This window comes from Xenopus laevis, chromosome 2L (genome assembly GCF_017654675.1).
Source record: "Xenopus laevis strain J_2021 chromosome 2L, Xenopus_laevis_v10.1, whole genome shotgun sequence".
Classification (NCBI taxonomy): Eukaryota; Metazoa; Chordata; class Amphibia; order Anura; family Pipidae; genus Xenopus; species Xenopus laevis.
Window position 1 is genome coordinate 1,681,147 of NC_054373.1, and position 144,179 is coordinate 1,825,325.

At 43.3% G+C, this 144,179-nt stretch overlaps 3 protein-coding genes across 5 annotated transcripts; 1 reads left to right on the top strand and 2 right to left on the bottom strand.

Moving 5' to 3' along the window:
* Window positions 1-23,890: 23,890 nt before the first annotated feature.
* spag17.L (sperm associated antigen 17 L homeolog) lies at window positions 23,891-106,834 on the top strand. Of its 3 annotated transcripts, none has more exons than XM_041581394.1 (47): window positions 23,891-24,286; window positions 61,068-61,208; window positions 61,404-61,463; window positions 74,697-74,828; window positions 76,421-76,586; window positions 77,590-77,766; window positions 77,886-78,067; window positions 78,818-78,976; window positions 80,224-80,329; window positions 80,636-80,760; window positions 80,877-81,014; window positions 81,330-81,443; window positions 81,720-81,870; window positions 82,718-82,939; window positions 83,197-83,234; window positions 86,566-86,700; window positions 86,917-87,071; window positions 87,426-87,616; window positions 88,741-88,832; window positions 88,969-89,235; window positions 89,316-89,427; window positions 89,731-89,850; window positions 90,071-90,184; window positions 90,589-90,794; window positions 91,054-91,174; window positions 93,316-93,494; window positions 93,996-94,173; window positions 94,707-94,924; window positions 95,129-95,270; window positions 95,410-95,564; window positions 95,875-96,060; window positions 96,293-96,423; window positions 96,654-96,784; window positions 96,889-97,016; window positions 97,374-97,556; window positions 98,087-98,188; window positions 98,864-98,918; window positions 99,072-99,174; window positions 100,065-100,167; window positions 100,298-100,403; window positions 100,626-100,736; window positions 101,905-102,077; window positions 103,538-103,725; window positions 105,451-105,511; window positions 105,688-105,832; window positions 106,370-106,512; window positions 106,744-106,834. In XM_041581394.1, exons 1-47 carry the CDS (start codon window positions 24,170-24,172, stop codon window positions 106,765-106,767), a joined length of 6,486 nt encoding a protein of 2,161 aa, XP_041437328.1. In that variant the 5' UTR covers window positions 23,891-24,169; the 3' UTR covers window positions 106,768-106,834. The 3 variants fall into 3 exon arrangements, with proteins under 3 accessions (XP_041437328.1, XP_041437329.1, XP_018101284.1); XM_041581395.1 differs by having other exon boundaries at window positions 23,893-24,286; window positions 80,639-80,760; XM_018245795.2 differs by having other exon boundaries at window positions 23,894-24,286; window positions 106,370-106,507.
* A 1,199-nt stretch (window positions 106,835-108,033) lies between these two features.
* XB22164552.L (uncharacterized XB22164552 L homeolog) lies at window positions 108,034-111,329 on the bottom strand. The gene is given in 3 exon segments (NM_001097954.1): window positions 108,034-108,353; window positions 108,836-108,937; window positions 111,178-111,329. Coding segments are annotated over 3 exon segments (297 nt in total). The 5' UTR covers window positions 111,244-111,329; the 3' UTR covers window positions 108,034-108,224.
* A 20,172-nt stretch (window positions 111,330-131,501) lies between these two features.
* Window positions 131,502-133,798, bottom strand: LOC121399790 (cystatin-A-like). The gene is made up of 3 exons (XM_041581396.1): window positions 133,662-133,798; window positions 132,461-132,562; window positions 131,502-131,806 (listed from the first exon to the last, which is right to left on the bottom strand). The coding sequence occupies exons 1-3, from the start codon at window positions 133,737-133,739 to the stop codon at window positions 131,687-131,689; spliced, it is 300 nt and encodes a 99-aa protein (XP_041437330.1). The 5' UTR covers window positions 133,740-133,798; the 3' UTR covers window positions 131,502-131,686.
* Window positions 133,799-144,179: the final 10,381 nt, after the last annotated feature.

Sequence of the window (144,179 nt, forward strand, 5' to 3'; positions counted from 1 at the left end):
TACAGGCAGGCAGCTAATAAAACTAATCTTAGTGCTGTAACTGGGAATATCTAAGAGGCACTTAATGCAGCGGTGCTTGGTCTCTCTGGAGAGAAAACGAGGAATATCGTTCTGTTCCTGGGAATCTCATGTTCAGGGCCTGGGACAAGCGAGAGCTTGTTATGGGCTTCCAAATGTTACAAGTAATGGGTTCTGGGAGGTTCCTGCATGTAATAAAGTCAGGGGAAAGGTGTTACCTATAATGAAATATGCAATGGAATCCTGCAGTGCTATCCCACCGGCCTATTTAGGCATAGAGCTGTTTGCTTTCATCTTTTATTTCTCATTTAGTGAGGAACAGACTTGGATTTCAGCCTCTCGCACAGATCTGTAGCCTTGGAGGAGAAGAGAGGACTTTGTCATTTGGCTCAGATGGGCTTCGGGGTGCAATAATGTCTCCTTCTCAGGCATTGTCTAGACCAGTATTGCAATAAGTAGGACATCTCACACTTTATCCACTGATATAAGGAAATAGGAGCACAAGTGGAGCTGTGGGATATACTGTATCTGCACGCCTTTGCAAAATCGATGGAATTTTCTTAATTAGATGTGACGTCCAAGGCAGCAGCAACGAGCTAGTACAGAATAACAAATGACTCCGGCTTATGGGTTTACTTGGCTTAGTCGGCTGATAGCTACAACTGCATTGCCCAATTTGTACCCAGATCATTCTGGGGCAAGCTCACTATATTTCATACCTGCGGGGGTCTAGGGACTCTATTGAAACTCTTACTTACTCACCACAGATGCCAAATTTCTGGCCTATGCTTGCCAAGCAGGAAAGTCAGGAAAGCTTTGGCATGAGACACGGTGAGAAACATAACTTTGTTTGGGCTAGGCAAAGAGCCAGAACTCAAGTGTTTTTGTGCAGGAGTGCTTAATGCTTAAAGCACCGTATCCTGCCAGCCACTGATAACCCAATTGGGCCAAGCCTTCTGTACTACTACAGTGTGAGTCCTGCACCACTGAATTTTATATTTTATGTAATTCAGAAAATATATCATTTAGGAGTATTAGCTTTTAAGAATGCCTATAACCAAAATATTTTTCTTTATTATACTAGTATTGGAATAGGCTGTATGTTTTCTTGGCTGGGCCTATTCCAGAGTACATAAACTCTATATGGAATAGTCACTATTATATTCCCTAGCTGTCTTGCTCTCTTCTAGTCGATTATGCGATAAAGTCAGAATATAATCCACAATCCCTAACTATATATTCACCCAGAATCCCTTTCTGCTAGTGAAGCAGTTGCAGCCTGTATATAATTCCATTACGTGCCATGGTCTGGCATCCCGTCCGTGAGTCTCTATAGGGGTCGGCTACATCATGAAGTTTTTTGTATAAGTTAAATTGATTAAAGCTAAAACAAACCTGTGCGTCATATTTATTGAGGCAAAGTGGCATGTTTGATGGTTAGGTACATAAACAGCGCACATACGGCATTGCATGGAAATGCTGTAACGTCATTACTCGTTATTTAACCAACGCAGCGGTGTCCCAGAATCCTCTGTGTTCTGATGGCCACACGTCGTGCTTTTGGTGGAATTTAGTTCCTTGATAAATATTGTGCTGAGAGTTGCTTTGGGTTTGCGGTCGCTAGGGCCCAGTGTGGTTCCCTGTGCCGACATTAATGTGTTTGGTTCTGATGAATGTTCCCCTTTCTCTAGTCGGACAGGACCGGTATCCAGGCAGCAACTAATGTCAATAGGAGGAATCATGGCGGCTGCCAATACTGGCCCATCTCTCAGCACCTGCCGACATGCAGCCCTGCTCCAGGGGGAATGGTGTAACCGTACCTAGCCTGGCTAAACATGAACTCTGCTCCGCCACAGACCCCTGCGTGGGATTCCACAGCCTTTGCAAAATATACAGGGCTTCCTGCCAGATCCTGACTCAAAGGGGCTCATGTGCACTGGGAAGGCTGAGTAAATATTGTGCGGGAGCCTTGCACATCTGTCAGGGGTAATTAATGACACGTCACTCAAAAGGCATGTGTTCTATGGAGGGTCTTCATTTATTTTCCCTGTCTTACACATCCCCTCACATGTCGGACAGCCGTCCCTTCTCAGGGGTAAATACAAAGCTGTCTGTCACAGGTCCAAATCAAACGCATCAGACGCCTGTCTCTCTGCAGAGAGAATTTAACCTGGCGGGACAAACAGCTCATGTGAAGGCCCTGTCCCAACGTAATCCCTGGGTGTGATCCAACGCCTGGGTCCCATATGGAGGAATCCCCCTAATCCCACACATAATAACAGCACAGGCTGAATAACGTGTGCGCCACCCAGAGGTACCGGGTCCTCAGGCTGGGATATGTGGGGAAGGGTCACAAGCCTGTGCATTGGGGAGCAAGATATTGGGGGAGGCTGCACAAAGGACCCCTGCATATGGGACATTTTGAAATGGTGAGAGAAAGGGGGCACATCACAAATGAAATCTCCCTCTGTGTCAGTGGTCAGTTCTTCCCTCAAGGGCGGGAACAGCAGAGAACATTGGCTTACTGGCACCTTAAACGTGTGCCTCCTGGGCTCAGCCTCTAATATCTAAATATCTCCCATCGCTGCAAAGATATAAAAACATTATATTGCCACTGACAGAAGTAACATGGCAGCTTCTGTGCTGAAAAAGGCAGGTTTTCATCATATGAAACTGAATTTCACACTTACATAACCAAGCCTCCTATAGTCTGTGTAATTAGATGGGAGCTGCTCAAATTCAGTAATTATTGATTTAATCCTATTATCATAACCAGTTACATAGTTACATAGTTACATAGTTAAATTGGGTTGAAAAAAGACAAAGTCCATCAAGTTCAACCCCTCCAAATGAAAACCCAGCATCCATACACACACCCCTCCCTACTTTTAATTAAAATTCTATATACCCATACCTATATTAACTATAGAGTTTAGTATCACAATAGCCTTTAATATTATGTCTGTCCAAAAAATCATCCAAGCCATTCTTAAAGGCATTAACTGAATCAGCCATCACAACATCACCCGGCAGTGCATTCCACAACCTCACTGTCCTGACTGTGAAGAACCCTCTACGTTGCTTCAAATGAAAGTTCTTTTCCTCTAGTCTGAAGGGGAGGCCTCTGGTACGGTGATCCTCTTTATGGGTAAAAAGGTCCCCTGCCATTTGTCTATAATGTCCTCTAATGTACTTGTAAAGTCTAATCATGTCCCCTCACAAGCGCCTTTTTTCCAGCGAAAACAACCCCAACCTTGACAGTCTACCCTCATAATTTAAGTCTTCCGTCCCTCTAACCAATTTAGTTGCACGTCTCTGCACTCTCTCCAGCTCATTTATATCCCTCTTAAGGACTGGAGTCCAAAACTGAACTGCATACTCCAGATGAGGCCTTACCAGGGACCTATAAAGAGGCATAATTATGTTTTCATCCCTTGAGTTAATGCCCTTTTTTATACAAGAACTTTATTTGCTTTAGTAGCCACAGAATGACACTGCCCAGAATTAGACAACTTGTTATCTACAAAGACCCCAAGATCCTTCTCATTTAAGGAAACTCCCAACACATTGCCATTTAGTGTATAACTTGCATTTATATTATTTTTGCCAAAGTGCATAACCTTGCATTTATCAACATTGAACCTCATTTTCCAGTTTGCTGCCCAGTTTTCCAGTTTAGACAGATCACTTTGCAAAGTGGCAGCATCCTGCATGGAACCTATAGTTCTGCACAATTTAGTATCATCTGCAAAAATAGAAACAGTACTTTCAATGCCCACCTCCAGGTCATTAATAAACAAGTTGAAAAGCAAGGGACCTAGTACAGAGCCCTGCGGTACTCCACTAACAACACTGGTCCAATTAGAAAATGTTCCATTTACCACCACTCTTTGTAGTCTATCTTTTAGCCAGTTCGCTATCCAGGTACAAATACTATGTTCCAGGCCAACATTCCTTCATTTAACCAGTAACCTTTTGTGTGGCACTGTATCAAATGCTTTAGCAAAGTCTAAGTAAATCACATCCACTGCCATCCCAGAATCGAGGTCTCTACTTACATTCTCGTAAAAAGAAATTAAGTTAGTCTGGCAAGATCTATTACGCATAAAACCATGCTGGCACAAACTCATAGTATTATGATTTGCTATGAAGTCCAGTATCTTATCCTTTATTAACCCTTCGAAAAGCTTTCCTAATACTGACGTCAGACTAACTGGCCTATAGTTTTGAGGCTGAGAACGGGATCCTTTTTTGAATAGAGGCACCACATTAGCAATTCGCCAGTCTCTTGGCACAATACCAGATCTCAATGAATCCTGAAAAATTAAGTAAAGAGGTTTGGCAATCACAGAGCTAAGCTCGCTAATTACCCTGGGATGAATACCATCTGGCCCTGGACCTTTGTTAATCTTAACCTGTTCAAGTCTCTTTTGAATTTCTTCTTGTGTGAACCATGCATCATTAGTTGTATTACTAGAATTGGGAGTGTTAAGAAGGAAACCTTCACTTACTGGTTCTTCATTTGTGTAAACAGATGAAAAATACGAGTTCAGAATCTGCGCTTTTATTTTGTTTTCATCAACCAGCTGATCCCCCTCTGATAGTAAGGGTCCCACCCCTTCCTGCTTCATTTTTTTACTATTGACATATTTAAAAAATAATTTGGGATTTTTTTTACTGCTTGCTGCAATATCCTTTTCTATAGCAATTTTAGCTTGCCTTATAGCTTCTTTGCATGATTTATTGGCCTCCTTGTACCTTATAAATGTTTCGGCTGTACCAGCTAACTTGAAAGCCTTAAAAGCACGTCTTTTCTTACCCACCTCAACACAAACGCTTCTATTGAACCAAAAAGGTTTTGCTTTGCAACGACGTTCCTTGCTTACAAGTGGAATATACTGACAAGTATATTTATTAAGCAGCATTTTAAAGACTTCCCATTTTTGTTCTGTGTCCCTGTGTCATAGGGACATGGATTAATGGCCTTTCCAAATGAAATATCACTCGCCATCTTTCTCTAATCTCATCATTTTGCCCCACTATCTTAAACTTGGTCTACTGCCACAATCTTACCTGTCTCTATTCTCTATCTGCACTGCTGTTGCCATCTTGCCATACTTGAATCTTCTTACTCAACTCCATTAGTTGCCTCCATTTTACTCTACTGTCTCCATCTTGCCTTACTCTCTATATAAGCTCTGCTGTTTCCATCTTGTCCTACTGTGTCCATCTTGTCATCTTGTCTCCATCTTACCCTACTATCTGCATCTTGTCCTACTTTCTCCATCTTCTCCTAGAATCAACATGTTGTCCTACACTCTATATGTTGCCCTACTATCCATATTGTCCTATTGTCTCCATCTTTCCCTATTCTCTCCATCCTGTCCCCATCTTACCCTACTATCTTCATCTTGTCCTACTATGTCCATCTTCTCCTAGAATCAACATTTTGTCTTACACTCTCTATGTTGCCCTACTATATCTTATTACTCTATGATCACTATCTTGCCTTGTTGATCCATCTTCTCCTACTGTCTCCATCTTGCCCTACTCTCTCTCCATCTTGTCCCTCTGTCTCCATCTTGCCCTACTATCCCCATCTTGCCCTATTGTATCCATCTTAGCCTATCTTTATCTTGTCCTACTGTCTCCATCTTCTCTTAGAATCAAAATTTTGTCCTCCAGTCTCTATGTTGCACTACTATCTCTTATTTCTCTATGATCACCATCTTGCCCTATTGGCTCCATATTGCCCTGCTGTCTTAATTTTCCCCAACTGATTTCATCTTGCTCTACTATCATAATCCTATCCTGTTGTCTCAGTCTTGCCATATTGTATCTACTCAGTGAGTGAGGCAGACAGTGCAGGGGTTAAACTGGAAGGAAGAAATCCCAGGTGGCAGTGTAAGCTCACACCAGGCCTTATTAAGCAATATTGGGACATGCATGGAAGGTATAAGCCTAAATGTGCCAAATATGCCATTATATTCCAGCAGCCCCCGGGTATCAGGAGCCCCGCAGTGTCTCTCATACTGGGGATTAAACATGAATTTCCTGACACTGATCAGTTTCCTCTCGGGTTTCTCTCCCCTATTGGCCCGGGCTGTGAGAAGTGCCTGTGAGTGTTGTTTGTCTCTTTCCATTCATCTCACTCAGCTGCTCCCTGGCCTTGGCCCCCAACCAAACTGGCATCCCCTTTCCTGCTTTAGGGGCAGAGTCTTAAAGGCTTTCACACTTCTAATACAAGAGTATTTTAGGGGTTGCCATATGGATACAAATCCCTTGAATTAGTGATAATTATACCTCCCAAATCTGCATTTCCCTGGAAAGGCCCAAGTGCTCTCAGAACATTTTGTGAAATAAAGAATGGAAATAGGTGAGATTCTAGGAGTGGCCCCCTGGTAATGCTGGGGCACAACATGCCTAATGCAAGATAAAATCCTATCTATATCATGTCATACACTTTGCACATTGGGGTAAACAACAGATACACAAATTCTTGCCATGACCCTTTGGAAGTCAAACATATTACAGCTGGAGGGCCGCAGGTTGGGCATCAATGGTGGAGTCAAATACAGGCCATGGAGGGCTCCTTATACTGTAGCGATATAAAGTTGTGCTTTGACTGCTCTTGGTCATTATTATGACCCCTGGACTATGTGATTCAGTTGGGGCCCTCGGGACCTCCCCTTCTCGGTGGGGTCAGAGACTTGTATTTATCTGTCTGCCCCCACCCCTGAGACAAATCCTATCAACACCTGGGGCTGCTCACACATTCCAACATAGGGGCACATTTATCAAAGGGTAGGAATAAAGTGGGAAGTGAGAAGGAGAACTGATAGTGTTAATGTCTCCTATGCTCACATATATATATAATATCATATAATACACAAAAGCCATGAATATCCTGTAAATTATATCCTTATAAACGGTGAGTTCTGATGTCATCAGTTATAAACGGTGAGTAGTGATGTCATTTCTGTCACATGACTCACTGAAATTTGTGTATTATAATAAATAAAGTTCCCCCAGTTGTAAAATATGAGGATATTAGAAGTTACCTAGGAGTTCCATGACCTGTATAAAAACACTCGGCCTTCGGCCTCGTACTTTTATATGGTCATGAAACTCCTCGGTAACTTATAATATCCTTATATTTTACAAGAGGGGGTACTTTATTCACTATATACAGACATTCTCTTGTATAAGGGAAAGAGAATAGATGGCCTTTAAATCCTCTGATCTATTTACCTATTTGCGCGAGTTTTAGCCACATATCCCCTCCCTCCTGTATTATACTGAGCCCCGTAGGGTTGATTTTGTAGCCCAATAAAAGAGTTTGTAGCCCTTGTTTGGACTCTAATTGGATCCTTACACCTTTACTGGAGGAAAGGGCTCTCCTCTTGTGATTTATGGAGGTTCAAGCATATTTACGATCTGCCACATTAACTGGGAATGTTGTCAGTAGGGGGGGGCATTGGTGAGACACGCACTGAGCTTCCCAGACAGACAGACACTGGGGTCACAGGGCTGCACATGCCTTTCCCTGTATAATGTTATTTAATGGGCAATGCCATGTACCTGGGCTGCAAGGGGGGTTGTCTTTTGGGATTTAGGGGGATTTTCTGCACTGCTGATTCCGTTTCTTGGAACCGGGTGATGATGTGATGCTGATTCAGTTAATGACTATAAGAGGGACTTGGATGATTTCTTGGACAGACATAATACAAAGGCTATTGTGATACTAAACTCTATAGTTAGTATAGATATGGGTATATATATCATTTATGTGACAGTAGGGAGGGGTGTGTGTATGGGGCTGGGTTTTCATTTGGAGGGGTTGAACTTGATGGACTTTGTCTTTTTTCAACCCAATTTAACTATGTAACAATGCAGGAGATGTCAGCCTTCCTTGCTTCTTGCTCACTAGTCTGAACCAGCAGTGCAGAGAACAGAAAAGGACAGACAGGCGCTGCTTTCAATAGCAATTATATGGATATTATTTTAACACCAGGGAAGGACAAGTAAGAATTATCTGCACATGATTTGTACCCGATCAGTGAAACGGGTGCTTGGGCGCAGGGTGAGGAGCTTCCATGATGCTTTTCAGAGGAGGAAGATCCCAAATGAATGGGGAAGGGGCAAGTGACAGTTGAGAGGCCTGATTGTCCCACTGGAGCCGGGAGTGTTTCCAATTAATGGTTAATTAAATCAGTTGGGCCGGTTAGTCACAGAGTGTGTCCTTCCGCCCGGGGGTGCATTCCTCCCCCCTATAATCATGGTTCATATCTCGTCCCAGTTACATGATCAGGCCGAGAGGTGTCATTCAATCGCACACCAATATTTTCCGTCTATTAACCAGCCCTGACTTTAATTCAATTTAACCCTCTCAGTTTCCCAGGCCCAGTACTGGAACATTGCCCTGATGTTTCTAGAGTCAAGGTTGGACAAGGTCTGTCCAGCTCTCGTTGTTTGTCTGTGGGAAGGTTGGGACTGGAAACAATGTCTTACCTTAGGGCTATGGCAAATGGGCTAAATATTAGCTGGGAGAGAAGAGTCTACCTGCCAATGTATTTATCTCTCTCTCGCTCTATTTATTTATTATCTATGTACATATGTATCAGCTATCAAATATACATAATTATCTATTAATTATCTATTACCTATTGTATATCTATGTATTTATCTATCTATATAATATATATATAAAGTCTCTAACACTGGCAAATCTATCTATGTATTTACCTATCATCTATTTTATCTATCTATAATCTGTCAATTTCTCCATCTATCTAATCTACATATAAAGCCTTGGACACCAGCCAATCTCTGGCCCAGACCCTGTTCACTATTATCTATCCATCCATCTATCATCTAACTTATCTATCGGTCATCTATCGATCTAATGATCTACCTTATCTATCAGTCATCTATCTATCTATACATACATCATCTATCTATCTAGAAAAATGTCGGGACTCTCCACACACGTTCCGAAAATCGTACGAATCCTCGATTCGTACGATGAGATCTTTGTGTCCATGGCCAGTTTTATCATATATCTTATCTATCGGTCTATCTATCTATCAATCATCTTTCTATTATCTATCTAATCATCTATCTTGTCTATCGGTCATCTATCTATCAACGTATCTATATATCAATCATCTATCTTTTATCTATCTAATCATATATCTTATCTATCGGTCTATCTATCTATCTATCTATCTATCTATCAATCATCTATCTATTCTCTATTATCTAATCATCTACTTATCTATCGGTCATCTATCTAACTATCCATCCATTATCTATCTATCTATCTATCTAATCATCTATAATATCTATCGGTCATCTATCTAATTATCCATTCTCTATCTATCCATCGATCTATCTAACCATATATCTTATCTATCGGTCTATCTATCTATCTATCTATCTATCTATCATCTATCTAATCTTTATATAAATCAATATTATCTATCAATCCATCTATCATTTATCTAATCATCTATTTTATCTATAGGTCATCTATCTATCTAATTATCTAACTTATCTATCGGTCATCTATATATCTAATGATCTACCTTATCTATCAGTCATCTATCTATCTATACATACATCATCTATCTATCTAATCATCTATCTACGGTATGTATCGGTCATCTATCTATTATCTATCTATCAATCATCTATCAGTCATCTATTGATCCATCTAATCATCTATCTTATCTATCGGTTGTCTATTATCTATCTATCAATCGTCTATCTCTATATTTATCTATTATCTATCTAATCATCTATCTTATCTATTGGTCATTTATCTATCCATCTTATCAACTATCTTGTCTATCGGTCATCTATCTATCTACATATCTATATATCATTTATCTATCTTTCAATCAATCGTCTATCTTTTATCTATCTAATCATCTATCTTATCTATTGGTCATCTATGTATCTATGTATCTATGTATGTATGTATCTATCTAAACTTTATATAAACTGTAACACAGGCCAAACTCCGGCCCAGACCCTGATCACTATCTATCTATTGATCATCTATATATGTATTTATCTATCATCTATCTATTTCTCTATCTATCTATCTATCTATCTATCTATCTATCCGTCTATCTATCTATCCATTATCGATCTATCCATCCATTATCTATCTATTTATCTATCTATTTATCTATCTATCTATCTGTCTATCTGTCTATCTATCTATCTATCTATCTATCTATCTATCTATCTATCTATCTATCTATCTATCTATCTATCTATCTATCTATCTATCTATCTATCTATCTATCCTATATATAAACTGCAACACTGGCCAATCTCCTGCCCAGACCCTGATTACTGTGAAACATTAGATCCACCATAGGAATTCCTAATCTGTTATCCCTATACAAACTGCACTTACATCGTACCCTGGGGGTTATCTCATGTGATGGACAGGAATCAAATGTCCAGCCCAAGGGTAGGGGGTTCCCAAACATTCTCTCCCTCTAATTACTAATTATATAGGGGTGGGCAAGGTGAAATGTGATAGAGGGGGGATTTGTAGGGAAGATGGGAGAGGGATGTGTGACAGAGGACAGCTGAAGTGGGGGCAGCAGGAGGGGGCGCAGAGCTCAGCAGCTGCTCGGTGCTTAGGTTGCTTCTAAGGTATCACCATTTTAATGCAATTCTGTTTATTCAATCACGTTAGATATGAAAGCTTATAATCTCATCAAGGTTTGGTAGCACCACGTGGTGGGAGTCACATGAACAGGTGCCCCCCAGATAAGAGAGGGCAGCTGCACCCAGCCAAAATACACATTAACCCCAACGCTGCTGAGTCAGGGCAGAAATAAAGTAAAATGGGTGCTGTCTACCTATTCCCACAACTGTATCCACATGTTCTGCACTTCATTGTGATACATAAGATTCATTGTGTATATATATATATATATATGGTATATATCCCTCAGGTCAGGGAGACCAAAGCTGTTGCCACTGCATGTGCCTTAATTATGCGGCTCCTGCTTAATTAACTTTAGCACCACAATTGTCTCAACCCCCAAATTGTTGCCAACTTCTATTGTGGCCTGGGGAGCGGAGTCAGGGGATATCACTGGTTCTTATTGGGGTGGGGTGATACCTTTAGATTTATTAATAGTGATTGATAACAAATAATAATACGGGGAAATAAATGGTTCTAATTAATTTGGCAATGTAATGTTAATTGGTGAAAGATCATCATTTAACAAATTAATTTAGAGCTGTGTTCATGCATGGCCCTTTGGGAAAAAAACAACAGTGAGTAAAGGGTTCAAACAGTATACTTGGATTTCTTTTCTGAATGTGCCCAAATCATATCTGTAGGAAGGCAGGTCCCTATATCTACTAATTCCTGCAACAAGGTGATTCTACCAGGAAGGACACAGCAATTCTAATGCTCCACAATGCAAATGTAGTTCTGGGATATTTGTCACAAGGGTGCCCTGTATGTACCAACTCAGATTCAACATACGAGGGAGCTGTGTCTCCTACCCTCCTTCCTTATCAATGGCAGACACTGAAATGAATCACTCATTCTCCGTCTCTTGGTAGGGAATCTCATAACCTAACTGCCATTACAGTTAAGAACCCCTTCCTATGCTGATGGTGAGATCTCCTTTCCTCTCCAACAATGAATCACTCATTCCCCCTCTCTTGGTAGGGAATCCCATAACCTGACTGCCCTTACAGTAAAGAACCCCTTCCTATGCTGATGGTGAGATCTCCTTTCCTTCCCATAATAGTACTGAGAGTGGGCCCTGGGCTAAGGTTTTTTGATGGTTTTGGGTGGGCCCTTGATGTCCCAGTCCGACACTGTCTCCTTTCCTTCCCAGTTCCATGGTTAAATCTCATTTCCTCCCCACCAATGAATCACTCATTCCCTCTCTCTTGGTAGGGAATCCCATAATCTGACTGTCCTTACAGTAAAGAACCCCTTCCTATGCTGATGGTGAGATCTCCTTTCCTCCCCACCAATGAATCCCTCATTCCCCCTCTCTTGGTAGGGAATCCATAACCTGACTGCCCTTACAGTAAAGAACCCCTTCCTATGCTGATGGTGAGATCTCCTTTCCTCCCCACCAATGAATCACTCATTCCCTCTCTCTTGGTAGGGAATCCCATAACCTGACTGTCCTTACAGTAGAGAACCCCTTCCTATGCTGATGGTGAAATATCCTTTCCTCCCCACCAATGAATCACTCATTCCTCTCTCTTGCGACTGCGCTTAAAGTACAAAAAATACATTTGTATACTGATGATGAGATGTCCTTTCCTTCCATTCTCAATGAATGCTCTCTTGAAGCCTGTGCTGATGATTTTCTCACACAGGAAGTAGAGAATAAGTAGGTAGAGGTGAAATAAATTATAATAAAGATAATGTGGAACAGGAAAAAAAACAGGAAAAAAACAGGAGGGAATGCTCTTTATTCAAAATGGAATCATGAATACATTTGGGAACAGGTTGATCAGAAGCTTTCCCTGCTATCAGCACTTACAGTGTAGGAAGCCTCTCTGCCTGGGAGAGGAAAGAACAAGGGATCACTTGTGTAAAGCAGAGGCAGATGACACTAAGAAAGCTGACAATAACCACATTAACCTCTAGAGCTTCTGCTTCCACTCGCCCTTCCCTATCCAGACAGCTGAAGCTCTTCTCCGGGCAGCTGACATATTGTGACATATGCTATGGAGCTAGGAGATATTTTGCCTTGGCCAGGGAACATTTGGGCTCCCTGTTGATTGATGCACATGGCATTAAGGAGGTGCAAGGGAATCGGAACAAGGGAGAGGTCACTTATTGGATGCAACTGATGACAAACACAATTATGTCTCTGACCTGTCTCTATCAGCCTGCTAACAACTTGTCCATTAATTAGCCCACTTGGGCAATTACACTAAACTGTTAAGTGCCATCCCCGGAGGCACCGGCCAAAGTGCTTTGTCAGCAAAGGTCAAAAGCAAGTGTCCTAATGACAAACTTGGCCTTCTTCTCTTCCTCCTCCTCCGTCCCTCCACTTCAGCCAGAATACAGGGAGATTAGGCCTTGGATTTATATATACCAGTGTGCCACCAACTTCATTACTGATGGGCAAAAGGCATGGGAATAAACATCTACGATGGGCATTTAGGGGAGAGTATTCCAGATTATGGGAATATGGTTCAGAAATGTCACACACTGGAGATCTATATATATATGCCAGAGGTAGAGTCCTGCAGTGGGTCGGGTACCCGCAAAAACCTTCGGTACCCTGCGGGTAGAATTCCGGGTGCGGGTATAGAAGCGGGTCGGCGGTTCTGCAGGTCACGGGTCGGGCCACATGTCTTCTCAGTAGGAATTTCTACTCCTTTTTTCTGGTCACGCCTACTTCCGATGATGTCACTTCCAGTTTGCAATGACAGCACTTCCTGATTCTTGATGGTCAGCGGGTTGCTGGTCTGGGTTGCGGATAATGTACTTGCTGGTCGGATAGCGGGTCCAATCGGGTTGCGGGTCCGGGTTGCGGATTGCAGGTTGCGGGTCTGAGTTCCAAAAAATGGACCCGCGCAGGACTCTACCCAGAGGTTTACATAGATACATTGTATTTCCTGGTATTTGTATAGTGCTGATACATTTACCCAGGGCCTTATAGAGATATTCCATCATTCCCTGCCTCAGTGATTTTACAATCTAATCAGATTCACACACAGTAGGGTCACTTTTGTCAGGAATCAATACTCCCCCCGTATGTATGTATTTGGAAGAAAACAAAGCCCCTGGAGCAAACCATTCAGACACTGGGGGACTACACACATTTTGCAGATTGAGCCTAAGCTGGAATTGAACTCAGGACCCCAGCAATGTGAGACAGTTCTCTTGGCTCTGTGAAATCTAATTGTGGGTCTGGATTATGGCGGTCCCTTCCTGCCCCCACGACGGGTAAAGAAGGCCTGTCACCCAGATGACTGACACTGAATTAGCATGAAAGAGACAATTTTCTTTCGGCTCTCCTTAATTAACTGAATGCTGCTAAAACAGGTACATTACCCAGTCTGTCCGAATGGAATTGTTAACATATGTGACTGCTAACACATGTGGGAGAACCCAACAGTCTCAGAGTAGCACATCTAATGTACGGCACACACGTGTTACACGGTCAATTGACCTACTTTATTCTTTATTATCCGCCTCTGTTTGTCTCATGAACATACAAAGAGCTGAATTTATTTTTATTCTCATAATGTCTCAGCTTGACATTTCAGCCTTGTCTAAGACTTCATTGTTCTCAGGGTGACTGGACACTGCCCTCCAGGAGTGTTATAAAATTGTATAAAGGGATACCAAAATATTCCATATAACTTCAAAGGAAACTATCATGGGTGTGAAACAATGTTAAAGGGACAGGTTTATTATGATTTGAGAACCCTGGATCAAAATTTGCTAGTAATGGAAATAAACATCTTTAGCTACAGGAACAGCACATGTTTGCTCATAGCCTGTAAAGTAAAATACTATACTATTATGTACTCCCTGCTACTAAGCACAGTTCAGCAGGCAGCATAGGTATTCCCCTGTACTAAGCACAATTCAGCAGGAACAGTCCCTAAGTTTGCTCATAGTCTGTACAGAGAGATCCCATAAAACTATAGCAGCATAGGTATTCCCTGTACTAATACATAAATATGGGGGGGTTGCTGGTGCACACCTGAGGCCAATTTCAAAAAGTATAAAGCCCTGTCTAAGTAATTCAAGTAAATATGACAGTGCATGTAATTTTGAAACAGGGTTTTTTTGTTACAAAGTTATGATCATAATATTGATAAGCCACCATACCACGTCAAGGTAAAACCCCACATGGTGGTCCCTAACTTATTTATCTTTAGTCATAGTAAAAAAGGTACATTACCTCTCTGTAGTAACAATTCTTTGTGTAAACATCTCCTGTGCTTTGGTTTCAAACTCTGTGCTAGATCCTCCCCCGCCAACTGCTGAGCGGCTTTTAAGAGGGAGAGACTGCCTTAACCAACACCCATTTTAGAAAAGTAGAAGTCACTTTTTGAAATTGGCCTCAGGTGTGCATCCACAACCCCCCCATAGTTATTCCCTGTACTAAGCACAATTCAGCAGGAACAGCCCCTAGGTTTGCTCATAGTCTGTACAGAGAGATCCCATAAAAACTGTGGCAGTATAGGTATTCCCTGTACTAAGCACAATTCAGCAGGAACAGTCCCTAAGTTTGTTCATAATCTGTACAGAGAGATCCCATAAAACTATGGTACATAGGTATTCCCTGTACTAAGCACAATTCAGCAGGAACAGTCCCTAAGTTTGCTCATAGTCTGTACAGAGAGATCCCATAAAACTATGGCAGCATAGGTATTCCCTGTACTAAGCACAATTCAGCAGGAACAGTCCCCTAAGTTTGCCCATAGTCTGTACAGAGAGATCCCATAAAACTATGGCAGCATAGGTATTCCCCTGTACTAAGCACAATTCAGCAGGAACAGTCCCTAAGTTTGCTCATAGTCTGTACAGAGAGATCCCATAAAACTAAGGCAGCATAGGTATTCCCCTGTACTAAGCACAATTCAGCAGGAACAGCCCCTAAGTTTGCTCATAGTCTGTACAGAGAGATCCCATAAAACTATGGCAGCATAGGTATTCCCTGTACTAAGCACAATTCAGCAGGAACAGTCCCCTAAGTTTGCTCATAGTCTGTACAGAAAGATGCCATAAAATTATGGCAGCATAGGTATTCCCCTGTACTAAGAACAATTCAGCAGGAACAGCCCCTAGGTTTGCTCATAGTCTGTACAGAGAGATCCCATAAAACTATGGCAGCATAGGTATTCCCTGTACTAAGCACAATTCAGCAGGAACAGTCCCTAAGTTTGCTCATAGTATGTACAGAGAGATCCCATAAAACTATGGCAGCATAGGTATTCCCTGTACTAAGCACAATTCAGCAGGAACAGTCCCTAAGTTTGCTCATAGTATGTACAGAGAGATCCCATAAAACTATGGCAGTATAGGTATTCCCTGTACTAAGCACAATTCAGCAGGAACAGTCCCTAAGTTTGCTCATAGTCTGTACAGAGAGATCCCATAAAACTATGACAGCATAAGTATTCCCTTGTACTAAGCACAATTCAGCAGGAACAGCCCCCTAAGTTTGCTCATAGCTTGTACAGAGAGCCTGCACAATTAAGCAGGGACTGTTACACACTGAATGTCACAGGCAAGCAAGTTAACCCTCGCCCAACACAAGCACAAACACCAGGGCTAACAAGAAGGGGCTATTCTGAGACTCTGACCTGAACCCAGTTCTCATGCAAAATGAATTCAATTGGTGGGTATCAGAGAGTGCAAATGGCCAGAGACCCCATTACTGGAGATTAAGCTTCTAATATCAAAGAGAAGCCTTGTGTCCATTGACAGGAATGCAGAAGGAAGGAGGAATGGAAAAGTTAAGTCACTAGTGGATATTGAACCCATCATGAAAAGTCTTGAGTCAGAACTTGCCGAATGTTCTCTAGGCACAGAATGAGATCTAATCTTTATCTTGGCAGCCTCTAACTCTCTGATCCACTCCCTCTCTCTGTGGGTGCAGCATGTGTTAATATTATTTGGGGTTTGTGCACCTGCGGCTTGTGGCCTACGCACAGTGTGACACGTGTATGAGGTCATCCATGGAGAAAATGGTGTCAGAGTCTCTCTCCCCGAGTGCAGTCAGTAACCAACATCATCATTCCCAAACTTCTGGGTGTTAGTGTAGGTGTCACTCTCCAAAGGCAGAAGTAGCCAAGAATGTGTTTGCTCTGGCGTGCCAATATAAAAGCATATAGCATAACATAGTGCATTGTGGGTAGAGTCTCTGGGATTGGCTTTGGCTCCTACAGGGAACTTTGTCTTAAATAAAAACTGCTCTGAAACCAAAAGAAAGGAAACACACATGGAACATGCGAGTACAGCTGCCAATACATGAACAAAGACTGGTCTGGTGAGGTTGCTTCCAAGTGGTGGGCTAAATGGGATAATTCAGTGGTGGCCCCTGGATCATAACAAAGGTACGTATGTGTGGAACCTTCAGAGTATTGTTGCCCTGATCCTGAGGGTCAGAGAATTCCCACCATGAAGCAAAACAGAATCATATCTGTAATAGTACTATGCCCTACTGTCTCAGCCTACAGTCACCATCTTGCCCACTGTCTCCATCTTGACCTACTGTCTCCATCTTGACCTACTGTCTCCATCTTGTCCTACTGTCTCCATCTTGCCCTACTCGCTTACTACGCTCCTCTACTGACCAGCTACTCAACTCTTCTCTCATTACCTCCTCACACGCTCGCATTCAAGACTTTGCAAGGGCTGCACCCCTCCTCTGGAACGCTCTCCCACGATCTGTCCGACTTTCTCCCAACCTTTCTGCTTTCAAAAAATCTCTGAAAACGCACTTCTTTCGAGAAGCCTCCCCTCACTCTGCTTAACTACCAAACACAACACCACATACAATACCACATTTCTCACAAACTTAATTTGATCTTGCCCACTCCCACACCTTGTGTATTACTCCCTTCCCTTTAGAGTGTATGCCTATGCATAGGGCCTTCCTCACCTTTTTGTACCTGTATTGATTGTGATGTTTGTTACTCCATATATTCTATATATGTAATTCATGTGATGTAGTTGTATAATCACATTTACTTTACAGTGCTACGCAATATGTTGGCGCTATATAAATAAATGTTAATAATAATAATAATAATACTGTCTCCATCTTGTCCTACTGTCTCCATCTTGTCCTACTGTCTCAATCTTGTCCACTGTCTCCATCTTGCCATACTATGTTCAACTAGCCCTACTGTCTCCATCGTGTCCTACTGTCTCCATCTTGCCCTACTGTCTCCATCTTGTCCTACTGTCTCCATCTTGACCTACTGTCTCCATCTTGTCCTACTGTCTCCATCTTGCCCTACTGTCTCCATCTTGTCCTACTGTGCCCATCTTGTCCTACTGTCTCAGTCTTGCCCACTGTCTCCATCTTGTCATGTTGTCTCCATCTTGCCATACTATGTTCATCTTGCCCTACAGTCTCCATCTTGTCCTACTGTCTCCATCGTGCCCTACTGTCTCCATCATACCCTACTGTCTACACTTTGCCCTACTGTCTCCATCTTGCCCTACTGTCTCCATCTTGTCCAACTGTCTCCATCTTGCCCTGCTGCCTCCATATTGTCCTACTGTCTTCATCTTGCCCACTGTCTCCATCTTGTCCTACTGTCTTAATCATAACGTAGTCATGCTCTAATCCTGAATGTCAGAGAATCTTCATCCATGAAGCCAAACAGCACCATAATTTCTGATAGTACTATGCCCTACTGTCTCTATCTAAACCTACAGTCACCATCTTGCGTAAAGCTGGCCCTAGATGCAAAGATAAAGTTGCACAAAAATGAATTTTGCATGATTTTTGGACCATGTGTGGAGTGTCCCGACATTTTTACTGTGGTGGCGATCAATCGTTTAGTCAATCGGACAGGTTAGAAGATTTCTGTCGGTCGAGTAACGATAATATCTCTGCATGTATTGCCTATCAATGGGAGATTTGTCGTTAATTGTTGTCTTGGCCAGAACATCGTCTGATTTGTTCTTCTACTACTGTATTTAATATGAATTGTTAGTTGCAGGTCGAAAGATTGTTCATATGATATGAGGCTGAAATCTGTATATCTATGGCCAGCTCTATTCTCGCCATCTTGTCATGTTGTCTCCATCTTGTCATGTTGTCTCCATCTTGCCCTATTCTCACCATCTTGCCCGACTGTCTCCATCTTGTCATGTTGTCTCCATCTTGCCCTACTATGTCTATCTTGCCCTACTGTCTCCATATTGCCCTACTGTCTCCGTCATACATTACTGTTGTCATCTTGCCCTACTGTCGCCATCTTGCCCTACTCTCTCCATCTTGTCCTACTGTCTCCATCATACCTTACTGTTGCCATCTTGCCCTACTGTCTCCATCTTGCCCTACTGTCGCCATCTTGCCCTACTCTCTCCATCATACCCTACTGTTGCTATCTTGATCATAACAAAGGTGCAGAACCTTCAGAGTATTGCACTAATCCTGAGGGCCAAATAATCCCCACCATGAAGCAAAACAGAACCATCATCTGTGATAGTACTATGCCCTACTGTCCTTGTCACAACCTACAGTCACCATCTTGCCTAAAGCTGGCCATAGACGCAAAGATAAAGTCGCATGAAAATTTGTTTTCGGACATTGTGTGGATTGTCCCAATATTTTTCATGGCATGGTGATCGGAAGTTTAGTCAGATAATCAGATAGGTTAGATTATTTCTGTTGACTAATGAAACTATCTCTGCATGTATTGCCTATCCTACGATATCAATGGGAGACTGTCACTGCTATTTGTCGTTAATGGTTGTCTTGGCCAGAACATCGTCAGATTTGTTCTTCTACTACTGGATTTAGTCTGAATGGTTAGTTGCAGGTCGAAAGATCATTCATATGATAATAGGCTATAGTCTGTACATCAATGGCCAGATCTATTCTCACCATCTTGCTCGCTGTCTCCATCTTGTCACCATCTTCTCCTACTGTCTTTATCATACCCCAATGTCTCCATCTTGTCCTACTGTCTCCATATTGCCCTGCTGTCTCCATCGTGTCCTACTGTCTCCTTATTGCCCTGCGTCTATCTTGTCCTACTGTCTCCATATTGTCCTACTGCCTCCATCATGTCCTACTGTCTCTATCTTACCCTGTCTCCATCTTGTCCTACTGTCTCCATAATGCACTACTGCCTCCATTGTGTCCTACTGTCTCTATCTTGCCCTGTCTCCATTGTGTCCTATGCCGTGTCTATCTTGTCCTACTGTCTCCATATTGTCCTACTGCCTCCATTGTGTCCTACTGTCTCTATCTTACCCTGTCTCCATCTTGTCCTACTGTCTCCATATTGCCCAGCTGCCTCCATTGTGTCCTACTGTCTCTATCTTGCCCTGTCTCCATCGTGTCCTACGCCCTGTGTCTATCTTGTCCTATTGTCTCCATATTGCCCTTATTTCTCTATCTTGCCCTACTGTTTCCATATTGCCCTTCTGTCCCCATATTCTCCTGTCTCCATCATACCCTAATGTCTCCATCAAACCATAATGTCACCATCTTCTCCTACTGATTCCATTTGTCCTATTGTCTCCATCTTGTCCTACTGTCTCTATTTTGCTCTATTGTCACTATCTTGCCCCATGATCTCCATCTTGCCCTTTTGTCACCATCCTCTCCTACTGTTTCCATCTTGTCACCATTTTGCCCTACTGTTTTCATCTTACCCTACAGTGAGTGCAGTCTCCCTACTGTACAACCATCATCACCATCCCACTGTCCTGCCATTATTAATGTCTCCATAACTTCTCTGTGTTGCCCCTCTATACCTGCTGTTCTCCACTCTGGCTGCTCTGCTTGATACAATAACATTAGACGGATGGAGCGGAACTCAAAGGCAGAACACAAATAACTCTGCTGACTAGTGAACAACATGGGAAGCTCCATGTGTGAGTCAGACTAGAAAGAATTATGCCCCAGGGATTAAAGGACAAAGCAATGTCCAATGAACATCAATGACTGTTCTAGTTGAACAGGACAAGTCGTCTTGCGGCCCAGGATTGATGGGTTAAGCATATTCCCTTTGTAGCTCATTACAGCCATTATTTATGAAAGCCATCACTTTCCTTTTGATTTTCCTCTCACTCAGTGAGAGAATCAGATTTCTCCTCTCTCCCCAAATGTCCACCCAGAGTGGCTGCAAATAATTATATCTCAGCTGCACGAGAGCACGGAGGTCAGATCTGAGCCCAACACAGGCGTCTGATAATGCACACATTCTGCTCCATGTTCCTCCATCATCTTTGATCACTCGGCCTTCATATATCAACAGAAATTCCTGTGCCGGGTACTTTAACCCCAGATTAATGTGCAGCCACTTTGTAGCATGTCACCCATTTCTCCCACTCCGAATGCCAAGCAATGCAGCTCAGCTGCAACATAAGGAAGTGATACTTTACTGAAGGGGGGATAGATACAGGGAACAGTCTACCAGCAGGTGTGGTGGAACTAATACAGTAAACGAATAGGAGGGAGAATGAAAGGGAACATAAGGAAGTGTTACTTTACAGAAAGTAGGGTAGGGATAGGTACAAGTAACAGCTTCCAAGCAGTGTTTTCACTATTTCGTTCAGCACAAAAAGGGAAAAAAATTATTTTAAACTCCAGCAAAGGAATCCTTGTATTGCCTTTTTTAGTTTGGATATGAGCTGGGAGCCCAGGGAGTTCTATTTCCACTAGTGGGTGAATCACAGTACAATCAAATGCTCACTGGGGCAGGGACTGACGGGAATGTGATAGGGATCTTAGATTGTAAGCTCAATGGGGTAGGGACTGATGGGAATGTGATAGGGACCTTAAATTGTAAGCTCACTGGGGCAAGGACTGATGGGAATGTGATAGGTATCTAAGATTGTAAACTCACTGGGGAAGGGACTGATGGGAATGTGATAGGGACCTTAGATTGTAAGCTCGCTGGGGTAGGGACTGATGGGAATGTGATAGGGACCTTAGATTGTAAGCTCACTGGGGCAGGGACTGACGGGAATGTGATAGGGATCTTAGATTGTAAGCTCACTGGGGTAGGGACTGATGGGAATGTGATAGGGACCTTAAATTGTAAGCTCACTGGGGCAAGGACTGATGGGAATGTGATAGGTATCTAAGATTGTAAACTCACTGGGGAAGGGACTGATGGGAATGTGATAGGGACCTTAGATTGTAAGCTCGCTGGGGTAGGGACTGATGGGAATGTGATAGGGACCTTAGATTGTAAGCTCACTGGGGCAGGGACTGATGGGAATGTGATAGGGACCTTAGATTGTCAGCTCACTGGGGCAGGGACTGATGGGAATGTGATAGGTATCTAAGATTGTAAACTCACTGGGGAAGGGACTGATGGGAATGTGATAGGGACCTTAGATTGTAAGCTCGCTGGGGTAGGGACTGATGGGAATGTGATAGGGACCTTAGATTGTAAGCTCACTGGGGCAGGGACTGACGGGAATGTGATAGGGATCTTAGATTGTAAGCTCACTGGGGTAGGGACTGATGGGAATGTGATAGGGACCTTAGATTGTAAGCTCACTGGGGCAAGGACTGATGGGAATGTGATAGGTATCTAAGATTGTAAACTCACTGGGGAAGGGACTGATGGGAATGTGATAGGGACCTTAGATTGTAAGCTCGCTGGGGTAGGGACTGATGGGAATGTGATTAGGACCTTAGATTGTAAACTCACTGGGGCAGGGACTGATGGGAATGTGATTGGGACCTTAGATTGTAAACTCACTGGGGCAGGGATTGATGGGAATGTGATAGGGACCTTAGATTGTAAACTCACTGGGGCAGGGACTGATGGGAATGTGATAGGGGCCTTAGATTGTAAGCTCACTGGAGCAGGGACTGATGGGAATGTGATTGGAACCTTAGATTGTAAGCTCACTGGGACAGGGACTGATGGGAATGATTTATAATCTCTGTACACACAGCACTATGGAATATGTCAGCACTATATAAAGCAATATACAGTATGTGTCCTGGCAGCGCTTACAAAGAGCCTGTATGCTATTAGAAGTGGGGGGACCATGACCATACTACTATGGAGCCCCAAGATTTCTGTTGGATGGAGCAGCATGTTGAAGACAGGACCATGGTTGGCGGGTGTTGCAGTTGGTCAATTGGACTAGGGATGAAGGGCCACATTGAGGAACCATTGAGAGTCACAACTCACCTCATACAACAGAAGAGTGAGGAGAAAGTTCCTCGGAGGCAAAGCCGTTGCACCTTTATACGGTGTCTCCTGAGGTGAATGAGCCCAGTGGCTAATGAGTCTGATATGTTAGTGGGCGTGGCCAAACGTGTCTCCTCATTTCTGTATTGTTGAAGTCAGTCCCTCTACCTCTATCCCCCACTACAATGGACTGGCAATGAGTGGCTTGTGGCAAATGCCAGAGGGGCAGGTGTAGAAGCCACAGGCACTCACTAGTTATTGCATAGCTCCCAACATTTTGGAAGTAAAAAGAGGGATATAAATTTTTTTTTCCGCACGTAGCGCAGCAAATTATTTGACCACACCCCTTTCTGTGGCCACACCCCCTAATTACCATGTTTGTTTTACAAAATTTGGCAGGTTATGAAAGTTTGAAAATATTTCTCCTTATCTAAACTGTGTTTTTGTGTCTCAAAATTGTTACAAAGTATCTTATTTGCACCTGTTGGCTGTTCTGGGCTCTCTGCTAAAAGCCAATTAAGTGAGAAACTTTGTTTCTTTTTCTGGCTGTTCAGTGCAGAGAAAAGAGGGACTTTCCAGTACAAATGAGGGACTGCGGGTTGAGCTGTCAAAAGAGGGACTGTCCCTCCGAAAAAGGGACAGTTGGGAGGTATGTGCTGTGTAAGTCAAATACCAGGGCCAGGGCTTATGTTGACTCCCAGTCCAGACCTGAGTGGCCCTGTATCTGCTGTATGTGGGAAGGTGAGTCTGAGTGACAGACCCAGAGATTCGCGCTCAGTCACAAACCTCAGCCCTTACTGGACAATCCCTGACACGTGACACAGCGCTGAATGAATAGGAAAGTGTGGGGCAAATCCCCGCGCTCAGCTCGTCACGTCTGTACAAATGAGTCCCCAGTACTGACCATTGTTATACTGAGGGGTGAGGTCACACTCACAAGGTATTTATTATACACACTCGGGGATTTTATATTTCCCTCATGCGCTGAGCTCCACTTATAAGAGACAGGCCGTTAGTCACATTGAGGGGATACTAGTGACCCCCTGTGACTTCTCTGCTACCCCCGAGCGAACACTGTGCGCTGCCCGGTTACCATGGCTACAGAGGCGGGAAGTCATTACAACACTGGACTTCCGTGTGTGGGTTGAGCGGGGAGGCGGAACTTTCTCGGAGTTCGTTGCTTGGCAACCGATAAGCGTCCTTAGAATCGCAGGGATCCGGGATAGTTCGTGTAAGTGGGTACCGAGTCCTTAGACCCGCGCGGGGAAACATGAGCCCGAAGAGAGCGAGGAGCACAGTCCCGCCAGGGGGTAGTGGCCCTGTGGGGGCCCCAGGAGTGATGTCTCGGAGCTGGGAGTCCGGCCTGATCCAGGCGCAACTGGAGGAGGTGAGAGGGGATACAGGACAAATACAGGACAGATACAGGACAGATACAGGGCGGGGGTTTAAAGGAGAAGGAAAGGCTAATATGAAATAAACCTTATCAGAAAGGTCTATATAAATACACCAGTAACCCCTCAAAGTAATGCTGCTCTGAGTCCTCTGTCAAACAGCACATTTTCCCTTCTATTGTGTACTCATGGGCTTCTGTATCAGACTAACTGTTTTCAGCTTAAACCTCCAGGGCTAGGGCTTGAGCATGCTCAGTTTACTCCTCTCCCACTGAGCCCAGAGCAATGAGTGAGCAGGGAGAGACTCAGGCAGGAAGTGATGTCACAGCAAGCTAATATGGCAGCTGCTATCCTAAACAAACAGAATGTGTCTAGAGCTTTTTACTCAGGTATGGTAAAGCATTCTGCAGAATAAATGTAGTCTTGTAGCTTTCACTATTGTGGCTGATCTATTGGCAATAAACTCCCCTGGTAGCTTTCCTTCTCCTTTAATCTAATGCACAGCAGTGGGGTGAGAGATGAACCAACAAACACTGTGACTGGGGCAACTCTGATATGGGGGCAATGTGCCCACCTACTGACTAATAGTCTCAGGTACAACCTGTGGCACCGACTGGTACTACCACTACAGACATGCCCGGCTCCTGTACTGGATCACATTGGGGCCCCAGGGCCACCTGACAACGTGTTGCTATGCGGCATCTCACATATTCACTGCCACATTCTAACTGCCCATTTCTTGTTCTCAGTGAGCAACTGAGATTCTTGTTCTGACCCAACTTATTTGCTTTCAGTTATTGTGTCGCATCCCACCAACTTTCATTAAACACTGTGTTAGAGCTGCTGATTGAGTCTGGCTTCTTCTGGAAGACACTGTTAGTTCTAGTTCAACTCACTATTGTGCTACTTATACTCACCCAACCTGTCAGCATCTTCCTAATTGAGTTCACTCATGAGTGTTCTGTTTATTTTAGTGACCCAACTCCTGCACATTTGTTCTGCTGATTCTACCTGACCATCCCATGGCCATTTTGCTTGTTTTAATGACCAACACATGATGAGTATCTTTTGGGTTATAGTGAGGAGGTCCGGACTGGCAATCTGTGGGCTCTGGCAAATGGCAGAGGGGCAGGTATAAGATCCCATAGACCGTCAATATTTATTGGGCTGGTACAGGCTGTTTTAGGCCTCTGTGTATTTGAAATGCCAGGACCTATTTTGATTCCAGACCTGTTAGTGAGCCATCTTGTGAGTGGTCTGTTAATTATAGTGACACATCTCATAAATATTCTGTAAGTTCTGCTGACCCAACTCACGAGTTTTGTTTTAGTTCTGCTAATACATTAAATAAGTATTCAGATAGTTTAGTAAATATTAGACAGAACTGATAAGATGTCTTTAAGTTCTGGTGGCCCAATTAAAGAGACTTCTGCTAGTTCTGGTGAGGCAGCTAAAGAGACATTTGCTAGTCTCAGCAACACTTCTGTTAGTTCTGGTGATCCAGTGAGACTTCTGTTACTTCTAGTAACCCAGCTAATGAGCCTAATGCAAGTTCTGGTATCCCAGCTAATGAGCCTTTTGTACGTTCTAGTGACCCAGCTAAAGAGCCTCACATAAGTTCTGGTGATCCATCAAATGAGCCTTCTGTAAGTTCTGATTACCCAGCTAATGAGCCTTTTGTAGGTTCTGGAGACCCAGCCAAATAGCCTCATGTAAGTTCTGGAGATTCAGCTAAAGAGCTTCATGTAAGTTCTCGTGACCCAACTAAAGAGTTTCATGTCATTTCTGGTGACCCAGTAAATTAGCTTTCTGTAAGTTCTGGCGACCCAGCTAATAAGCCTCATGTAATTTCTGCTGAACCAGTGAATGAGCCTTCTGTAAATTCTGATTATCCAGCTATTGAGCCTTTTGTAGGTTCTGGTGACCCAGGTAAAGAGCCTTAGTGTAAGTTCTGGCGACCCAGCTAAAGAGTTTCATGTAATTTCTGGTGACTCAGTAAACAAGCTTTATGTAAGTTCTGATGACCCAGTTAAAGAGCCTCATGAAATTTATCATGACCCAGTAAAAAGGTCTTTTGTAAGTTCTGGTGACCCAGCTAAAGAGCCTCATGTAAGTTCTGGTGACTCAGTAAATGAGCTTTCTGTAAGTTCTGGTTACACAGCTAATGAGTCTTTTGTAGGTTGTGGAGACCCAGCTAAAGAGCCTCATGTAAGTTCTGATGACCCAGCTAAAGAGACTTGTGTTGGTTGTGGTGACCCCAGTAATGAAACTCTGTTGGTTGTGGTGACCCAACATTTCAATGCTCAGTTCTGGTGAGTCAAGTTGTGACCCAAGTGGAGGGCAAGCACAATGTTCCAGACCAAGTCATATAATGTACTGTCGAGATTTGGTTTGTTTAATGTAGTAAAATATTTACCAACTGCATAGTTGTACTGGTTGCATATTACATAGGAATATTGGGCCTGTGAGTTAAACCCCTACTTCTACTTCTGGTGCCCCTCCTCCTGCGCCCCTGTCATATCTCAGCTCTTTGCCACTTATTGCAATACATATAACTGCTAATATTTTGCACCTGTTCAAAGATTTTGTATTTCCCCCCAGGCAGCCCCAGAGTGTAATGAAGCCCTGTGCAAACACACAGGCTTATATGGGGGCTAAAGGGGACAGCGTGAGCCTGGGAAGGGGGGAGATGCGGGGGCCGTTTGTGGGGAAGGAAAAGGCTCCGCGTCTCTGTGTCGTCGGCTTACGGGCTGTTTCTTTGTTCCCTGTGGCAGTGCAGGAGTTAACCAGGGGCGACATTGTGTTCCCCGAGCCCTAAGGAAAATGAAAACGATAAATTAACCTGCTAAAAAAAAGTGGCAGAATAATACGTGTTCTGTCCAGCTGTCCAAGGGCTCAGACAGACAGCGAACGCGCGAAATACGGGCTCAGCGCAGCTCACGGCCGGTCAGAGTTTAATCCCACTAAATCTACGTATACGATTTGTAAGTTTAGCAATGTGCCCGCTGCTGGCGCTGTTATTTATAGGGGGACAGCCACGTCGTAAAGTGACCTTAAAGTAATGGGAAAACAATGGCCTGCCTGTTAACCGCTTCTTCACCAGAGAGCTGCCTTCCCCGATGCCCCATATTGCTTGCCCATGCTGTTTGGCATCCATTGTACCACAACAGGAAAGATGGCGGCGCATTGCAGGCCCATTACTGTAGATTGTTAGGGGCCGATTCACTAAGGGTCGAATATCGAGGGTTAATTAACCCTCCGATATTCGACTAGGAATTAAAATCCTTCGAATATCGAAGTCGAAGGATTTAGCGCAGATAGTTAGATCGAATGATCGAAGGATAATTCCTATGGGGGCTAACATTGAGTTCGGTAGCTTTTAGATGGCGAACTAGGGGGTCGAAGTTTTTTATTTTAAAGAGACAGTACTTCGACTATCGAATGGTCGAATAGTCGAAAGATTTTTTGTTTGAATTCTTCGATTCGAAGTCGTAGTCGAAGGTCGAAGTAGCCCATTCGATGGTCGAAGTAGCCCAACAAAAACTTCGAAATTCAAAGTTTTTTACCTTCGAATCCTTCACTCGAAGTTTGTGAATCGGCCCCTTAGTGTTCATTTGTCACAGGAAAAATGGAAAATATGTGAGTTTTCGAAGGTAATTTTCAGTCAAAACTCGATTTTTGGGCTAAAAATAAAAAACTTTTCAGATTTATTATACCACGAAGCTGGAAATAGGTTGAATCCGAAAATACTCCAGCTGAAACCAGTCAATGGAAGAGGTCCCTTGAATAGCCTTCATGATTTTAGGGTATCGCTCAAAAACTCAATCAGTTCAATTGATTTTCTTACCCGGAATAATTAACTCAACTCAAGTTTTCACGTTGTTCACCGCAAATTCACTGATTCGAGTTTTTCCCATTCGAGTTTTTTTGAGTTGTGTGTTCATTCGAGGTATATAAAAAACCTCACAAACCTGTAAAATTCGACCTTTGATAAATAACCCCCTAAATGAATGAAAGGAAGAATAGAATGTGGTCAGTATCATGTATGGCCATTTGTACAATTTGGGGCAAATTTATTAAAAGTCAAGATCAAACATCTTTTCCACAATTTGAGAAAAAAAAGTGAATAACAACATATGAGCCTTGAATAGTCATGATTTACAGTATTTTTTAAAATTTGTGAAATTTAGAATTATTTCAGATTTATTGGAGATTTTACAACCTCAGTGAAATAAATGGAATAATTACATTTCTTTTTGCGATCAACTTTTCCCCCAGAACAAAACTCCATCATGATTATTCCATACACGGTTTTATTTACAAACACTTCGTAGTCCACAATAAAAACAGTGACTGAGGAAAAAAGATTTGCTTAAGTTTTGCCTTGGCTTTTTTTCCTCAAACTTAAGAACAGATGAATCCCATGAGCTGATTGGCCGGAGACCATGGAGGGACGCCCAATGTATGGCCCCTTTAATGCTGTATTTAACTTGAGAGATTGGCGCAAGACTTCTAGTGCCACGTTTTGTAAATGCAATTCAGCATAAAAATGTAAAATAAATATTGTGCTTTTCATGAATAAATATTGTGCTTTACGTGGCATGTTAGGGATTGTTTGCCTTTGAACTAACTTTTATCGGAATTTATATTATATTTTATTTAAAAAAATGGCAAACAAACTTCCATGCCCGATTTTAGCTCATTTATTAAAAAAAACTCAATTTAATCAGATCGTGGAAAAACTCGATAAAATCAAGCAAAAACCTGAATCATTCAAATTTTTCTGTTTCTTTCCTGAATTGCTCAAAATTTTCAGGCTTTTTTCCCGAATTGCTCAAAGAGTTTTTGCCCGAAAACCCAGAATTTTTTTTCAGGCTAAAGTCAGCGCAGACCACAAAAAATCATTGATATAGGTGCCTCTCCCATTGACTTATACAGGACCTCGACTGGTCTGAGATGGCGGATTTTTAGATTCGGGTTTTTTGCAGCATCGGGGTATAATAAATCTTCAAAAATTTAAGTTTTTTTCCCCTCTAAAAATTTGAGCTTTCTAGTGGAAAAAACACATTTTTTTTGAGATTTTTACATATGGATTTTAATAAATAACCCCCTTAGTATGATACAGAGAGGGATATTCTGAGACAATTTTAAATTTGTTTTCATTTTTTATTGTTTGTGGTTTTTGAGTTATTTAGCTTTTTATTCAGCAGCTCTCCAGTTTGCAGTTTCAGCCATCTGGTTGTTATGGTCCAAATTCCCCTAGCAACCATGCATTGATTAGAATAAGAGACTGGAATATGAATAGGATAGGCCTGAATAGAAAGGTGATTAATAAAAAGGAATAACAATGCATTTGTAGACTTTTTAGATTTGAAAGCTGAAAAGAGTCAGAAGAAAAAGACAAATTATTCAAAAATGATCAAAAAGAAAAAAATGAAGACCAATTGACAAGTTGCTTAGAAGTGACCTTTCCATTACATAATAAAAGTTAACTTAAAGGTGAACCACCCCTTTAATTGTGCAGTTCAACAATTGTTTAGTAAATCCTTTATTCCTCGCTTGTTCCTTTCTCGCTATTCTGGAGCCCAGTGAATTACGATCCTCCTAGGAATGAGCTGATTCCCTTAGCTTGTACCGACCCCTGTTGCTTTGCCTCCCCGTGCTTTCAAAGTTCTGTAGGTGAAGCTAAAATGTATTAAAATCAGGAATCAACACCAAATCTTTTGTCATTCTGACAAAAATCTGGCACGAGATTAAAAAAAATTTTTTATCTTATAAAATCCGTCATTCTGACATTTTTAGAAAATAAATGTTTTTTTTAGCTGCGAATCCTGAAATCCCAGAGTTGTGGCTGGCCATGCACATGACTGGAATTTGGGAGCAACTGAATACTGAGGAGAGGGTTTTTTTTTTTTTTACACCTTTACAACAATAAGAGAATAAACAACTGGGCTTTTGGGATTGAGGATTTAATTCCTATCAGAATTCCCAGACGTCGGTGTTCGGCAAAGAAACGGTTGTTGTAGTAGAAAGGGAGTGACTTTGTACAGAAGAATTCCTCTATAGCGGATGGGCCGTAGAGACGAAACTCTAAATGTAAAATAAATAAACAGAGGCAGCGGTTTCACTTATTTGTGTCAAATTTCAACGGGAAAGTGATCTCATTTACTAAGATTTACAAACACAGTGATGAAGCCACGTTTTGTACACTGTGTATATTATTATATATTACACACACACAAACATGCCCAGAAACAGCACAGGGATTTTATTATGGAATTCATTTGAATTATGAAATTCAGCAAATAGTAAATTATTTTCTCCATCCAATTGAGCGCCCGAATGTCACCAATATCCTGATTCTTTATCACGGGACATACAAATAAATAACAGAATTTAGTTATTAGCCAACTCTGTTCACAAGAGCTTTCAATCGAAAAGTTTGGGGCATAACGAACACAAAGGGGCAGATTTATCAAGGGTTGAATAGTAAATCCGAATTCAAATTTTCAAGTGTCATAAATCACACATTTAAATTTTAATCGCCCTATTCGAAGGTAAAGATTTTTCAGAGCTCGACCATGAAAACAGTCCTAATTCGAATATTCGCCACCTAAAACTGCTGAGTTTCTGTAAAAGTCAATGGCAGAGGTCGGTTGAATCATTTGGAGATGTAAATAGTCTTCCTGACATTCAAGGTTTTTTTTCGGGAGAAAAACTCGATTCCGACGAATCAGATACGATTTAAATTTTTGGGTCGGAACCATTCAATCGAAAATTTGCCATTCAATTTTTTTCTTAAATAGCCTCCCAGTCGAAATTTTGAGTATATTCGTGTTTTAAAAAAATTCACATGAATTCAAAATGGACCTTTGATAAACGGGCCTCAAAGGGTTGTCGGAAAGAATCCATGATTATCGTGTCGTGTATATTATCTCCATCTCCTCTGCTCGTGTCAGTCATGGGATTTTGTGTTTATTTGGTCATATGTTAAATAAATGATGCTCTCGTGTTCCCCGTCATTATGGGGTTTACTTTCCCTTAATGTGTTTATTTACTTATGACTTAAGTCATTCTCAGATTTTTTTAAAAAAAAATAGTCTAAGCATGTTTTTCCTTAGTGCCAACTTCAGCCCTCCAGTGCTTCCCTAAAGGTAATGGGTTCATTTTAGGACCAATTCCCCCTTGGTTAAAATAGTCAGAGGTTTTTATAAATAAACCTGAAGGGAACATGAGATCAAACTGGAATTTCTGACATTTCCTTTTGGAAAGCTTTGCCTCCCCCCCTCTGTCGGAAGATACCATGCTGCTCTATTTTCCTCTGATAATTTGGAGAAGTCACTCATTTCTGTGCTGAAAGTCATTCGCAAGGGCAGTCACTTTATTTTGGAGGGGGGTCCCTTATACTCTATCAGAACAACGTGTCGCTTAATTACTCTGCTTTTATAATCTTAAAAATCATCCGACGACGATTTAGATAAATTTAAGTTTTTTCCTTATTGATTTGGACGGGAATTTATTGTAAATATTTGTTTGGACCCTTCTTTTTGTTTATAGAACTAAAAAAAAAAAGTTATTTGCGTTTTATAATAAATGCAGAAAATCCGGGAAAAGGAAAGACGTGAAATAAGTGGAATTATCAGCTCTGCAATAAGAAACAGACCCGCTGCTCTGCTTAAAGCCGACCTAATGATACTAATAATAGCTGCAATATCTCCCGCTCTATAATAAATGCTAAATAGGAGAAATGAGGCTGCAATTATATCCAGTAATCCAAAAAGCGTTTCCAGACTTCAACATAACCGCTAAAATCACTTTACATGAGCAGAAATTACCTCCCAAATGCCACAAATCACCAGCGAAATATAGATTTTTTTCATCCCGAGTTTTGTTTGTACAAAAGCACTTTGTTTGCACAAGACTGGGGAGGGGGTCCAACGTGAAATAGTGGTGTGCTCTCCCCGCCGTGGGCTCACTGGGACCCTTTCATCTCTGCGGCCGAGGCTTATTATCTCTTTATATCCCTTTATTTGGATCCATTACATGCCGGGCCGAGCAGAGAAGCTTAACCCTTTGGCACAGCTCTCTGGAAAGGATTTAACGGTAAATAAAACAAGCAATTAATAAAATATTACATTGGAATTCCGCGGTTTGTTTCAATTGGATGGAAGTTATGACGGGGGGCCAGGAGTTGATTGGTTTAATTAAAACACTAAAACGCTGGGATAAAGGGCAGAGCCTCGGAACATCCCGAACATGAAGTTCAAAAGCAATTTCACATGTCACTCTCCATGAAGATTCTTTTCACATATTGCGGTAATAATTCTATTGGAAATATTTCCTTCGCCAACAGTTTCAGGAACCGTCGCTTTATTAAATTCAGAGCAGAAATGACTGGCCGTGCTCCAGATAACTTTAATATTCCGTGCCCCAGCGATGGGAAGTAGAAGTTACCAGTTAAAGGAACACTGACATTCCAGGGGCGTTTGATGGAAACGGGAGCGATAAGAAGGGGCACGAGCCCCTTGGGAATGAACCAGGAACTATATTGGCATTCTATAATAAAAAAAATAAAACTGGTATTTAGAATCTTTATTATAATTGGATTTAGTTAAAATGAACCTGCGGTATATTGCACTTCATTTTGTAACCCCTTTTCTGCCAGCGTGACTCTCTCTCATAAACATGAACACAATATCTGGAGTATGTATTATTTGTGCACTACCTTCAGTATGTAGAACATGTTTATTTTCTTGTGCTGTGCTATTTTACTGCTGTTGTGAATGGTTTCCCAGATTTTACATCTTCTAACAAAAATAATTAATGAAAAATGAAAATAACTAAAAGAATAAATACAATAAGAATAAGTAAACACAAAAAAATAGAGAGAAAAAAATACATTAATGGGCAGATTTATCAAAGGTCGAATTTCGAATTTATGTGAATTTTTTTTACTTTAATAAATTGGAATATTATCACATGAGTGGGAGGTTATTTAATAAAAAAATTCAAACGTCTAATATTCGATCGAAAATTGGAATCAAATTTGAATCGAGTTTTCCCTCTGAAAGAAACTCGAATGTCAGGAAGGCAATTAACACATTCAAATGGTTCAAATGAACTCGGCAAATTTTAGGTGGCGAATATTCGAATTAGAACTGTTTCCATGGTCGAGATGATATAAACCTCACAATTGAATTTACATTAGAATTGGGGGATTAAAATTGGGAATTTTGACACGGGGAAACATTTTCGGAACCCCCAACACCATTGTTTAATGATATTACGGATTGATGTAGCTGTATCAGTTTGTGCAGGGACAGCCGGGGGATCCCGTACAGCCGCTCAGTACTGCACTCCTGTACATTTAACAAGCCGTCGAGCTGTCGGATAGTATTTAGGAACATGGAAAGCCTGCTGGTGCTGCATGGAAGGTATGTGATATGGGGAACACAGGCCCTTCGACTTTATCTGGGGCAGAAATCATAAAGCAGAAGGAAGAGGAAAAGCCTGCTGTGCACTAAGTGCCGTCTGATTTACCAGGAGAGGCTGCTGGAAGAGACAATAATCGCTTTATAAATGAAAGAAAGGCTTTGAGCTGCACATAAAAGTGTTTATATGTTGCTACAGTGTTAGGTATCTGATCTTAATTTGCTCTATTATCAGTTTTTTCCTATGGAGCTTTTATATATGCTGAAAGCTAAGGGGGTACCAGGGAGTTTGGTTATTCCGAAACAGCTGGAGGGCTGCAGGTATGGCATCCTTCAAGTATACAATCAAATGAATATGCACATTGTACTATTATCTATGTCTGGACCCACAATTGGCCTCTGTGATATTGCAGCCTTTTTTTTATCCTTATACCCGACCCCAATGTGTGTTGGCCGAGACAATTTCCATATAGAAATGTAGCGATAGCACCCCTAGTGGGTATTAAGAGATAGCACTAATTCTGTTCTGTATGGAGAACTCAGCTGAGACAATGTTTATTAGCTGTGGACTAATCCTTTATACCACAACGCCCATAATCCTGGCAGAAAGGAAGGTGGAAATGCTGCCACCATGTTCTGGAACATAAAAACAATACTTTTCCATATGTTGGAAAACCTGAAATATCCTTTGATGTTTGACAAGACAAGATGGGACATATATCTTCTCCTTTGTGCCTGCAGAATGCCGCTGTGTATCATCCATACCAGTTATAATATCAACCCAAGTTATTTTTGAGGTGTTTTCTTTCCCTCGGGTATTGTTCTTCAAAGTGTCCCCAAAAGGTATTGAAGAACTCTACATTTCTACATTCACATACCATTATTTAAAGCCATACTTTCCATTTGGGTGCTCTTAATGAAGCAAAACCCTTTTGTATGAGAGTCCTGTAAGACCAAAAGGTCTCCTCATGACTTGAGACACTTGATTGTACCGGCAGGTGGAATGGGTAAATCTGGTACTTGGAATAACGACTCCTGCGAAGGATGAAGAAGTTTACAGGGGATTTTCCCTTCAGGGTTATGGTAAGAAGGCCTAGAGCATGATGGTATTAGTGTATGGAAGGGACAACCCTTAGCTAGGCTGGACAATCAATGTCTGATCAAGTTGTTAAATATCTCATGGCCATTCCTAGAAAGGCAAGTTTGCTTTCCAATTGATAGTATGGTGTAATTATTTGCCCAGGTGATCACCAGTAGTTCTTGATAGAAAAGGTGAAAGTGAAATGCGCATGCTATAATGCTATAGTAACCTCTGTGTCCTCACATGTGACAGGAGTGAGTTTTACAAACCCTTACAACCACGATTGAGTTGGCATGAGGGAAGTAGGTGCCATTTATATTGAGCATGCTAGGGTACTATTCTTTTCATGTGAGTCATAAGATCTGAGCTCTGTTCTGGTTCTCCTCTCTGGTGACTTCTGGGTTTACATGTGATGTAATCAGTCTCATTAGCATTATGACTTCATCATCATCCCCAACTTGAAGGACTACAAGTAACTTTAATATATTAGTAGGTTTCACTCCAGGTTCAAACTCACTGTGTTCATCACATATGAAACTTGTCGCTGTCATTCATAACATTTTGTACCATCGAGGGTGGGTTAAAGTTCAGGGGTCCATAAAGGGATCCTGTCATTGGAAAACATGTTTTTTTCAAAACCCATCAGTTAATAGTGCTGCTCCAGCAGAATTCTGCACTGAAATCCATTTTTCAAAAGAGCAAACTGATTTTTTTATATTCAATTTTGAAATCTGACATGGGGCTAGACATTTTGTCAATTTCCCATCTGCCCCAAGTCATGTGACTTGTGCTCTGATAAACTTCAATCACTCTTTACTGCTGTACTGCAAGTTGGAGTGTTATCACCCCCTCCCTTTCCCTCCCAGCAGCCATACAACAGAACAATGGGAAGGTAACCAGATAACAGCTCCCTAACACAAGATAACAGCTGCCTGGTAGATCTAAGAACAACACTCAATAGTAAAATCCAGGTCCCACTAAGACACATTCAGTTACATTGAGAAGGAAAAACAGCAGCCTGCCAGAAAGCATTTCTCTCCTAAAGCAGGCACAAGTCACATGACCAGGGGCAGCTGGGAAATTGACAATATGTCTAGCCCCATGTCAGATTTCAAAATTGAATATAAAAAAATCTGTTTGTTCTTTTGAGAAATGGATTTCAGTGCAGAATTCTGCTGGAGCAGCACCATTAACTGATGCGTTTTGAAAAAAACATGTTTTCCAATGACAGGATCCCTATAAGTACCATGTTTTTTAAAGGCTATCCTCTTATCATTGTGCAAGGCCACGGAAATGGGTTAATATATGTCGATACCGAAAGGCCCATTACTGCCCTGAAACATGGTAACGTGTAGCGTAAATCTCGGACCTCTGGACTGAAGGGGATCTGTGTTACTGTTATAATTGGCTTGTGGCCACTGGAGAGCTTCATGGTTTTGCTGTAGACATCTGGGTCAGTATTGCCAGGATCACGCCCTGTGTCCGACACTGAAGAACAACAAGAGTTTTGTCATTACCCACAGGGAGTTTCACATCATTAAGTCACTTCCCATGGCAACGACTCAGGCATGTTATTACTGAAATCTCTACCCTCGTATTAATCCACTTGAGTTTCCGAAATAGTTTCTAGATTGAAACTAGTTTAATAATTCCAGTATATAATTCATTATGTGTCCATTCTAGTCAGCGATAGACCTACAGTCATAACAGCATTAAGCACCAGCCCTTGGCGTTCAATCTGTTTTTGGGGGTGCCAGGCTGATCTTCTGTCATATGTATTTTTGGGATGGGAAAGATTCTTTATAAATGCTGGACCCTGATTTTTCCATTTGTTGATGTTTCCTGTGAGGTCCTGCCAGCAATATTCAATAATACAGAGATTCTTGCAACACAAAAACACCCCAAGTAATTCATGGCCTGTCTGTAGACAATGAAAGTCAAAACCGCAATTGGAGGCGTGGATCACTCCCACCAGTTTATTAACATGGTCCGTACCACTTAAAAGGGGGTGGTTTGCTTTTTGGTTAACTTTTTTTATGTCATAAAATGGCCAATTCTAAAAAAATTCGCCGGCATCAAAAAAGTTTTTAGAAAAAGTGGACGCCGGCGTCAAAAACGGGCGCCGTTTCGCCCATCACTAGTCCCCATAGGCTAACATTGGTGCTCGGTAGGTTTTTGTTGGCAAAGTAGGTGGTCGAAGTTTTTTTTAAAGAGACAGTACTTTATCGAATAGTCGAACGATTTTTAGTTTGAATCGTTCGATTCGAAGTCGTGGTCGAAGTAGCCAATTCGATGGTCGAAGTAGCCAAAAAAAAAAACTTCGATTTTTTTTTTCATTCGAATCTCAAGCTTAGTAAATGTGCCCCTAAAAGTTAACTCAAAGGTGAACAACCCCTTTATACAGAAAATAATGTTGATTCTGAGTTCAGAAAGGTCTTAAGTCAATGGAGTGAGCTTCTCTCCCTCACTCTCTTTATATATATATATATCCAATAAAGAAACCATAACCATATTCTTCTCAATTAGTTTCAATATAGAAATGTAGTCCTTGTAGAGAAGCCCACTTGTTATTCTTCAAAATTATTATTTTATTATTTCCAACTGAAAGGGAACTGTTGTGAAAGTTAAAATTGAATATAAGCTTCATCACACTAAAATAAGGAATTTTCTAAATATTATCAATTAAGACTTCTGAATAATTTCTGAAAAATCAAGTTATTCTTCACTCTCCCCCCTCTGCATTTGTCTCTTCATACAGAAGTTGGAAGTCTGATTTTGAATGACAGATCCAATGTATCGTTTAGGGGGGCTCCTTTTGCCTTGAAGATGTATTAGAGGTCACTCTTTTAAAATCGCCAGAAATCCTGTCTCTCTACATGCAGGATTTGTGACAAAGTCTGTATTTTGTTAGATGTTGATTGTACTGGAATCAGTTATTTGAGTGAGCTAGGAAAGGGAGCCCCCCATATATATATTGTATTTAACTGTCAATGAAAATCTAACACCAGTATGGAGACAGAATGAGGAGAAACAGATGCTGAGAGAGGAACATTGAAGATAAACTTGATTATTTCAGAAACGGTACAGAATTTTTAATTGATTATATTTTGAGAACGTTTCATATTTAAATGTGGTTAAGCATGTATTATATTTTAATTTTTGCAGTAGTTCCCCTTTAATAAAAATACAAAATCATGTACAAAATATGCACTGTTCTACATGAAATATATATATATATATATATATATATATATATATATATATATATATATATATATATACATACAAATTCACATAAATACAAACATAGAACTAAATAAACTTTGTCTCACAATGTGCCCAGCTGTCCCGAAGATCATATTACAATATAACCCCTTATACTACTGAAGTACAGGGATCTGTTATCCAGAATGCTTGCGACCTGCGGTTTTCTGGATAACGGATCTTTCCATAATTTGGATCTTCATAGTCTAATAGAAAATCAAGTAAACATGAAATAAAGCCAATAGGCTGGTTTTGCCTCCAATAAGGATTAATTATATCTTAGTTGGGATCAAGTACAAGCGACTGTTTTATTATTACACAGAAAAAGGAAATCATTTCAAAACATTTGGATTATTTGATTATAATGGAGTCTATGGGAGATGACCTTTCTGTAATTCAGAGTTTTCTGGATAATGGGTTTCTGGATCACAGATCCCATACCTGTACCGCATTGATTCCCCTTCTAATGATGAAGCAAAATATGAATCGTAATTAGAAACAAAAACTAATAATGAATAAAATAATAATAAGAAATACTAGAGCCAGAGAAACAAAGCACATCACTTGGACCCAAACTTCAGGAATAAATTCTTGATGAGAGGAGGAGGATTTATATTCTGTAAATTGTATGATATATATAGATACATACAGCGTCTTGGCTCAATTAATTACTCACAGTACATAAGTCACAATCTGAACTGGGCTGCCATTTTGAAATGATTCATTCCAAGTGGGCAGTGTATTCTTTTTTCCCCCCTGATCACTAGCAAAAATATCGGAAAAACTTGAAGGCAATGATAATGGCATTCTTCCATTTATTTTTACATTTCTGATGTTTTTTTTAAAGAAAAAAACCTCCTGAAAAATAAAGTAGCTTGAATGTTGAAAATACAACGCCCATTGGCAACTTTTCATTTAAATTGTTGAAATTTTTTTTACAAATCTTGGAAAAATTGTGGTCTCTAATTTTAATAAATAGACCTTAAAGGGATCCCGTCATCAGAAAACATGTTTTTTTTCAAAACACATCAGTTAATAGTGTTACTACAGCAGACTTCTGCACTGAAATCCATTTCTCAAAAGAGCAAACAGATTTTTTTATATTCAATTTTGAAATCTGACATGGGGCTAGACATTTTGTCAATTTCCCAGCTGCCCCTGGTCATGTGACTTGTGCCTGCACGCAGTGGCGTAACTAGATGTTGCTGGGCCCCACAGCAAATTAATTTTAGGGCCCCCAACATATCCAGTGTTTGTCCTGTTTTACCAATATATGTTCAAATTGCTCATTAATGAGAGCCTCATGGGGCCCCCTGTACGTCCTGGGCCCCCTGCAGCCGCAGGGTCTGCTTCCTCTGTAGTTACGCCCCTGCCTGCACGTTAGGAGAGAACTGCTTTCTGGCAGGCTGCTGTTTTTCCTTCTCAATGTAACTGAATGTGTCTCAGTGGGACCTGGATTTTACTATTGAGTGTTGTTCTTAGATCTACCAGGCAGCTGTTATCTTGTGTTAGGGAGCTGCTTGCTGGTTACCTTCCCATTGTTCTTTTGTTTGGCTGCTGGTGGGGGAAAGGGAGGAGGTGATATCACTCCAACTTGCAGTAAAGAGTGACTGAAGTTTATCAGAGTACAAGTCACATGACTGGGGGCAGCTGGGAAATTGACAATATGTCTAGCCCCATGTCAGATTTCAAAATTGAATATAAAAAAATCTGTTTGCTCTTTTGAGAAATGGATTCAGTGCAGAATTCTGCTGGAGCAGCACTATTAACTGATTCATTTCGAGAATTTTTTTTTTCCCATGACAGTATCCCTTTAAAAATACTGATTGACTATATAACATGGCACTTGAGGTTGTTAGCTGTAGAAGGTTTATTTATATTTCCCCCCAAAATTCTTCCAATTGTTCACACAGAGCCCTCCGCCTATTCCATCCAGCTTTGTGGGGCTTAGAAAACTTTGGTTTATATAATTGATTTCTGTCGGCTGATTTGTCATTTTAAACGGCAGCGAGAAAATGTTTTCAGAATTGTTTCGAAATAACGGATTTACAGAAAATGGGATTTGCGACAGCTGATGGCCGAGAGGTTTAATTGGAAATAAACTCTTATTTTATGAACCAACATGAAAAGTAAATATGTCCCCACATGTGTTTGAGATGTAGTAAAGGAGTTGGGGACGGCATCTGTGTAGGAAAATGTAGCGCCACTTATTATTACTACCAGCTGCTGTGTAACAAGGGACCTGTTCTACTGGACTCCCAATTGCTTGATACAGGTGTTAAAATGTCTATTCTAAAGCTATGGATCAGTTGGATCCATCATAAAATGGGGAATATCTGTTCTTAATTTAGCTTACGATATATAAAAAATAAATAATATATAAAAGAGAATGTAGCACAGTATTCAGTAATCATCCATGTTCCATTTAATTATGAAACGAATTTGGGGCGACTGTTTAGTTCCCTTTCAAGCTTGAACCATTGTTTTATATATTAAAATAAGGTCCTTCTGTTCTCTGCCAGTTTCCTGCTCTAAATGTTGTCTCTCAGAAATTTCAGAAATATTCAAAATTTAAAAAAAAAAATCTTTCCCTTGCTAAACAATGTCGAGCAATCCTCAACTCGTGTATTTATCATATGTCTCGATGGTGAAGATGCTTAACAATTTACAACAGTCCCATAGATTTTAATAGCACTGAAATGAGAATGATTAATTACTGAAAATCGTCAAATACGTGGAGGGAAGGAAAGATTTCAGTTGACGTACCCATTGGCTTGAATGGAGCTCGGCAGGATTCAGATCACAAGTAGCGAGAAAACCCCGAAAATATGCTATTGATCAGTGCGAGAAAAGAGAATTTTCATCAAAATTTAATTGATTTTTTTCAACTTGAATTATCTTTTTTTTTTCATCATCAACAAATCCATTTTTTCAGCTTTGATAAATCTGCCCCTTTTTTAAGAAAACCCATATGAAAACTATTCGCAATAGCTGGTTAGTTATGGTTTGTGGTTGTGCGGTCACTTGATGTGTGTGGCTTTGTGGACAGCAGAGGAAACACATCTGATTTTATAAGAACTTCCCAAATCACAATTTATTTATTATTTATACATTGGAATCTATAGATACTGAAGAAGACTTTATTGGTGAGACCGTGAGGATATAGAGATGGTTGAGCAGGATTCTTAGGCAGATTCATCTCATTCTTGGGAGTGATTTTTTTGTATCAAAAATGCAGTCAATAAATAACTCCCAATTTGAATTTTAAGTGTTTATTTAATACTTTAGCAGTAATCTGAATGCCATTCAATAAATGCTACGTTGCCCACGTGTTAAAAAAAATCTCAAAGATGTGAAGAAAAAAAAAATTACAACAGTCCCATAGATTTTAATAGTACTGAAAATGATTAATTACTGAAAATTGTCAAATACGTGGAGGGAAGGAAAGATTTCAGTTGACGTACCCATTGGCTTGAATGGAGCTCGGCAGGATTCAGATCACAAGTAGCAAGAAAACCCCGAAAATATTGATCAGTGGGAGAAAAGAGAATTTTCATCAAAATTTAATTGATTTTTTTCAACTTGAATTATCTTTTTTTTTTCCATCATCAACAAATCCATTTTTTCAGCTTTGATAAATCTGCCCCTTTTTTAAGAAAAGCCATATGAAAACTATTCGCAATAGCTGGTTAGTTATTGGTTTGTGGTTGTGCGGTCACTTGATGTGTGTGGCTTTGTGGACAGCAGCGAATGGCAGCAAATCTGATTTTATAAGAACTTCCCAAATCACAATTTATTTATTATTTATACATTGGAAACTATACATACTGAAGAAGACTTTATTGGTGAGACCGTGAGGATATAGAGATGGTTGAGCAGGATTCTTAGGCAGATTCATCTCATTCTTGGGAGTGATTTTTTTGTATCAAAAATGCAGTCAATAAATAATTTGAATTTTAAGTGTTTATTTAATACTTTAGCAGTAATCTGAATGCCATTCAATAAATGCTACATTGCCCACGTGTTAAAAAAAATATCTCAAAGATGTGAAAAAAGTCACTGTTGTTAGTAAAAAGGCCTTGTTGGGTGGTGAACCTCAGCGCAGATACAACTAAGCCTTCTTGGCCTGTTTGGAGATACGTGGCCTTAACTGCGCCCAGCCAGAGACTCCACATCTGTAAATCTTGGGAAAGGCCAATTCTGTTATTTTAAGTATCAGCTCAGTAAATCCAAAGCAACTGAAACTGGTATTTTATTACTCTGTAATGCCTTTTGTGTTCTAAAGACATCATTTCAATATATTCCCACATATCCTGAAAAATAAATACTAATTAGAGACAATGACAGATAAGAGTAATGATCATAAATTCTTGAAATGTACACGAGTAGAGTGAGTTTGGTACAAGGCTCAGGGCAGAGATTTGAGCATGAAGTTCCCTCGAGCCGTTTATTTATGGTATACATTAAAGCCAATGCCTGGGGGACCGGCTGTTCATTAGAAAAACTTCTCTGTGAGCCACTGAAGCGGAGTTATTTTAACATTAAATTGGGCTTTCTTTTTCCTCTTGTTTTCTTTCCGTTTCATTGGGTTCCTTTCCGTGATACAAGTGACCCCAGCGCCGTGCCTAAAATACGCGTACGTTTGGAAGCAAATAAAAATATGTAACTGATATCAAAAGGTAGAAAGTGCAACTTCCAAAGATTTATCTTCGACTCATAAACACCCTGGGAACAGATCAAAATGAAGGTTTAACCCTCCAGGTGCCTTGCCCGCTTCATTTCATGGCGCAATCTAGATAACATTCGAGGCGAGCCTACTATAAAAAGTGCTGCGCTTGCTGGCTATTTTTACATGTGATAAATCAGAGGAATTTGAAAAATAAAAATAGCTCAAATTGTGCGGTTGCACAGAGAAGCCTAGTGGGTGGAAATGCAAGAGGCCAGATCTGTTGTATCAACTTTCTAAGATACATTTCTACGTGGTCAAGTTAAGCTTCTGCTGCCGAGGCACAAATTTGGAAGTATGTTGTTTTATCACAGGTTTTCCTGAAAATGCTAAAATCAGATTCCTTCAAAGGACATGGCTAATTTGCCCAAAAATTATATAAAATACATTTTTTTTTTTTGCATACTTATTTTTTGTTTTAGCATAGATTTATTTTAAATTCTACAATGTTATTCCTTGAAAGTAGGTTTTGCTCAAAAATCTGAAAATTAAATCAAAAATGTAATTATATTATTCATATATTGTTCGTTTTCTTTGCGGGATTTATACACAAGCAATGGTGTTAAATGTAACATGAGAAGGCAAGGAGGTTTTAGGTTCAGCAATTTCCAAGCAATTTAGTCAAGCAAAATTTTTTCCCCTAAAAATCATTAGGGCAAGGAAGCAATAATTATCTAGATAATGATCTCTGCAAAAAAAACACAATTTGTAATAGGGGTTTTATTTCTTCATCTTTATGAGACAATACTAATATGAAAAAACTGGTGCACAGAATTTAATTTCCATAACAAATAAAACTTTTTACACTTTTTAACTACATGTTTCTCAATTTTCAAAGAATACAGCTGATTAAAAGTTCAACATTAGAGGGTAAACTTCTTTACCAGCTTTGGGAAAGAAATGAACAGTTCATTACAGTAGGAAGGAAATGAAACAGTTTAATACAATAGTAAGAAACTAACAAAGTTCACTACAAACAGATCACTACACCACTAAATCAGTTCAATATAGTGGGAAGGAAATAAGTTCCCTACAGCAGGACGGAAATAATACAGTTCAATACAGTGGGAAGGAAATAAAACAGTTTACTACAATAGTAAGGAACTAACACAGTTCACTACAAACAGATCACTCCACGACTAAAACAGTTCACTATAGTGGGAAGGAAATAAGTTCCCTACAGCAGGATGGAAATAAAACAGTTCAATACAGTGGGAAGAAAATAAAACAGTTTACTACAATAGTAAGGAACTAACACAGTTCACCACAAACAGATCACTACACAACTAAAACAGTTCAATATAGTGGGAAGGAAATAAGTTCCCTACAGCAGGATGGAAATAAAACAGTTCAATACAGTGGGAAGGAAATAAAACAGTTTACTACAATAGTAAGGAACTAACACAGTTCACTACAAACAGATCATTCCATGACTAAAACGGTTCACTATAGTGGGAAGGAAATAAGTTCCCTACAGCAGGATGGAAATAAAACAGTTCAATACAGTGGGAAGAAAATAAAACTGTTAATTCAATAGGAAGCAAATAAAAGTTTAGTACAGTGGGAAGGTATCTAAAAAGTTATCTCTAATAGGAAGTAAATAAACTCTCACTACAGTAGAAAGCATATAAAACAGTTCAGCACAGTATAGAGTAATAAAACATTTCACTATATTAGAAGGACATAAAACAGTTCCTCATTGTATTGTATTATTCCAATTGAAATTTTATTGTTTTGTTTTCATTTTCAAGAGTCGTTAGTTCATGCTAGTGCCTGATTTCTGCACAGATCTAAATAGAAGTTTGAGGGAATTCTGCAAGACAATTGCTTTATTTGTTTATGGTGCCATTTTTTAATTAGGACTGTCTGTAGCATTAGCTATTTTGGTCCATATTGCATTAATCATCCAAGTCCAAGTGGTTTGTCCGAATGTTGTCCGAATTGGTTTTAGAGGTTTAATTTTCAGCTTCAAAATCCAGGCTCATATGGGATTGTGTGATCCTGCAAAAAGCATAATGGGCTGAGATGTAGTTTAGGGAGACAGATGGCTTCTTCTGGAGTGTGTGGACAGTCATTGGACAACCAGGAAAAAGGAGGCACCCAAAGTCCTCTAAATTCCATTTGTGATCCAATCAGTAGTTCTAAAGAAAGACTTAAGCTCCCCATAAACACGACGATTCTTCTTGCCGAACGACCGATTTTAGGGAAGCCCGACCAATCCTTCTAAATTATCGTGCGGTTAGTGGGATTCGAACGATCGTACATCTTACGATTTTTCGGCCGACATCTGTCAGGAAATTGATCGGCCAGGTCAAAAAATCTTTGTCGGTCCCAGTGCAATCTCTCTATATTTGCAGGGCTAAGCAGGCAGCTCCCCTTTGTTTTCCTGCCAAATTGGTCTTTTTAGTTGATGGTAAATTCGTACGATCGTTCTGAGAAGATCGTGGTCTCACGATCAGGATCTGATCTTTTAAAAATCTCAACATCTATGGCCAGCTTAACTTGAGTAGTGCCATTATGTTTTGGTTCAGGATGTGACCAGATCCTTTGTGGGTTCGCTATTTGGCCAAATTCTAAAATTCTGGATGTGTTGCATCCTTTAGTTACAGGGGTCCAGTCCAGTCTTTTGGTACATGTCTTGATTTACTGGTATTTAAGGGAATTTTGTGCAGCCATTGTAAACTATCATTTTGAATTGAGTTTTCCTATATGCATGGATGGATCCACGATAATCCACCTTCCTTGTGTCCGTGAGTACATTCCGACCCAAGGAGACATTTACATATACTCTTATTGATTCTCTTTTCAGCACACAGTTGCTTCAGAGTTGGTGCATCTTGGAATTGTCTGACTCTGATCTGCCCAAGGTTCCATATGGCAAGTCCATGTCCTTTCTTTGATCTCTGCTAATAATCACTTGCATAGTCTTCATCCTAGCATCCCGTATAATACGTCAACTGCCAGTTTCCCATGGAAATCTCGTATAGTGTCAGAAAATAATTATTTTTGTACATGCTTCATGTGCAGATTTCATGACAGAGTTTTCAGATCTGAATTATTATTATTATTTGTCATTGAAGATGTTTTTGGTGTTGTGAGGTTAATGCCGCTGCACTTTTATGTGTAATTGGAACATGATCTAGTCCGGCTTATGGCATTAACTTCTTGGAGGCTATAAATTACATTTTATTTAGAGGGCATTAAAAGTCTTTTTTAGCTCAGGGCTAGATTAAAGTCAGTGAGAACATGTGCATAAATAGAATCGAGAAACCGCACTTAATCCTGATTTGAATTTGTTTTCCTCAAGACAAATGTAAAACTGTTCTGTGCACTCTCTGATGGCATTTCAAGAGCATTCGTTTATGCTTCTAAACTGTCAAATTATCATTCTGCCAGAATATTGCAAAAATGTTGAAATTATTATATATATATCTATAGAAAGAGTTTTTTTTCTTCCTCTGAGGACTTTAGTGTTTTCTGTAACTAAAAGATAAACTTTACTAAGGGTCAAATTTATTAAAATTTTAATTATTTACAAATTTGAAAATCTCAAGATTTAGCAATCAAAAAATCTCTAAAATCAAAATAAAAAATAATGGAACAGGTAAAACCTTCCGAGCTTCTGAGTTTGTCAAAGGGAGTAGTTTTTTCAAACTATTTTATAATTTAAGTTTTCAATAGATTAATGGGGTTGATGTATTTTATTTTTGTGAATGAACATGATCAAATCTGACCAAATGTTCTGTAAATATGTAAGCAAGCAGTCAAAAAACTTGATTGAGTTTACTTTAAGGATTTTTGTTTTGAACAAATTTTAAATTCAAAAATGTGTACGTTGTCCTGTGTTTGTCTATACTATGGTTTTGTGTTGTAGCTTCATTGTTTTTGACATGGTTTCTGCCCAAGATGTTGTGAATGTTAGAAGCTCAAATGTCATGAAAGCAAGCACTGCAAAATGTTATTTAAATACACAGGCAAAGGCTGAATAATTAGAAACTTAGACCTCTTTTTGTACTCGGTAAAATGCTTTGTCCCAAGGGTTTTTTTTGGGTAAAGCCAGCAACATTTTACCATTTGTTTTTGAGAGTGGCTGTTTTTTTTTTGAGTCTTTGGATGAGGTTTGCTCATCAGGGTAATCATGGCTGCCTCCTGCCAGTATCAATAATCTCAGGGCTCAATAACCTGGGTATGTTCTACAGAATATTTTTTGAAATAATAAAGTACATGTAAACCTTCCTTATTGGTATATTGTGAAGTCGCCCGAAGTTTCCTCTCGAGGTGATTTCGGAGGAACGAAGTGATGCGTTGGTTTTACTGCTTGCAATTTCAATTAACTTCCAATGGAGACGCTTTTTGGCAGATTTGTTGCCTGCAGTCGTGCATTTTCATTGCGGGTGATAAATCTCCAGGTTAGCCACTGCCTTTATTTATGTCCAGCTACTATAATACAATATAAAGAGGTGTCTCTTGTGCCTCAGTATTACCTAAAGTCCTAAGCTTCCGTGTGTTTTACTTCTACATTCAGTGATTTGTATTTCTTCTGTTTTTACACTTAATCACCATTCTTTTACTCTCACTTGCTTTTCTTTCCTAATAACCCAATGTTTTATCCCCTTCTTCACCTGAAATGTTTGGAAAACATCAGCTCTGTTTGCACCTAATCCTTTATAGCCAAAAGCCCATTAAATGCACTCCCATCCTCAAACATATCAAGCCAATTAAATGTTTCTCTTTGTTATATGTTGGGTTCATCTTGAATCATTTTTGGGAATATGAAAATGGATATTAAAACAGGAAAATCTGGTTAGCTTCATAGATTTGGTCAGATGATTTTGTTGAATTTGACAACTTAATGAATAGTTTCAGATGTAATTTTCTGACTTCAATATGAACCGTGAGAAAAGCTGTAACTACCGAAGTTTTATTTAGTCAACTCTGACAGGTATCTAAATTTGATTATTTGGCAAACTCTGTGCAGTCCGTTAAATACTGTATAAGACTGAGCGTCTTCTCTCCATGTGTGAACAGTCTTCCGGACAACTCTCCCACTATAAATTCTGCTTTTTCATCCTGCGACAGGCACTTAGTTGTGCCATCCAGATGTGAGCCTGATAGACGTGCCATCCAGATGTGAGGCCCATAACAGTACATCCAGATATAGGGCTCATACATGTGCCACTGAATAGATAAATGTGCCATTGTAAGAAATATAAGGTAACCACAGAAAAAAATGATATCAGAGATATCAGGTCCAATTTAAAAGAAGTCAAAGCAGTATTATGTCACGGTGCAATTGTCAGAGTCGGAGAGATATAAAATTAATTATCGAGTAAGTTACAAAATCCTGTAATTCTATTTACATTTCCTTGAGTTTGAAAATGAGAATTATTTCTTATTTTGTCCAAAAGAAATTTTTAAACTGAAAGTAGAAATTCTATATAAATAGGAGAATGATAGAATTCAATATTTTGGTTAAATGTTAACTTTTCATAAATTTGTACCAAATTTTCAGTATTGCCACTTTATAAATAGGACCCTAGTGTTACGATTGGTATCCCAAACCCAGAACAAACCCCAAGGTTCCAGTCTTCTGCTTATACCAGCCACCTTTCACTTCGGGAAGAGCCCTCCGCTAATCGGGTGCTGCCAGGTCTTAATATAAGAGGACCAGGGAGAGAGTTCAGGGCAGGCAAGTGAACTGCTCGTGGTACGGGAACGGAGAACAAGTAGCGTAGAGGGAATTACAGGCCAGGTAAATACCAAACGGGCAGATCGGTACAATAGACTCCTAAACCTGGAAACGGCATGAGAGTGTGTCATTTGCGCATCAGCGCATAAAGAAGAAGGAAGCAGCGGGCGTCCCCGCACTTCAAGACCACCAGGTATCCTTACACCTAGGAGACCATAATAGCTACAGTATATATAATAACAACTGGGAGATTTTGGACCCAGAAATTCAAAGTTGTAAAAGTTGGAAGATCATTGGTCCATAGATACAAAGTTATATGGTGGCTTTGGGGTCCACAGATATAGAAAATGATAGACTTGTTGAAACTCAGGTGACCTGAAAAGTTATGGACCTATAGTAATATTGGTAGACATGGAAGATTATGGACCCAGAGATGTATAAATGGAAGAAGTAATTTCAGGAAAAATGTAAGATTATGTATTCATGGAAGTAGAATGAATAGATATGCATCTAATGAAAGAAATGTAGAAGAAATGGAAGGTTGTTGATCCATGGAAAGATAATTGAAACTAATTGAAGATTATGGATTCATGGAAGTTGAATTAAACAATATGACATAGTATGATCCTTGGATAGATAATTGGGATTGTTGAACCTTGGATGTAGAATGGAAAGAGCAGGAAGTAGAATTGGAAGACACTTGTGGTTTCATGGAAGTAAAAATAGAAAAAAGAGATATTGTGATCTAATAGAAGTAGTGGTACAAAAAATAGAAATAGACGATTATGGATCTTTGAAAACAGACATGGGAGAAGATAGGTCAGTAGAAGTAACACTGGAAGAAATGAAAGATTATGGATTCAGGAAGGCAGAAGAAATATGATCTATGTATGACGATTTAGAAGAAATGTAAGGTCACGGATCCATGAAAGTAGAACTTGAAGAAACAGAAGATTATGGAACCATAAAAGTAGAATTTGATGAAAAGTGAATTTAGGCACCCATATACGTACAATTGTGTTTCCATGGAAGTAGAAATGGGAGATTATGGACCAATATAAGTAGTGTTAGAAGAAATAGAACATTGTGGATCATTGTGGAAGTAGGAATGGGAGATCATGGGGCAATAGAAGTAGTACTGGAAGAATATTAATCAATAAAAGCAAAAGATATGGACCATTTGAAGCCCTTTTGGAAGAAATGGAAGATTATGGACCTAGTGACTGCTAGCTCTACTCGTGAACTGTGTACATTTGATTTGTGGCTGTAATGCATATAGTTTCCCACAACATTGCCAGAGACAGAAGATTAATTGCCCAACGTGGTTCTTACAACACAAGAGCATCTGAATGAGTTCTGTTCCTCATTATCTTGTATTGTTGTGCTTTCCCTTTATTGGAAGCAGACCACCACAAATCATTTTAAACTTGAAAAGACTCAGGTACTTTATAAGATGATTAAGAAATAAGCTCAACACAAATACTGATGGTTAAAGAGTGGGGGGAGTTATGGTTGGCAATCACAAAATTATTGACCTTTACCCTAAAGCTGGTAGGTAAAACATTGTAACAAAATGAGGGCTTTAACTCGGTGTCTTGCTCAAGGATTTCATTGACACATTTTATTGGATATGCAGAGTTTCCTGAGAGAGATCATTTCCTATTGGCTACAGAGGGAACAGTCAAGCCAACACACAAGTTGCTTTCATAGAGCTTGGAACATATTCCTAACTCGGGGCATGGAGTGAGATTTAGGGTCTATGTAGAAAGGTAACATTTTTAGATGCTTTACACACTTTAGAGCAGCACTTTATGAGTGCATTGTGGGTGCAGTAGCCATGGTTGTTCCCATATGCAGAGAGAAAGGGACTGTGTTTGCTCCTCCTGGAACATAGAATTTCATCTGCTTGGGAACGTTACAGAGCACCATGGAACCTGGTGACTCTCAGCACCGTGGGCAAAGGGGCTTCAGGGTCCAGTAATGACTATTCCATTAATAACAGGAGTAAAGGGAACAGCAGTCTATGGTTTGTGACACATGAGAGTAATTCCCATGGCTAATCGGTAAGGTGAGATTTCGACCCCAGCAATAAATCCATCAGTGACTGGGCTTTTGGTTGCTGATGGATTGTCCATTATTTGGGGACCGGGAGCAGTAGCCTTATCCTTTTTAGTCCCACTTACTGATTGATTAATTCCCACGTATCAGCCATGTTCTGCCCACTGTACCCACAATCCCTTAATGGAAAAGGCTGAAGTTCCCACTGCTGCTAAAGCATAATGGTGATTTTTAAATCCTGTAAGAGTTCTGGGAACTGAAATGGGGACATAATACCGAACAGTTATGATTCCAGAAAACAATAGGAATTGGCAGAGCTTTCTGGCAAAAGAAGTGATATTCATGTTTAATTTTACCTTTTTCATGATAAAACAGTTTTTAGAAGCCATCAGTCACAGTCCGTGTCAGTACATGACATCTTATCAAACTGAAATTGTCTTGGGGCAACACTACCTTAAGTATCACAAGGGGGGTCATTTATCAACACTGGGCAAATTTACCCATGGATTGTAACCCATGAAAACGAATCCAGTTGTTGCACTCATTGTTCTACCTGCAACTGGCTGATGAAGGCCAATCACTGATTTGTTGCTATGGGTTACTGCCCATATGCAAATTTGCCCAGTGTTGCTTTATCGCGATTAGATGAAATTAGACTTGCTGAGTAATCTTGATAACATGTCAACGATCTTCAAAGTGGAATCTTCTATTCAAATAAATGGTATGGATTCACTCTATGCTTACATAGACTTGAAATGATACACAGGTTAGGAGCCCCACTCAAACAACATCTTGGTGACTTAACATTGATAAATACCAACCAAAGTAGCTAAGATTAGTAATCAATTTTTGAGTTCCATTAGACTGACCATGCACGGTGAGATTTGCGGATCTCAGCCCGATTTGGGTGCCCTTGTTGGATAAAGGCTAACCATCAGATCATACAGCAGAGCCTACAGAGACCTATGAGAGATGGACCACTTCAACACACCAATGTAGTCCTTGACCGTTTGGATTTTTAATCATTCCTAATAGATAGATGTATGGATGATTTTTCCAAATTATGTGTTTTTTTGTTGGGTCTATGTCTAAACACCATGTTTCTAATGTTTAAGGATGTCTATAGTGGGAAAACATGGCTGTGCATTGGATTAATCCATATTTCCCACTATGGACAACCTTTTCATGAGGATGGAAAGGAGTGCCTCGAACATGTTAAAGAGAGCAGCTGAGAGATTGGTTCAGAGATAGTAGGTAGACACCTGGGCAAACATCAAGATGTACAAGGTTCCTGCCATTACTGAACACACTCAGTAGACACCAATATCAAGTTCACATGAGATATCAGACATCTGATGGGCATCCCAACTTAAGACTGGGTCGTACTTGGATGGAGAAGGTCCAGGTTAGAGAGAGTCCGGTTCAGGAATTGGCCTGAGGTTGATAAGGAATTTGACTGGCCATGTAGACACTGTAGGCAATAACTGTTGTTTGATTGACTCGTCAGTGTCAGACATTGAGTGCCATTTGTTTGAAGGGAATATACGCTGTTCATATGAAAAAGGATTTTCTGGAGACGTTGCTGTTCACTTCAGGCAAATTTATATAATAAAATGGGATTGTGCCAGTATTTATGCCTCTAAGCAATTCAGTTGTAAGCCCCCAATCTCTAATACTCGACGCTCCCAAATGTGTTTCTCATATATCTCCGCTCCAAACTGGTAGGAACCCAAGAGCAATTTTCCTATTGTGCTCGGTGATTGGAAAGGCCAAACGGCTGTGCAGCACAACAATCATTTGCTCAAAGGAGAAAGCCGTTGGGAGTTGGGAAATTGCTGCCGTGTCGTCCATCACATCATAATCAAGTCATAATTTAGCTGGAAATAATAATTTCTGTCCGTTCTCCAGAAACTGACACAGCTGTCGCGCCGTTGCACAACCAACTCATGGAAGGAATAGGAATTCCGCTCATCTGATCTGGGAAAAATGGCATTAACCAATAGCCGGCTTTGTGGCAGGGGCGGAATAACCGAGGGCTTGCTGGGGATCGTCTCCCCCAATTTGTCTGATGGTAAAATGATTTGGGGCCTCATAAGGGTTTGTTGATAAAAGCAACCACAGTTGCGGTCGTGCAAAAATAGACACAGACAGTTTCACGAATTGGAGAGATTTGTTAAAGACACGCTCCGATCACTTTTATATAATTATGGGGGGGAGGAATGCTGCATTTTTGGTAAAAACATGGCAACTTGTGCCTGAAATCGTGAGTTGGGCACCCCAAGCATGGGGGCACACCATCTCAGGCTTCCATAGTGCTTTAGCTCCCGCTCAGAGGATCAGGTTTCATACCTGTCCCTTGACACCTCACCTGATAACAGGTACGGCACTTGATCTTAGCCAAAAGGCTATGAAGCTAAAGTGCCCCATGTGCCATCACCCTTTGGGGTTTGGGCTCAGTACTGAACCTCAAAAAGACCAGCGTTCAATACATGAAAATGATTCTGGTCCCTTGTGTGTAAACTCTGTGGGGCTAGAGGGCATTATTCTTGAATAATTTGGCTCTGTATAAACACTAGATAATGTGCAACACTACATATGCCCCTCAGGAAACAATAGGGGCCAAAATCTGCCAGGGAATTTCATCAATGAATGAAGGCTCCTCAGGCTCTTCCTTTGGAAGAAGTAAAAATAAGGATTTTTCTGCCAAGGCCTTTCTTTACCTTGGAGGGTGAGAGTTACAGGATTTCTCCGCTGGGGTGCTAGTGTGGGTAAGGGGCTTCTCTGTGCCCAAAAATGGGTGACTTACAGGAATGCACTTGAAATGACAGTACAGGCTTCAGGAATGTGTTTCTGCACTCTTGGGGCAAAATTGGCATCGTGAGTTGGTGAGATTGGCAAGAACTGCAAATTATCTGGCCGGTAAAAACGATGGTTGATCCCAATGTTATTGATAGGGAAAAATGATAAATATATAGGAAGGTCAGTGATCCCAATGTTATTAATAGGGAATAAAGATAAATATATAGGAAGGTCAGTGATCCCAATGTTATTAATAGGGAATAAAGATAAATATATAGGAAGGTCAGTGATCCCAATGTTATTAATAGGGAATAAAGATAAATATATAGGAAGGTCAGTGATCCCAATGTTATTAATAGGGAATAAAGATAAATATATAGGAAGGCCAGTGATATGATCCCAATGTTATTAATAGGGAATAAAGATAAATATATAGGAAGGTCAGTGATCCCAATGTTATTAATAGGGAATAAAGATAAATATATAGGAAGGTCAGTGGAATAAAGATAAATATATAGGAAGGTCGGTGATCCCAATGTTTATTAATAAGGAATAAAGATAAATATATAGGAAGGTCAGTGATCCCAATGTTATTAATAGGGAATAAAGATCAATATATAGGAAGGTCAGTGATCCCAATGTTATTGATAGGGAAAAATGATAAATATATAGGAAGGCCAGTGATCCCAATGTTATTAATAGGGAATAAGATAAATATATAGGAAGGTCAGTGATCCAATGTTATTAATAGGGAATAAAGATAAATATATAGGAAGGTCAGTGATCCCCAATGTTATTAATAGGGAATAAAGATAAATATATAGGAAGGCCAGTGATATGATCCCAATGTTATTAATAGGGAATAAAGATAAATATATAGGAAGGTCAGTGATCCCAATGTTATTAATAGGGAATAAAGATAAATATATAGGAAGGTCAGTGGTCCCAATGTTATTAATAGGGAATAAAGATAATATATAGGAAGGTCAGTGATCCAATGTTATTAATAGGGAATAAAGATAAATATATAGGAAGGTCAGTGATCCCAATGTTATTAATAGGGAATAAAGATCAATATATAGGAAAGTCAGTGATCCCAATGTTATTAATAGGGAATAAAGATAAATATATAGGAAGGCCAGTGATCCCAATGTTATTAATAGGGAATAAAGATAAATATATAGGAAGGTCAGTGATCCCAGTGTTATTAATAGGGAATAAAGATAAATCTATAGGAAGGTCAGTGATCCCAATGTTATTAATAGGGAATAAAGATAAATATATAGGAAGGTCAGTGATACCAATGTTATTAATAAGGAATAAAGATAAATATATAGGAAGGTCAGTGATCCCAATGTTATTAATAGGGAATAAAGATAAATATATAGGAAGGTCAGTGATATGATCCCAATGTTATTAATAGGGAATAAAGACAAATATATAGGAAGGTCAGTGATCCAATGTTATTAATAGGGAATAAAGATAAATATATAGGAAGGTCAGTGATCCCAATGTTATTAATAGGGAATAAAGATAAATATATAGGAAGGTCAGTGATTCCCAATGTTATTAATAGGGAATAAAGATAAATATATAGGAAGGTCAGTGATCCCAATGTTATTAATAGGGAATAAAGATAAATATATAGGAAGGTCAGTGATCCCAATGTTATTAATAGGGAACAAAGATAAATATATAGGAAGGTCAGTGATCCCAATGTTATTAATAGGGAATAAAGATAAATATATAGGAAGGTCAGTGATCCCAATGTTATTAATAGGGAATAAAGATAAATATATAGGAAGGCCGGTATTTTTTTCCAGAAAAGGCGGCAACCCTAGATCCAATTAGTGCTGCTATTTATTTAACTACCATGGCACATTGATTTCAGTGGAACGGCATACAGCAGAGGGAACAAATACCTGTGAATGGAATGATCCGTTTCCTCCCATCGGCTACAGGGATCAGGTTTAAACCCCCCCGTGATATGGATAATTACAAGGTCCATATCCCTCTCCATAAAACAGAATCAATGAGACGTACTGGAACGTAACATTCAGCCCAAATAATCTCCAACCCCTTCTGGAGAGCAGCTGGGATAGTGGGACACTGGTCGTACCCTCCCTCATGTGGGGGGATCTGGGGAACCCCAGGAGAATTCATTGACTCCTCATCACTAACTCATACAGGGGGGCGGATTGTGAACCCCAGAAATGGTTCAATGGACAATGACATTGGGCCCCAGTAGCCCAGACGCTCTTCTCTTTGCCCCCATGGTGTTTCCTAGGTAACAGCTCAAATCTCGGCTGCTATTTCTCTAAACAGTTTGATAAATGAGTTGATTCATGTTTCTGCTGCATCTCCTACTGAGCATCCCTGACTCTCAGCTTTACCTGCAGCGAATGGAACGGATAAATACCGGTTATTGTCGCTATTATTTCATGTATTTATAAAGTACCAACATATTCCCAGCGCTGTACAATGAATGGGGAATATCAAATTGTAACAGTTTGGAGAATCAGTGCCCCTGGTTAGTGGGAAACAGACTGAATGATACATTTGGGGTCATTTATAAAAGCTGCAACATGGAGACACAATGGACGCCATGTTTTTTACCCACAACTCCCAGAGGGTGTGGCCTAATGCAATTGAATGAGCCATATAAGCCCTAAAATGAGACATTTGTGAAGGGGAACTGTCCCTTTAATTAATGACCCCAGTGAGTCTAACGGAGGTGGAGTCCAGCAGTAACTCCTTGGCTCCTGTTGTTTTGGAGCTGAGTGTGAGTCTGTGGGATTCCTGTACTACACTGTGAGCTGCTCCCTTACGTTCAGTACAACGCAGAGTTGCTGTAACTACTGGAGATACACACTGGCACCCCAATTCTCTTTCTCAGTTTAGGGGTCAGGCCACATCCCATAGTCGTTCCCAGGAGTGTGTCAGAGCTGAAATCCAAAGGCACTCAGTGTTCCTGGCATATCTGACACTGGAATATACCTGAATATACCTGTATATACCTGAATATACCTAAATATACCTGTATATACCTGTATAATGGTGCCCGGGCATTGTACTACCAGTCTCACTGCATTGTTATATTTGTTATATTGTGTGTGTGTTATGTGCAAACTGTTCTGTAGGGGAGGCTGTGTATGTAGATATGTGAGTGTGTTTGTAGGTAGGTGAGTGTGTATGTAGGTGTGTGTAGGTAGGTGAGCATGTATGTAGGTAGGTGAGTGTGTACGAAGGTGAGTGTGTAGGTAGCTGAGTGTGCAGGCAGGTGAGTGTGTATGTAGGTAGGTGGGTGTGTAGGTATGTTAATGTCAAGGTATGTGTGTGTAGGCATGTGAGTGTGTAGGTTGGTAGGTGAATGTGTAGGCAAGTGTGTGTGTGTGTGGGCATGTGAGTGTGTAGGTAGGTGAGTGTGTTTAAGTAGGGGAGTGGGCAGGTGAGTATGTAGGTAGGTGAGTGTGTAATAGATGAGCATGTAGTAGGTGAGTGTGTATGTAGGTAGGTGAGTGTGTAGGCAGGTGAGTGTGTATGTAGGTAGGTGAGTGTGTAGGCAGGTGTGTGTGTGTAGGCATGTGAGTGTGCAGGCCCGGATTTGTGGAAAGGCCACCTAGGCCCGGCACTAGGGCGGCAGGATTTTAGGGGGGCGGCATGCTGCCCAACCAAACCCTCATTTATTAAAAAACACTGGGGATGCGCTGGAGATCTAATAATTTTTTAAATTTCCCGTGCACCAATCTCCATTGCTCCAGTCCAGATAATGAAAATTTGCATTAATAAAGGGAAGGGGACAGAGGCGATGAATGCCAGTGGGCCTAGGGGAGCCCAGTATGTAAATCCGTCCCTGTGAGTGTGTAAGTAGGTGAGTGCGTAGGCGAGTGTGTAGTAGGTGAGTGTGTATGTGGGTAGGTGAGTGTGTAGGTATGTCAATGTGAAGGTATGTGTGTGTGTAGGTAGGTGAGTGGGCAGGTAAGTGAATGTGTGTGTAGGTAGGTGAGTGTGTGTAAGTAGGTGAGTGTGTAGGTAGGTGAGTGTGTAGGTAGGTGAGCGTGTAGTAGGTGAGTGTTTGTGTAGGTGAGTGTGTAGGTATGTTAATGTGAAGGTATGTGTGTGTAGGTAGGTGAGTGGGCAGGTAGGTGAGTGTGGGATGAGGATGATGGGAGTGAGTGAATAGCAGGACAGACAGTATGGCAACTCCTTGGTATTAGCAGGACACAAGCTTTACTTGTGATTGGCTGGGCTGTGTTGTTGCCACAGATCAGTGTCAGTGAGTGAGTGAGTGAGTATATATATATATATATTATATAGAGTGGCCGTGCCCCTAGGTATTTATAGTCATATGTTTGGCCTTAAGCCACAGTGTTGGGCTGCTGCTCTTTGTCTCACCCCATGTGCCCACACTAGAGCCGTATAGATCATATATATATATATATATATATATATATATATATATATATATATATATATATATGTGTATTCTACCCCTCCCCCTACACACACACAAATACTCCAGAGGTAACAATTTCTGGGTAACAATTCTGGGACTCCCCAAGGCACAGACAATAGACCAGGACCTGTGGGTGTCTGTGGTGGGTCATTAATGTGTTATATATACATTATGGGGGTCTGGGACCCTAGAAGTTTACCGCTGGGCCAGTCTGATGATTGTATAGAAACACCCCGTCCCCCCACAGCTGTCAGCTCTGCAGCAAAGGCCCCTGGGACACAATCTGTGGAGCCATCATGTGACAGCCACATAATTGTGATGCAAGAGCTAGCAATCCAATGGGCTTCTACTGCCCCCTAGTGGCCCCACTCTCAGGAAAGGACCTGCCATAGAGAAGCCTCTTGAATTCATTATCCTGTAAGTGTCAGGGGGGGGGGGGGCTGCCTGCCCCCACATAATTTACACCCAATAATCTGTTTATTTGTCATAAAATGTTTCAGCTGCTGCAGCTCCGCCCCCTTCTCATTCATTCCCCTCCCAGCTGTATATTGGGATTCCTGCACAATGAGTAAACTAATGGGAACCAGGAGGGGATTCAGGACTTTTATTTGTGCCATAAAGCACAACTCACCAGCAGGGAACAACATACAGGATTGACTGCTGGCAGCTGTGCCTGCTGGGAAATATTTCTGCCTCTTATATGTACAGTAATACTGTCTGTGCAGCTGATCTGTAACCTGCCCTGCAGCCGGGGCTTCTAGCTGCTTCTATCTAATGCTATGGGATATACTACAAGCAACCAGACCAGTGGCCATTATATGTCTTTATTGGCCATTCAGGGACAGTCAGTAGGTGTATAGAGGTAAGTACTCAGGGACAGTCTGTAGGTGTATAGAGGTAAGTACTGAGGGACAGTCTGTAGGTGTATAGAGGTAAGTACTCAGGGACAGTCTGTAGGTGTATAGAGGTAAGTACTGAGGGACAGTCTGTAGGTGTATAGAGGTATGTACTCAGGGACAGTCTGTAGGTGTATAGAGGTATGTACTCAGGGACAGTCTGTAGGTGTATAGAGGTATGTACTCAGGGACAGTCTGCAGGTGTATAGAGGTAAGTACTCAGGGACAGTCTGTAGGTGTATAGAGGTAAGTACTGAGGGACAGTCTGTAGGTGTATAGAGGTAAGTACTCAGGGACAGTCTGTAGGTGTATAGAGGTAAGTACTGAGGGACAGTCTGTAGGTGTATAGAGGTATGTACTCAGGGGCAGTCTGTAGGTGTATAGAGGTAAGTACTCAGGGACAGTCTGTAGGTGTATAGAGGTAAGTACTCAGGGACAGTCTGTAGGTGTATAGAGGTAAGTACTCAGGGACAGTCTGTAGGTGTATAGAGGTATGTACTCAGGGACAGTCTGTAGGTGTATAGAGGTAAGTACTCAGGGACAGTCTGTAGGTGTATAGAGGTAAGTACTCAGGGACAGTCTGTAGGTGTATAGAGGTAAGTACTGAGGGACAGTCTGTAGGTGTATAGAGGTATGTACTCAGGGGCAGTCTGTAGGTGTATAGAGGTAAGTACTCAGGGACAGTCTGTAGGTGTATAGAGGTATGTACTCAGGGACAGTCTGTAGGTGTATAGAGGTAAGTACTCAGGGACAGTCTGTAGGTGTATAGAGGTATGTACTCAGGGACAGTCTGTAGGTGTATAGAGGTATGTACTCAGGGACAGTCTGTAGGTGTATAGAGGTAAGTACTCAGGGACAGTCTGTAGGTGTATAGAGGTAAGTACTCAGGGACAGTCTGTAGGTGTATAGAGGTATGTACTCAGGGACAGTATGTAGGTGTGTAGAGGTATGTACTCAGGGACAGTCTGTAGGTGTGTAGAGGTATGTACTCAGGGACAGTCTGTAGGTGTATAGAGGTATGTACTCAGGGACAGTCTGTAGGTGTATAGAGGTATGTACTCAGGGACAGTCTGTAGGTGTATAGAGGTATGTACTCAGGGACAGTCTGTAGGTGTATAGAGGTATGTACTCAGGGACAGTCTGTAGGTGTATAGAGGTATGTACTCAGGGACAGTCTGTAGGTGTATAGAGGTATGTACTCAGGGACAGTCTCTAGGTGTGTAGAGGTAAGTACTCAGGGCCAGTCTTTAATTGTATAGAGGTATGTACTCTGGGACAGTCTCTAGGTGTGTAGAGGTAAGTACTCAGGGACAGTCTCTAGGTGTGTAGAGGTAAGTACTCAGGGCCAGTCTTTAGGTGTATAGAGGTATGTACTCAGGGGCAGTCTGTAGGTGTGTAGAGGTATGTACTCGGGGACAGTCTGTAGGTGTATAGATGTATGTACTCAGGGGCAGTCTGTAGGTGTATAGAGGTATGTACCCAGGGACAGTCTGTAGGTGTATAGAGGTATGTACTCAGGGACAGTCTGTAGGTGTATAGAGGTATGTACTCAGGGACAGTCTGTAGGTGTGTAGAGGTATGTTCTGGGCAGAGGTATGTTCTGGGCAGTTAATATTCAAACAATGGGGATTTAGTGATATTTTAAGGTAAATAAAACACAAATTAACCCAGGGCCCATTGGTAATACTCCCACGCTGCCTAAACAAGCCATTCTATATACCCCCTCCAGCACTCACATACAGAGATCTGTACTTACCTACTTCTGGGCTGTTCTCTTTCCCATGGTCAGGTGGGTCCTATCTAAGAAGTCAGTTGATGGGGTTTCCTTTCACACTGAAAAGACAATGCAAAGTGATTTAAGATCTCTCGTTAGTGTTCAAGGCTTTATTTCCCTCTTTTACACTATCCACCAGTACTCTGACCATGGGAAAGAGAACAGTCCAGGTGTTGTACAGAGAATGAGAGATCTGGGTAAATACTGGGGGGATTCACTCAATGGGAGAGGCAAGAAAGTTGCAATGGGTTCAGGTTTAATTGTCATGGGTCCTGACAAAGAGCTTTTGTTACCCGTGAGAATGGCTAATGGCCGGCAAGTGCTGTATAGGGGGCGTGGCTCCCTAAAGTGAAGCCGCTGGGGGCGGGGTAAGATGAAGAGGGTAAAAGAACTCAGCTAGCACTCCAGCCTGTGTGTGCCCTCCTTCACTTTCATTCATGCTTTTATTATTCACATTATTCACATCAATGCCTCGTTGCTAGGGTCACTGTCCCTGCCAACCAATCGGAGGCTGTGCAACCAGGCACATTAATTGCATTACCCAAGCTGCCTGCCCTCTGTGTTTTGGGTTTCTGGTTAATGATGATTTTCTCTTCCCCCCAGGAGAATTGGAAGGTCAGTGTGGCTTTTGTGATTGAGAATCAAGCGGAGGACGAGGTCCATACGAAGGCGCTGGCCCAAGCTGTGTCAGTTCCACTGCGCCGGCTCTTCAGTGTTGCATCATGGGAGGCAATGATCCAACAGGTGAGTCACTTACCTTTAGTCACTTACGGATCAGGCTGGTACCAACTGTAGGAAGTTATAGGTCAAACTCCAATGATCCAATGAAAGTCCCAGTGAGCAGCAATTGGATCCCAGCACTTAGTACATCTCCCAGTGTTTCAGCCTATGCCCTGTGGTGTCCTGTTGCTCCGCACTCATTGGTCTTATTGTCTGTAGGTCCAGGAGCTGGGAAATCCGAAGGTCAAGAAAACAAGAGATTCACCGTTATATTGGGAGGTAAGTACTTCCCAGGCCACAATCTCTCTTTATGTGAGTGTCCTTCTCCTGCGCTGTTCTCTTTCCCATGGTCAAGTGGAACCAGCCCCAGGATAAGTGAATCCATGCCCAGTATTTACATGATGCTCAGGACCTACTGCTGTTGGGCTGCTGTCTTACCCAGTGTACATCTGATCTGATGGGGGGAGGGGACTTGGTCCGGTCCAAAAAGGCTGATGAGTTTATCCAATGCATTGAGTGCAGCCGACCCCGGACTAAAGAGGTCTGGGAATAGGGCTCTGGTGCTTCCCTCTGGGTTCCATGTAAATGAGCCCTATTGTACAACAGTTTTATGGAGCGACATCTAGTGGCCAAAGCTCTGTATGTGATGATGCATTACATTTATTTACCCGGGGCAGATCCTAGTGGGGCGGTTCCAGGCTTGACATACTGTACCTTAAAGGAGAACAAAAACCCTCCCCCAACCTTAAAGGGTGGTTAACCTTTAAAGGGATGCTGCCACAGAAAACGCCATGACTGAATAGTGCTGCTCCAGCAGAATTCTGCATTGAAATCCCTTTCTCAAAAGAGTAAACAGATTTTTTTATATTTAATTTTGAAATCTGACATGGGGCTAGACATATTGTCAGTTTCCCAGCTGCCCCCAGTCATGTGACTTGTGCTCTGATAAACTTCAGTCACTCTTTACTGTTGTACTGCAAGTTGGAGTGATATCACCCCCCTCCCCCCCAGCAGCCTAACAACAGAACAATGGGAAGGTAACCAGATAACAGCTCCCTAACACAAGATTACAGCTGCCTGGTAGATCTAAGAACAACACTCAACAGTAAAATCCAGGTCCCACTGAGACACATTCAGTTACATTGAGTAGGCGAAACAACAGCCTGCCAGAAAGCATTTCCATCCTAAAGTGCAGGCAGAAGTCACATGACTGGGGGCAGCTGGGAAACTGACAATATGTCTAGCCCCATGTCAGACTTCAAAATTAAATATAAAAAAATCAGTTTGCTCTTTTAAGAAATGAATTCAGTGCAGAATTCTGCTGGAGCAGCACTATTAACTGATGTGTTTTGAAAAAAACATGTTTTCCCATGACAGTATCCCTTTAAAGGATCCGCAACATCAAATTGTTTTTATTAAAAAATGTATTAGTGTAGAACAAAAAAAAACACACAAAGACATATAAACTTAAAAAAAAAATTTTATTAAAAAATTCATTAGTGTAGAATGAAAAAAACCCCAAAGACATATTAAACGTTTAAATCGGCAAGTCTTTATTAAGAAATAACTTACGGAAACTCTGCTTGCGCTCCTCTTCAGAAAAGGTGACGATCCATCGTATTCGGCCCTCGATTTCTCCTCCCTGCTTTCCTTATAGCCAGGCAGGAGACACTTGTCACTCAGTCTCTGGTAGGGGTTTCTTTCTTCCTCTCCCCAGTCTTTTGGAGCTCTCTCCAACACTACAGGTCAGGGGGGAATCACTCTCCTTCCCAGCTACACACACAATCACATCTCCTTTCTGCACTTGGAGATGTCCATGGCCCCTCACCCTCCTCCAGCTCAGGGGGAAGCACTGAGGTGTAGTCCCACGACTCTTTTTATCTGCAGCTCACCTGCAGCTTAAAGGAGAAGGAAAGGCTAAAAGTAAGTAAACTTTATCAGAAAGGTCTATATAAATACACCAGTAACCCCTCAAAGTAATGCTGCTCTGAGTCCTCTGTCAAACAGCACATTTCTTTCCTTCTATTGTGTACTCATGGGCTTCTGTATCAGACTAACTGTTTTCAACTTAAACCTCCAGGGCTAGGGCTTGAGCATGCTCAGTTTGCTCCTCTCCCCCTCCCCTCCCTCCCTCCTCCCTGCTGTAATTTGAGCCGAGAGCTATGAGCAGCAGGGAGAGACTCTGGCAGGAAGTGATGTCACACCAAGCTAATATGGCAGCTGCTATACTAAAACAGAGGCAGTGTCTAGAGCTGTTTACTCAGGTATGGTAAAGCATTCTAAAGAATAAATATAGTCTTAAAGCTTGCACTAATGTGGCTAATCTATTGGCAATATTGGTAGCTTTCCTTCTCCTTTAATTACCTTGTTACCACTAGCTTTGCAGCTGAAACCCCCTTAATGGAGCAAGGAATGGACCCACCCTGCTCTTCTCCATTCATTCCAGGGACTAATTCATCCAGCCGTTTCCTGAGCTGGCAAAATACAAAAAGTTACATGCTGCAGAAATACACATTTTCCCTGGAGTTTACTATTCACCAGCCTAATAATGTTGAAATACACACAGAATCATGGTCTTTTCATAGACACCTCTTACAGTACGTATGTATGTACAGTATGAATGTATATATAAATATATATATATATATATATATATATATATATATACTCACGCACATCAATCAGTACATGCACAGAGCCACCTACTGAAATACAAGAATATTTTTGCAGGGGAGTCAGGGAGATTATGGGTACAAGAGCCTCCTCCTGCTGTTCTGCTGTTCCATATTCACTGAATCTGCCTCATTCAGGGGCAATAAACTGTGTGGCACCATTTGGGCTTCATTCAAAAAATAACGGGAAAGGCAGGAGGGGGGGGGAACTAGGTGGGCTTTTGGGTAAAGTGGGAAGGGGACCCCAGATCTATAAATGTCCTGAATCTGAACATAAGTGTTATAATGGTTACTATACACAGTAAACAGCCAGCTGCCCCCCCCCCCACCATCTTGTGTCTAAGGGATTAATATGCAGTTGCACCTCCCCTTGCTGCTATAACTGCCCCATCTCTCCTGGGAAGGTCCCACTAGACCAGTGATCCCCAACCAGTAGCTCGTGAGTAACATGTTGCTCCCCAACCCATTGGATGTTGCTCCCAGTGGCCTCAAAGCAATTACTTATTTTTTAATTCCAGGCTTGGAGACAAGTTTTAATTGCATAAAACCCAAATATAGTGCCAAGCAGAGATCCTGTAGGCTACCAGTCCACCAATCACCAATCTCTGCCCTTATTTGGCACCCCAAGGGACGTCGTTTTCATGCTTGTGTTGCTCCCCAATTCTTTTTATATTTGAATGTGGCCCACGGGTAAAAAAGGTTGGGGACCCCTGCACTAGATGTTGAAACACAATTAGGGTTCCAGTTGGGTTGAGGTCAGGGCTCTGTGCAGTCAGGTTCTTCCCATATCAGCGAACCCTTTCTGTACGGACCTGGCTCTATGTATGGGGGGCATTATTGTACTGAAAGAGGAAAGTGCCCCCCCCACACACACAGTATCAGGAATGTGATTGTACCCTGTAGCCTTAAGGTTTCACTGGAATCAGGGGCCCATACAAACGACCCCAAGCCATTATTCCTTCTCCACTGAATGTTCCCATGGGCATTATACGTCAGGCAGAGGTGGATCCCTTTTCCTCAGATGGTGTCAAGTCAATGAGGTTGGTGGTGCCGCCATGTTTGGAATGGGCCAGTATATTGGGAATAGCAGGAGCAGTGTATATATCCCCCCCCCCAGATCCATAAAACATTCATTGCACAGCAGCTGCAGCGACTGCACCGGAGCACAAAGAGGCCCCGATGGACTCAGTATTAAGCCCCATTCTCTCTGTAGACTGTAGAGGAACCTGTATCTCTCGCTTATGTGACAATCCCTTAGGTTCTGTTGAACTGGAGCCTGTGAGCTCCCAGGGTTCCCCCAGCCAATTGTTGCTCCTGATGTTGATTCTGTGCCAGGTATTGTCAGATGTTCCCATGATGAAGCCAAGACTCACATAAAGGCCCAGAAGTTCTTGCCTAAGCTTGGCAATGCACAGCGACCATTACAGCGGTTTTATACTGCAGCTGCCTGTCCAAACCCAGTCCCTTGTTTCATCTCCTCTGCCATTTGATATTCCCAGTAACAGTCTGTTCCCTGTGCCGAATGGGAAGATGGAACCTCACTGTCAGTTATTGGGGGGGGGGGTTCATTTCTATTGCTTGCACATCGCCAGGCCTGGGAGCCAGATGTCCCCATGCACATGGATTTTATGGCTCCGCTCACAGAACCTGTTGGAGGTGGCAAGGGGATTTATGGGTTGGAAAACATTAAACCTGAGTATAATTACTATATTTAGCTTTAATGTTCTTATCAGAAGTGGAACAATAGATGCTTGATTGGCCTGTTCATCACGAGAAGTAAAATCCTCACAAGTCACGTATTTATTACATTGGAATGGGGTATCTGGCCACTCAGTGCATAGCAACCAACATGCCCCCTCTGTATAAAGCCCCTTGTAAAGTTCATTCACTTCCCTCCCTCTCATTTGGGTTCTGGGGGGCATGGGCGCATTCAAACAATAGAAAATGGATATGGACTTTGGCTTTTATATGGTATAAGTGCAGCCCCAATTGTTGACTAATTGGAATATGAGCACTGCAGCCTGTGGGTGAAGAACATGGGCACTGCAGCCTGTGGTTGAGGAACATGAGTACTGCAGCCTTTGCTTGAGGAACATGGACACTGCAGCCTTTGGGTGAGGAGCATGGACACTGAAGCCTGTGGGTGAGGAACATGGACATTGAAGCTTATGTGTGAGGAACATGGACATTGAAGCCTATGTGTGAGGAGCATGGACACTGAAGCCTGTGGGTGAGGAACATGGACACTGAAGCCTGTGTGTGAGGAACATGGACACTGCAGCCTGTGGGTGAGGAGCATGGACACTGAAGCCTGTGGGTGAGGAGCATGGACATTGAAGCTTATGTGTGAGGAACATGGACATTGAAGCCTATGTGTGAGGAACATGGACACTGAAACCTGTGGGTGAGGACAGGTCCGGACTGAGAATTAAAATAGGCCCTGGCATTTCAGGTACACAGAGGCCCAATCAGCCCACACAGAGGCCCAAACAGCCCCACCAGCCCACTAAATACTGACTTTCTATGGCAACTTATAGCAGCCCATCTGGCATTTGCCAGAACCCACAGATTGCCAGTCCGGGCCTGGGTGAGGAACATGGACACTAAAGCCTGTGTGTGAGGAACATGGACACTGAAGCCTGTGTGTGAGGAACATGGACACTGCAGGCTGTGGGTGAGGAACATGGGCACAGCAGCCTGTGGATGAGGAACATGGACACTGAAGCCTGTGGGTGAGGAGCATGGATACTGCAGCCTGTGGGTGAGGAACATGGACACTGAAGCCTGTGGGTGAGGAGCATGGACATTGAAGCCTGTGGGTGAGGAGCATGGACACTGCAGCCTGTGGGTGAGGAACACGAGTACTGCAGCCTGTGTGTGAGGAATATGGGCACTGCAGCCTGTGAGTAAGTATTGGTGTTTACTATATTTCTACATGTAATTTATGGAGTTGTTGAGGAAAGCCAAGAATTTAGTAAAGATCCCGAGAAACATGGGCACTGCAGCCTGTGGATGAGGAACATGAGTACTGCAGCCTGTCCGTGAGGAACATGGACACTGAAGCCTGTCCGTGAGGAACATGGACACTGCAGCCTGTCCGTGAGGAACATGGACACTGAAGCCTGTGGGTGAGGAACGTGGACACTGCAGCCTGCGGGTGACGAACATGAGTACTGCAGCCTGTGAGTAAGTATTAGGCCTAGTGTTTACTATATTTCTACATGTAATTTATGGATTAGCGTTGTTGAGGAAAGCCAAGAATTTAGTGAAGATCCCGTGAGAATTTGGAGAAGGTTATTGCTGCGGCTCTGGGATGGTTGTGGCATTGGCCCTTGGCTTTCCCTTCATTTAATTTAACTTGCATTTTTCATACTTCCCCTGTCCCAGAAAACAATGGCAGTAATTGGTTCCACGTGGCCCCTGGCAGTCAGGCGCTTGGAAGAGACCTATGGCTATTCAGCTTGAACAGAGGCAATAAAAATGTTGTGAGAACAATATGATAATGAGGAGTCTTTAATCACCCGTTCCTCCCATGAAATTCTGCTGGAGCATTTGTTGGACTCAGTTTCTTTCTTGGGGTTTTGCCCAACTGAGGTCATTGTGTTTGGGGGAAGAGAAGTTTGTAATTGTAACATTCAGTAGAACATACAGAGGTTTAGATGTGAATGAAATTGCTATTCCTACAGCACCCCACACTCTGCTCCCACATTTCCCTTTATTTTTCTCTGTAACCTCACCAGTAGCGTAACTAGTTGTTACTGGGCCCCATAGCAAATTCAATTTAGGGCCCCAAAATATTTATAAGTTGGCCTATTTTACCAAGATATGTTAAAATTGCTAATTAATTAGGGTCTCATTGGGCCCCCTACACTCCTGGGCCCCCCTGCAACCGCAGGGTCTGCTTCCTCTATAGTTACGCCCCTCAACCTCACCTTAAAGTGATACTGAGACTAAAAAATTACTTTTTAAAATACAAATGTACATTAAAAGTTACCTATAGGTCAAACCTCTGGACCCGTTATACAAGATAAGGCTCTGTCACGGCCATACTTGCCTAAGCAAGGTATTGACACTACTTGAATGGGAATCCACCACATGCTTGACTTCTTCACTTAATGAGGGTCTCACTTACTGTATTTGGCTCTGGGTCATAACAAACTTCTAAATAGACGAGGGGCCTAAATATGTGGCTCCAGGACAGAACTTAGTTTTCACTGAGTTTGGGTCCCACATATTTGGCTCCAGAACAGAATCGACAGAATCAACAGAACCAGACTTTCAGTGGGGGGGGGGTCCCACGTGCCTGGTTCCAGGATAAAAGCAACCTCTCTCACTGGGTGAGGGTCCTGAGACAGAACCAACCTTGCACTGGGTCAGGGTTGCACTTTGGTTTCTCCAGGACTGCACCAACCTTTCATTGGGTGGGGGTCACATACTTTCATTGGGTGGAGTCACTGAGAAAGAACCACATTTTCTCACCCCCACAGGAGAGAAGTAACCTTTCTCACTGGGTGAGGTTCTACATGTGCTCCAGGACAGAACCAACTTCTTACTGGGTGAGGTTCCCATTCTCATTTTTTCTGGGACAAGACTACCCTTCAGGGTCACATACTTAACTCAAAGACAGAACTAACCTTTCTGACTTCAGGAGGCTCCCAAAGGATAGAAGCAACCTTTCTCACTCTGTGAGGTCCCACATACTTTGCTCCAGGACAGAACCAACCTATAACTGTGTGAGGTACCCATATTGATTTACTGGGACAGGACTACTCTTCAGGGTCCACATAACTGACATCAAGACAGAACCAACATCTCTCACTTGATGGGGCTCCCATAGGCTAGATGCAACATTTCTCAATGGGTGAGGTCCCACATACTTTGCTCCAGGACAGAACCAACCTATAACTGGATGAGGTTGCCATACTGATTTTTCTGGGACAGGCCTATCCTTCAGGGCCACATAATTAACTCAAAGACAGAACCAACTTCTCTGACTTGATGAGGCTCCCACAGGATTAGATTAACCTTTCAGACTAAGTGAGGTGACACATACTTTGCTCCAGGACAGAATCAACCTATTACTGGGTGAATTAGCCATATTGATTTTCTGGGACAAGACTACCCTACAGGGTCCACATACTTGACTCTGAGACAAACCCAACTTCACTCACTTGATGAGGATCCCACCTGCTTCTCTCCAGAACTGAACCAATGTATCACCAGGTGGGTCCCACATACTTGGCTCCAGAACATAGTCAACCTTTCTTATTTGATGTGGCTCCTGAGGGCAAGTCGCCTTTACAAGGGCTCAGCAGATTCCACTAGTGGCTCTATCTTTAGTTTCTCAGGGAGGGAGTTGAGGAAGGACTGGTCCTGGGTTTTGGAAACTGAATGAATAAATAAGTCACACACTGTTGCTAACCTCTGGCATCTTGTAGATTTAATGCACTGCGCACTCTCTATTCTTCAGTCTAAACGGCCCAAATTGACACCATATGCCGCCACTCATAATTGCTATAAGGAAGGGGAGAAGGGGGATGGAGGGGAAAGGGGGGGCATGTCAGAATGTTAGCAGCACCTCGTTTATTCTGAAGTTATAAATATACCCAGCTCTCGGCTCAGGGATGAAGAAGGAGAGAAGGCAGGAAGGTCTTAGGACTAGATTAGGCCTGTTCTAGGCTTCTTAGCAGCCCCAACCTAAGAGACACCTTCGGCCCCCGTGGCAGAAAAGCCATAAGCAGGTTTTATGGGTAATTTTTTTTATCCTTTTATTTATTTCACAGTAAATAAAGTGGATTCGGGCCTGAGAGGGGAAGGAGCCAGATGTTATTGAGTTGTATGAAATTTGGTGGAAACAAGCTGTAAAAGAAAACACAGCAGTAAAAAGCAAATATAAAATGCAGGGCCTGTCAGTGCCACACATCTGGACAACTCGGCTGCGCCTTCCCAGTTCTGTCGTCACTCTCCCAAAACTCAATACCCTGATTTCACCCCAATTAGGCATCCAAGCCCAAGAATAGGCTCTCCTGTCTGATTTTCATTGGCCTCTTTGCAACACAGAGGAACGCACCACTTTGACACTCACCCCTCTTGCCTTTACTTTCTTCTTGAGTTGACTTGGCTGAGGGCCATCCCAAATCCAGCCGGAGTATTTGTAGGGCTTTAGCGCCGTGCTATGGATTTGTAACCATTACTATCATCTATCAAGGGATTGTATCAGTCATCTCACCCATGTTCCTCTCCCAGGCATCTCATCCATCAGCACCAGCACTGCCAACAATTCCACAGCTCTGCCTGAGTATCATGGCTTCTAAAGTCTTCTTTTTGGATAGTTTTAAGGCTGGGAAAGCTATTGTCTTCACTTAAAGCTTTCTTCTTAGCAGTGTGTGTACTGTCTTCAACCTCATTGTAACTGTGTAAACTCTACGTGCCCAAACTCAATTTGCTGTCATGGGTACCCCTATAACTATAGCTGGGTGACTGTTACCCCAATGTTTCTATATATCTGTAACCTTGTTATGAGCTAAGGGGGCCCAGTCTGAAGGTCAGTTAGGGTGAGATTTGGGGTGAGTGTTTATTTGTACCCTGGGTACCCCTATAACTATACAATATATAGATAGGTATGCACACTCAAAAGAAGGCAAGTATGGTATATTTAAAATAAAGTTTTACTTGTTTATGCAAATAATACACACAAAGCCACAATAGTAGGCCTGTATAATACAATACATAAGCTTACATGGTATATACCTAACGTTTAAACATAGCCACAATTACATAACAGTAAACAGTAAGTATTACAATTAGGAGTAATACTTACTGTTTACTGTTATGTAATTGTGGCTATGTTTAAACGTTAGGTATATACCATGTAAGCTTATGTATTGTATTATACAGGCCTACTATTGTGGCTTTGTGTGTATTATTTGCATAAACAAGTAAAACTTTATTTTAAATATACCATACTTGCCTTCTTTTGAGTGTGCATACCTATCTATATATTGTTACGTTGTGGGGTACCCATTGTAGGGGTACCCTTTTGATGTTTGCACCTCTTGCACTGTTTACCTACAGCATTTGCTGAATTGGTGTGCCCTCCACCCATTACTAAATTCTGTACCCCTATAACTATAGCTGGGTGACTGTTACCCCAATGTTTCTATATATCTGTAACCTTGTTATGAGCTAAGGGGGCCTAGTCTAAAGGTCAGTTAGGGGGAGATTTGGGGTGAGTGATTATTTGTACCCTGGGTACCCCTGGAACTATAGCAGGGTGACACCCCAATGTTTCTATATATATGTAACCTTGTTATGAGCTAAGGGGGCCCAGTCTGAAGGTCAGTTAGGGGGAGATTTGGGGTGAGTGCTTATTTGTACCCTGGGTACCCCTGGAACTATAGCAGGGTGACACCCCAATGTTTCTATATATCTGTAACCTTGTTATGAGCTAAGGGGGCCCAGTCTGAAGGCCAGTTAGGGGGAGATTTGGGATGAGTGTTTATTTGTACCCTGGGTACCCCTGGAACTATAGCAGGGTGACTGTTACCCCAATGTTTCTATATATCTGTAACCTTGTTATGAGCTAAGGGGGCCCAGTCTGAAGGTCAGTTAGGGGGAGATTTGGGGTGAGTGTTTATTTGTACCCTGGGTACTCCTGGAACTATAGCAGGGTGACACCCCAATGTTTCTATATATATGTAACCTTGTTATGAGCTAAGGGGGCCCAGTCTGAAGGTCAGTTAGGGGGAGATATGGGGTGAGTGCTTATTTGTACCCTGGGTACCCCTGGAACTATAGCAGGGTGACACCCCAATGTTTCTATATATCTGTAACCTTGTTATGAGCTAAGGGGGCCCAGTCTGAAGGTCAGTTAGGGGGAGATTTGGGATGAGTGTTTATTTGTACCCTGGGTACCCCTGGAACTATAGCAGGGTGACACCCCAATGTTTCTATATATCTGTAACCTTGTTATGAGCTAAGGGGGCCCAGTCTGAAGGTCAGTTAGGAGGAGATTTGGGGTGAGTGATTATTTGTACCCTGGGTACCCCTGGAACTATAGTAGGGTTTCAGCCAATCCTGAAGTGCCATGTAGATGTGTGTCTTAAAAAGGGTCCTTGTTACCAAAAAGAGTGGAATGTCACAAAAGTGCCTAAGAGATAGGATTGTACAAGTGTGTGTGTGTGTGTATATATATAATTGGGGTGATCCCAGTGTGCAGGCTGTATGACACCAAGAATTTTCAGTTAATTACTGAAGGAAACTGCTTCCTATGGGATTATAAGTGGACTTTGGGCCATGACGTGGATTCCCTGTATATACCTGTTTATATATATATATATATGCACATACTTGTACTTGCACAATCCAATCTCCATGACATTTTTCTCTTTTTTGGCAACATGGACCTTTTTCAGGACACAAATCAACAAGCCACTACATTAAACTGCGGGAAACAATAGGAAATGAATGTAGCATAAAATGAGTAACAGTACCAATTAGACTGGGGAATGGAACACTGAATTTTGTGAGCGATGTATTTATCAAAACCATGTGCGCTAATTCCAGTCCTGCCCAGTGCCGTGGGTGATATGGAGAATAATTCGGTTCACTTTGCCTGTGACATGACAAGGCATCGTCGGGTTAATGGGTGGCGGAGGAAACAAACTCTAGGGGCCCATTTCTGTATTATTTCTGTAGTGCCACAAGCCATAATAGGTCTCCTATAGAACAACAGAACCTGAAGACTAATTAGAGTGGGATTATTGACTTTATATGAAAGCTCAGTTAGAAGAAGTGATATTTGGGGTGAAAACTTATTTTCAGTCTCAGAGCTGACTGGCACCAATGGTTTCCTTTCCCTGTAACATTTCTATGAACTAAGTGGGCCCTGGGCAAAGGTGAGGCCTCTGAAAGGAGCTTGAATCAGAGGCCACTGCTCTACGAGGTTTCTGTATAATTCTTAGGGTGAGTAGGTGGAGTAACTCACCCAGTACCCACACTTTGGTGAGAAAACAGTTGAAGGCAAAACCATCCTTAGATTTGTATTGTACTTAATGCAATATAAATGCTGATTTTGGGTTTGTGGCCTTAAAATGTAGCTTCATTGGTTGGTTTCCAACTCTAACCTCGAGGCCCCCACCTATTGGCTCATCCCAGGTAGTGGTTATTGACCCAACGTTCCCATCCGTTCCAGCGCTGGAGTCAGAATGCCGATATCGATGCTCCACTTGGCCGTGCCGAGCATGTCCTCACCCTGTTGTTTCACATTAGTCTGTCTCATATATAATCATGATGTGTTTGGCCTTGGGATACGGCATAAGAGAAAAGGCATTCATCTGTCAGGGAGCCAACGCCTTCACCCAAACCTTCTCCTCTCTCAGCATATGTTCCCGAGTAACGGTCATCAATCAACTTTCATGGCGCACAGTCAGCCTGGGCTTATCTTGTTGGTTTCTAGTACCATAATGTGTTTGCAATAATTGTGCTGACCTTATACTGGTCCTATTTAAATGTGAAATCCTATCCAAAGTCAAATAGTCTTCCTTCTATCTTTGATGTTCTTTGCTACAGCGTGCCATGCCAGAAGGAGCTTACAGTGTGCGCCTGAGCGTTCTCCTTTTATTCTACAGAGGAGAGGGCCATTAGCCGAGATAACGGAATTAGATCCAGATTTACACCATCTGAGCCGCTTCCCAACAAACAGATAAAATGCAAGCTTCCCCTTTGTTTAGAAATACTTCTCAGCTGACAAATGTAAATACGGCCGAGGTGTGGGTACAAGTAACTTTGCCATACCCTAAATATATGTAGCTTGGAAGCACCGGCTCCATGTCCTGTGGAACAGTCTAGTTAGAAGACTTATAGTAGGAAAATGTCCTTCAGTCCCACCCAATGGTAGGTAAGAAACATCCACCTTCACCATGTTCCTCCTCTCAGATTGACATTACTCCCACCATTGGGCGCAAGTAACTTTGCCATACTAAATATATGTATGTAGCTTGGAAGCACCAGCTCCCAGCCCTGTGGAACAGTCTAGTTAGAAGACTAATAGTAGGAACATGTCCTTCAGTCCCACCCAACCGTAGGTAAGAATCATCCACCCTCACCATGTTCCTCCTCAGATTGACATTACTCCCAGGGTTCCTCCAGCTCCAAATGTTGCATCCAGGGTCCTTTGTGATGGAGTTATCTACTGTAGGATCGGGAGAAGAATAGTTACCCAATGTTTCAGCTTCTTCATTGTAAACAAGAAGGAGGAGCAGTCGCTCAGTTGTCTAAGGCTAATGGCACTCAGTGGTGGCAGTGGTTCGAAGTACAAGAATTCAGCAGGAACAGCCTGTTTATAACCTGTACAGAGAGATATAGAATGATCCAGAGATGCTTCGTGTGTGTGACTCACTGGAGCTTGGAATGAAGCACTGGAAGTCGGAACTGGCAGAGACAGATATCAGGAGTCATTAAGTGCAAGCTCACAGCCTTAGTCACATGGATGAGACATTACAGGCCTGTCTGACCCTGTGCCCCCCATGCTGCACCCCCTGTGCAGTTTTAGGAACATGTTTAGGGGCCCCTTAGCCCTAATATGTTAGCAAAGCTACGATCACCTGGACAAAGAGAAATGGAGACAAGCACTGCTTTACATACACAAGTCCATGCAGTTACACTGACTCCATAGAGCTTACAATCAACAAGTGCAATTAAGTTGTGATGATCTGGCTCCTTGCTTGAGAAGGAACCCATAGAAATCCCTGGGATGGCACTTGTAGGTGGGGGGCATAATGGGTGTATTGCTAGGGAGGTGCCAATTGTAATCGTTTTCTGTCCCCCCCCCCCCTTACAGGTCACAGAGGCTGCGAAACTGCTGTTGGATCACGGGGAAAAGCTCCCACTGTCTCTGGTTGCAAAACTATTGAAATTCCAGTTCCTGAACATCAAGCAGAAAGACCTGCAGAGGAGGGAGGCCGAGAAGAAGGTTCGTTCCTGGCCAGACAAAGTCAAACATGACCAATGATCTGTTAATTAGAAATTAGAGGGTGTGGCTTATTGTCTGCCCAGAACATTCCTTGCCTGTATATCTGTATACAAGTGGGTGCTGCCATACTGACAGTACAGACACAATCCTTATTTAAAGAGATACTGTCATGGGAAAAAAATCTTTTTCAAAATGAATCAGTTAATAGTGCTGCTCCAGCAGAATTCTGCACTTAAATCCATTTCTCAAAAGAGCAAACAGATTTTTTTTATATTCAATTTTGAAATCTGACATGGGGCTAGACATATTGTCAATTTTCCAGCTGCCCCAATTCATGTGACTTGTGCTGTACTGCACGTTGGAGTGATATCACCCCCTCCCATTTCCCCCCCCAGCAGCCAAACAAAAGAACAATGGGAAGGTAACCAGATAGCAGCTCCCTAACACAAGATAACAGCTGCCTGGTAGATCTAAGAACAGCACTCAATAGTAAAATCCAGGTCCCACTGAGACACATTCAGTTACATTGAGAAGGAAAAACAGCAGCCTGCCAGAAAGCATTTCTCTCCTAAAGTGCAGGTACAAGTCACATGACCAGGGGCAGCTGGGAAATTGACAATATGTCTAGCCCCATGTCAGATTTCAAAATTGAATATAAAAAAATCTGTTTGCTCTTTTGAGAAATGGATTTCAGTGCAGAATTCTGCTGGAGTAACGCTATTAACTGATGCGTTTTGAAAAAAACATGTTTTCCGATGACAGGATCCCTTTAAAGACAAACTGAAACATGGGGTAACATTAACACAAGTCCAGGTTTGTAGCGCCACAAATATTGCATCACTAATCCCCCTGGGGGAGACTGAGCAGTGATTGATTAGGAGAGGAAGATGGAAGAGATGGGGGTGATTGAGTAAGTGAGGGATCCAGTAGGAAACGTGTCCGGGAGCAGTTTGTGTCTGATGTGGGAGTGTGGGAAGCATCAGGCTAAATAGAAACAAGTGCTGCTGGGTCTGGACAGTGTTCCATGTGCTGCTCAGGGGCCGGCAAGTCTCACACTGCACAAAGGAGCCGCCAGACTCGTTATACCCCATGTGCTGTTACCTTCACTTTCCTCAGTGGGGCAAGAAGTGGCCTGGTCCTGCCAGTGGCCAATGGTTCTGTGTCTGTTAGAGCTTCCCCGGGCCACACGCTCCATTCTCATCTCATGTACATGGGACCTGTTCTCCAGAATGTTAGGGACCTGGCGTTTTCCGGATAACGGATCTTTCCGTAATTTGGATCTTCATACCTTAATATATAATAAATAAATCCAATAGGCTGGTTTTGCCTCCAATAAGGATTAATTATATCTTAGTTGGGATCAAGTACAATCTACTGTTTTATTATTACACTGGAAAAGGAAATTATTTTTAAAAATGTGGATTATTTGATTATAATGGAGGAAGCAGCCTTTCCGTAATTCAGAGCTTTCTGGATAACGGGTTCCGGATAACAAGTCCCATGCCTGTACCAATATTCCCAGGAATCAGTGGTGTGGGAACTGCCATATGTCCTCCTGTACTTACAGTAACACCTTCTCTCCCTCATTCCAGGCCCCAGAAGACAAGGCCAAGAGTAAACCTGCTAAAGCCAAATCACCCAGCGCTCGTTCTGCGGGAAAATCAAAAGGAAAAAAAGGCCCAGAGGCTCCACCCCCAGTCCAAAAAATTACCTCCCTGAAGCGACGGGGGGAAGAAGAGGAAACCAACAGATATATTGGTACCTGACCCCATGTCTGAGATTTATATATATATATAAGTGCATCTATGCCATGTGCAAACATACTGCTCACATACTGTACATATATGATCATTTGCTGGCAGAATATATATATATATGTACTGTTAGACAAATACAAGAGTCCTCTGCACTCAACCCATTATCAATATATTTAAGACAGAGACATTTTGTGCTACTGCTACTGAAAAAATTAGTGGTGAGCACAACTTTCCCTTGTTTGTTATATGTACTGTTATGTATATCCACAAGAGTAACCTGCAACCTGACCTGTAACATATTGTATCCTTATCATTTACTGTAGGGGGTACATTATCCCTTATAATACATGAGTGATACTCAGAGTTCCCTGTATAACTCAGCCTGCAGCCTTGTGCCTTTATATGGTCACAGAACAACCCCTCAGTGACTTCTAATATCCTTATCATTTACAGTAGGGGGTACATTATCCCTTATAATACATGAGTGATACTCAGAGTTCCCTGTCTAACTCAGCCTGCAGCCTTGTGTCTTTATATGGTCACAGAACAACCCCTCAGTGACTTCTAATATCCTTATCATTTACAGTAGGGGGTACATTATCCCTTATAATACATGAGTGATACTCAGAGTTCCCTGTATAACTCAGCCTGCAGCCTTGTGCCTTTATATGGTCACAGAACAACCCCTCAGTGACTTCTAATATCCTTATCATTTACAGTAGGGGGTACATTATCCCTTATAATACATGAGTGATACTCAGAGTTCCCTGTATAACTCAGCCTGCAGCCTTGTGCCTTTATATGGTCACAGAACAACCCCTTAGTGACTTCTAATATCCTTATCATTTCCAGTAGGGGGTACAGTATCCATTGTATATTTAATTTTCAGGGGTACAGTATTTCTGATATAAAAAGAAGGGTTGATTAGCCCATGTGAAACACAGAATGAGGGAATTCCCGCAGACAAATGTTCCCAAATACTGATGCGGTTGCTGAATTTACAGATGATGAGCCAGATGATGGGGCGCAACATTACATCATTGTCCTTGGCTTCTATGAGCCTCAGCTTGTGGCCCTGTTGGCAGAACTTGGGGTCCCTGTATCCAGTGTTATAAGGATTTCGTCCCAGAACTACACGAGTCTTCCTGCCAATGAGCCGGATCCAACGGTGGCACCAGAAGGTACAGTAGTGGGTTCCCTGCCTGGGCTGGTTCTGTTTAAAGGGGAAGTACATAATTAGGGTTGGTTGATTTTCTTGACAAATGTCAGACACAGGCAGGTCTGAGTGATTGTTCTTTAGTTCTAGAGGCAGAACAGCAGAGGAAAGTGACTCTAACAAAATCCTTGGAAAAGTTCTGGAAATACCTGGAGCCCATTCTGAACAGTGGCCCTCGGGGATCCCGACTTCTGGAGGTGGCTCGGCTCCACTATATGGTCAAGGAGAGGAACCTTCCTCAGGACTGGAGCGACAGTGACCTCCGGGTCAGTACTAACTGCTGCTCTCCCGCAGGGGTCGCTGTACTTCACTTGCAGCACTTGCCTTTACCAGGCTGAACATGTGGAAGGAACAGTGGAATGCTGGGTAGTGCAAGTTCCTGCTCTAACACTAGGTGATGCTGTCCTATCAACAACTGTAGGGTCACTGAAGTAAAGATGTATTTTATTCCATAGTCCAGGGCTGGAGAACTATGGCTGCTGTGATTATTTAAGAGGTTTCCATATTCCCCCTTCAGCCTAAAAAGTGGTCCAGCGATGTATTTATTCTGCATACAAAGTGTATAATAATCTGACCCCCAGATATGTTGTTTAGCGGAGATGGAAGAGGAAATAAAAATAATATACATGTAGCTACTGCAATACCATCTATTGGCCTGCAGAGGGCAGACAAGTCGTGTGTCTTACAAGGACCTTTATGGTTATGCACCCCCCGTGCTTGAGCTTTCAGGGGCTGGTTGCATATTTCTGGGGCAAATTCTTAATATTATTAATAATATGCAGCTTTTTGTGGCTGAATCCCTAGGTGCAGAGATTTTCTCCAGTAAAACTGGATGATTTGCACCTTGCCCTCCTTTATTAAACGAGTATTTGGCACAGGACTTAGTCCATTTGCTTGTGCAGGGAACTGAATAATGTCCATGTATTTACAGCTCTGCACTTGGTCACTTTAGGAATGCACACAGTTATAGGAACTCTGGATATTGATGAGACTGTGCCGTGTGTTTCCCCTTACAGTTGGCATATGCCACACAGGTGTATGAGAAAGTCGCCTGTCTCATGTACGACTGTCTGGACTGGAGGAGGCAACACCAGCACTACCTCAATAACCTGCAGCTCATCAACATTCCCTCCGTGTCCGTAGGGAACATCGCAGACAGACAGACATTGCCTGAGGTGAGATGCTGATCATTGGCCAGATTTAATTCTCCTACATGTGTCTGATGGGGGTGAGAAATGCTGAACTCTGGGGTCCTAACTGTACCCCCTTTATTTGGTGACAGATGGAGTCCAACATTACTGTTCTTGGAATCTCCCCAGGAGTAGGAAGAGAGTGTATCTGCCCTGGGCCACTATATAAATGACATCCATTAATTAATATTGCTCTTGTCAGGGGGTCCAGCCTGCAGCTGTATTTAGCTGAATGTTTACCCCAACATCTGTCACTTGCAGAGATCTGATTCTCTGTATGTCCTGCTCTAGGCTTTTAATTATCAGGCAGTGAATCCAATCTCCCCCAGTACTTACCCAGGCACAGAGCTCTGATTCTCTGTACTCCCTGCTCCTGGGCTGTTCTCTTTCCCATGGTCAGACAGGAACCTCCCCCTGGGTAAGTGAATCCAATCTCCCCCAGTACTTACCCAGGCACAGAGCTCTGATTCTCTGTACTCCCTGCTCCTGGGCTGTTCTCTTTCCCATGGTCAGACAGGAACCTCCCCCTGGGTAAGTGAATCCAATCTCCCCCAGTACTTACCCAGGCACAGAGCTCTGATTCTCTGTACTCCCTGCTCCTGGGCTGTTCTCTTTCCCATGGTCAGACAGGAACCTCCCCCTGGGTAACTGAATCCAATCTCCCCCAGTACTTACCCAGGTACAGAGCTCTGGTTCTTTGTACTTCCGGCTCCTGGGCTGTTCTCTTTCCCATGGTCAGACAGGAACCTCCCCCTGGGTAAGTGAATCCAATCTCCCCCAGTACTTACCCAGGTACAGAGCTCTGATTCTCTGTACTTCCTGCTCCTGGGCTGTTCTCTTTCCTATGGTCAGACAGGAACCTCCCCCTGGGTACAGAGCTCTGATTCTCTGTACTTCCTGCTCCTGGGCTGTTCTCTTTCCCATGGTCAGACAGGAACCTCCCCCTGGGTAAGTGGATCCAATCTCCCCAGAGTACATCACAGGTGATGAGTTCTGCCTCTGGGTACTTCCAACTAATTGGCTGCTCTCTCCCCCATGGCCAGACAGGGAGTTGTACTATCAACCAGAATGAAAGGTTTTTTTTTCTCACTTGAGGTCAAGCCATGCCCCATCTTGACCATGGGAAAGAGAACAGGACAGGAACAAGAAGAACAGAGTAAAGACAGAAGATAAAATAATGTCTCTCCTGATTGTTCTCTATGTGATCCTCATACTGAGTTTTATGACCCCAGACACAAGAAGTTGACCCATCACCATCATCTCCAATTGGCAAGAGGAAAACTCAGGCTGATGTGGTTCCTCCAGCTGCTTCTCTGCCTCCTTCATCTCCAGTGCACAGTAAGGGCTTCTGGGTAATTCATTCACAGTGACCCGTCTGGTCTATTGCAACTGAGTGTGAGCAGAGACTTCTGGCTATTCTGGCTACAATGGAACACTCTGATCAGGGATTCAATGGCAAAATAAACTTGGGGTCCCCAAGGGAAATTCCCATAGGATGTGCCACTAAGGAATTACCTGTGTCTGGGGGCTCCATTGGGATTGAACTGTGTGAGTGTGTGTCATTGTGTGTGTGTCATTGTGTCTATGTGTGTGTATTGCTGGGCCACTAACCCTGACTCTGTGTGTCCCCCGTTTCTGTGAGAGCAGCGGAAGTTGAAGCCCGGAGTCCTGTGTCTGAGGTGGATATGAGATATTACAATGATCTCCTGGGTGACGCCCCCGAGGAGCTTCAGTCGGTCCCGGTGATACTGCACTGTGTTGTGGAACAGGTCAGTCACTCAGGGGCCCAAACTCTTTCCTTAATGTAAATCATTCCAAGATGAAGAGCCTGAATGTTCAGTAAATAGGAGGGGTCTATTATAATGTGGCTTCTGCCTTGTGACAGGTTGTGGCCACTATGGAGAATCTGGCGCCCCCCAGCCAAGCTGCACTTGAGCCCCGCCCAGATGGGCTGGATCCTGTGATTGCAGGTCACATGATTTCTGTTTTGGATTCTCTCTCTCTGTCGGACAAGGAAAAGAAGGTAACGGCACCCAAAACCTGACCCAGCAGATTATGTGCCATGTCCTGTACTTGGCCTTATCCTTCCTCTGCTGCAGTTGTTTTCCTCATTGGGCTCCTACACCCGCTGGACCAGAAGCTTAAACTTGTATCAGTTGTATCAGTTGTATCAGTTGCCCTCCAGGGGTATTTGCCCAAGCCCAGCATAGCACACTGCCCCTGCACACACACAAATAAATATATACAATACATTATATAAGAGGGTCACTTCCATGACTGAGCAGCACTAGAACATCCTCACTTTCAGGCCAATAGCATTTCCCGTTCCCTCATACAGAATCTGTACAACACGTTCCTTGTCCAAGAGACGGAAGATGAGCGAGAAGAGAAGAGAAGGCCGGAGCTGCTGAACCACCATGATAAGACAAGGCACAGGGCTACCCAGGCACAGGTAACGTTGGTCTGGAATAAGGAGCCAGCACCCATCATGGCTAGTGGGATGGCAATGCCAGAGATGATTGCTGCAGCAAAGGGGCTCACTGTAAGGCTTCCAATGCAACCCCAGGCTAGTCTGATCTGTACCTCTAGATAAGACAAGACTTGTGGGTATGGTAATGGGGTACTTGGGAGAACCGGACTGGGGTAAATATGACTAATGTGCAGGGGCAATTATTCCATGGTTACTAGTTAGGGTTGACCCCTGGATTCTACCCTGGTTTTGTTTCAGTGTCCCAGAACATTGAATCCAGTGAGAATAGAGCAGGAAATGATTGGAAAACTTCCCCTTGTGCAACTTCTGCGATTTCCCCAACCCGCAGCAGAGAGGAACTCCCGGAGACTTGCACAGATACACGAACTCATGCACCACTGCATGTCTGGTAACTATACACCATGCAGCATCTCATGCATAACTGCTCCACAGTATCTGTGCCCCCCAAACACTATCCCATGCATTACTGCTCCCTGGTACCTGCACCCCTCCCCCCTAACACCACCCCATGCATTACTGCTCCCCAGTAGCCCAAATACCATTCGATGCAATACTACTCCCTACTCTTCCCTAAGCACCACTCCATGCAATACTGCTCCCCACTTCCCCCAAACACCATCCTATGCATTACTGCTCCCCAGTACCTGTGCCCCCCCACACACCATCCCATGCATTACTGCTCCCCAGTAGCCCCCAGATACCATTCCATGCATTACTGCTCCCCACTTTCCCCCAAACACAATTCCACACATTACTGCACCCCAGTGCCTGTGCCCCCCAAACACCATCCCATGCATTACTGTTCCCCGGTCACACCCAAACACCATCCTATGCATTACCGATTCCCACTTGCCACAAAACACCATCCCATGCATTACTGCTCCCCATTTGCCCCCCAAACTCCTTCCTATGCATTACAGCTGCCAAGTTGCCCTGAACACCATCCCATGCATTACTGCTCCCCTGTTGCCCCCAAACTCCATGCTCTTTGGTACCAATGTCTTTTATTATTATCCCATGTGTCAGTTATCCTTTCTACTTCATCATATACTTCATCATAGCTCATTGGTACCCCCCCCAAAATACCATCCCATGTGTTGTTACTACCCTGGCAACTATGCCTTGTTTTGCAGCACATGCATTTCTTCAGCTGGTAGTAAGTAGTTTATGTAGAGGAGCACATAGAGCTGCTGTGCTGGTGCTTAATACTCTGTTACCTCCTCATTACCTCTCAGAGTTCGTCACCTGGGAACAAATCTCCTGGGCATTTAAGCTTTTCACATTTGAAAGCCTGAAGTTGACTGGACTGGATGATCTGGGGGAACTGGAGAGCAGTGGGACAGAGGTGCAGCAAGACGGGGACATTCCGTGGGACAATCCGGCCAGATTTGCCCGTGCCCTGGGCAGAATGGAGAGTGTGAGGCAGTTGCACAAACACAAAGAACTGGAACCTGAAGGTGTGACTCTGAATTGTATTGCACTGTTCTGTATTGTATGAAATATATATATATATATATATATATATATATATATATATATATATATATATATATATATATATATATATATATATATATATATATATACTTCCCAAGCCATGACACAGCAGTACATTTAGTGCAAACCAATGAGAATAGACATACTCGTTCTACACAGTTCACACTCCTCTGAAGGGTGTTTAGGGGTCTAACAATGATCTGTTCTCCACTCTTAGGGACTTCTTATGGACAAAGCCAGCATCAGGAGGAAGAGGTGAGATCTCCAACATGACTGACTTTCCCTATTATCTGTGCTGGGGCATTGCCTAGTACATTAAACCTAATGAGTGGATCCCTTCTTACACCAGCCTTGTCTCCCCCATGTATCAGTCATTCATGGGGTGGGATTTTAGAAATGAATGTGGTGTTTAGTGTTTTGTCTCCATGAGACATGTCTGGAAGAGAGTTCTGCATTTTTACTTACCATGGAACATATTATCGGGCGCACATATCAACCCAATCCACTTGTGTTCCACTAGGAGATGCCTCACATATCAAGCTAACCCTCTTGTGTTCTACTAGGAGATCCCTCACCTGACAACCTCAAACCACTTTTGTTCCACTAGGAATTTTCTACATAAAAACCCAAACCTCTTGTGTTCCACTAGGAGAAGCCTCACATAACAACCTCAGACCACTTGTGTTCCACTAGAAGATCCCTCACGTAACAAACTCAGACCACTTGTGTTCCACTAGAAGATCCCTCACACAACAACCTAAAACCACTTGTGTTTCACTAAGAGGTCCCTTACATAACAATCTCAAACCACTTGTGTTCCATTAGAAGATCCCTCACATAACAACCTCAATATGTGTAATGATTGTGTGAGAAACTTCAAATTTCCAAGAAACTGAAGCTTCTATGAACCTCATGGGGGTGTGAGGGGTCTATGTCCTCAGGCACATTTTCCCATTCTGATAGCTCAGGGCAACCCTAGTGTACCTGGGCCCCTAACATCATCTGGTGAGACTCTGCTGATATAAGTATTCCCACCCTCTGCTCTGTTCTTAGTAGTACATGCCAGATTGGGGACCCTGGCTCCACCATTGTTTGACCATAATACCAGTGATATCAGCAGTACCCAGAGCTAATGGTTGCCATCTGCTTGTGGATGAGGATGTGCTGCTGGAAGGGGAGTCGCTCACAGAGAAAGTTCTTGGTTCTATCACCTCCTTCCATGTGTAGGGTGCTGGGGTGCACTGTATCCCTCAGAATCATGTCCAGGATGTGTGGGCCCTAGAGGATCAGTCATTCTACTCTGTGTGTCTTCTTTATACCTGCACATGTTTATACTGGCCTTGTATGGATTGCTTTCCCAAGTGCAAGCTCTTGTGGCTCACAGTAACCTTGGAAGAGTGTTACTAGCCAGTGAGCCAATCCCATGGTATAGTGTATGACACCTCATTTACAGCACTGCAGTAAAGGTCCACCTTAGAGAATCCTAGTGCATTTCAGTTGGATACAGGGATGTTCCACTTCAGGAGCAGGAAGCAAACTGTGCAAAGAAAAGTGGAGCAAACTAATAGCAAAGCAGGGGGGCACCAGGTAACCAAATGGAATCCCATCCCCTCATGTGCTGCTCATATGGAGTCTCTGTCATGGCGTCACTGGGTCAGACTGCGCGACTCCTGCGCAACACCTGTCCAACGCGCTCCCTATAAATATCCCTGTCTGGATGGCGACCCACTCAGCCTGCACTTAATTACTGGCAAGCTGAGAAATGCATAACCTAACAATACAAATATTTCGATTATGGGGGCTATAAACGAAATCAAAGGCAAAAAGAGCTGCTTGGCAGCGTGTGGAGGCGGGGGGAACGCATACAGCTGGTTGCAATAGAAACTTGGATAGAGGCAGAGAAATAGGAAGATACACGGAGTGAGAGGAGAGGGACAAGGAGGCTCTTGGTCACTCTGCGCCAGGGGTACATGCTGTGCAGGAGGACCCCAATAACCGAGCCTTGCAGGCGCTAGGTGGCAGTGCATCCGAACATATATATCTGACTCATGTACTTACATCAGGACACCAGCGCAGCAACCAGGTCAAGAACTCTGGGCTGCTCTCTTTCCCATGTTCAGGCAGGAACCTCCCCCTGGGTAAGTGAATACAATCCCCCCCCAGTACTTACCCAGGTACAAAACTCTAATTGTCTCTACTTCCTGCTCCTGGGCTGCTCTCTTTCCCATGGTCAGACAGGAACCTCCCCCTGGGTAAGGGAATCTCCCCAGTTCTTACCCAGGTACAGAGCTCTGATTCTCTGTACTTCCTGCTCCTGGGCTGTTCTCTTTCCCATGGTCAGACAGGAACCTCCCCCTGGGTAAGTGAATCCAATCTCCCCCAGTACTTACCCAGGTACAGAGCTCTGATTCTCTGTACTTTCCTGCTCCTGGGCTGTTCTCTTTCCCATGGTCAGACAGGAACCTCCCCCTGGGTAAGTGAATCTCCCCAGTACTTACCCAGGTACAGAGCTCTGACTCTCTGTACTTCCTGCCTCCTGGGCTGTTCTCTTTCCATGGTCAGACAGGAACCTCCCCCTGGGTAAGTGAATCCAATCTCCCCCAGTACTTACCCAGGTACAGAGCTCTGATTCTCTGTACTTCCTGCTCCTGGGCTGTTCTCTTTCCCATGGTCAGACAGGAACCTCCCCCTGGGTAAGTGAATCCAATCTCCCGCAGTACTTACCCAGGGGAAGGTTCCTGACTGACCATGGGAAAGAGAACAGCCCAGGAGCAGGAAGTACAGAGAATCAGAGTTCTGTACCTGGGTAAGTACTGGGGGAGATTGGATACACTTACCCAGGGGGAGGTTCCTGTCTGACCATGGGAAAGAGAACAGCCCAGGAGCAGGAAGTACAGAGAATCAGAGCTCTGTACCTGGGTAAGTACTGGGGGAGATTGGGATTCACTTACCCAGGGGCAGGTTCCTGTCTGACCATGGGAAAGAGAACAGCCCAGGAGCAGGAAGTACAGAGAATCAGAGCTCTGTACCTGGGTAAGTACTGGGGGAGATTGGATTCACTTACCCAGGGGGAGGTTCCTGTCTGACCATGGGAAAGAGAACAGCCCAGGAGCAGGAAGTACAGAGAATCAGAGCTCTGTACCTGGGTAAGTACTGGGGAGATTGGATTCACTTACCCAGGGGGAGGTTCCTGTCTGACCATGGGAAAGAGAACAGCCCAGGAGCAGGAAGTACAGAGAATCAGAGCTCTGTACCTGGGTAAGTACTGGGGGAGATTGGATTCACTTACCCAGGGGGAGGTTCCTGTCTGACCATGGGAAAGAGAGCAGAAGATACAGAGAATCTGAACTCTTGGCTTAGGTAAGTACTTGGATTCAATTAACTGGGGAGTGGTTCCTGTATTACCATGAGAAAGAGAGCAGCCAAGCAGCATGAAGGACAGAGAATCAGAGCTCTTTATCTGTGGATGGAAGGATAGAAGACTGGATTCACTTACCTAGGGAGGATCTTGCTGCTCCAGTATCAAACATTTATACCAACCATTTATTGTGGCCATAATTCCCTATAATTATATATACTTTTCTAGGAAGGAGCAGAGAAGGAGATTTCCCAAGAGAAGGTGGTTGAACAGACACGGCTTGAAGACATTCAGAGGACACAGAGAAGATCCCTGAGTGACTGGTGCTACTCGGAGCATTTTAATTCAGAACTACTCAAGCAGGTAGGAGTGTGGAGTGATAGTTACCTCCAGCCAATAAGTAGGGTGTCTGGTGTAGTTACATGACTGAGAGAGGACTCCAGGTGGTGCAGTAGCCTCTGTATTGTGTATGGCGGCCAGAGACTTTGCTGGGCACCTTATTCTATTTACTTTGTATATGTTGAGTGTGGCATGAATATAGAATCCGTGTAACATGTGTAACATGTGTCTCTGGGGCAGGTCGTGTGTGATGCCGCTCAGTCCTACAGATGTGTGGATTACTATTATCATACTCAGGATAACTCTCTGCTCCTCGTCATGCACAATCCCATGAATCCTTACCATCAGAGCCAGGAATCCTGGGATATGGCTCTCCATTCCGATGTCAGCTTCAGGTATGCCTCGGAATCCATTGGGAAGGGTTAGAAGGTCCACACAATTAGTAAAGGCTCCTTCTTGATTCTGTTCACTTCTTTCTACATATTGTACTGTCTCTCAGCAACATGAGACAAGTATTAGGGCTTGTAATAAATGTATATCATTGGGCATGACACAAACTTAAGCCAATGGACATGAGACAAACTTAAGCCAATGGGCATGAGACAAGCCTTAGAAGATCAACCACAATGATAGATAAAAAAATAATGGTGATTTTGTATCACAATTAGAAGTAGACTGATATCCCGAGCCATCCTTTAGCTCTCCAGATCTCCTCAGATCTCTTTTTTGCCTCCCTTGTCTCCTGGCAGAAACTACCTGGAGCTGGTGGCAGACTCCATTTCCAGCTGGGTGAAGGAGGAGGAGGAGAAGTATCAGGAGGAAATGGCAGTCAGAGAGTTGGAAGCTATGAAGCAAGTGCAGCCTCAACAGGGTGGTGAGACCCTACCAAAACCCAACACAAAGAAAGCCAAGAGATCCCCCTCACCTAGAAAGTCAAAAAGTAAGTGTTCATGGTTTAGTGAGAACCAAGCGGTTCCTCAAGTCATTGTGTATGGTGCGTTTCAGCTTACTCAGGGCAGAAAATCTTTACCCATCACGTTCAGTCAAGGATCAATGTTCTGCCCAAGACGTGCCCTCAAGCAACCACATACAACTTATGGCACCGGTTCATCCATACTGGAGAAAGAAAATGTAGGGTTTGGGGCTAATTATCTACAAGGAAATTCCAACTAATTGTATTATTATTGGGAAAGAAAACATTGTTGCAATAAAATGGCCAATAACCCATTGCTCGTACATTTAGTTGGGTTCATTGGGTGCAGCTTGTGCCAGGAATTCATTAAGACTCGTGGTGTCATGTGTGTTGGCTCTGTGTAAATTCTTATAAACTGCTAATTGCCATCTCAGTGTAAATGAGTCCAATTAGGCAAGAGCAGCTGTATATTAAACGGGAATCCTTATGGAGACGCGCACATACAGGAGGTGCTCGTCAGCTGGTCCCATCCTTTCTAATTGGTTTCATGATCACCCATTGGCAAGTGAGCAAAGTCTGGCTCTTTTTCTATGGACTTATTCACATTACTGTTTAAAGTGGCACTGGCTCAATAATAATATTCAGTATGTCACCGTTTTACTGCACATGTATTATGCACAAACATATAGAGTCATTATTCCATGGAGGTATGGTAGGACAGCCCACTTTCTGTTGAACTTTCAAGCTGCATTCAGTCATTTTTTCATTACTTGCAACAACTGATCCACCATAGTGTATGCACTTGGGGTTCAGCCAGCTTCCCACCTATGAACTCGCCTATGCATTTAGAGATAGGATATCTATACTTTTTCCATTCCATTTGCATTAGGAGGTTCCACTCTTACCATGCTTTATGCCCTTGCTAAATATATAGTATGGAGATTGGCATGTTATGGGGTAAGACATAGAGCTCACTGGAAATCAGGAAGAAGGGTCCCTACAAACAAGGGCTAGTTCCTATTTCTAATTCACATCAAAAATGTCTAATTCACTTCATATAACATATGGTCTACTGAAATAGTCAGGGGGAGCAAAATAACATTATATTTAATATCTGGGCTCTGTTCATTGTTACCTTTGGGTTTATACAGGTCCCAAGGGTAAGAGATCAGAGAGCAAGGCTGAAGAACCCTCACTGGCTGAACCACTGAGTAATCCTTTCATCCGGGAGGATTCTTTGAAGGTAAGTCCAGGGAACTCTCTAGTGAAGAGCCATTGGTAAAGGTGACAATGTCCATCCTAGATACACATAAAGAGCAAGTTGGAGTGGCGGGAGAACTCCAAAGCTCATTGTAGTATAAGGTTTTGTGCCATTGTAGGCTTGGAAGGAGGAGCAGGAGCGGTTGAAGGAAGAGGAGCGTCTCAGGGAAGAGAAAAAAGCTACAAAGGGAAGGAAGTCAGCAAATAAGAAGAAAGGGAGCAGCAAGGAGCGGTCTGAGTCCCGGGGGAGTAAGGGATCCCCAAAATCTCCAAGAAGCAGAAGAAATAGCTCAAAAGACAAAAGTACCACTGAGGATCTGAAGATACAGGAGGCAGTCACTGTTGACCCTGATCTTCCTGCTGCACCACCTCAAAAGCTCTTCAGAGTAAGAAGTGCCCTCCTGCCCCTTGGCCACTCATTTCCAACTGACCAACCATCTCATCAGCTTCCTCTTTCTTTCACCAGTTTGTTGGTTACAACATGGGAGACAGTTTGATCCAGGTCTCTGGGGGCAGCCGACACCTCTTCCCCACAGATGGGGGGCAGATCCAAGTGGAACATGTGCACTTTGAGAAAGGTGATTGTATATATTCTAATAAACTACTTGTCATTCTAAATATCTGGCCAATTGATTTAGCAGATCAGCCTCAATTCAGACGGATTGTAGAACCCTATAACTCTCATTCATTTTGCGACCCAAGCCAAGGATTTTGGCAATGGAGAGGTAGGTCTAGTTAGAAGAATGGAAGGATTAGCAAGAGACTGGTAAATACACACTGTACAGGTCATCTTTTCCAAGTTTAAGGGACAGTTTCATGCTGCCAGTGTTGTCCCATCCTGGTATCACCAGGAGGAAAATAACAGGCTGTTTATCTTCTAGGCTCTTCCTTTGTGACAGTGAAATTACTGAAGGATGGACACATTTTCCTGGTTCACATCACCAACCCCACAAACCCCACCCAAGAAAAGCCGGAGGAGATTGTCTGTGCTGATAAGGAAGGTCAGTGTGTGGGTGAACATGGGCTTGTTTGGAGGGAAGGTGTTGGGTTCACACAGGCAAGGGACAATATTTAAAAAATCTGCCCAGGAAAGTTGCATATTTGTCAGGCCCCTGTGTGCCCAAACTCTGCATTGCTGTGAGTTATGGTTAAGCTTGAGGTTGGAAACCCATAGAATGAATGCATAGGAATACAATTTCAACCCTTCAACTCTCTCCATAGGGAAACCAAACATCACAAAGAAAAGTGTCAGTGAGTTTGGCTCGTTCTCAGCCACCCTGGAGAATGGCATCCAGCTCTCTCTCAGTCACTATGGCGCCTCAGGGAAAGGACCAGGTGAGAAAGTGATTGAAAACAATGTCCAAATGTTCTGTAGGGATCTGGGTAGGGCCTTTCTGTGTTATAGAAATGAGGTCACAGACAGGTGTTCCTATACAGTTGGGCCTATAGGAAAGCGAATCCCAAAGATTCCCACATGCCTTGCATCATCAGTTTGTTTGTTGACCTCCATTAGGCACAGCCTCTTGAATCTCATGGTGGTGAGTCATGGCTGCTGTGCCATCTGCCTGCTGGTCTAGATGGTGGTCAAGCTGGTCAAGTTGTCTGTAATGTAAGCAGTGGGTGGGACTAGAACACTCTGATGACAGGGAGTCTGTACCACAAGCACAGATTTCAGTTCATAGGTTGTCCTGGACCAGAAACCATCTGATGGAAGCCCTTATGTTTTCTAATCCTTACAGAGGATAAGGACCCAACCCTTGCAGACATGTTGACATTACCTAGTTTACATACTCCTGGTATAGTCCCAACACCTCCACCTCCTGAAGCTTCTCCACCTGCTGGAAAAGGCCGCAAATCCCCCCGGCAGAAATCTGCCAAAGCTGCGAAGACTCCACAGCCACCACCTCAAGCAGTCGAGGAGCCTCCTAAACCTCTAGAGATAAAGGTCAGTAGCACTTGGGGGCATAATAAGGGGGATGATATGTGAGAGACCCTGGTGATGTGGGCAGATAGGATGTTACTGGCTGGGACAATAAATAAGGAATAGGTGTGAGAAGACAAGGTGGTATCAGGAGGGAGGTAGAGATTAAGTTGCATTTCACCTATTGTGTTCAGTGTTCTGTAACAACATGGACATTAGTGCATAAGATTGGGTTGTGTGATTTGCTAACTACAAACATACCTGTTATGTTTTAACCCTTCAGGTAGAACCAGTAAAGCTTCCAGTCCTTTTAGAACCAGCTCCAGAGAGTTCTACCTTCCAAAGTCTGAATGTCTCCTGCCCCAATGGGCTTCTTGTGACATTCCTACAGGAGACGCCAACAGGTTATTCTCTATCACCATTATAAATCTATATAAAGTTATCATGAACCCAAGTGACAATCGCACAATAAACTTATCATGAACCCAAGTGACAATCGCAGATCTCTGTACTGACATACTGGGTATCATGCCTTCTCTTTGCCTTTCTGTACTGACACACTGAGTATCATGCCTTCTCTTTGCCTTTCTGTACTGGCACATCCTCCTTTCATTATCAGTGCATCCAAACCAGCCCAAAAAGAAGCCAAATTTGGGGTTAAGAGAAGAGCTGGAGAAAAGTAATTCTTGCAGATTATTTAGCAAGAGCAGGGGATTGTGGGAACTGTGGGCAGAGGATAGAGAGAGAGGAAAAATTTAATCAAAGGGCTGAGCAATTCAGTGATTAAGTGACTATGTTGAAAACAGAGCATGTCAGCAGCATGTGTATATCCAGGAAAGAACATATAAGGAATGATTTCAATTAAATGTAATGTCTCAAAGTGAATCATAATGAAAATGAAAAAAAGCCAGAAATTGCTGAAAAATGGAAAATCAGACAAGGGGAAAGATAAGAAAGGAAAGAAATGATAAACAATGTCAGCAAATGGACTGGAAAGAAGGTTCTCCCAGAACAAGTTCCGCTCAATCAATGCCAGCAAATCAAAGGGAAATACATTGGGTGGCCAAGTGTTCCCTGGGTTTGTTCTGTGCGGTTCAACATAATTAGCACTTTCAAGTGAGGGAAGGAGGAAAACTGGGAAGAAACAGAATCACAATTAAAAATTTCATTTAATTATAGGACAAATATGGAAATGACTAGAAGTTAATGAATTTCAGATGTTCCATCCAGAGGCGTTTCCCTATACACATGCAACTGGAATTTTTTATCTCTAGAAACACTTTAGGGTAATGCACACATAGGCCCATCAGTACTGAAACCAAAACCACTTAGTCCTGGGATCAAATACAAATCAAGACTACAGATAATTAGCCCAGTGAGCTTGCAACCAAGACAACAGATGGACAAGTCTACTTTGAGACCATCACTGAGACTACAGGGGTTACTTACCCCATTAGTGCCACCAAACTAGATCCAACCAGAAACACCATGAAAATGGCACCTTGGATTCCACGTGTCCAGTCCCTTGGTCTCAACAACTTGTTTCCATGGGAAATTGCGGCACCGGTTGATGAGATGAGGCCTGATGATACCGGACTCTAATGTTGTATTGGTCATACAGAACTTTCCCCCCAGAAGAAAGGTCATAAATCCTTCTTGTCCAAGTGTATTAGCGCACAAGACTAAGAGTAAATTAACTGAGACTATGATAATATCAACAGAGAACAAAATGAGGTGTAACAGTCCCAATACAAGACCAAGTCCAACTTTACTTAAGTCAGAGACAAGACCATATGTAACACTACAGGAAAACAAGGCCAAGTACAGCACAACCCAAGTACAACACAACCCAAGTACAAGACGACCCAAGTACAAGACGACCCAAGTACAACACAACCCAAATACAAGATGACCCAAGTACGACACAACCCAAGTACAACACAACCCAAGTACAAGACAACCCAAGTACAAGACGACCCAAGTACAAGACGACCCAAGTACAACACAACCCAAATACAAGATGACCCAAGTACAACACAACCCAAGTACAACACAACCCAAGTACAAGACGACCCAAATACAACACAACCCAAGTACAACACAACCCAAGTACAAGACGACCCAAGTACAACACAACCCAAATACAAGATGACCCAAGTACAACACAACCCAAGTACAACACAACCCAAGTACAACACAACCCAAGTACAAGACGACCCAAGTACAAGACGACCCAAGTACAACACAACCCAAGTACAAGACGACCCAAGTACAAAACCACCCAAGGCAATAGCACTGATCAATAGCTTCAAGTAGGACCAGACTAGGATTAATACTCATGGTATCCAAAAGCACTTACTCACTCACTCACTCACTGTATAGAATTGGTTTCTCTTATAATAAACAGCCTTAGAATGTCCATTCCCAAGGTCTTGCTTAGAACCTGCAGTTCCAGGAGGATAACAGAAGGTTCACTTTTACTGTCAGTCAGTCTGTCTGTATGTCTGTCACAGTGTGTCAATAACTGTGTATCTGACCTTCTCAGATTCAAAGGCTGCAGTTCCGGGGCCCGCAGAGAGGCTGCTTGTGCGCCAGACTTACCCCGTGAGAGTGAGGAACTCACAACTCTACAAATCCAAAAAGATTCCCCTGATAGAAGAAGCCTCCAGGGTCATCACAGCCCAGGGCTCAGTCATTAAATACATGTTGGACGGCTCAACCGAGGTACGACTCTGTTTCTTTGTCCAACCCAGGCCCGGACTGGCAATCTTTGAGTTCTGGCAAATGCCAGAGGGGCTTCTGTAAGATGCCATAGACAGTCATTGTGGAGTTGGCTGGTGGGGACTGGTTGGGCCTCTATGTACTCGAAATGCCAGGGCCTATTTTGAGCCCCAGTCCAGACCTGGTCCAACCCAAGGGTTTCTGGGTAACAAGCAAATGATGGATGTTAGAGTTTGTTCATCTAGGATCAGCTCAGTACTAATGTTCCTATGATCAGTCTGGCAGCACTATAGTGTATAGAGGTAGCTCTCATCTAGCATTGGACCAGCACTATAGTGTATAGAGGTAGCTCTCATCTAGCATTGGACCAGCACTATAGTGTATAGAGGTAGCTCTCATCTAGAATTGGACCAGCAATATAGTGTATAGATGTAGCTCTGATATATACAAATATTTGCTGATACTAATTTGATACTATTTGCTGTTACCAATATCCTACTGTAGGTTCTGTTTCCTGATGGATCAATTAGCAGAAGTCCGGACTCTGGCCCCATTCTCCAGCCCCGACCACCATCATCATCATCTCGAGAGGCTTCAGCAAATTCTGTGATGGAGCCACAACCTCAGTCACTTAACCCGATCCCCCAAGAGACTAAAGAGGCAGCGGCAGAAGTTAAGAAAGGTATTTGCTGTTTCCTGGTACCTAATTCATTCTGAGCCATTGTCTAAGTGGGACTGATGGGAACTGGAATAAAGAGATCGCTGATGTTGGTGCACAAGCTTCAGGCTGTTAAATGACTGCGTGGCATCAGTTGGAAATGCAGGCAGTGCTGTAACCAGCAGATCATGGAGTCTGCCCTTAAGTGGGTCCTACTGGATCCATATAATTAACCACTGCAGTTGCAACTTCAGACTGGCACCTGATAATACTATAAGTCAAAGCTGCAAAGCACTGTGGGTATTTCTACGTGGGCATTCGGAGAGGCAACATTATCTGTCATTCGTCAGGCCAATCGGTGTTCTTATATTGTACATGATCCCCGATCCATATTGCCTGACACTTTGGCCCATTTGCAGCGTGCGGGTGCAAGGGAATATGAGAATCATCGAGGGGCCAAGCTGAGAGTATGTGGCTGATCTACATTAGGATGGAGAGTAGAGTGCTCATGTTCTACCCAAGTCCTTCATAATTGTATCTCTCTCTCTCCTCAATAGGCAAAAGTGGCCAAAAATTGTCAGCAGGAAAGCCAGAGATTCCTGAACCCCCTCTTCCTGAACCCACCCCTTTAACCTCAAGTGCCACTAAAGTGAAGCCAGTGGGCACTTGGATTACAACCACCTCCTCTGGGCAGCAGATTGGTACCAGGGGCTCTGAGAGGCTGGAGCTGAACCCCCTTATGTCCTACATAGCTACCGACCCTGTTAACGGAATGGTGAGTTGTCCCCATTGAGTTCAGTTTGGTTACTGAAGATGAGAGTTCTACACTATTGGGCTACTAACTATCAGTACCACGGGGGATCGTCTCTCTATATTCCCACTTTTTGAGCTTATTTTACTGAAGTGACCCCAATACTAACCTGGCTATGAAATCTACCAGCCCCTTTAACCCTCACTGTTCCTGTGCCCATGTCTCTAGGTGATGATCACACGAGAAGATCAGGTTGTGACTGTGCTTAAGCCGGATGGGACCAAGATTGTAGAACATGTGGACGGTACCAGGATCACAACATTCTACCAGGAAGTGGAGATGTCGGTACTGGGGGACCACATGGAAACAGGTACAGGGGGACCTTTCTCTTGCACCCCTAATATTTATATGTGCATTAACCATGTCCTGGCACCCCTCTGTGTTGGGCTGATCCATATCCACACATGGCATGGAACCAATCTCATGTCTATCCCCTTCCTGTTTCACAGGGGAAATCCCGCCCACTGTCACAAAGAGGGTGGAGTTTGTACGAGTCGAAAACACACACTTTGCCACCATTATCCTGAACCAGGAAGAAAATATCTGCTGTGCTGTGTTTGGGGATGGGACCGAGGTTCTGGCAACGCCTCAGGGGACCTACCAGGTATTCTGTTTTGGGATATCTAGAAATCTCCTTCCACCCATGTGAAACCTGTATCCATGGATCTAGGGATGGAGAGAGAAGGAAATTTGTCTCTACTTTGGGGTTCTTTTGTTTTGGGGGACATCAGGCTGTGGTTTTGCACGTGCAGTTATACTTGGGAGTGTGAATAAATGGGAAAGTACTTGGATCACAGAACTTGGGTCTACTGGGCAGAAGGTGACCAAAGACAGGATTCCATGGCTGCAGCTGCACATGCTGTATCTGGGCACAATACTCACCTTCAATAATGGTCTGTCCCTGTTTCGGGCAGGTGCACCCCTCAATGTCCGGCTCCCTGACCATTAACCAGGATGGGGACGCAGTCTACGCTCCTCGCACCAGTTCCTCCATTCTGGGCTCCCCCAGGCAAAAGGACCTGCCCCCAGGAAGTTACATCATGAGTCACACGGCGCCAGTGATCTGTGAGGTTCTAGATCCAGAGGGGAACCTCTTCCAGGTAACCACACACCTGTAGTGCTGCTGTAAACCTGAATCCAATCTCAAAAGAGGGGGTTTAAGTGAGCAGGTTCTATAATCTTTGTCATTTTAATATAACCACTTATATATGGCTTAAATCTAAAACCCTGATTTCTACACAGGTGAGTAGGGATCCAGAGGTTCTGTGACTGGTGCCAAGCACACGGCATTATTTGGCCCAGACCCCTATAAACTGGTGCATTATCCCTTAGGTCCTGGTGAATGGGAGCACGTCGGTGCATATTGCCAGCGGTGATACCTGTGAGGAAGAGGAAGAGAAAAGCCTGGCAGAAAGTGATACCAGGGAACACGCTCCTGATGTGTATGATTTACATGTGCCAAGGTACAGAACCTGGAGAACATATACAGTATATATATGATTGCAGCTTCCCTGAACACAAGGGGATCCTTTTACCCCTAGTCTTTGTGTTGGTTATTTGGTGTGAAAAGCCCAAACTATCAGCACTCGGCTCATGCTCTTCCAGCCCAGAAAGGTCCCATGATCAATGCGGCTGCTTCTGTTCTGGACCAGTTCCCCTCATTCCTTGCTGCCATTCATTTCTGTCTCATCAGGTTCTTCATTGTAAATGCTGATGGTTCTGGGGGGGAGATTCTCCGCAATCGGGAGGTGGAAGATTTCTTGGCTTCTTGCTACTCCGACCCGGCAACTGCTGTGATCCGAGAACCGGCCCTGGAACTGCCAGGTGGGCTACAGGAAAAGACACCGCCCATCTATAGCCGTAACCTCATAGATATTATATACATATTAATATATTTATATCAAATTTATTTCTATCTGATCTCTCAGGAGTCCAGTTCATCACTGTCCTGAAACCTTTCCCCGAAACATCTCCGTGGGTCATGCAGAAAGAAAGAAATAACCTGATTCCCCCAAACCTCATGTCCAGACCTTGGGATAAGTTTCCTCCTGTAGAGGTAATTTCTGTACCCCACTCCCTACTCCCTCCCTTAACCCAACCCTGGAATATAAGTGTCCCAGCTGCTAATGTACTTACTGTTTCTTCCCTTGTTATATGTCCCACCTCTGGGAATTACCTTATCCAGGTGCCATTGTACTTACTGTATCTCTGCTCCCCAAAGCGATTGGTACTGTTGTTACCCCATGAATTCCCCAGCTGCTAATATACTTCCAGTGCCCCTTCCCACACGTTTGTACCTGAATGATGTCCCAGGCCTGACCCCAGTAGATAATGGATTCCCTGTCTCTGCATTTTCAGCTCATGATAAACTCGTGTGCCGCAGCACAGTCCATTAACCTCCTTTTGTTTGCAGAGGGGACGTGCAGGGCCCCCGTTGGGCATCGGAGTTTGGAAAGGGCTCAGTATTGGGGCAAAGGAGAAAGTCAGATCTCACCCCCCAGCACTGAAATGCCCCAATGTTCTCCAGATCCGCCAGCTTTCTTGTTACGAGCCAATCAGTACGGAGCAGCGGGAGAGGCTGCAGTTATCACTCAAGGTAAAGGGGGGGCAAGGGCACGGAGCAGGGGCAGATAAAGGGGGGGGGAATAGGGACCCACATTCACTGGTATTTCCTTTGAGTTTAATGTTCTTTCGTTCTCTGATTTATTTGACCCTTTAGTTCTCACCTTCTGTCCTGTTTTCCACTTCTCATTCCTGTGCCGCTTCCCTTTCCTCCATTTATTATTTATTTATCCAAACTTTGTTCCTGATTCTTTATCACCTACCCTTTCACTCGTGCTTCCCTGGGATGTTCGGGTTGGGAGTCATTTCCCCACTGTAATTGGTGTTGTTGTGTCCCTGGGGAGTAGGAGCTGATGGAGGAGGTTGTTGTACTTGGCTACAGGGGATTCCCAAACTCTCAGTTTACTTTTCTGGAGTTTTTTCCTGTAATGTGTTGCCTTGTCCAGCAGGGGGCACATTCTCACTTGTAGGGCTCTCACATATAGATGTTGGGTTTTCTTCCAGGGAAACAACAATCAGGTTTAGGGGTGTCTTGTACAGTAACATGGGTTGGTTTATTTACAGGGGTACATTGATCATGTGCACAAGAAGGAGGCAGAGCTAATGGAGGCAGCCATTAAGGACCCCAGGACAGAGAACTCTGCGGATCTGCTAAAGTTGGTGCTGGTGAGTCTGTTGTACCAATGGGTTAGTGAAGTTCTGTAATCCTGGACCTGCACCATGTTTGTCCCCTTCTCACCGATTGTTATACTTTATACTGTGTATGGAATCAGCCCATACTCTGTACTGTACATGGAATCAGCCCCGTACTCTGTACTGTACATGGAATCAGCCCCGTACTCTGTACTGTACATGGAATCAGCCCAGTACTCTCTGCTGTACATGAAATCAGCTTCATACTCTCTACTGTACATGGAATCAGCCCCGTACTCTGTACTGTACATGGAATCAGCCCCATACTCTATTGTACATAGAATCAGCCCTTATACCCTGTACTGTACATGGAATCAGTCGAATACTCTCTACTGAACATGGAATCAGCCCCATACTCTGTATTGTTTGTGGAATCAGCCTTGTGCTCTATACTGTAGATTGAACCAACCCCATACTCTCTACTGTAAATAGAATCAGCCCCGTACCCTGTACTGTACATGAAATCAGCCCCATACTGTGCACTGTACATGGAATCAGTCCCATACCCTGTACTGTACATGGAATCAGCCCATACTCTGTACTGTACTCTTGCTTTTCTGCATATGATTCACTGACATATCTAATTGTCTCTCTTGTCTCTGTGGAATCCCCCATGTTTCCATCTCATTTTTTCATTCTGTTTTTCAGTCATTTCCAGAGTCCAGAGAATTACCGAAGGTCTCCAGTCTGGACGGAGTTCAAGGTAAAAGCCTACGCCCTATTCATTGCCAGGGTATAAATCCATTGGCCCATCTCCTGGGCAGCGTCTCATTAATGTTCTGTGGGGGGATCAGTGGGGGGGATCAGTGTGTGACATTAGACCACCCCATGAGACCAGCCTTGTGTTTATTTGCAGGTGACATTGTTACTCTGTATGAGAATACACTTGCCCCCACCCCAGAGCCTCCTGCCCCCACTGCCCAGCCGGAGAGACGTCAGGAAGACTGGGAGGGAATGAGGTGAGGGTCTGATGGTGTAATTCCATGTTAGAGACACAAGGTGGCGATAGATACCAAGATATGCGTAGCCAATGAGTGATCTGATAAGCTGAGGGGGTGGGGCTAATGATCTGTGTCTTCTCTCCACATGCAGACAGGGCTCAGGGGCCCGACTGTGTCTCTGGCCAATCAGGGTTAAACAGGAAAGGTAACATGGGAAATAGAAAATTCAGTGTCTGGGGTTGTGGGTGGGAAGGAATCAGTTGTAGAGCAGCAGAATAAATACCACAGACAATATGCAGAAAATCAGAAATAGGACCAGCAGCCCCCCCCCCCAGCCCAGGAACCCAAAGCAGCCAATCAGGTGTTTGTATTCTTTATTCTAAGGGCACTGGCCCAATGCCTTCAGCGGCCAACCAAATGCTCATGTTGCTTTCCACTGTCCTAACTCATGGCACCCATAAATTCCTGGGTCCATGACCCACTGCTGCTAGTCTGGTTACCCATAGCAACCAACCAGATATACCTATACAATTCCATCAGGTCCATTACCCACAGCAACCAATCCAGTGCTTTGCTTTCAGTTTTCTATCTCCACTGCACCAGTAAAAGCTGGTTTCTGGTTGGTTGCTATGGCAGACGGGGACTGGCCAGATCTGTACCTGTATATACCCTGGGGAAGTGAGCTCTGTGTACTTCCTGCTCCTGGGCTGTTCTCTTTCCCATGGTCAGATCTGATACAAAAACTCTCCTTGGAGTGTAGGAAGGATTTAGTGGAATTCTCACCTCCTCGCTGGGGCAGTAGTGTTTGGGGCAGGGCATTTCTCTGCTCTGGGTCACATCTCCATTATACTCCATTATACTCAATTATATTGAGTGGAGACTCAGAGACGCACTCACCTCCATTACAGGAGAGAAATCCAAGAGCAGAAGGAGACCCTCCAGGCAATGAGGAGTCATGACATCCCCCCGTACTTCCAGTCTGAGATGGGAAAGGCCTTTCTGGAGACCCAGGTGAGTATCAGATCAGTGCTGACTATTAACTGTGGTGCTTTAAATTGGAATAGAAACAGCCGTGCAAAGCAGCACTTTTTATACAGGAGCATGGAGCTGCCATACTTCTTCTCTCATTTACTCTCCACAGGTGCCTGATATGGATCTGCTCTCCAGCCGGCTGCCGCCATTCCCCCGACCCCAGGAAAGAGAAGAGCAGCAGGAGTCCAGGTCCAGCAGTAGTGACCCTACAGCCGGTACTGATCCCTGTGCATTATGGGAAATCCCACAGCTCCTTGCACTGCATCCAGCCTGTCCAACATACATTGGTTAAAAGTCAGGAGGTTGGCCAGGCTTGTGTTAGTTACACCAGGGGAATCATTTATTCTACGGATTGTGAGCTCTGTGGCCCACTGGGGGTGTAATGGGCAGGTCAGGACAATGACAATGTGAAGCAACTTATATTCTTTCTCTGGCAGAGTTGGATCTTGGTGAGGGGCCCTCCAGCTCTGAGGAATGGGATGAACCCACCCAAATCTCCAGTGCCCAGCGGGGAGACAAAGAAGTGGCCAAAGAGTCACCCCCATATGGTAACCCAGTGCCCAGTACTGATATATAGGAATGAGCTTTAGCATCTCATAGTGAATCCCCTGGTAAATCTCCAATTGTAGCCAACAACTGGCTCCATTCTTAGTTATATGTTTAGAGGCAGAGCTCTCTGTGTGCCCATATGGGATGAATCCAATAGGAAAGAAATCCACGGCACACAGGCTGCTGCAAGCAAGGAACCCCTTGCACGTTTAATGCGGAAGTGAGCAACGTTTCGGGGTCACGCCCCTTTGTCAAGGCTTGACAAAGGGGCGTGACCCCGAAACGTTGCTCACTTCCGCATTAAACGTGCAAGGGGTTCCTTGCTTGCAGCAGCCTGTGTGCCGTGGATTTCTTTCCTATTGGATTCTACTGTGAGGTGGCCGAACCTCTACCACTGAGCACCAGACTTCGCATCTCTACATTGGGTGTGCGAGAGCCAGCTTTCGTTTTCCCATATGGGATGAAACATTGCCCATTTCTGTGCCCCCATCTCCTTCCCCCTTATTTACTCACACACCTCCATATACAGTATATGTACTTCTGGAACTGCTCTCTTTCCCATGGTCAGACAGGAACCTCCCCCTGGGTAAGTGAATCCAATCTCCCCCAGTACTTACCCAGGTACAGAGCTCTGATTCTCTGTACTTCCTGCTCCTGGGCTGTTCTCTTTCCCATGGTCAGACAGGAACCTCCCCCTGGGTAAGTGAATCTCCCCCAATACTTACCCAGGTACAGAGCTCTGATTCTCTGTACTTCCTGCTCCTGGGCTGTTCTCTTTCCCATGGTCAGACAGGAACCTCCCCTAGGGTAACTGAATCCACTCTCCCCCAGTACTTACCCAGGTACAGAGCTCTGATTCTCTGTACTTCCTGCTCTGGGGCTGCTCTCTTTCCCATGGTCAGACAGGAACCTCCCCCTGGGTAAGTGAATCCAATCTCCCCCAGTACTTACCCAGGTACAGAGCTCTGATTCTCTGTACTTCCTGCTCCTGGGCTGCTCTCTTTCCCATGACAGGAATGATAATTTTACACTTCCAGTTACCTCCACAATTACAAACAAAAACATGAAAAGTTTCCATCCTCTCAGAACTGCAAAGGGAATGTTTCGGTTTATTCCCCAGACAAATGACTGGGTGGAACCCCGTTCTGACACCTACATTTGCTTCAGTTCCAGAAATTTCCAAGCCCAAGTTTAATGGGCCAGACATAACCCCGCCCATGAACTATTGCCCAATGGCACAAAGTCTGAAATTTGATGTTACTGGGAGACCCAGGAAAGGGAAAGTAAAGCTACCGACTTCCATCCTCAGTTGCAAACCGGCCTCAGTGCCCAACATCAAGGTGAGGAGCTCCTGGGAGAAAGGTCTGGGTGGGTCATCTTTCCCTACTGTCTCCATCTTGCCCTACTGTCTCCATCTTGCTCTTCTGCCTCCATCTGGTCCTACTGGCTGCATCTTATCCTACTGTCTCCATCTTGCCCTATTTTCTCCATCTTGCCCTACTGGCTCCATCTTGTCCTACTGTCTCCATCTTGCCCTATTGTCTCCATATTGTCCTACTGTCTCCATCTTGCTCTTCTGTCTCCATCTTGCCCTACTGTCTCCATCTTGTCATACTGTCTCCATATTGCCCTACTGTCTCCATCTTGCCCTACTGTCTCCATCTTGCCCTACTGTCTCCATCTTGTCATACTGTCTCCATCTTGCCCTACTGTCTCCATCTTGTCATACTGTCTCCATATTGCCCTACTGTCTCCATCTTGCCCTACTGTCTCCATCTTGCCCTACTGTCTCCATCTGGTCCTACTGTCTCCATCTTGCCCTACTGTCTCCATCTTGCCCTACTGTCACCATCTTGTCCTACTGTCTCCATCTTGTCCTACTGTCTCCATCTGCTCCTACTGTCTCCATCTTGCCCTACTGTCACCATCTTGTCCTACTGTCTCCATCTGGTCCTACTGTCTCCATCTGATTCTACTGTCTCCATCTTGTCCTACTGTCTCCATCTGGTCCTACTGTCACCATCTTGTCCTAATGTCTCCATCTGGTCCAACTGTCTCCATCTGGTCCTACTGTCACCATCTTGTCCTACTGTCTCCATCTGGTCCTACTGTCTCCATCTTGCCCTACTGTCTCCATCTTGCCCTATTGTCTCCATCTTGCCCTATTGTCTCCATCTTGCCCTATTGTCTCCATATTGTCCTACTGTCTCCATCTTGCTCTTCTGTCTCCATCTTGCCCTACTGTCTCCATCTTGTCATACTGTCTCCATATTGCCCTACTGTCTCCATCTTGCCCTACTGTCTCCATCTTGCCCTACTGTCTCCATCTGGTCCTACTGTCTCCATCTTGCCCTACTGTCTCCATCTTGCCCTACTGTCACCATCTTGTCCTACTGTCTCCATCTTGTCCTACTGTCTCCATCTGGTCCTACTGTCTCCATCTGGTCCTACTGTCTCCATCTTGCCCTACTGTCACCATCTTGTCCTACTGTCTCCATCTGGTCCTACTGTCTCCATCTGATCCTACTGTCTCCATCTTGTCCTACTGTCTCCATCTGGTCCTACTGTCACCATCTTGTCCTAATGTCTCCATCTGGTCCTACTGTCTCCATCTGGTCCTACTGTCACCATCTTGCCCTACTGTCTCCATCTTGCCCTACTGTCACCATCTTGCCCTACTGTCACCATCTTGCCCTACTGTCTCCATCTTGCCCTACTGTCTCCATCTTGTCCTACTGTCTCCATCTTGCCCTACTGTCCCCGCCTTGCCCTACTGTCTCCATCTTGTCGTACTTCCCAGCATGCAATGGCAGAAGATGCAGCAGGACACAGAGGCAACATGGTTCCCACCACTTTGGGCATTGGCAGTCGAAAGGTGCCACGAGGTTTCCATCTCACGCCGGCCGCTGTGCAGTTTGGGGTTCTGCGGGAAGGCTACACATACACGGCGACAGTCACAATAAAGAACGTGGGGGTGGATCTGTGCAGGTACCGAACTACTAACTGGGTCTATTCTGTCCTTTACCCACTGATACACGAGGGACGCTGCTGCCCACCCTGAACTCAATAGGCCATCGTATATACAGGGACATCAGGCTTGCAGGCTCCATTCACTCAACTCCCAGCGTCCTTCAGTGCTCATTGCTATGGGGACAAGTCTTCTGCTACATGGAGTGTAATAGGGCAGCAGGGCAGATAAGAGCAATGAGATTTACATATAACTATAAAAATTAATTGCTATTATCTGTACTTTCTGTCCTTTGCACTGTTGCTACTGACTCCTGAAACAAAGTACCTCTAAGTAACATCTCAATATCTATTCATTGTTCATTCTCACTCGGTTTATAGTTATGTGTCTCTTTCTGTTCTCTTGAAACAATGTAACAAGTCAGTTTTCCTCTAGGTTAGCTATTCAGTTGTTTCAGGAGTCAGAGGCAGCAGTGCAGAGAAAAGAAAGGGACAGACACAATGACAGTTACACAGAACTATAAACCCAGTGAGAATGAGGAATGAATGGATATTGGGAAGTTGTATCAGGAGTCAGAAGCAGCAGTGCAGAGAAAGGGACAGACACAATGACAGTTACACAGAACTATAAACCCAGTGAGAATGAGGAATGAATGGATATTGGGAAGTTGTATCAGGAGTCAGAGGCAGCAGTGCAGAGAAGAGAAAGGGACAGACACAATGACAGTTACACAGAACTATAAACCCAGTGAGAATGAGGAATGAATGGATATTGGGAAGTTGTATCAGGAGTCAGGGGCAGCAGTGCAGAGAAGAGAAAGGGACAGACATAATGACAGTTACACAGAACTATAAACCCAGTGAGAATGAGGAATGAATGGATATTGGGAAGTTGTATCAGGAGTCAGAAGCAGCAGTGCAGAGAAAGGGACAGACACAATGACAGTTACACAGAACTATAAACCCAGTGAGAATGAGGAATGAATGGATATTGGGAAGTTGTATCAGGAGTCAGAAGCAGCAGTGCGGAGAAAGGGTCAGACACAATGACAGTTACACAGAACTATAAACCCAGTGAGAATGAGGAATGAATGGATATTGGGAAGTTGCATCAGGAGTCAGAAGCAGCAGTGCAGAGAAGAGAAAGGGACAGACACAATGACAGTTACACAGAACTATAAACCCAGTGAGAATGAGGAATGAATGGATATTGGGAAGTTGCATCAGGAGTCAGAAGCAGCAGTGCAGAGAAGAGAAAGGGACAGACACAATGACAGTTACACAGAACTATAAACCCAGTGAGAATGAGGAATGAATGGATATTGGGAAGTTGTATCAGGAGTCAGAGGCAGCAGTGCAGAGAAAGGGACAGACACAATGACAGTTACACAGAACTATAAACCCAGTGAGAATGAGGAATGAATGGATATTGGGAAGTTGTATCAGGAGTCAGAGACAGCAGTGCAGAGAAGAGAAAGGGACAGACACAATGACAGTTACACAGAACTATAAACCCAGTGAGAATGAGGAATGAATGGATATTGGGAAGTTGTATCAGGAGTCAGAAGCAGCAGTGCAGACAACGAGGAATGAATGGATATTAGAAATTGTTCAGAATTTGATTTCATTAGACAAAAAAGACAATTCTGGGTGTAGTTCCCCTTTAAGCACAGGAATAGAAGTTTATTATGAGGGGACTCTGGGTATTATCAGCCAATCAGTGACTCAATCTGTTTTTTCTGGCAGGTTCCGAGTGAAGCAGCCGCCCCCCAGCAGTGGTGTGAGGGTGTCGTACACTCCGGGACCGGTGAGTAACCCCAGGATTTGCTCTACTTAACGTACGACTCTGTGGGAATGAGACTGAGTGGGGTCTGCGCTACTGAATTTGGAATACTCTATAGGATTGCATTGATGTATAAGGAGCTGCCATGTTGGTTGCACTGGAGGCAAAGGAAACTGTCAGTGTTTGTTCTCTGTTTGCAGGTGGCGCCGGGGATGGAGAGCGAGTTGCAGGTGGAGCTCTTTGCTATGGCTGTTGGTCTGGATGGGCCGGAGGGAGCGGCAGAATGGTCTCACTGTATAGAGATCCAGAGCCAGACGGAGATCCTCTTCCTCCCACTCACTGCCAATATCCTTCTCTGCTGACATTTAGCTCCGCCCACGTGGCTGGTTCTAAGCACAACCCACAAATGTAACGGGAGGAGGGGAATGAGTGATTCATTGGTGGGGAGGAAAGGAGATTTCACCATCAGCATAGGAAGGGGTTCTTTACTGTAAGGACAGTCAGGTTATGGGATTCCCTACCAAGAGAGGGGGAATGAGTGATTCATTGGTGGGGAGGAAAGGAGATCTCACCATCAGCATAGGAAGGGGTTCTTTACTGTAAGGACAGTCAGGTTATGGGATTCCCTACCAAGAGAGGGGGAATGAGTGATTCATTGGTGGGGAGGAAAGGAGATCTCACCATCAGCATAGGAAGGGGTTCTTTACTGTAAGGGCAGTCAGGTTATGGGATTCCCTACCAAGAGAGGGGAATGAGTGATTCATTGGTGGGGAGGAAAGGAGATCTCACCATCAGTATAGGAAGGGGTTCTTTACTGTAAGGACAGTCAGGTTATGGGATTCCCCAATTAATTGGTGGGGATTTTCCTTAACCCTTTCTCACCAGTTCTCACTGACACAGTGTATGAAAGCCAAACTGGGAGATTACACCTCGAAGGGAGGAGCTCAGGCATCAGATTAGTCAGCACCGTCCCGAATTCCCGACTTCAGATCCTGCGGCCCAGACGGACTCCAGACTCAGGTGGGGTAAGAGGTGCCAATACATAGCGCAGGGGTGCGGGGGGGGGGGGCAGACAGACTGGGTGTCAGGTTCTTATTCTGGGGTGAGTGTTAATGTGGGGGTGTATAAGCAGGAGGGGCTAGTGTGGAACTCTGGGGCAGAGATAGATATATATATATATATATATATCCATGGGATTCTAGAGACACAGATACTTTATTATCCAACTGACACGGTAACTTCTCTCTTTTAAACAGAACCTTCCCCGGACTTGTAACTGAGCTTCTGCCCCGACCCAGTGATTCTGATCTGCCCCCGACTTCCCCTCAATAAAATTATTTCTCTCTCTGTTGTCTCCAACTCATCAGCACAAACAACTCTGAGTATCACTCATGTATTATAAGGGATAATGTACCCCCTACTGTAAATGATAAGGATATTAGAAGTCACTGAGGGGTTGTTCTGTGACCATATAAAGGCACAAGGCTGCAGGCTGAGTTATACAGGGAACTCTGAGTATCACTCATGTATTATAAGGGATAACGTACCCCCTACTGTAAATGATAAGGATATTAGAAGTCACTGAGGGGTTGTTCTGTGACCATATAAAGACACAAGGCTGCAGGCTGAGTTATACAGGGAACTCTGAGTATCACTCATGTATTATAAGGGATAATGTACCCCCTACTGTAAATGATAAGGATATTAGAAGTCACTGAGGGGTTGTTCTGTGACCATATAAAGGCACAAGTCTGCAGGCTGAGTTATACAGGGAACTCTGAGTATCACTCATGTATTATAAGGGATAATGTACCCCCTACTGTAAATGATAAGGATATTAGAAGTCACTGAGGGGTTGTTCTGTGACCATATAAAGACACAAGGCTGCAGGCTGAGTTATACAGGGAACTCTGAGTATCACTCATGTATTATAAGGGATAATGTACCCCCTACTGTAAATGATAAGGATATTAGAAGTCACTGAGGGGTTGTTCTGTGACCATATAAAGGCACAAGGCTGCAGGCTGAGTTATACAGGGAACTCTGAGTATCACTCATGTATTATAAGGGATAATGTACCCCCTACTGTAAATGATAAGGATATTAGAAGTCACTGAGGGGTTGTTCTGTGACCATATAAAGGCACAAGGCTGCAGGCTGAGTTATACAGGGAACTCTGAGTATCACTCATGTATTATAAGGGATAATGTACCCCCTACTGTAAATGATAAGGATATTAGAAGTCACTGAGGGGTTGTTCTGTGACCATATAAAGGCACAAGGCTGCAGGCTGAGTTATACAGGGAACTCTGAGTATCACTCATGTATTATAAGGGATAATGTACCCCCTACTGTAAATGATAAGGATATTAGAAGTCACTGAGGGGTTGTTCTGTGACCATATAAAGGAACATGGTTGCATGGGGGGGGGTCTAATTGAGGGTTTTATGCTCAGTTTGTACCTGTAATGCTGCCCCCTAATGATTGTATGTGGCACACAGTTCCAGTTGAACACAGAAGAAGAACAACAGAATATTGAGAAATGGTTCAATTCAAGATGTTTTTAAAAATAAAAAAAATAGACAGTTAAGGCTGTTACTGGGAGGAAGGGGGCAGATTACAGGGGACACATAGCAAGGGCAGATGGCGACACAGTAATTGCATTTAACCCTCTATGTGTCACCAGTGGTTAATCTACAGTGGGGCAGTTTGCACTATGATTCCGGCACACAAAGGGTTAGAAATAAACAATCTCCTCCTCCATAGTCTTGTCCAGTAGGAATGAATCGAGACTGAGCGCCTCCTGCTGGTGGGGCAGTCGCTTATACACACGCAGGTGGGCACACTTGTTCCCTCCAATGTGAGCCTGGGGGGGGGGTAAAGAGAGTAAATCAGCAGGAGTAACACAAACCCACCCCCTCAATAGTTCTGATGTGTTCAGCACCCAGTGTAGGGGCAGCACAGTATGGAGGGTACAGTTACCCCAATCCATCATTATTTATAGGGTTCCTGCAGCTCCTCCCCTGGATTGTGCCACAGGCTTATACCCCAGGGAACCACTATGGGATACTTGGGGGCAACAGTGGGGCACAAATTAACAGAGGAGGGGCAGCAGCAAAAGGCTGGAGGGCTTTTTAGATTTTAATTAGAGCCACGCCTCCCTCTATAGTCTAATCAAAGCCAAGCCCCACCCTGTCCTGGGCGGACAATGAGCCTCAGGTTAAACCTCTCCATGTGCTGTTAATTGTGAGATAATAAATAATTGGGGGAGGTGCAGTAGCAGGACCCGCCCCCGGGCAAGTAGAATGGGGTCCAGCTCAATGACTCGGCTCTTAGGGCCCCACTCACCTTAATAAAGTAATTGGTCCCGGCCACTACTTGAGTTTTGTAGGAGACGGCTTCAAACACGGACGAATTGACCCCAGACTTCTGCACAAACTCCGCCTTCACCTGCGGAGAGAGGAATCTGATTAGTGGGGGAGGTTCTGTGGGAGGGGCTGAAATCAGGAGACGTTTGGGGGGGCCCACAGGATATCTCATTGGGATCATTGTGAGAATTAATTGTGCACAATTAATGTCTTTCCCTGTGGGGCCCCTGATGGAAATTTGTTTTGCCCGTGGGCCCCATACAAGCCCCTCTGGCACGAGTGTTGGGCAAGTGGCAAGTGAAGAGAAAGTGACAGTTTCAGTTCTAGGAGTAAAGAGGTGGGACCAGCACAGGACAGAGAGAAAAACGCATTTCATCCCTTTCTGGGAAGTTCAGAAGCAAAGCGTTTCCCCTGCACCTCTACATAAATACCTGTAAACTCCGCCCCCAGGTGTAACATCAAATCACAGGCTCAGTTAATTTCCCCTTTAATCCTGATTTCAGTTAGTCTGTATCAGCCACAAGTCCTTGCTCTTTCCCCAAACATGAAACTTTTGTTTTCAGCCAATTGGGTTTTAGGGAGCAGAATTGGGTTGTTCTGGTGCAGAAATAGTGGGTGCCGGGTACAAGGATTTGTTACAGAGATTCCTAAATAGTGGGTGCTGGTCCCCCCGATGTTTATGATCCTGCTCAGAGGTTTGGAAGGGACTTCTTATTTGTATCAGTTAATGATCCAGTTCCATCAGATAAACACAGACTGTCCCACTGGGGCCCCCCAGCACCGACACACAGGGGCCACTCCCAATATTCCCATGTAATGTGCCTCCCAATCCAACATCCGGGAAATGGGCCCCACGCTGGAATCTTACTCTATTATTATTATTATTATTATTATTATTATTATTATTATTATTAGAAGTGGCAGAATTGGGTGCTTGTCAGTTGAGGGTCATATAAAACTCATATATTAGAGATATAGATATATAAATAATACACAAAAGCCATGAATATCTTGTAAATGATATCCTTATAAACGGTGAGTTCTGATGTCATCAGTTATAAACGGTGAGTAGTGATGTCATTTCTGTCACATGACTCAGTTGTGTATTATAATAAAGTACCCCCTGTTGCAAAATATAAGGATATTCACCTCGGACTTCCATGACCTGTATAAAAACCACTCGGCCTTGTCCTTTTATAGGGTCAGTAACTGATCATATCCTTATAATTTACAAGAGGGGCACTTTATAAATTTAGCAGGAGTCTCTATACATCATTTATAGGGGTGTTCCCGGACCCCATAAAGAGGTTTTGCTCGTATGTCAGTTCTGAGAGTCTGGAGGGAACCTCCCATGTAACAAAGGAATGAGGAATAACAAGCTCTTCAGTATTGTCCAGGCCTGGACTGGCAATCTGTGGGTTGTGGCAAATGCCAGAGGGGCTGCTATAAGGTCCCATAGAAAGTCACTATTTAGTGGGCTGGTGGGGGCTGTCTGGGCCTCTGTGTATCTGAAATGCCAGGGCCTATTTTAATTCTCAATCCGGACCTGGTATTGTCCCCATGGAGCCCAGTGAGCCAAACTCTATAGGGAGGAGTCTGATGTACTGTGGGCGGGGCATGTGGGCGGGGCATGGAATAGAGTGTGAGCAGTAAGAGATCTGTACGGCCCCAGTAGTGACTCACACACTCACTGTAACATCACATGGAGATGAGTCACCTGCACATGATGTTCCACCAGACTCAGCCAATCACACACAGGGGCGGAGCATCCCAGTCCCATTCATTCTGTCTCTGAACTGAACTAGTGTTGGGATAAAGGGGTTGTTCACCTTTAAATTAACTGTTAGTATGATGTAGAGAGGGAGATTCTGAGACAATTTGCAATTGGTTTTCATTTTTTATTTGTGGTTTTTGACTTATTTAGCTTTTTATTCAGCAGCTCTCCAGTTTGTAATTTCAGCCATCTGGTTGCTATGGTTCCATTTTCCATAGTAACCATGCACTAATTTGAATAAGAGACTGGAATATGAATAGGAGAGGCCTGAATAGAAAGATGAGGAATAAAAAGTAGCAATAACAATACATTTGTAGCCTTGCAGAGCATTTGTTGTATTTAGATGGGGTCAGTGATTAATAAATAAGTACAAGTGAATGTGACTGATATAATAATAATAATAATAATAATAATAATAATGGGGGAGGGGGAGACAAGTGAGTTCGGCAGTTGGTAGAGAGTCAGTGAGTAAATGACGTAAATGATATTTAATAATAATAACAGACAGACCCCACAGTTGTGTCACGTGACTCCTCCCCTCCACTCACCTTCTCACAGATTTCCTGCACTTCCGTATCCGCCGCCCTCTGTTTCCCGGTGCCGCCGCACATCATCCCGGCCATGACTGTGAATACAAAGAACCAACGGCGAATGAGTAGAAGAAGTGACTCTGGTCTCAGCTGACTCTGATATTTATGTCTCTGTCAGTGGGACGGACCGTCCGTAAGGGGGTGGAGCCTAAGAGCGGAACGCGGAAGGAAAGGACTAAATAGCGCCGCCCAGTTGAGTGAGACCAATAGGAGTCCGTGTCGGTAGCGAAAAGGGGCGGGTATAAGTCTGTGATTGGCTCACTCACCGCTGACAATTTCGCCTGGTTTTAAATACCTGACGTAGAAAACCTGCGCAGTTATTGCTTTATGGGCTGCAGCGCTAAACCTGTGACTTTATTAAGGTAAAATCTGTTGCAGTTCAGGTCTCAGTTTCTGGTGTTACGTGTCCCTCGGGCCCATGTCTCAGTCTGAGCGTCAGCCAATAGTAACCGGCGGTGCTGAGGTGGCCAATAGGAGAGCCGTACAGTAGTGAGTGACGTAACAGTAGTGAGTGTAGGATCCGGCGCTGAGGAGAACAAAACAGAACTCTGACACCTCAGGAACTGAACTGAGGAAAGAGCTGCGGCTTTATTTTATTTCTTTTTATCACCCGCCCCATAAGCTGCTCTTGTTCCACTGGGGGTCACGTTACAAGTCTGTGTTGGGGGCAGGTTTTACATACCTCACAACATTTTGGAAGTAAAAAGAGGGACGTACATGTAGCGCAGCAATTTGTTTGACCACACCCCTTTCTGTGGCCACACCCCCTAATTAACATGTTTGTTTTACAAAATTTGGCAGGTTATGAAAGTTTGAAAATATTTCTCCTTATCTAAACTGTGTTTTTGTGTCTCAAAATTGTTACAAAGTATCTTATTTGCACCTGTTAGCTGTTCTGGGCTCTCTGCTAAAAGCCAATTAAGTGAGAAACTTTGTTCAGTGCAGAGAAAAGAGGGACTTTCCAGTACAAATGAGGGACTGCGGGTTGAGCTGTCAAAAGAGGGACTGTCCCTCCAAAAAAGGGACAGTTGGGAGGTATGGACTGTCAGGTGGAACTTTCAAAACCAGCTCAACACTGGCCCAAACCAGCCAAACACTAGCCAAAGTCACTACAAAACCAGCCAAACACTGGCCAAACACCGGCCCAAAACCAGCCCAACACTGGCCCCAAACCAGCCCAACACTAGCCAAAGTCGCTACAAAACCAGCCTAACACTGGCCCAACACTAGCCAAACACTGGCCCAAAACCAACCCAACACTAGCCCAACACTGGCCCAAAACCAGCCCAACAACAGCCCAACACTAGCCAAACACCGGCCCAAAACCAGCCCAACACTAGCCAAAGGCACTTCAAAAGAAGCCCACAAATAGCCCAATATGTGCAGTGACAAAAACTCTAAAAAATAAATGAATACGGTATATGTGAAAATACGCCTTTTTTAAATTTTCACTGATTTGAGAGATTTTCCATGAAGCAAAATGGGTGAGATTCGCCCCCTTCACCAGGAGGAACTACAGAGGGGGCCCAGGAGGTACAGGGGTCCCTAATACAAATACAATAAATATTGGTAAAACAGATCAACCTCTAGACTTGTTGGTGACCAGCAGATTTTTACCTCAAAATTGTCTGAAATTGAGGAAATTGAGTGGAAAATGTGAGAATGATTAAGAGTGACAGGAGACTGAGCCCAAAATCTGGTAACTCCCGACTTCTACACAAGTCAGTCCCATTGCATGCTGGGTATTGTAGTCTTACATTCAACTTGTTACACAAAAACCACATTACCCAACATGCACTGGGACACACAGGCCCATTAGGGCAAGAAGAAACTTCAGCTGATTTCTAAAGTACAAACCAACCAAAGGCCCAAAAAGGAGCCCAAACCTCTACCTTGTCTGGTTTCTACTTTCAAAACCCGCCTGGGCTTTAAATTAGTCGCCCAATTTGTCTGGAAACCACCAACCTGACAACCCTTGTTAGAGGAAATATTCAGTGTGTGAAAGAGTTAACTTTTTATTTTGGGGAAAGAAACAAAAGTTTTATATTTAAATTTAAAGGCAAAGTTGGATGGGGGCAGGTTAATACTCACAATGTAGTGGAGCCCAGAGACTCATGGGATAGGAGCCGTGTCATTGGACACCAGGAGTCACGACACTAATTTGGTAATAAAAGTCACAGCAGCCAATCAGAAGGGAGAATCTATTGTTCACTATTTGAACGCAAGCTGCTGATTGGTTGCCGGTTATTATTAATAACATTTCCCCCTCCCACTTTCTCTAGGTGCAGGTGTTGGTTACCCGTCCTTGTATTTATCTGAATCTCCCAAATAAGCCCCTCCCCATGGGAAACCTGAACATTAGTTGTTGACAGACACAATGACACCGATGTCTCAGCTCAAGGGGTTTAATATAAAAACAAATTGCCGGTGTAAAATGACAGTTGGGGCAATTATCTGGCAGATGAGGGGGGGGGCACAGAGTCACACAGGTATTAGAAATAAACAGTCTCCTCCCCCATAGTCTTGTCCAATAGGAATGAGTCGAAGCAGAGAGTCTCCATCTGCCCCCCCACAATCCTATAGACTCGTATATGGACACACTTGTCTTGGGGGGGAAAGGAGATACAGAAATCAACAAAGTCACTCAGCACATCCATGGGGCTCAGCCAACTGGACCCAGTGTCCCCCCACCCCCCATGGTTCTCATAGGAGGAGGTGTCACTGGGAAACTTGGGGCAATTCCATAAGTGTGGCACAAATGAATGGAGCAGGGGCAGCAGATTCTCCAAAAGACTTGAGGGCTTTTTATATTTTAATTCAACCCAATGGCAACAGCAAAGTCACCGACCCCGGCAGCCAATGAGACGACTCACATACAAACACCACACGCCTCTCATTAGTCTGAACTAAGCCCCACCCAGTCTCAGCCAAGCCCCACCCAGTCCATGGCATCCAATGAGCCTACGGTGCCCCTTTATTCAGATTGTGCCAATATACGGGGCCCTCGGACAAACCTTGAGATATCTGCTCAGAAATTGGTCAGATGTTCAGGCAGATTTCAATTTTTCCCATCAGATCAAGAAAGGAATCAGCTTGTTCATGAGATTCTCATTCCATACGACCAACCTATTCGCTTAGCCCAATATCAATCAGCCATTGGTGGAAAGATCCACTTGTTTATCAGCCTCGTCAGATTTGCTTCTAATTGTGAGAGAGAAGAAAGTGTTGGGGGAGGGGCAGTAGCAGACCCCGCCCCCAGTGAGTAGAAGGGGACACTGGACACTCACCTTAGTAATGTAATTGGTCCGACACACAACTGAGGGATCTGATTAGTGGGGGAGGTTCTGTGGGCGTGGCTGAAATCAGGAAAAGTTTGGGGGAGACAGAGATATAGGGGGGCCCACAGTGCATCACATTGTGGGAATTAATTATGCACAAGAATTGATTTCATGTCTTTCCCTGAGGGGCCCCTGATGGAACTTTGTTTTGCCCATGGGCCCCATACAAGACCCATTGGTGCAAGACTTGTGGGTAAGTGACAGTTGCAGTTGTAGGATTTAAAGAGACAGTACAGTCCGGAAGTGACACTTTTCCCTTGTACATAAATACCCCTCTCATTGCCCCAAGAGCTTCTAATAAAAGTTCAGGGTCACGTGTAGGGTTGGCACCTTTTCTGGAAAAAAATACCGGCCATCCTATATTCTTGCCGTTTTTCCTATTAATAACATCGGCATCAAGCATCACTTTTACCGGCCAGACCAGTAAAATACTCGCCATGTGGCAACTCGAGTCACATGCTTCTCTCTCACAAACTATGGGATTGGTTCCTCGGAGCTTCCGTACACGAGAAGGAGCCTCATTTACATACACACCGCCTTCTCTCAGTCCTACCGTATGTACCGGTGTATAGGAGTAATTCGCCGTATTTCCCATAAAAGCACAGACATAGTGCGGGCAGATCTAGTGACTTCTTGTCCCTCCCCGGGGTATATCTTCCAAACACGGAGCACCAGCAGGTTTAAAACATCCATTTATTAGAAATCCATTAAAACATTAGACAGAGAATTTTAGGATCAATATGCTTTAACGTGTTTCGTGGACAAACCACTTCCTCACAATGCTAAATTGTTTCCATTTTATAAAGAGAAAATACCACACCCCTTCTAAAACCATTAACCCTATCGTAGGGAAAAAAAACAACGATATATACTTAGAACGAAAGAAGTGTGCCACTTACATATATATGAGTTCTAAGACTCCATTGATTACTGCAATAAATTAATAATTTATGATAAGGCAAAACAGAGAATCATCAAATTAAATTACATTGAACGAATACTCCAAAAATTATTTTATATATTTTAATTAATTAAATTAGATAAATTAATTGAATAAATATTTAAATTATTTACCACTTATAATCAGATTCTTCTATGAATTTAAAGAAAACCATTTATATCGGTTCATTATAACACTTAGCAGTGGATTAGACCTCCAAAAATGAAACATCAAAAATAGCCAGTTAGTTCCCAATCACGATTAAGTCCTCCATATGTATTTATTGTTTTTAATTGAAAAGTCCAGTATGTTTCTAGTCTGTACAGGGTCTTATCCCCTAACATTATGTTTAGGACTATCAATTATCTGAAAAGTTATGTCCGTCGTGCAGTGGCGGAACTACCAGGGGTGCAGGGGGTGCGAGCGGGCCAGGGTTCGTACCCCCTCAGGGCCTCCGGCAGCTCGCGCGCCACTGAAATGCAGGCTGAAAATCATGTATGGAGGGGGCGTAGAGGCCGGCTGCGCATCCCGCACCAGGGCCCCCCCTCTAGTTACGTTACTGCCGTCGTATTTTTCTATTATGTGTTCGGCAATGGCTGATTTTTTGTCTCCCCTTTCAACCACTGACAGGTCTTCCAAAAGCCTGACTCCTGCGCGTCGTGTGGTTTTACCCACATATTGAGCGCCGCATTAGCCAGGTAGATAACCCACCTAGAACAGCAGTTAAAATATTGTTTAACCGTATCATTTTAACCTGTATTTGTACTGCTGAACACTGCAGAGATATTGAGTAATGTGCAGGACTTACATCTATTCCGGCCACATTTATAAGTGTATTGGATCTCTTTGATTTATAAAGACTAGGGGACAAATTTGATGCTAAAGATTTCCCCTTTCGAAATACAAAAGATGGTGACTGATCTAAAGTGTCTTTCAAAATGGGGTCCCATAAAAGAATACCCCAATGTCTTCGTATACTTTGCTGTATATAATGGGCATCTTTGGTAAATACCATCGAAAAACGCAATCTAGAATTTTGTTCTTGACCACTAGATGGTGTATGAGTATCATATTTATTTCTTTATGCGCTTATTGGTGAACTTCAATAGGTCTGATCTATTTCTAGCTTGATCATAAGCTGCTTTCATGTCTTTGGTATCATACCCACGATCAACGAATCTATCCCAAAGATCCAGAACAAATGCGGCTCAACCTTAAAAATTGGCCCATTGGGATCCCCCTCAGGCATAGGATGTCCACTCTGAGCATATAATAAAGTATTCCGAGTAATCGGTTTACGATAAAGTGTCGTCCCAATGCTCTTCTGAGTCACTGTAAATGTGATGTCTAAAAGGGGCATAGAATTAGCGTGTGTCTGATATGTAAATTGTATCACATGAGTTGCTGCATTACAGTAATCAATGAACGATGATAACGACTGTTCATCTCCATCCCAGATACCGAAATAATCATCGATGTATCGGAAAAAATAAATAATATGTTTACGGTAAGGATTGGTATCTCCAAAGATGTGTTGCCTCTCCCACCAACCTATGAATAGGTTGGCGTAAGTGGGAGCAAAGGACACCCCCATGGCAGCACCACATCTTTGGCGGTAGAACGCACCGTGAAATTGTGTATCAGGGAAAATTCTTTCATTCATTAGCCAGGATTCTATCGCTTGTAGCCCTAAATGATGTTCAATAGAAGAATAAAGGGCAGTAGCATCCATAGAGAACCATCTATAAGTACTTTTCCAGGGTAAATTCTCAAACTTACTTATACACATTGTTGTGTCTCTCCAAAAAGTTGGGAGTTTCTCCACCATCGGGATCAATAATCTGTTGACATACTTTGAGAGATTGTCATTTAATGAACCAATACTGGCTACAATCGACCCTTTACACCAACCAAAGATTGATGCACTTTTGGGAGGATATGAAAAATGGGGACCACCGGGTTGGAACAGATTAAAAAGTCAAACTCAGATTTGTTTAGGACCCCCATTTCTTATCCATTATCTACAAGTCCATTAAGTGTTTTGTAGAATCTACAGTATTTGTTGGATCTACATCCAAATTAACATCTCCCAACTGTCTCTTCACCTCCTGCAGATTTTTTATCCCTCCATATTGTTTACGCATTTTGGGTAATGTTTCTATATCTCTCTGAACCAACTTATGAAAAAGTTCTATACAATGACTTTTCGATTGTAGGGATAGTAGGTGGATTTATTTTTAAATCCCGTATGTTTAACCCCTTGTCCAAGGTTTGTGGGGGGCTCACTCTCTTGCTGTAAATCTAGTAATGTTTACAATACACACACATCACCCAAATCCAAATCATACAAAGAGGGATGAATATTATCAACATTATTATTATTTATATCAAAGATCACATTTTCTGCATCAATATCACGATCATCTCCTAATGCAGAGACAGTCGCAGGCACAGAATAACGGCTTTTCAAGGTAATGAACCTAATGAATTTGCTCAAATCCAGTTGTAGAAAAAGTGTCCCTCCCCGGGGTAATAACACACTGGTCTGTGCGGGAGCAGCACATTAGTTTTGTGGGTGAGAAGGAGAGAGAATGGGAAACTGCAGCGGCACAAGGACCTGACTGTCACTCACTCACTGCCCCAGGGCACCAATCAGCTGTGTGAGTGTGAGTGGTCACTCCCCTCAGTGCAGCTTCATGTCAGACCCACAGATATTAATGTTCTCGTGTCCCCCCCAATCTGGGACCAGCACCTCCTCACCGATCCCGCCTCTCACTATATCTCTACTGTATTTCGGGGGTCCCCAACCACCGTGTAGGGTTTCCACCTGGCCGGTATTTTTTTCCAGAAAAGGTGGCAACCCAACCACCGGACTGTGGTCTTGAACTGGGCCACCGAACCTAGCGACCAATTAATGCCGGGATGCCAGAATTGGATGCCGACCCCTCCTGACCTCCTCCCGACCCCCTGTCCTTGCAAAAATATTTGGCTCTACACCGGCCCCCGGGTCCATTGCTGTATATAATCTGTGTGTATAATCGCTTCTCTGCCTTTTGGCTCAGATCAAGTGCAGTGCTGGGCCTATTGGTACAACTTCTGTGAAGAAGGAAAAACACTTGGTCCTCTGGCCGGAGAAGATCAGGTTTTGTCCCACTGGTCCCTTTGGCTAGTTACCCCTCTTATCTTATGTGACGACGGAGACACACTTGATCCTCTGGTCTAGGCTGGGGAGGTGGAAGTTTCATGAAAGTGGAAACGTTGTGCTCCCGGGAGGGGGAGGGGTGCTTGATTCACTTTTTTGGGTCTTGCACATACACTTCTTGCTTGAATCTTGCTTCTTCCCTCACTCCAGGGGCGGAACTACCAGGGGAGCAGGGGGTGCGAGCGGGCCAGGGCCCGCACCCCCTCAGGGCCCCCCGGCAGCCCGCGTGCCGCATATTCCCGGCCAGTTCTGGGTGTACGGAGGGGGGCGGGGGGCCCGGCTGCGCATCCTGCGCCAGGGCCCACCCCACTCTAGTTCCGTTTCTGCCTCACTCCAGTCGCTCGGCAGGGGGGGAAGCCATTTTTCTTTTCTCCAGCCGCCAGCTGGAGTCTTACCAAGGCAATCAATGGCATTGCACCCGCTCAATATTCATAGAAACAGTGTGAGCGCACACACTAGCCTTCCTCACTCGATTGCCTGGTGCTCTATCCTCTAGGGAGACGGCACTCCCCCAAATCCAATGGAACAAAACGAAAGGAGGAATCGGCACACAGGAACTTAAGCAAAATGGGGTAAACGTCAAATGATGCACAACGTTTCGGGGGCACGCCCCTTCGTCAGGTGATGCTGCAGACAATCTAAACAATCCTTAAATAGCCTGCTTGACCCTCCCGCCGTGTAGAAAAAAATACAAAAGTTTCAAAATTTAGGACCCTGTTAAAATTCGTAAGATCCTTTACTATTGATAAAATTTCAAATGTAAGTTACTAACTTTTGTTCACCTTATCGGACTTTTTGACTAATTTTGGACTTGTGTGTACTTCCTAAATTTTGAAACTTTTGTATTTTTTTCTACATGGTGGGAGGGTCAAGCAGGCTATTTAAGGATTGTTTAGATTGTCACAATATACAGAAGATGGAGTATATAGCACCTTCCACCAAACAGAAAAGCACAAAAATGGTGTGCAGGGTCAATGATTAATAGTTAATGTTTAGAGGACAGAAAAGAATGACCCACAATTTGCACCATCCCATTAGTCATTCAGTGAATCCCATGACAGAAAGTGAAACATAAACGTAACCTTTATTAAATTACTTAAAAGTGACCAAGGTGAAAAATTCACAAACAATTAAAAATACAAAAAGGAGGAGCCCATCAAAAGCTTCATATAGTCTTGTACCCCCAAAGCTCTAATAATCGATCGTGTTCAATCTATCAGGATCACCTAGAGCAAATCCTTCACGGGGTGGACTGTTTTAAGTCCTGTGCATGATAGCTAAAGGCAACTTTAGTGATATTGGGTACCCAAAGGGTTACTGCACTTGTGTGTGCAGATGTTTATAAAAGAGCTGATAGTAGTGGGCAATGCTACTATTGCACCCCCATCATAACCGCAACCCCTCTGTGTGACAGATATGTAGTGCCAAGAGATCTGTCTTCAAGGGTTACGTGCTCGGCATTGCCCCAGTCTAATCACTGTATTGGCTTAAGCCTATCCTTTCACCGTACACCCCCAGCGTTCCTGGCGGGTCTTGTGAAACCATATATATATATTTTAGCGACGCTAGTATCATTAAGCTATGCCCTCTCGGTATACCCCCAGCGTTCCTGGCGGGTCCAAGGTAAGGCAAATTACGGCGCAAAAAGACTTTTAATAAAGCTGATGTTCTACCTGCCTAATTGAGCTAAAATAATTGAGAGGCGCCTGACGCGCGTTTCACTCGCTCAGCGAGCTTTGTCAAAGGCAATCTGCGGCGCGAAAGAGAGTGCATCTACATATAGGTACGGGAGGAGCCGTTGCTATTCAAATCAGCCAATGCGCATTGGTCAAAAACACGTCAGCCAGTGCGCACACTTGCAGAGGCCATGGGGCGGAGCAAGAACTGCTCATTCTATGTTCTCAAAAGTCCGCCCCATTGTAGCCACTGTGCTGATATGATACAAAGTATCCACTTACTTCTTCAGTATATTACAAAGTATCTACTTACTTTATCAGTATTTGAGGGAGATGGACTTATATTTGTTACATTTCCTTTAAACGTGACAACCAGTGTTAAATAATGAGGTAACAGAGATTTAAAGAAATGGATATTTAATGTTTGACCAGTCATAAACAATTTTACATTGTATCCAAAATAACACCTGTCACATAGTTATAGGGAACAGGAGACTGTCCTCGGTTATATGCTAAAGATCATTGGAATATCCCGAGTGTTTTAAATAAAAATATTCATGGTGATACTCTCATTCATGCCATCAGGGCCCATGGCATGCAAATTAAAAATCCATTCACTCTCTTTTGCCAAAAGTGATGTCTCCAAATCACCTCCCCTGATGCCAAGAGATATTCTGGATAATCCAGTCACTCGAAGACCCTTGCTGTTATGATTATGACATTCCAAAAAATGTCTACTCACTGGTGGTAATTTCTTTTCTAATTTAATCCATTCTGGTGCTTTATCAATACTTGTGACATGTTCCAGTACTCTTTTCTTCAGAGCACGATTTGTTTTGCCAATATATATTTTATCACAGGGACAGGTCAGCATGTAAATCACACACTCAGTATTGCATGTAAAAAATTGGGTGATATTATGTTGTTTGCCGAACCTATCAGAAATCGAGGATTTATTGTACATATATCGGCAAGCTCTGCACTTCCCGCATGGGAATGTACCAATTTGTGTTGTTTTGTTTTTCTGTTTGCCAAAATGGCTCCTGACCAGTCGATCACGAAGATTGGGTGCCCTGCGACAGCACGTCAGTGGTCGAGGTCCCAATATACTCGATAAGTCTGGATCTGTCAATAGAATGTGCCAATGCTTCTTAAGTATGGAGTCAATATGTGGCCATTGTTTGCAATACGTACTAATAAAGCGTACTGTCTGTGCCTCTTGGTTACCAGGTTTCTTGGTTCTATTAAATAAGCTGTCCCTTGGAGTCCCAAGGGCCCTTGAGTATGCTCTCCTGATCAATGTCAGGGAATATCCCCTTGCAATCAAACGTGTAGTGAGTTCAGTGAGTAGACATTTTTTGGAATGTCATAATCATAACAGCAAGGGTCTTCGAGTGACTGGATTATCCAGAATATCTCTTGGCATCAGGGGAGGTGATTTGGAGACGTCACTTTTGGCAAAAGAGAGTGAATGGATTTTTAATTTGCATGCCATGGGCCCTGATGGCATGAATGAGAGTATCACCATGAATATTTTTATTTAAAACACTCGGGATATTCCAATGATCTTTAGCATATAACCGAGGACAGTCTCCTGTTCCCTATAACTATGTGACAGGTGTTATTTTGGATACAATGTAAAATTGTTTATGACTGGTCAAACATTAAATATCCATTTCTTTAAATCTCTGTTACCTCATTATTTAACACTGGTTGTCACGTTTAAAGGAAATGTAACAAATATAAGTCCATCTCCCTCAAATACTGATGAAGTAAGTAGATACTTTGTAATATACTGATGAAGTAAGTGGATACTTTGTATCATATCAGCACAGTGGCTACAATGGGGCGGACTTTTGAGAACATAGAATGAGCAGTTCTTGCTCCGCCCCATGGCCTCTGCAAGTGTGCGCACTGGCTGACGTGTTTTTGGCCAATGCGCATTGGCTGATTTGAATAGCAACGGCTCCTCCCGTATCTATATGTAGATGCACTCTCTTTCGCGCCGCAGATTGCCTTTGACAAAGCTCGCTGAGCGAGTGAAACGAGCGTCAGGCGCCTCTCAATTATTTTAGCTCAATTAGGCAGGTAGAACATCAGCTTTATTAAAAGTCTTTTTGCGCCGTAATTTGCCTTACCTCGGACCCGCCAGGAACGCTGGGGGTATACCGAGAGGGCATAGCTTAATGATACTAGCGTCGCTAAAATATATATATATGGTTTCACAAGACCCGCCAGGAACGCTGGGGGTGTACGGTGAAAGGATAGGCTTAAGCCAATACAGTGATTAGACTGGGGCAATGCCGAGCACGTAACCCTTGAAGACAGATCTCTTGGCACTACATATCTGTCACACAGAGGGGTTGCGGTTATGATGGGGGTGCAATAGTAGCATTGCCCACTACTATCGGCTCTTTTATAAACATCTGCACACACAAGTGCAGTAACCCTTTGGGTACCCAATATCACTAAAGTTGCCTTTAGCTATCATGCACAGGACTTAAAACAGTCCACCCCGTGAAGGATTTGCTCTAGGTGATCCTGATAGATTGAACACGATCGATTATTAGAGCTTTGGGGGTACAAGACTATATGAAGCTTTTGATGGGCTCCTCCTTTTTGTATTTTTAATTGTTTGTGAATTTTTCACCTTGGTCACTTTTAAGTAATTTAATAAAGGTTACGTTTATGTTTCACTTTCTGTCATGGGATTCACTGAATGACTAATGGGATGGTGCAAATTGTGGGTCATTCTTTTCTGTCCTCTAAACATTAACTTGTTTAGATTGTCTGCAGCATCACCTGACGAAGGGGCGTGCCCCCGAAACGTTGTGCATCATTTGATGTAATAAACAAATAGGGGTTTACCCCATTTTGCTTAGATTCCTCCTTTCATTTTGTTCCATTGCACCCGCTCACTCCAGCACCTTTTTTCTGTTTGGTTTGAGCAACACTGGATGGGTGTCATATTCCCTTTGTCTGGACTCCAGGCCATGTCAAGCTTTGGCAGAACCCACAGTAGACGGGACACCCCCTAGCTTCAACAATGGGAAATCCAAATTGCCCTAAACCCCTTCAGGGAGAGGCAGGGATGGTGGGACCCCCTTAGCTTCGGCGAAGGTGGACCCACCCACTCATGCTGTACATCGGGGACACTTAGACATCGGAGGCCATGTCTTTGGGTAGGACTCGGAAAGATGATTCAATATCCTCTGTGTGTATAATCTATACTCAATACAGGGCTATATACAAAATAACTGGGACACCATAAAATATAAATACAAAGTGAGTGGGGTAAAATCTGATATTTACATCAAATTCAAGATCGGTGTTTCTACTATTTGTTATTAAATATTTCACTGATTTGCAAATCATCCCTTAATCACATTTTACTTATATATACTGTATATATATGTATGTGTGTGTGTTTGTATATATATATATATATGTGTGTCTGAGCTTGGGGCAGATGTCTGTGGGTGATGCTACAATACGGTGCGTATGGATCTAGTGCTGTAGAACAATACACGGCACAAACTTCCAATAACCACTGGCTACTAATTGGGCATGGAAAGTACCAAGTGATGCCCCAACTGACTGGCCATGAGTGCGAGAGACTATTGGCCATGAGTGTGAGTGACTGGCCATGAGTGAGAGAGACTGGCCATGAGTGTGAGAGACTGGCCATGAGTGAGAGAGACTGGCCATGAGTGTGAGTGACTGGCCATGAGTGAGAGAGACTGGCCATGAGTGAGAGAGACTGGCCATGAGTGTGAGTGACTGGCCATGAGTGGGAGAGACTGGCCATGAGTGTGAGAGACTGGCCATGAGTGAGAGAGACTGGCCATGAGTGTGAGTGACTGGCCATGAGTGAGAGAGACTGGCCATGAGTGAGAGAGACTGGCCATGAGTGTGAGTGACTGGCCATGAGTGGGAGAGACTGGCCATGAGTGTGAGAGACTGGCCATGAGTGAGAGAGACTGGCCATGAGTGTGAGTGACTGGCCATGAGTGGGAGAGACTGGCCATGAGTGTGAGAGACTGGCCATGAGTGTGAGAGACTGGCCATGAGTGTGAGTGACTGGTCATGAGTGTGAGTGACTGGCCATGAGTGTGAGTGACTGGCCATGAGTGCGAGAGACTGGTCATGAGTGAGAGAGACTGGCCATGAGTGTGAGTGACTGGCCATGAGTGGGAGAGACTGGCCATGAGTGTGAGAGACTGGCCATGAGTGTGAGAGACTGGCCATGAGTGTGAGTGACTGGTCATGAGTGTGAGAGACTGGCCATGAGTGTGAGTGACTGGTCATGAGTGCGAGAGACTGGTCATGAGTGCGAGAGACTGGCCATGAGTGTGAGAGACTGGCCATGAGTGTGAGTGACTGGTTATGAGTGTGAGTGACTGGCGATGAGTGTGAGAGACTGGCGATGAGTGTAAGTAAATATAGAAGTGAGTGTGTGGGTGCCAGTGCTGTATTTTGGGGGCTGCTGTACAAGCACTTTGTGGGGTAAAAGGGAAAGCACCACAGTGAGGGGGATAGTGAAATTGGATGATTTTGTGTCTGAGTCTCTTTAAAAGATACTTCTGGGCAGAGGCACCGCAGACCTTGCAGAACTGCACCTCTCAGCTTTTCATTGTTCACAGTATTGGGGCATGTGTTAATCAGCATGGGGGTGCAGTAAGAGAGACGGCAGAACCAGCACATCTGGGGGGTCCCAGGGAGCAAGAGGGCTCATTGGGGGATCTGAACAGGTTCATCGTCCTAAATATTTATCAATAAGGGGGTCCCTTATAATATTGTCTCTAAGGGGCCAAGTAACTTCTAGCGCACAGAGGGTTACAGCTTATACTGTATATATTGTGGGGGTTCACTCGCTGGTAGGCTGCAAAAGAGGCGACTTCACACACCAGGATCAGTTTAAGAGCTTCCTGCCCGCGTTTATTTTCCAGCGGCTGCAGAAATTTCCCCTCGCAGGGGGAAGGTAACTGAAACACAGCAGTTCAACAGAAAAAAATCCAACCTTCTGGTTCACAAAATAAATGCTTTGCTTTCTCTCCTGAAGCTGAGCAATACCAGCAGTTTGTCTCACACACATTCAGCGCTGCTGCTCAGCATCAGGTGTACTAAATAGGCCTAGGGCCTCTTGAAAACCTGGCCTACGGATTTGGGAATCCGCCCCACCCTACTCTTGCGGGTTCCCAGTAAGACCAGTCCCGGATCAGTAATTACAAAAACCTTGCAGAGAGACATAGTGTTTCTCTGCTAACAGCACTACTGGTCTCACCTCAGCAACAATATCTGAGAATCCGTGGCCCAACATACATTCCATCAATCACTTTTCCCCAGGAAACTGGGGACCTTTTTGTCACCATACCACATACCCCCCCCCTCTGCTCAAGCCCGTAGGGGTGAGCACAGTATGCCACTAATGCATGTACCCTGGAGAGAGCATCTGCATTCCCTTGCATCTTTCCAGGTCTATGTTCTACTGAGAATTTGAAATTTTGAAGGGACAAGAACCATCTGGTGACCCTGGCGTTCTTTTCCCTATTTTGGGCCATCCATTTAAGTGGGGCATGGTCAGTGACAAGTTTGAACTGCCTCCCTAACAGATAGTATCTCAAGCTCTCCAGTGCCCACTTGATGGCCAGGCACTCTCTCTCTACAATGGCATACCTGCATTCAGCTGGGGTTAGCTTCCTGCTTAGGTATGCTACTGGGTGTTCTTCCCCATTCACTACTTGTGACAGAACAGCCCCTAACCCAACTTCAGAAGCATCAGTCTGTACAAGAAACTCTTTCTTGAAGTCAGGAGCGATCAGCACAGGGTATCTGCACAGGGAGGCCTTCAAGTTTAGAAAAGCTTCCTCTGCCTCTGGGGTCCATGTAACTGTTCCAGCTTTACTCCCTTTTGTGAGGTCAGTAAGCGGGGCTGCTAGGGTGGCAAAATTGTGGACAAACCTCCTGTAATATCCCACTATCCCAAGAAAGGCCCTGACTTGCTTCTTGGATTTGGGCCGGGGCCACTCCTGAATTCCCTCAATTTTGACTACCCCTCTTCCAATCACATACCCCAAATAACGGGCCTCTTCTAACCCCATTGCACACTTTTTTGGATTTGCTGTCAGACCCGCCTTCCAGATAGAGTCAAGGACCGCTTGTACCCGGGGCAAATAACTTTCCCAGTCTGGGCTAAAGATAACCACATCGTCCAGGTAAGCTGAAGCATATCCTTGATGTGGTTTGAGAATGCGGTCCATCATTCTCTGGAACGTTGCTGGGGCCCCATGTAAGCCAAACGGTAAGCGTTTATATTGCCACTGCCCCTCAGGAGTGGAAAACGCAGTCTTCTCTTTGGCCCCTTCAGTGAGGGGTACCTGCCAATACCCCTTGGTAAGATCTAGGGTGGTAATGTAGCGGGCCTGCCCTAGCCTTTCTATCAGTTCGTCGACCCGGGGCATTGGATATGCATCAAACTTGCTGATCTCATTTAACTTTCTGAAGTCATTGCAAAATCGGATGCTACCATCCGGTTTTGGGACAAGGACAATGGGGCTGGACCATTCACTATGGGACTCCTCAATAACATCCAGCTCCAACATCCTTCTAATCTCCTCTGTCACTGCCTGGCGTCGTGCCTCGGGTATCCTGTAAGGTTTAACATTGACTTTAACCCCAGGTCCAGTTATAATGTCATGTTTAATAATATCAGTAAGCCCAGGCTGGTCTGAGAATATTTGTCTATTCCGGATCAGAAACTCTTTCATCTCCTGCTTCTGACTGTTAGTGAGGGTCTCAGCCACTTTTACCTCAGGCACCTGTGGGATCTTTACCTCTACAACTGCAGGACAGGCGGACAGCGATTCCCTATCCTTCCAGGGCTTAATTAAGTTAACATGGTAGAGCTGCTCTTTTTTCCGCTTGTTTGGTTGGGACACCTTATAATTAACGTCCCCTACGCGTTCTATAATCTCGTAGGGGCCTTGCCATTTGGCCAGGAACTTACTTTCCACCGTAGGAAACCAGGACTAACACCCTGTCCCCAGGATGGAAAGTTCGGACACGAGCCGATCTATTATATATGCGGCTTTGAGCTTGCTGGGCCTGAAGCATATGTTCTCTCACAAGGGGCATTACCTTTGCAAGACGGTCCTGCATGTCTGCAACATGCTCTATGACACTTTTGTGTGGGGTGGCTTCAGACTCCCATGTCTCCTTTGCCACGTCCAACAGCCCTCGTGGGTGGCGGCCATACAACAACTCAAAGGGTGAAAACCCTGTAGAGGCCTGTGGGACTTCTCTAATGGCAAACATGAGATATGGAAGTAAACAATCCCAGTTCCTCACATCTTTATCCACCACTTTTTTTAACATCCCCTTAAGGGTCTTGTTGAACCTTTCCACCAACCCGTCAGTTTGGGGATGATACACAGATGTGCGTAACTGTTTTATTTGGAGAAACCTGCACAATTCCTTCATCACCCTAGACATGAAGGGAGTCCCCTGATCTGTAAGGATCTCTTTTGGAATTCCTGTGCGGGTGAACATGTGGAACAGCTCTCGAGCTATGGTCTTTGAAGAGGTGTTCCTTAAGGGGACAGCCTCTGGATACCGAGTGGCGTAGTCCATGACTACCAAAATATACTGATGCCCCCTAGCAGATTTTATTAGTGGCCCTACCAAGTCCATGGCAATACGATCAAATGGGATTTCGATTACGGGTAAGGGAACTAATGGGCTGCGAAAATGGGGCATTGGGGGCCAATTTCTGACACTCGGGGCATGATTCACAATAGTTCTTTACATCTGCATGTACCCCCGGCCAAAAGAACCTCTGTAGCATTCTGTCTTTGGTTTTCTCATACGCTAGGTGGCCACCTAGTGGATGAGAATGGGCCAGATTGAGAACTGTTCTCCTATATGGCTGCGGGACCACTAGCTGTTCCACAATCTCTCCTCGAACCTTATCCACATGGTAAAGCAAGTCATTTTGTACAGCAAGGTGGGGAAATACACAATCTACCCCAGGATTTTCGGGGTTCCCATTTTTAACCTTGACATTTTCCCAAGCTTTAGTGAGTGTTGGGTCCCTTAGCTGGGCAGTTCCGAAGTTATCCCGGGAGACCTCTAGCTCAGGCATGCTAGGTTCCTCAATGGTCTCCGCAGTTACCTCAGATTCACCAGCTAATACAGCTAAGGGAAACAACTCACTATCTTCCAACCCATCCTCGGTACCACTTACAATAACACCTGACATGGGTGGTTCTGTTTTCTCTCCCCCAGATACTCTATTGTCCTTAACAGTTTCTATAGAAGTATCCAGTTCAATAGGGTGGGGTCTCACCTCACCATGCTCAAAACGTTTCTCAGTCTCTGGAGCTTGCTCCTGGCACAGTTCACGAAATAAGGGAAAGTCTCTGCCCAAAATTACACTGTGCAAGAGTATGGGAGACACTGCCACTTCATGGCACACAGTCCCTGCAGGGGTCACAAAAGTCACTAAGGCTGTGGGGTATTTCTTACAGTCCCCATGTACACACACCACTCCTACTTGACGCTGCGTTAAAGGACAGTCCTTCAGGAGCTGTGTGTTTACCAGTGTGACTAAGCTACCTGTGTCTAATAATGCATTCACAGTGCGCTTACCAATCTGGACGACACAAGTTGGTACAGATGAAGCCAGAACGGATTGTACATCTGGCGCGCTGTAACGTTAGTTAATTGCCAGCAAGTGCGATATCTTAAAATGTCCCGTCGCATTTATCGCAGTTACCTGCATGCAGTTCCAGCTATGGCCACTAGATGGCGCCAAGCGCAAGGTATTTCTTTAGCTGCCGACCGGCTTCAGTGAGTCCCAGTGCAGAACGATCGTGACATGCTCTCAATGTGAGCTACAGAAAGGGGGCTCTTCAGGTGCTCACAAACAGAATAAAAATCATTTGAATAGAAGTGTGATTATGTGCACATTACTAGGAAAGAAGATCTGCAGAGTATAAGTGCTGAGGAAGTAAAAATTTTTTTTTAATAAATTAAAAAAGAATTAAAAAATATATAAATAAATAATCAAAAGTAAGTCCCAATGCCTCTTCCATCGACCCCTGAGCTTAATTTTCCCCATTACTATGCCCTGATTATTATTTTTTTTTTTAATGTGTGAATTACATCACAGATAAAGTAAAGTCTTAAACAGGCACTTATCAGTAGTATTGTGGTGGCGCATTTGGTTAGGTGTTTGCTTTTGCTGCCAAAGGTACTGGGTTCAATACCCATCTATACCCGAAGTCCAACAATTTTCTGTAATTGATATTTAAAATTATACTGTACATTTTACAACATATTAGGCTCAATCATGTATATTAAAGAAAATAAGGAATGAAAATTCTAATTAGAGAAATGAATAAAATTAAAGGCAGAAAAGGGAATTGAACTCATATGACTTCATGACCTCTTACTTTAAATGCAAACACTTAAGGCATTGTGACCCTTTCCACAATCTGAGGTGCGGAAAGAATTTCCGCCTGCAGCCAGCGTTTCACAAGGTTAATGAGATCATACATCTGGGAGCGGGGTGACCCCTTAACCTTAAATTCCCAACTGTGGACCCGCTGTGCCCTCACAGAGGTGGTTACTCCCAGTCTCCGCAGGATTTCAGACTTCAGCTTGTCATAGTCCCTTGCGTCCTCGGAGGACAGGTCATAAAAAGCTTTCTGGGAATCCCCCACTAGTAGTGGTGCAACAATCATCGCCCATTGCTCCCTCGACCAGGCTTGCTGCTCCGCCGTCCTCTCAAAGGTACAGAGGAAGGCCTCCACATCATCCTGCCCAGTCATTCTCCGCAGGAGGTGGCTGCCTGGGATGGAGCGTGGCACTCCAGGGACTAGGGCAGCATCCCCAGAGACCCTGGCTGTCAGTTGTTTTACCACCTCAATTTGCAGCTGCCGATCTTTCTCTGCAGCCTGCGCCAGTGCAGTGATGTGGGCCTCCAACAGACGATTTGCCTCCTGCTGGGTGGCGTTACACTGCTGCTGTAGCAACTGGCTCTCCTGGTGGGCCTTCTGTAAAGTTGCAGTGCACTGCAGCAAAGCCTTGAGGACATCCTCCATTTCACAACTTTTAAGTCTCTTTAAATCCCACTTATAAGCTATACAGTCCGCACAATACTCACAGGAGACTTACTGTGGTTTGGCAACTTCCGCGTGTGGCAATCGCTGCCCGCATCCGAAACACCAATTGTGGGGGTTCACTCGCTGGTAGGCTGCAAAAGAGGCGACTTCACACACCAGGATCGGTTTAAGAGCTTCCTGCCCGCGTTTATTTTCCAGCGGCTGCAGAAGTTTCCCCTCGCAGGGGGAAGGTAACCAAAAAAACAGCAGTTTAACAGAAATATCCAGCCTCCTGGCTAACACAAAATAAATGCTTTGTTTTCTCTCCTGAAGCTGAGCAATACCAGCAGTTTGTCTCACACACATTCAGCACTGCTGCTCAGCATCAGGTGTACTAAATAGGCCTAGGGCCTCTTGAAAACCTGGCCTACGGATTTGGGAATCCGCCCCACCCTACTCTTGCGGGTTCCCAGTAAGACCAGTCCCGGATCAGTAATTACAAAAACCTTGCAGAGAGACATAGTGTTTCTCTGCTAACAGCACTACTGGTCTCACCTCAGCAACAATATCTGAGAATCCGTGGCCCAACATACATTCCATCAATCACTTTTCCCCAGGAAACTGGGGACCTTTTTGTCACCATACCACAATATATATATCTAATGTCAGTGTATCAGTCAGTGTAACCTGCTGTGTTTAACCCTCTTGTGGGTCACAGGGCATTGCACTTGCTGTTATTCAATATTAGGGAGCAGAGCTGTGAATATTACTGACCCCCCTTTACTTGCCTCTTAGTCAAAGAGTATGTTCCACTGGGATTATTGGGGTAACTGCATCCCTGCCAGTGGCTAAACACTAGAAGAATTGGGGGATCTATTGGAATATGAGCACACGTTGGTGAAATAACAGTAACAACCAATTACACGTTCCAAATAAGACCCCCACACATCACAAGTAAGGAGATGGTTCATGGCATAGAGCAGTGATTTGATACTTGTACCATTTAGCCTGGAAGCTGCCATATCAGTTACTATTGTATGGAATCTTTATTCACCCGTTCATTGTACAGCGCTACAGTATATGTTGGTGCTTTATAAATTCATAATAATAATAAAAGCTGAGCCCAGAGAGAAGAGAAGAGGCACCGAATGTGAATCAAATCTCACGATCTCTCCTCCATAAAGGGCCGGGGGGCCACACAGTGCGACTCAGAAGTAAATCAGCTCATCCTTCCGCTTCTTATTCAGCTGGTAGGAAGTAAGTTCGAAGCTGTTCTCAACTGATCTATAGACGCGCAGGTGAACGTAATCGTGACCCGTGATGTGCACCTGAAACAAATATCCACACGTTACCCTGAGCATGGGACGTACTAATAAGTCTCTATAGGCCACTGACTTGTGCAACTACAACTCCCTGCACAGACACTATTAGGGCTCTTACAGACATGCGTTTTTACCTGCGCTCCCCTGCGTTCCGTTTTTCTGCGTTCAGCCGCAGGGGAGCGCAGGAATAGACGCATGTCATTATTTCAAATGGGGCTGTACTCACACAGGCGCGTGTAGGCGCTGAACGCAGGAAAAATGCAGCATGTTGCGTCTCGACCTGCGTTCGGCGCCTACACGCGCCTGTGTGAGTACAGCCCCATTGGAAAAAATGTAATGCGTCTATTCCTGCGCTCCCCTGCGGCTGAACGCAGAAAAACGGAACGCAGGGGAGCGCAGGTAAAAACGCTCGTCTGTAAGAGCCCTAACACTTGCCAGGCTCCCTGTTAGTTAGAGATACTGAGGATACAGAGCTGGGAATCTATAGCCCTACAACTGGAGAGCAGGAGCAGCAGCAGAGACAGAGAAGAGCCCCCCCCCACCCGTCATGAGATGATCCAGTCCCGGCCTGACACCTCATTTCATGTTCCCATTTAGTGGGAGGAATTTAAAAAGAGCAGGACTGGGTCATTATATACACACATCTTACTCTCTCGTTACCTTAATGAAGTAATTGGTGCCAGCAACTACTTGTTCCCTATATTCTATGGCCTTGAATACAGAGACATTGACCCCCGACTCCTGTATGAACTGCGCCTTTACCTGCCAAATAAACACAAACAGTTACTGACAGTAATGAGAAAGTGATTATATTTCTACATAGTGACACCTGCCCCAGAGTAAGTTACTCACATTCACCCAACCCTTGTACTAACGCTTTACTCCCTGCTGCACCCACACTATTCCCCCAATTATATCCCCAGTGACTCACCTACTCACTCCCTGCACCCACACTATTCCCCCAATTATATCCCCAGTGACTCACCTACTCACTCCCTGCACCCACACTATTCCCCCAATTATATCCCCAGTGACTCACCTACTCACTCCCTGCACCCACACTATTCCCCCCAATTATATCCCCAGTGACTCACCTACTCACTCCCTGCACCCACATTATTCCCCCAATTATATCCCCAGTGACTCACCTACTCACTCCCTGCACCCACACTATTCCCCCCTATTATATCCCCAGTGACTCAACTACTCACTCCCTGCACCCACACTATTCCCCCAATTATATCCCCAGTGACTCAACTACTCACTCCCTGCACCCACACTATTCCCCCCAATTATATCCCCAGTGACTCACCTACTCACTCCCTGCACCCACACTATTCCCCCCTATTATACCCCCAGTGACTCAACTACTCACTCCCTGCACCCACACTATTCCCCCCTATTATATCCCCAGTGACTCACCTACTCACTCCCTGCACCCACACTATTCCCCCCAATTATATCCCCAGTGACTCACCTACTCACTCCCTGCACCCACATTATTCCCCCAATTATATCCCCAGTGACTCACCTACTCACTCCCTGCACCCACACTATTCCCCCCTATTATATCCCCAGTGACTCAACTACTCACTCCCTGCACCCACACTATTCCCCCCAATTATACCCCCAGTGACTCAACTACTCACTCCCTGCACCCACACTATTCCCCCCAATTATATCCCCAGTGACTCACCTACTCACTCCCTGCACCCACACTATTCCCCCCTATTATACCCCCAGTGACTCAACTACTCACTCCTTGCACCCACACTATTCCCCCCAATTATTTGTTGGTACATCACAGTCACAGTTTGTACCACAGTATTTTACCCCCATAAATTACCCACTGGTGACTCACGTGATCACAGATATTCTGTACTTCAGCATTCGCCTTCTGAGTTGCAGTGAGACCCCCGTCTCTCGTAATGCCGGACATAATTGGTGCAACACACAGATCTGACTTTCACCAACTCAACTTGCACCTGCCTTTATACTCCTGGTTGTCACTGTTGAAGGTGTTGTGTAAATCTAGGGGTCGGCCCCTATTGACATGCCCTGCCCCTGGGGAATATTGAGGCGATGGCTAAGGGTGTGCTCCCTTTAAGGTTTGATTCATTGTATGAATTGTCAACTGTTGCAAGTTCTATTATTGTCTTCTGACCTCATTCCATTAATGAAATGTACATTGTAAGTAGAATCTGCTCAAGCTGTTCCCTCAGTCCTTCTGCACCTGAAGAGAAGCAACAATGTCCCAAACTCACATGTTCCCAAACCCAAACCTTTGTCCCAACAGCCTCCCTAGTGCAATGGATTCATTTCCGATATTAAAGTGCAACTAGATTCAGAGGCTAAAATGTTGCATTTACAAGTAGGTGTTTGTTTTAATCAGTTCTCTGGTTGGACAGAAGTAAGGCCAGGATTCGAGGCTTCAGTAGAATCTAATGCTAAAAATCTGATTGCAGAGACTGTGCAGGTATTGTCTGAGATATTATCCAGGTGCACATTCACAGGACAGGTAATAAAATTCCTCTACAAAGACATTAATGTGCCTCATATTCCATCTCCAAACTGCAAGTGTAAAGGTTAAATTGTGTCATTAATAAATGGGAGCAGAGAGAAGACTTGGTTGGCCTGATGTTCATGTCTAGGAGACAAACTACTCTCTAATCACATGAGATTCTCTTTGAGGGACCCGCACTTATAGCCCAGTCCTTTTCAGCCGCTCATCAGCTCTACATGAACTATGGACTATGGTGTCGGTTACACACTGAATGGAGCAAACATCATTCTTGAGTTGACCTTGCCATGCCAGATACACCAGATTCACAGGAGCTCATGCTCTTGCTACAGATGATTGAGTCCTTACAAATTGCACATTGCCAAGGCCCTCAGCTGTGTTGGGAAGGACCACATCAAGTCTGTGGCTAAGGATAGTCCGATGGCTCCTGTCCCTGCAGCACCTAATTACCAGGGACCTGAGGTTCCAGTGCTAAGGCAGTAGGTCCCTGTTGGGAGAAGACTTACAGCATAATTGTGTCTACTTGGGCTTTGCTAATGGGCCCCTAAAGACTATGGACTTGCATCTTGTTGATAAACATCATTATTTTACTTGTTGTGTGTCTCTCTAATTCTCTTGTTATGATGCATATTAGAGCAGTCACCTCTCTTTGTATTTCTAATTGTTGGATATTCATACACTTTCCAATACTCAGAGAGGTAACATTTTACCTTTAACTCTCTTGTGTTTGTGGGAAAAGAGCCTACGGGTTCTCAAGGTCTGTGTATAAAGCCAAGATCACTCCCTGCCACCCAGTATAAGGAGGAAACTCAGACATGTCCCTGTATGAACGCTCCTTTGGAACATGAAGAAGAGAACTGAGAAAGACAAGGTTCCCCCATGAGCCTCCCTGACTCTGGATTCTGTTCCCAAGCCTTGGTCACTAATATCCTGGCCTTGAGGCAGAGCCACCTGCTTGGCTATAAGAGCAGTTCTTTTTTCTTCTGTTCTGTGGAGCAATATCTCCGTGTTTTCCCACCAGTAACTCCCTTTTTACAATTCTATAAAAACTCTGTGATTCCCTTGTCTGGGCTTCTGACTCTTTGTGAGTTCTGAATTTACAGGTCTCATGTCAAATAAAAGTTGTCTTTCACCTCAGGTGATTCCTGGTCCTGAAATTCCACAACATCACGCACCATCTGAAGGAAGGGCTGGTAATTCCTAAATGTGCCAATATTGGGAGTGCACAGGGAAGGGAGGGGTGACGGTGGTTTAGTCAGGGTGGGGAAGTGTTGGGTAGAGGTGTCTGGCATGGAGCATGCTGGGAAATCCCATAATGCACGGGGCAGTAGCCATGTAATTGTATGCAATTTCCCATCAGAGATAAAAAGAACAGATTCTCATTTATATTTAGTATACAAAATACAGTATTTCTAGCCTTATTCTATTTTAGACTTTACATGCCCTTTAATAGTCCCAATTCTAGTAATACAACTAATGATGCATGGTTCACACATGAGGAAATTCAAAAGACACCAGAACATGTTACACAAAGGTCTTTAAGTAATTTTTCAGGATTCATTGAGATCTGGCATAGTGCTGAGAGACTGGCGAATTGCTAATATGGTGCCTCTATTCAAAAAAGGATCCCGTTCTCAGCCTCAAAACTATAGGCCAGTTAGTCTGATGTCAGTGGTAGGAAGGTTTTCGAAGGGTTAATAAAGGATAAGATACTGGACTTCATAGCAAATCATAATACTATGAGTTTGTGCCAGCATGGTTTTATGTGTAATAGATCTTGCCAGACTAACTTAATTTCTTTTTATGAGAATGTAAGTAGAGACCTCGACTCTGGGATGGCAGTGGATGTGATTTACTTAGACTTTGCTAAAGCATTTGATACAGTGCCACACAAAAGGTTACTGGTTAAATGAAGGAATGTTGGCCTGGAACATAGTATTTGTACCTGGATAGAGAACTGGCTAAAAGATAGACTACAAAGAGTGGTGGTAAATGGAACATTTTCTAATTGGACCAGTGTTGTTAGTGGAGTACCGCAGGGCTCTGTACTAGGTCCCTTGCTTTTCAACTTGTTTATTAATGACCTGGAGGTGGCCATTGTAAGAGATATGGTTAAAAAGACCATGACATTGTATGTATTATACTAGTATTAGGCTGATGAATATAAAACTCCTGGGAAAATATGTGTGTTGTTGCAGCAAGCATGGCTGTATTTGTGTACCGGCTTAAAGGAGAAGTAAACCCTTGCTACTAAAATCCCCTACCCCTCTACCCTACATAGACCCCCTCCCTGCTCCCCCCCCAGCCTAAGTGGTACATTTGCTAAATGCCCTTAACTCTTTACTTACCCCTCGGTGCAGATTCTGTCCAGCGGAGTTCACGGGCGCCATATTCAGCTGCTTCGGTAATCTTCGGGTTGTCTTCCTTCCCTTCAGCAATTTCGGCGCATTCGCAGTTGTTGCAAAAATTGCTCCAACTGCGCATGTGCTGATACGGCATTTACCTCCCGAAGATTACTGAAGAGAAGAAGAAGGCGCCAGTTTGTTTCTCCTTTAAGAAATGTTGGATAATGGGTCCCTGGAGTGAATGGAGGGACTCAATGGCAGAGTTTTGGGAGTTTCCTTAATTGAGAAGAATTTGGGGGAATTTGTGGATAACAGACTGTGCAACTCTAGGCAGTGTCATTCTGTGGCTACTAAAGCAAATTAAGTTCTTGTATAAAAAAGGGCATTAACTCAAGGGATGAAACATAATTATGTCTCTTTATAGGTCCCTGGTGAGGCCTCATCTGGAGTATGGGGGCAGTTTTGGGCTTCAGTCCACAAATGGGGGGGTCACTGACTCCATCTAAGAAACAAATGCTCTGTAAAGCTACAAATGTATTGCTATTGCTACTTTTTATTAATTATTATTAATTTTTCTATTCAAGTATCTCCAATTCATAGCCTGATCTCGTATTCACATCAATGCATGGTTGCTAAGGTAATTTGGACCCTAGCAACCAGATTTCTGAAACTACAAACTGGAGAGCTGCTGAATAAAAAGTGAAATAAGTCAAAAACCACAAATATAACTGTAAGAAATCACACACTTACCTAAACAAAGATCTGTGATCCTGGTCTAAACAATCTATGTCTTGTATAGGCAGAATGAATGTTGTTAAGATGAACGTTATGCCACGATGTGTTCCACTCCCATAACCCCAGCAGCTGGTTAAAGACCTTCCAATCCAATATTATACAGTAACATTTATCTGGAAGGAACGACCACCAATAATTAAAATGACCATTTTATCCAAACTGAAGGTTGAAGGAGGTTTAGCCGGCCCAGACTGCGCGCGATATCTAAGGGCAGAATTATTCACCAGGATAATCGACTGGTCTCCTCATGTAGATAATAAAGGCCAGTGGCAATCGAGCAACAATCTGTAGCCACAAGTCTAATTCACTTGCCGGGGACAGACAGGATTCACCTGAGGATATTACATAATTCACACCAGACCTTGCTCAACTGCACCTCTCATGTTATTTTAAGGATTAGGGCATGTGTTAATCAGCATGGGGTGCAGTAAGAGAGACGGCAGAGCCAGCACCCCACAAGAGGAAATTGGGGGACCTGAACAGGTTCATCTTTCTAAAGCTTTGTCAAGAAGGGGGTCATATAATATAAATGCTACAGCTGATAAATGGATCTGGTTTGGGGCAGTGAGATGACAACTGAGCCTTGTACCGGGTAAAGCTTTTCCTCTGGACCATTTGCCCAAATCCAACACTTCTGACCATCAAGATTAAGTTTACAGTGTAGTAGGTAATGAGGATGATTAAGAATTTAAAGAATCTTAAAGCCCCATGTCCCGATTCCCCCTTATTTTTACAAGATTTTGAATTTCAGAATTGTACCACATTTGACAGATCTTTACAATGAAGTCATTTTTCATGGAGGGGAATTACCAACAAGTTATCGTTCATGTAGTAAAGTGATGGAAGGGAAGGATGTAGTCGGCTTCTTTTCTGCCCATCTCGCTCATTAATCAGGATATTACGATATTATTGAAGATAACTGCAGATCATTCTTCCATCTATTATTTCCAAAGAGCAAAATGGTTTCATAAGAGGTTGTTCCAGAGTTCAAAAGGTTGCTTTTACTAACTTGTAAATAATAATCTCTTTTTCTGTTGATTATTTTTAGTTTTTTTGCTGTTCTTATACTTTCCCCTCCCTCATACAGCTCATCAGCTACAAATTTTACTACAACTACATCATCCTCCGCATGTAAAAACGTGAAACTACCGACCAAACAGCGAATACCCTCAGCATAGCAAGCTCCTCCTCCAAGATGGCCACAGAGCCCAACTACTAGTAGTGAGTACTAACTACAACAATACACTCTTAGTACAAGATGACACTCACAATAACGACATTAAATGTTAATGGACTAAATAGCCCAAATAAAAGAGCTAAACTAATATACTGGGCTAAACATACTAAGGCTGAAATACTCTGCCTTCAAGAAACTCATCTCTCATCTGGTCAGACAACTAGACTCACCAATACAAACGACCCCACTCAAATCTACGCAAACAGCCCCATCAAGAAAACAGGAGTAGCAGTGTGAATCCACACCCCTCAAACTGTCAGACAACACTCAGACCCAGCAGGCAGATTTATTATATTATATATAGCCATAATGGAGCAATTTTATATATATATATAGTTCCACAAGATGCCGGCACTCTCAATATAAATAGTAAATGTGCCTGGGTGCAGAGTCTACAAATTGTTTCCATTCACTGCAAAACATCCGCACTCACAGCTTTTATAATTTACAAAAAATCTTATAAGAAAGGCCTTAGGGTGGGCCGAAACGTTAGTCCTGTGTAACAAATAAAAGTTTTATTGTAAATGACAAGTCCTGTGAGTGCAGATTTTTTTGCATTGTATATATATATATACTTGTATCAAAAGAAGACCACACTCACAGGACTGTCATGAAAAAAGCTGTAAAGGCTGTGATTTATTCCGTTCCGCGCCCGTTGAGTCACATCCCGTATGTCACCATAGACCTGGTTCTCATCAGCAGGTCATTGCCACTGCGGGTATGTGACTCAGCGAGCGCGGAACGGGGTCCTCCTGTGATTTATGACGGCAGGGATCTCTGCACTAGGACATACATCGGTATAGCAGGGCCGTATGGGGTTGTGATCGCTACCCAAGGGGTAAGTATACAGCAGCAGCACTCTGTGGTGCACACATAAACCCGTCAGTCGAGGCCACTTCATCATCATATCTTAAAAAACAAAGGGAACAACAAAGGCAAGAACTAATGGAACAATTACAAAAGCCAAATCAATCAGAGAAACTAGGAACAAAATCCATGAACTAGACTTCACAAAAACTACTGCACCTGACTAGATACTCCAAAGGAAACAAAGCGTCCAAACAGCTAGTTAACCCCCTAAGACAAAAACAAATGAACCAAATCTTAGACCACATCCTGGACAATAAGGGTAGGAAACTGACAAATCACAAAGCAATTGCTGACGCATTCACAGCATACTATTCATTACTTTACAATTTACGACTTGACCCTGACACACCACAACCAACAGAAAAACTCATAAATACCTTACTCTATAAAGCCAAATTGCCGCAACTAACGCCAGAACAACTTAAATTGTTAAATACCCTTATCACAGAAATAAAAACACAGAAAGCAATCAACAACACTCCAACAGGGAAAGCTCCAGGGCCAGATGGATTACCAAATTCTTATTACAAGCAGTTCCAGACTATCCTTGTCCCTCACCTAAATACACTGTTTAACCAAACCCTCCAACAAAATAGCTTCCCAGAAGAGATGCTGACAGCCACTATATCAACAATACCAAAACCAGGCAAACCTCCAAATCAGTGTGCAAACTTTTGCCCTATTTAATTATTGAACAGCGATATTAAGCTATATGCAAAAATACTAACAAATAGACTAGAAGAGATACTACCTACCATTATTCATCAAGACCAATCAGGCTTTACAAAAAGGAGACAAGGCACAGACAACACAAGAAAAATGGAATCTTTAAACGAAAATGTAATAAATCAAAGGACCCCAACAATTTTGCTAGCACTTGATGCAGAAAAAGCCTTTGATAGAGTACACTGGCAATATATGAAAGAAACCCTACGAGCCTACAGATTTCAAGGAAGAATTCTGCATGCCATATATACCAAACGTCAGCCAGAGTCACAAATATGGGATTCTTATCAGAACACCTCAATATCAGAAATGGGACGAGGCAAGGGTGCCCATTATCCCCACTAATCTTCAACTTAATCCTAGAACCCCTAGCCAAAACTATCAGAGACACAACAAGGATATCAGGAGTAAAAGTCTGTTGAATATAAACTAATGCAAATACATGCAAAAGCACACTTATTGGATACAAATAGAACGGCAACAAATATACCCAATAACATTACAGCAACTTATGTGGTCTTACACATTTCCTCCACAACTACAAAATAAGGTATTACACCACACTTTTCCACGGCACTTTGGAAATGGAACCAAACCAAAACCAAAAAACAAATCTATACCTTTCCAGCAGAACAATCACCATTAAAAATGCTAGAAGCAATGATACCGAACCTCAACATTAGAAACTGGGAAGCACTCGGCATAATAATAATGTCACAACCACTGCCTTAAAAATATATGAGGACGTACAAACTCAATACATTGGTCTGTAGACACTTGAAAAGGGCGTGTGAGCCCAAAACATGTTGTGTGGATGCACAATAAAAGCTTAATTGCAGTTATCCTGCTGTTATGAATGCTTCCCAAATCTACATTATAGTGTCACTCTACAAACCTGTCCTCCCCTCTTCTCCACTCTTACCTCCTCTTCTTCTATCCTCGGTTTTGACCCAGTTGTATTTGAGGAGCCGTTTATCTGTAAACTGTAAAATCAATAAAAACTCAAGTATTAAAAAAATATTTTTGTTCAATTCTTAAGGGGACCTGACAAGGCTGTCCACTTTCTCCTTTATTGTTTAATATCAGTAAAGAACCTTTGATTAGAGCTTTAAAATCTTCTAAGTATCTTTAAGGTGTCTTAATAAATAAAACTAATTTAAAGATCTCAGTGTTTGCTGATGACCTATTGATCTTTTGAATTTTTCTTTTACATTTTGATTTTTCCTACACGTATTTATTCTTTAATTTCTCTTAATGCATTACTAAATTAAGATTATTATCTTCACAGGGTGGTTTAACTTTACCTGCCTATAGGGTCTTCACCATGGGCAGCGCTTGCACTGTATTTAATTGAGTGGTTAAATAGTGGTGACAAATAATCTAGATTTGGGATTGATAGTACTGTATCAGAAAGACTGAATGTTTTAAGTGCTATGCATTGTTAGTGGAAGGATATTCATCCTGACCTCAATAAAAATTCTTTATATAGGGATAAGACAGTTCATTTGGCATATGGTATTTTATATAAAAGGGATGATATTCACAGATCGAATTCATATTGCCCAAAATGCTGATTGATATTTTCCACTTTTTGTTATCCTAAGATTTCTTTGGTTTGAAAGAACGTAGAGAATGACTAAGTCTTTAGATTTAAAATGTACACTTCTTACATTTGCTTTCAAGATCTGGATAAGGAGGGTTATGCATTTTTTACAAGTTTTATCGGCTTCTACTAGAAAGGCAATATTTTTTCATTGATCCCCTGATCTTTAAACTTATTCTTATTTTAAATTATTTGAAAAATGTCTGTGAAGTTTCTCATTCTATAGTAATAAGTCAAATCAACTGGCTATATTTTCTTTATCCTTGAAATAGGTGGTACTCAGGCATAGGTCCAATAAGGAAGACACTTCATCTGGGTTACGTTCTATTCTAATGCCAAGGGTGTTGTCTTGTAGCAACCGGTTCTTCACAGTTTCAACTTTTCCATGGGAAGTGTAATATTTTAAATTCCTGGCATGTGATTCTGACCTGCTTTTGTCTGGATACTTGATCCCATTAATTGCAGGAGCCAATACAGAAAAAGGTTGGAGGAGTCAAGAAGAGAAGACAGAATTGTATTTGGACAACAGGAATATTATTTAGTTGAGACAAACAATATAATAATAAAAATATAATATAAAATATATATATATATAATACACAAAAGCCATAAATATCCTGTAAATTATATCCTTATAAACGGTGAGTTCTGATCTCATCAGTTATAAACGGTGACTAGTGATGTCATCAGTTATAAACGGTGAGTTCTGATGTCATTTCTGTCACATGACTCACTGAAACATGTGTATTATAATAAATAAAGTACCCCCAGTTGCACAATATGAGGATATCAGAAGTTACCTCGGAGTTCCATGACCTGTATGAAAACACTCTGCCTTCGGCCTCGTATTTTTATATGGTCATGAAACTCCTCGGTAACTTACAATATCCTTATATTTTACAAGAGGGGGTACTTTATTCACTATATATATATATATATATGTATGTATGTATGTATGTATGTATGTATGTATGTATGTATGTATATATATATATATATATATATATATATATATATATATATATATATATATATATATATTGTGACAGCAGGTCAGTAAAAGTTTGTGGATTTGTGCTGGATGATGTGTATGTCTGTCCCAGGTTTGAGCAGTTTGCTCTCAGTTTCTGGTAATGCAGCTCACAGACCAGTTAACGAGCTCAGCAGAATCAAATCTGCTGATTCAGGTTGCTATAAGAATTCCCAGCCTACTTAGGGTTTGGCTCCACCCTGGAACCAGTTCTGAAGTGAGATATCAGGCTGGGGAGTTCTGTGAAAGACTTATTTTTTTGGTAAGCAAACTTTTGGGGTTTTTGGTGAAATACAAACCTTTCTTTTGTGTGTGGTAAAGACTGCTGTTGCTAACGCAGAAACCAGAGCAACGCAAGGTTGTTTCCGGTCTGATAGTCAGGGAAGCCTGAATGTATAGATAGCTGCCAAGCTTTATTTTGCTGTTTTGTTTTATTTTTAACCCTTTTCGTTTTGTACAGCTCTAAGGGCTGGGACACACTGGGCGATTTGGGGAGATTTAGTCGCCTGGCGACTAATCGCCGCGACTTTCCACAATCAATCTTCCCCGAATGCCTCCCCTCGCTCTGCGCCTGGCTAAAATGAAAAATCGCCTGCGCTAATCACACGCGGCGATTTGTTTTCTCAAGTTGCCCGAAGTTTCCTCGTGAGGCAACTTCGGGCGACTTGAGAAAACGAATCGCCGCGTGTGATTAGCACAGGCGATTTTTCATTTTAGCCAGGCGCAGAGCGAGGGGAGGCATTCGGGGAAGATTGATTGTGGAAAGTCGCGGCGATTAGTCGCCAGGTGACGAAATCTCCCCAAATCGCCCAGTGTGTCCCAGCCCTTAATGGTGTAAATAGGGCTGTTTAAATAAAAATCCACACGTGTGTTTCACTCAAACCCATTGTTCTACTGTGCCTGATTTAATCAGTGTACTCATCCAGGGAGTCACCGTTGCTGGGCTAATCCCTACAATAAATATATATATATATATATAATTATGTATTACATATTAAAGCCACAAGAGCAGGGGGTTCCTACCCCACAGAGCTTACTATCTATATTGTGTGTCGGGTTTCCAAATCAAGAGATTAATTAATACATTTATGATTGGATAAAATGATATAAAATGTTATTATCCTTATAGAATATAACCTCAAAATTATATAGTTTGTTATAGATATTGGTAAGCGTGTTGATATTCGTATAGGCGTCATTGGTCACATGGTTATGGAAGAAATTGGTATTTTATTCCCGTTTTTATACAATT

Excerpts from the sequence above, each read along its gene's own strand:
- spag17.L (XM_041581394.1), top strand. The coding sequence starts at position 24,170 with ATGAGCCCGAAGAGAGCGAGGAGCACAGTCCCGCCAGGGGGTAGTGGC. Across the intron at positions 76,587-77,589 it reads GGAAACCAACAGATATATTG|ATGATGAGCCAGATGATGGG; the intron begins GTACCTGACCCC and ends CTGAATTTACAG. Across the intron at positions 93,495-93,995 it reads TGTTGGACGGCTCAACCGAG|GTTCTGTTTCCTGATGGATC; the intron begins GTACGACTCTGT and ends ATCCTACTGTAG.
- LOC121399790 (XM_041581396.1), bottom strand. The coding sequence starts at position 133,739 with ATGTCCGGCATTACGAGAGACGGGGGTCTCACTGCAACTCAGAAGGCG. Across the intron at positions 132,563-133,661 it reads TACAGAATATCTGTGATCAC|GTAAAGGCGCAGTTCATACA; the intron begins GTGAGTCACCAG and ends TTTATTTGGCAG. Across the intron at positions 131,807-132,460 it reads GCACCAATTACTTCATTAAG|GTGCACATCACGGGTCACGA; the intron begins GTAACGAGAGAG and ends TATTTGTTTCAG.